Source organism: Argopecten irradians, chromosome 11, assembly GCF_041381155.1.
Source record: "Argopecten irradians isolate NY chromosome 11, Ai_NY, whole genome shotgun sequence".
In the NCBI taxonomy this organism is placed as follows: domain Eukaryota; kingdom Metazoa; phylum Mollusca; class Bivalvia; order Pectinida; family Pectinidae; genus Argopecten; species Argopecten irradians.
The window spans coordinates 34,331,341-34,465,582 of record NC_091144.1 but is presented as its reverse complement, the minus strand read 5'-3'; the positions used below and the strand labels follow the sequence as shown (position 1 = coordinate 34,465,582).

General features: G+C 34.5%; 8 protein-coding genes, 2 long non-coding RNA genes and 1 pseudogene across 14 annotated transcripts; 4 read left to right on the top strand and 7 right to left on the bottom strand.

Annotated features, from left to right (window-relative positions):
* Window positions 1–2,108: 2,108 nt before the first annotated feature.
* LOC138335811 (uncharacterized) lies at window positions 2,109–5,885 on the bottom strand. Its single transcript, XM_069284973.1, has 4 exons — window positions 5,617–5,885; window positions 4,860–5,101; window positions 3,390–3,506; window positions 2,109–2,906 (listed from the first exon to the last, which is right to left on the bottom strand). Exons 2-4 carry the CDS (start codon window positions 5,094–5,096, stop codon window positions 2,532–2,534), a joined length of 729 nt encoding a protein of 242 aa, XP_069141074.1. The 5' UTR covers window positions 5,097–5,101; window positions 5,617–5,885; the 3' UTR covers window positions 2,109–2,531.
* Window positions 5,886–7,914: 2,029 nt separating this feature from the next.
* LOC138335810 (uncharacterized) lies at window positions 7,915–9,480 on the top strand. The gene is made up of 2 exons (XR_011210330.1): window positions 7,915–8,359; window positions 8,902–9,480. It is a non-coding gene; the product is annotated as an uncharacterized lncRNA (long non-coding RNA).
* A 6,977-nt stretch (window positions 9,481–16,457) lies between these two features.
* LOC138335392 (MICOS complex subunit Mic60-like) lies at window positions 16,458–28,811 on the bottom strand. Its single transcript, XM_069284453.1, is given in 15 exon segments — window positions 16,458–17,396; window positions 18,292–18,520; window positions 19,318–19,541; window positions 19,962–20,088; window positions 20,698–20,833; window positions 22,386–22,483; window positions 23,740–23,879; window positions 24,865–24,907; window positions 24,999–25,109; window positions 25,111–25,166; window positions 25,733–25,793; window positions 26,441–26,510; window positions 26,963–27,085; window positions 27,756–27,853; window positions 28,674–28,811. Coding segments are annotated over 15 exon segments (2,175 nt in total). The 5' UTR covers window positions 28,713–28,811; the 3' UTR covers window positions 16,458–16,776.
* A 226-nt stretch (window positions 28,812–29,037) lies between these two features.
* LOC138335391 (large ribosomal subunit protein bL35m-like) lies at window positions 29,038–34,124 on the top strand. Its single transcript, XM_069284452.1, has 3 exons — window positions 29,038–29,101; window positions 32,136–32,295; window positions 33,609–34,124. Exons 1-3 carry the CDS (start codon window positions 29,071–29,073, stop codon window positions 33,973–33,975), a joined length of 558 nt encoding a protein of 185 aa, XP_069140553.1. The 5' UTR covers window positions 29,038–29,070; the 3' UTR covers window positions 33,976–34,124.
* Window positions 34,125–37,489: 3,365 nt separating this feature from the next.
* LOC138335390 (transforming growth factor-beta-induced protein ig-h3-like) lies at window positions 37,490–41,743 on the bottom strand. Its single transcript, XM_069284450.1, has 6 exons — window positions 41,562–41,743; window positions 39,857–40,074; window positions 39,023–39,212; window positions 38,576–38,674; window positions 38,251–38,361; window positions 37,490–37,738 (listed from the first exon to the last, which is right to left on the bottom strand). The coding sequence occupies exons 1-6, from the start codon at window positions 41,713–41,715 to the stop codon at window positions 37,611–37,613; spliced, it is 900 nt and encodes a 299-aa protein (XP_069140551.1). The 5' UTR covers window positions 41,716–41,743; the 3' UTR covers window positions 37,490–37,610.
* A 24,928-nt stretch (window positions 41,744–66,671) lies between these two features.
* Window positions 66,672–79,428, bottom strand: LOC138335389 (collagen alpha-1(XXIII) chain-like). Its single transcript, XM_069284449.1, has 17 exons — window positions 79,197–79,428; window positions 78,386–78,475; window positions 77,691–77,742; window positions 76,453–76,494; window positions 75,961–76,053; window positions 75,501–75,743; window positions 74,874–75,006; window positions 74,426–74,597; window positions 73,595–73,766; window positions 72,146–72,297; window positions 71,230–71,368; window positions 69,900–70,175; window positions 69,204–69,455; window positions 68,654–68,729; window positions 68,219–68,288; window positions 67,646–67,731; window positions 66,672–66,846 (listed from the first exon to the last, which is right to left on the bottom strand). The coding sequence occupies exons 1-17, from the start codon at window positions 79,371–79,373 to the stop codon at window positions 66,807–66,809; spliced, it is 2,265 nt and encodes a 754-aa protein (XP_069140550.1). The 5' UTR covers window positions 79,374–79,428; the 3' UTR covers window positions 66,672–66,806.
* A 3,346-nt stretch (window positions 79,429–82,774) lies between these two features.
* On the top strand, window positions 82,775–89,455 carry LOC138335387 (uncharacterized). Of its 2 annotated transcripts, XM_069284448.1 has the most exons (4): window positions 82,795–82,902; window positions 84,346–84,429; window positions 85,410–85,470; window positions 86,186–89,455. In XM_069284448.1, exons 3-4 carry the CDS (start codon window positions 85,421–85,423, stop codon window positions 86,631–86,633), a joined length of 498 nt encoding a protein of 165 aa, XP_069140549.1. In that variant the 5' UTR covers window positions 82,795–82,902; window positions 84,346–84,429; window positions 85,410–85,420; the 3' UTR covers window positions 86,634–89,455. The 2 variants fall into 2 exon arrangements, with proteins under 2 accessions (XP_069140548.1, XP_069140549.1); XM_069284447.1 differs by lacking the exon at window positions 84,346–84,429 and having other exon boundaries at window positions 82,775–82,902.
* A 1,631-nt stretch (window positions 89,456–91,086) lies between these two features.
* On the top strand, window positions 91,087–96,461 carry LOC138335388 (uncharacterized). Its single transcript, XR_011210273.1, has 2 exons — window positions 91,087–91,218; window positions 95,989–96,461. It is a non-coding gene; the product is annotated as an uncharacterized lncRNA (long non-coding RNA).
* LOC138335385 (hydroxysteroid 11-beta-dehydrogenase 1-like protein) lies at window positions 95,991–105,951 on the bottom strand (annotated as a pseudogene).
* A 10,776-nt stretch (window positions 105,952–116,727) lies between these two features.
* On the bottom strand, window positions 116,728–126,574 carry LOC138335386 (hydroxysteroid 11-beta-dehydrogenase 1-like protein). Of its 4 annotated transcripts, none has more exons than XM_069284445.1 (7): window positions 126,524–126,574; window positions 124,572–124,742; window positions 123,496–123,626; window positions 123,191–123,289; window positions 119,813–120,026; window positions 118,545–118,682; window positions 116,728–117,527 (listed from the first exon to the last, which is right to left on the bottom strand). In XM_069284445.1, exons 2-7 carry the CDS (start codon window positions 124,642–124,644, stop codon window positions 117,292–117,294), a joined length of 891 nt encoding a protein of 296 aa, XP_069140546.1. In that variant the 5' UTR covers window positions 124,645–124,742; window positions 126,524–126,574; the 3' UTR covers window positions 116,728–117,291. The 4 variants fall into 4 exon arrangements, with proteins under 4 accessions (XP_069140546.1, XP_069140544.1, XP_069140545.1 ...); XM_069284443.1 differs by lacking the exon at window positions 126,524–126,574 and adding an exon at window positions 126,197–126,332; XM_069284444.1 differs by lacking the exon at window positions 126,524–126,574 and adding an exon at window positions 125,281–125,428.
* Window positions 126,575–130,511: 3,937 nt separating this feature from the next.
* On the bottom strand, window positions 130,512–133,357 carry LOC138335384 (uncharacterized). The gene is made up of 2 exons (XM_069284441.1): window positions 132,518–133,357; window positions 130,512–132,255 (listed from the first exon to the last, which is right to left on the bottom strand). The coding sequence occupies exons 1-2, from the start codon at window positions 132,924–132,926 to the stop codon at window positions 131,030–131,032; spliced, it is 1,635 nt and encodes a 544-aa protein (XP_069140542.1). The 5' UTR covers window positions 132,927–133,357; the 3' UTR covers window positions 130,512–131,029.
* Window positions 133,358–134,242: the final 885 nt, after the last annotated feature.

The following is a 134,242-nucleotide window of genomic DNA, read 5'->3' as shown; positions in this document are numbered from 1 at the left end:
GTATACATCTGTGTATATTGATTCTCATTTTATTATGACGTTAATTGTTATTATTTTTATTTATATTTGAACCTATATAATTATAATATTATGTAAGAGCCCAAGTGAGTTATCTGTCAAGCCACTGATAACGTATTCTCCCAATGGTATTACAAAAATAGTTGTTTACGTTATTCTACCGTGAACATTTTTACTGATAATTATGTTCAACGTCATGTATCTGTAACATGTATAACGGAAAACGAATTCATCATTCCTATAATGTATATTGACCTTACCCACAGGGCGATCTTTACATTGAATTATGGAAAGATATACGGTACATTTTCATTTACGTCTTATTCTATAACGTAATAATAATTGAGTTTTACTTTTTGTTCGTTTTGTAACTTTCAATAACGTTAAAGTGACGAATTAAAGTAATCTAAATATAGAAATACTGTTCTACTTGAGAAAAAAAATCAATTGATAAATTTTAAATAATCCGTTGAAAATGCGTCATTTTGAATACGTTTGTATACTGATGGCTATTATGAAACCCCACTATTGATGACGTCATCAAATAACACATTCCTGTAAGAGCTTAAAGAGGGCGAAAACGCTCGTAGGAAGTTTCTGCATTTTGGTGATTATTCTTATATATAAATACATATAGCCTAAATTCGTAACTTTAAGAGGCGTTGTGTATGCTTTCTGCTTGTTGTCATCTTTTATCATATTACCTGTGTAAATTCATTGGTTTTCGGAAAAAAGAATGTAATAGGAACTTGCAATGGTGGTGCTACCAGTTAACCTTTAACGGTATAATGTTCATTTTTCTAATGTTTCTTATCGTTTTTAAATCAACTCAAGTAGATTTCAATACGTTTGAAAAGTAAATGAAATTTGATATCTGCTTTAATTACAATGAATTGCCATATCCAAGTAATTCATATCGAACGACTGCACGCCCCAGACCACTGTGAAATGTAACAAAGTCGTTTATAATTTGTCATGAATATGATGTGGTCATTGCATTGTCATTATTTATTCGTGGAAGAAATATTCGTTTTAATATTTGCATTTCAGCATTAGATTTGTAAACGTATCTGCGAATTTTAATCTCTAATTACCAACGATATCAAGATAACAATGTAAAGAATTTAGAATTTAATATTGAATGTGAAAACAAATGCATATTAAAAATAATGTGTTGTTGTAAAGCAAATCTATTTTGGACAAATTTCCAGAATGCTTGTATTATATCAGTATATCATTAATGTTAATATACTGACCGCAGGAATGGAAATCCTGTTACTGGAAGGACGAAAATTTGTCTCCCTATTCCTAAATGTGATATTTTTCTCTGAGACAAAAAACTTATTTTAAGAATGTTGTTGAAAAGGTTGTGAATTGTATGAATTGTCCCGGAGAAAATGAGTTTGATGCTTGTGAGTGCAGGTTATATGAGTCCCTGATGAATGGAAGCTATTTGTGCGAAAACAAACACGGATGTATTGCTTTGTATCTATGCTTTGATCGACTAAATAAAATTTCTAATTTTTCGCAGGTGTTTTTTTTCTTATTACATGTACATGTATTTCAGTTAGAAGATCTGTGTGTCAGGACGCATTTCTAAAACCGGTATCATGGAAATGATATTAATGGAAATAAAATACCACAGGACATAGAATAACGATGTTTAAAGTTATATGTGCCGTATTTTTCATACTCACGAATCAAGATAAGCTTTTAATATGTTATTCATCACCAAAAGTTATTAACATTTTGAAAATTACAGTAATTCAATGTATTGGTTTTGATTACACAACTATAAATAAGAGCAGAAAATGATTTTTAGCAGTACTGCCAAAAATCATTATATGCACATCTATAGTAAAGCGAAATGAGTACCTACGGTCAGACCATGTAGCCAAATTGTGGTCTACAATTTCATTTCACATTTTTACAATGTTATTAGTAATTATAAATTGATTTCTGCAGGAAGTTATTAGTAATTATAAATTGATTTCTGCAGGAAAGTTTCCATCTAAATATACATAAGGGATAAAAAACAACAATTTTCCAGTACATAATTTCTGTGTTGTAACTAACGTTTATTAGGCATTTGAAGCCATTTGAATGATTTTCACGTCATAATTAATCAAAGCTGATGATTTTCAATAGATTAACGAAGAAAAATCAACATGCTAAAATTTTCTCCCAGTTACGGCACATATAACTTTAACGAAATTTTAATGGATTACACCGCTGTAATACGTAGATTTTAACATACCAAACAAACGTAGGTACAATTATCTGTTGATTATTCCCACATTAATAAAACGCAATTAATCAAATGAGTATACAATTTATTTTATCAAAGAAAATTTTAAAATATATAAAAATAGGAAAAAAGACTGCGCGTTCCGTTGTATCAACATAAATTATATCACAAAACTGAGTATTTTATCAATAAAAATGAATTTAATTTTTTTTAATATCCGTATTATAACATCTGTAACTGTGAGGTAGGTTGCTGACGTTTAGGATTAAAGCCAAACTTTGTTGTAGTTACGTCTGAGAACATTGGCGAATTTTAAAAGCTGCGTAAGTATGACACCGTCTCTCTCATGACGACAATTTCCACTGTTCACAGAACACCATGCTCGCACGATCGGTGTGTATAATCCATTTTCTGGCACGTGATTGTCCACAACTGTACCAGCTGATAATAAATTGGTTTGAAGTTTTCGTATGGTGAGAAAGAGTTCACAGATGACCCGCTCTGTGGTCACTCGGACACTGACCATGTGACGAGCCAGTGATCTTCGTTGTTGGTATTCTTCCTCGTCGTTTTGCATCAGACGTAACACCCCGACCATTGTCGTAAGTGTGTAGTAATCACGGCCCAACCGCGAGAGTAGCTACAAAAAATAAATGAATAAAAAAAAAATGTGGTGAACCCAAACATACAAATGCCCACATATCATCTCTTTCCGTTATCACGTGTCGGTTATAACGTTTTGTTTCAGCGATCCAGAAAAAAAATGAAAATACATTTATGCTTTAGAACGGAAATTACAATTAAGGTACATTTACCGCTAATAGCCTATGCTAACATTTAAGCACTTTTTACACATGCTAAATGACAACAACAGCAATGAACACGGATGCTTTACATAATAGCGCACGTGCAAAAACCACGAGGGATTGGAATACTCTATCAAACATAATATTCACCGAGTTTAATCATATCTTGAATTGAAGCAAAATGTAACTATTGGTGTCTAAAGTAAAATCGTAAGAGATTTGCAAGATCAACCCTCCTTTGGAATCTTAGAGAAGAAAACCTACACGAAATATAATTGATTCATAGAGTATGATTGATTTCTATAACAGACATGTACCTGTTCGCTCCTTTCCGTTGATAGCGATTGTTTACCCCTGAATTCCAATGGTCCCAGACACGGATGGCGATCAATGAAGCCGGTGAGGTTATTAGATGGTACTTGTCTTACGTTGATCTGTAATACGAACATATTGACTTTTGTAATTTGTCTCTGACCTATCTTAAAACTTCCGTATCAATCATAACGGAACAGACACACTGTACTTCAATCTTAAATCAGGCGGTGGGAAAACTCAAAATTTTTAAAGGTTCATATCTAAATAAACATACATCCGGGATCTATTCCTTTGATTGCGACTTCGATTTCATTATTGTTGAATATCCTTGTGATTAAAAGGTTGATATGAATAATATTAAATATCAACTCAATTAATTTAATATCAATGTATTTCAAGCTTCCGCTTACCTTTAATTTCTAGAGAATTATTCATGTTATAATTCCCCGTTGAACAATTAACTTGTAGTCATATTGAAGTTCAATTGAAATATTCAGAATTCATATTACACATTATAAATAAAACATTGTCAATTGCGAATTATTGCAGTGTGATAATTCAACCTTATATTGTTTTATTTTATGGCATCTCATCGTATTCACATTGACACATTCCTTTTAATTTTAAAGGATTGTCATCTATTAAAGATGCAAAAGTTAGCTAAAGTTGTAAAATTTCTTTTCGAATCACAGAATCAAAGTGAAACTAGATTCGAACCAAAAGAAAAATAAACCTGTTTCAATATCTCGTTCAAACCACAGAATCGGTCACTATAAAAATACTAAACACAATGAAGTGAATGAATGATTCACATCACATTTATTCTTATGCAAAAAATATCGACGTTGTGGTCCTGACAATAAACCATTATTTTCTTTTTTTTTCTTATTAAAGGAAGATTTTAATACTTTGAACAATACTAAGGCATTTGATAACACTTTCTACAGTTCCCTTTTTCTTGTATTTTGACATTTCAAATAATTTCCAATATTTTCTATAATAATTCTTTTTAAAGATAAGAAGTGCAGATTGGACACTTATATTCTTGTTTTGGTACTTTACAATATTTCTAACTTTCCATACTGTAAATTTAGTGCCGATAACAATTGTTGCCAATAATTCTTTCTCTTTATCTTCATAATTACCTAGCAGAAATTTTTTCTTCATTACTAAATATATCAATAATCTTCTGTTCCCAAGAGATTTGATTAGAAATATTGTGTTTTGAACATAAAGAAATTTTGAACATAATTACATGTGTAAAATAGATGACACAGTGTAAATGAAACCTTTCTTACATCAGGAACAAATACACAGAAGTTACTTAGTCATAAGAACCGAAGAACAACGATATGATGAAAATAAAAATCATAACTCATACCTGTGAACCGTAACTCCTGAGAAAGTACAAAGGCATATTAACACTATGTGAAACAAACGCTAGAGATGTAACTTTAGCCTAAGGAACTTACATAAGTTTTCTTGAGTCTCTTCATTCTCCGGTACATTGATCTGATGCGTTTGTACAGACGTTTGAGGCGAAACGTTAAAGTGGTGTCGTCCTCAAAACTACTGGATTCTTCGCTGGATTCCAAACTACTTATCATATTCACGTTTATTCCAAGACACATGTGGTTAGTTCTCGTCGCAACGTTGCGTTCTTCTGAAGAGCAACTGTTTCCATGGCAACTTACTTGAATTATCACCATGGCTACTAAAATAAAAAAGGTAATAACTTCTAAGGTTTAGTAACTAAAGATATAGTCTATATTAAATTTGCTAAATAATTTTGTTTCATATTTGAATTTAAGCAATAAGTATTTGGAGCTTAGATACGACAGGTGTTTGAAACTAAAATCAATGTTGTTCAAGTTATTTTGATATAATTTCCCTAGTTTAATGTATTATGTTGAGCTAATCATATACATTGTAAGGAATTAAAAAAAAACAATTTCAAAGAAATATCGTAATATTATCTGTTTCAAAACTACAGTACTCTATATACCAACACAAAATCGACCAGAAACCTTCAGAAAATCACAACAAAAATATGTATATCATAATCGGTCTACATAACTTATAACAAAATGTCAACCGTTATAAATGTTGACCACTTACATAAAGTAATTAAGCACAACATTCCTTTTCTATATGGATGCATTTTCAGTTTAACAATTTCATTCAAGATAAGGTTTATCATTTTGCGATTCTGATTTTATACAGTCTTACCTAAATATTCAGGAATTTTGTTGATGGAGTTCCATTAATAATATTTGTATATTTCTCCACACTTCCTTTAAATCCCAAAGACCAGTGATTACTAAGGGCACACCGAATGATTCCGACATGATACCAAAGTACACGAGGGTTTATTCGTACTTTCCTTATCCTTCCCCAACTAATCCGGAAGATTAAGGCTTCCGGCGGTAGATGGAAATTCTGAAAAACAAAATCTGATTTCGGATTAAAAATCAAATATTTAAGAGTTATTTAGTGGAATATTCCACATGATGTCCAAATATATCATATTTGTATATATCCTAAAAATCAGATGCATATCATTTTTTCAAATAACGCGTCATGTTGTGTCAATGTTTATAATATACGGTAATGCTTTATTAAAGAATGATAGACCTCCAGGTGTGTTGATATATTATAGTAAGTTCAAGATATTTAAATAAAGTAAATACGAGCAAAACATTATTACAATGATGTTTAAAAATATACGATTTGTAGATGTTAAAAAAAATTAAAATAACAGTCGGTAATTACATGCAAAGTAGATGTTTATTCAAAAGAATATATTAAATTTATTTTATTCATATCGACAAATTTTATTTATTCACTTTTATTGATTGGTTTCCTCTCTCATTTACTACTAATGTCTCTTTTGTTGGAAATTTTATCATAAAAACATCCTCTACAAAATAAATCGTATTCTATTGAATTATAATTCTAAAGTCTTAACGCGTATAAAGGACCATCAAAATCCCTTTAAATGTCGAGTGCCTAGAGGCGTACTCCTGGTATTATGCAATACTTTATGAGTCATTTAAACCTGATATTACTGCTTTTACATTTTAATTATAAAATCAAACACTAAGGCGGAAACCTCTCGTGAAGAAGTTCCAATAAGGGAACAAGCAAACAGTTATAGTATCGATTTTCACGTCGAACAGAATTTCAAAAACTCGGTGACACCTTTCTACTAAAGTGTGATCTTTTAGATAGAAGTTCATGATTTCTATGTACGCAAAGTGAATAGATATCTGTATTTTTATTATTCTATTAATATCATATCATTATACATGTAGTATAATTTTCGTTTTTCATTTGATGTGGTTTAAATTTAAATAGCAAGTACATATGTAAGATAGCAAGTGGTTATTTTTGCCTTAAAGATGTCTTTCGTAATCTGATATTCTTTACGAAAAACAAAACAGCCGGTGTGTTAAAAAACACCAAGACGACACGGCCAAAAACACATAAAGCTATAGCTACATAAACATTGATTATGAGCCTTGTTATACATATGCATTTATAATACGAGTGGCTAATCATAAAACGTAGTTTTAATTTGCAAAGATAACTGTATACAGTTACATTAAAAACATTAAAACACTAACTTGGCATTATGCAACATTAATGCCCAATTTGAAAGTGGGATTTCTATTATATGCGAATGAAATGCCAAAATTACATATATTGTCGACTGCATGAGACTCGTATTACCGTTAACCAATTTTCTTTCGCGGCTACTTAATCTCGCTATTTTTTTATTCCAAAAAAAAGTTTGCGAATAATACCATTTATAGATTTAAAAATGAATGTAAATTTCTATCAATGTAAATGCTGTAATGTTAATTCGTGGAGATAAACTTTCGCGAATTTACTTTGATCGCAAAATTCGCGAAATTAAATCGCACGCAAAAGAAAATTGGCGTACAGTAATGATTTACATGAAATATGATATCACTGGATACTGGCATCACTAAATGTTTTTGGGAACTACCTAAGGTCTTTTCGTAGAAACATCCGCCATTGAGATGTTTGATATATCATTGGCAAGGAAGTGTCAAACAGTTTGTCTGCCTGACCTATAGTCGTCCCGATAGAGGTGATGTCCCTAAAACTAAATGCTTTATTGACGACAACCTTTTTCAAAAAAGCCTGAAATATCTTTATTTTATTTCAAAGACCATGGATATCGATTTATCCAATGACATTTGTACCTGTAATATAACTGAGAATAGCCAGTAAAGCTTTTGTGAACAACCTAAGATCTTTACGGTAGATCCACCCACCATTGAGAGGGTTTGATTCACGCTATCTTATTGGCAAGAAAGTGATAAATGGTTTGGCTACCCGACCTACAGTAGTCCCGATAGAGGTGATGCCCCTAAAATGAAATGATTTGTTGACGCCAACCTTTCTCAAAAAGCCTGAAATATGTTTATTTTATTTCAAGGACCCTGGGTATCGATTTATCCAATGGCATTTGTATCCGTAATATTACACTTCCCGTTCTGGGGGATCCGGATCATTAACCAATACGATTTATAAATTAGTTGTATTCAAAAGAGACAGAATGGGATCAGCATGGGGTTCGTATGGCATTCATATATAATGATAAATGAGCGAATCGTACCATTTTAATCAACCTTTTTAGCATGTATTGGTTAAAACAGCACCAGGAAGCTATCTCGCTGAAGTGAACAAACTTAGAACTATCGATATATATATATAACAACTGTCAAATCGCGTATATATTCCTGTCGTATTTGTTGTTATGTATGTGTTTATTGTCGAGTCGTTGTTACCGTGTCTGTTACCTTGTACGGCGCGACAGAGCCTCCGTATGATGACACAGGTAAGCGAGCGCGCACGGGCTGGACGCCATGTCGATGTGAATCGACAGAGAAACACCTTTTAGTGTTTATACTTATACGGGCATAGAACCATACAGTCTATGGTAAGTATTACGTTTAATCTTTATATGATAGTATTTGTAATGTTAATATTGGGGTGTTTTGGGGTTAAATGTATGTATTAACCTTGGAATGTTGTTCATGCATTATTCTATTGTGCGGTCCAAACATGCATTACTTTGACTGTTTTGTAAACGTTTATACCAATTTATGTATGTAATAGCTATCGTACTTCCACATGCAAACATGTATATTAGGTATTTGGAAGGTATTTAGGTTTTATGTACGTCTGTTTAACTTTATATAACTTGAACGCTAATCAGAATTTATTGTATGGAAGCCCATTGGTAGCGTACGTTGAAGCTTATATGATATAGTTAACTCGTGGACCAGCACTTTAATAAGCAAACTTGTATCATAATTATTATGTTTTAAGTGTATAATCATTGGATTATTATTGATCCAGCTATATTTGTAGACGTAAAGGTTTATTTTAGGAAAAATACTGTATGTATTAATTTCGAATATAATATTAATGTGTGAATGAGTAAATGAGTGTATCGACATTGTGTTTATGTTTTCGTAGCAAACTGATGCTGGACAAGAGATACAGTATGGTGGACAAGACGCTCATTCCTGTGCGACATACTGCGCCAGTTGGTTAGAGTAACTGGGCACCAGTTATACGGCAGTGAAGCCAATGAGAGGCCACGTCATATTGAGGGCCGCTAGATCATTTTGTGAGGGAGTTTCCCAACAACTCAACTCGTGACGTCATCAACCTTCAGCCACCACACGGCTGTGCAGGCAGGCTATAACGTATTTAGGGCCTGTGTTTATTGTGTACACCGCGTGTGTCACTGTTTAATCCAGACAGACAGACCATCACTACAGGGTCTGCGTCGATGCTCCACCGCTTACAAATGGTATTTTTTCACTATCAAAAACAGCAGCAGAGAAGATTTAACATTTTTCTTCAGTCACAAAAGTTACTTACTTTACACCATTACCACCATTGAAAAGTTTGAGCTTCTAATTTTACTTCAAGTTAAAAATATGAAAAATAATTAATTGCATCCCAAAAAAATTCCGTGACACTATATTCTATATGGAATGAAGTACTGATTGCGCATGACCCAAAGGCAAAATAAATTATTTTATATTTTTTTTGTTAATTAGAGTTATGAATACACGATTCAACACTAATTATTGTTCAAACGATTAATATCATTTATGCTCTGTCGGCGGTCGAGCATCTATAAAAGAATATTAAGCACTAATAAAAGTCAAAACTGGAACCATGACGCTCTTGACCTATCAATAAATCCCCGTCAATATATTACCTTTTAAATTGGGAGATATCTTAACATAATCTGATTTAGAATACACATCATAGAGGAAAAGTCCCAATACTGATCTACTTTTTTCGATAAGAATGCATTGGCTTTGACTTGCAAATTTTTCAAATTAAATTTTGATTTTTTTAATTCAACGAAGTTATCTTAAATTTATGTTTTTAAAACGAGATCAATAATTTTGTAGAGTCGCAGAAGTTATTAACTATACGTTTACTAGCACACTTATCATCACCTTCAGAACAAAAATAGAATCTTTAAAATCATATAATTCATTCTTATAAATAATACACTTAAGGAAGTACGTAGAAGGGGAAGGGAACAGAGATCCAGTTAAAACGGACAAACGTTTCGTAGGATCTCAAGGGAAGTTTGATATCATCTGAATGGAATAGAATTAAACCCCCTGTTCAATAGGTATTTACAATAAATGACGAGCCAGTTGTCCTCTGTGCAAGGTACGTAATGACATCAGTTGAATTCATCAACTATGTGTTATTTTCCGATTGTACAGGCATTTTTTCTTCCTAGTAAAAATCAAAGAGTTCATGTAGAGTGTCTTTTTAAAAAGAAGTTCAATGTTTACAAAGCCGGATTGAATTAATGTGGTGAACTCAATTATAGAATTGGATAACAGGATTTTACAGTAAATGCTGTGTATAGTAATCTCTATAAATAAAATATTAACGGTTTAAATGCAAATTTTGGAAATATTTATAACGCATACCAAACAATATGCAAAATATGGTTTTCTTATTACACATTGTAGATTTGGTTTGGTAATTTCAGTTGTTCACAGTATAATATTACGTTGTTACATATATGGAACTTTAGCTCGTGGTATTTATGACTAATTTTGTGCTAGTGTTTAAGCTAGTGTTCTGGAACTTTTGTAAAATATGCAAATTCGCATGAAATTATATCGTTTTATACTTATTTTATGTAAAATAATTATAAAACTTAGTGAAATTCTTTCTTTATACCGCAATATTTTTAATTCAATTACCTTATTCGACCCAATAACCCCCTCCCATAAACGCCCCTCCCCTTTTTAAGGCTTCCATTTCACTTATATGAAAACTGTGTTGGTGTCCTTACAGTTGTTTTCTTTTTCGCAAAAAGATTTATCCCTTACTTTGAAAGATAATCTTATGAAAGGCAAGTCTAAATTTGTTTCTATTCAGCGCCCCTTTATTTGCTTCTTATTGGGTCGAAAGCGGTATTATTTTTGGAAATAGAGTCAAAATTATTGAATAATTCCATTATGTCATCCGTGTCCATCTTATAAGTTTTGGCGTTATACCTGATCCGAGATTTTGGCCTTGATTAGTCAGTGCTCATATTACGTGTCTGTTGTTTATATATAGATACCATTCAATGTGGTCCGAGTTAACAATCATGCCCAAGTTTCATTTTAAAGATCCCTTTGTTTTAATAATCTAATGGAACTTTCCTGAACGTCTGTAGTAAGGACTATGAGGATTTTGAAGTTAATTATTTTTTATATTAAAAAATGCTAATGAAACTGTAAGGTCCAAACAGTTATGTGGCACCAATATTTTGATTTTTTTCTAAAAACTCAATCGTCTTATGTTTCAGTATCTTGTGCATTACCCCGTAAAATGTTTGATTTTGTCCAATTTTATTTGATTAACTGTCTGGAAGGTTCATTTTAAGACGAAGGCTTCAAATTGTTGACATCATATCTTACAACCAATGTAAAACTTTAAACAAAAACTACTTCTTGAAGATTTTGATCTAAAAGCTATAACAAAACATGTGTACAGTGACCTAGTTACGGTGGTAACCACAATATCTGCAAATGACACATTTACTTAATGATCCTCAACATTTCTGCCAAGTTTCATTGAAATTGATCCATTAGTTTAAGAGAAGTTGTCCGAGTACAACAACCAGAAGAAGAAATGTGACATATTCCCAAAGAAACAATCAGAATAACAAATGTGGCCGTATGATATTGGTAACATTTTATTCTGACAATATACCATGGTTGACAGAGCTAGGTTAGCTGGATCTGAAAACATGTGTGTGCATCTCTGGATTGTCTCAATTCATTTACAACGTATGAAAAATAATTTAATATTTTCCTTTTCTTTTAACGTTTGAAAAATAATACTTTTTTTTTTGCTTTTGGTTTACTCGATGATCAAAGAAAAAATAACTTTTATTTAGAGGTACCCTGCTGTGTTTCACATTTTGAATTAAATATTTTTCTTTGTAAAATGTTCGTCAATATAAAGTGTGATAATAATTTCAGTGCGAGTTGAATATCTGTTTAACAGTAGGAAAACTTGTTTTAAGATCAAACAAGTTTACCTTTAAAAGTGATTCACAAATCTGACCTTTTTTGTATAAATAGTTTCGAATACAGATTACACTTCAAAGTTTCATATCATGAACATTAGTTTTGATATGAAATTTTCTTGCCGTAAAAAAGAAACCAATACCTGTCGACGTTGACAAGGAAACGAAACAGTTTGCACTGTCAATATATTAATGTAAAGTTATGCAAATAAGGCGGATCGAGAGATATATCTTTAAATACTGCGTTAAATTAAGATTGAATTCAAAATTACTACACAAAAGAAACCCCGTTTAATTAGAAACTTTTATAATTAGTTGTACCAGTAATATGTGTAAATTGTACATACTAATATGGCTGATATGGTTTTGTATTTACAGTTGGTTAAATTATGATGCAAACATAATTAGGAACTCGCCGCACCTGGTCATATAGGACAAGCAGACGACAATACAGTACTAGCAGACGACAAAATCCTCCGGTGCCCTCTATTGATATAGTGCCACGAGTTGTGTTTTGATATAACAATCACTTATGGATTCTGAGGGAAAATAAATAGTTTTGATAATGTCTGTTGTTTTTAACTGTTTCAGATGATTTAGATTGACAATATTCATAACAACGTTTTTTTATTGTATGTCAATGTGTTGTGCGAGTCATTTTGCACTTTGAGTTTATATGAATGCTTGCTACAATCTAGAAATGGAAAGAAATAATTGGTTTGAAATATGGTTTTATTTGTTGTCTTAGAACTTGGTTATATCTGCCATATCGATTCCTTGTAGCATCATATATTTGCATTTAGAGTTAGTAACAGATTTCACAGTTAAGAGATTTATTTCTGGAAATTTTTGATAGTTCGATGGCGCTTTGTTGAACATTTTTGATCGGCATGCCCTTCCTGTAGACTAGGTTCCACACTTTTAGATTGTTGATTATATCAACGACCTATTGTAATAGCAGCCAGGGTCATGTAATGGCGGCTCCCGTGTATGCGGTGTGTTGCACGTGTGTTTTTGGGAGGGTGCGGTATATTTGAGATGAGCCTCTTTGTCGTAGTGAAACTCTTATCCTTTTTCATAGTTCTGTCTCACTAAAGCTTGCCCCAAAGATATCGAACAAGCATACCCCTATCAGGTCATATCATACTGACAATGGACAAACCAGTCGTCCCACATCCTTGCATATTCTATGACTATTACTTTTAAGCAATCGAGAAAGTTCCTATATCTAAGAGATAAAATGTTCTTTTGTCCACCAATATCAGGGGCGTAGGAAGCACATTTTTCGTACTTCATTCTAGAAAATTTTCCGCTGTGCGGCGCATTTCCTAAAACTTTCAAGCACATAATGTCAAACCTTAAATAGTAAAAATGCAATACACACGAACTAGACTTAAAATGTCCATCAAAGGATTCTATGCACTATTTAAAAAAATTCTCTTAAAAGATCAATTTGTTTATATGTCTTAGTGAGACAATTAATTCAGTTTTTTTATGTTACACAACAATGTGCCGATGGTGTGAAGCCGGTATATTCAGATCGAGTAGGGTTGCATAATGTTCTTACAATTATCATTTCTAAATGCAGGTAGCTTTAAATCGAAAAATTACCATGTTAAGAACGCTTTATAATCATTAAAATACATCGTAAAACTCATCTCAGCAATTCTAAGTCGTATTTTTTTCCCCGGGGGAGACCCCCGGACCCCCCTAACAACAAATTCTCGCGCCTTTGGGCGCTCGCAAATTCATCAAAATGCATCGTAAAAACTCATCTAAGCTATTCTAAATCGTAAATTTTTTTCCGGGGTAGAACCACCGGACCCCTCAAACACCAAAATCTCGCGCTTTCGGGCGCTCGCAAAATCATCAAAATAGATTGTAAAAACTCATCTCAGCCATTCTAAATTACAATATTTTTTCCCGGGGGTCACCCTCAGACCCCTAAAACTCCAAAATCTCGCGCCTTCGGCGCTCACACGCTAATTTGGCCAATTTGCGTATTCGTTAATTTCCTTTTAGCGACCCCAATGTCTATAAATGTGTACAAGGATTAAATTTAATGATATATGAAAAAAGTATATAAAGTATATTTAGTTGTGTGTTGAATTAATCTCCTCCTGTAGGTGCGGGGCGAGGGGGTGTTACAAAATATTAAGGACCTTTGCCCCCCCGCCTCCCCCCATTACGTTTCATCTTCCTACGCCACTGCCAATATCATCGATCCCATTTGGACACACCTTGCTATATGTTGAACTGTGGGTCAGTCTCAAAAGTTATTCCCATGTCCCGATTTTAGACATTGCCGTTGGCTGGAAAGAGATCGTCCTCGATACTCCAGGATTTCCGATCACTTATAATCTCTACACCCCCTGTAAAATTAAAGGCAACAGAACAGAACAGTGCCACATACATAACGGTACACTGTGGTGTTGTGTGGCTTTGAAGTTGGACTTCGCTCTCTCTGTTGTCTTAAAAGAATTTTTTTGCAAATGAGCCGTATAACGGTACACTGTGGTTGATTGTGTGTTGGCTTTGAAGTTGGACTTCGCTCTCTCTGTTGTCTTCAAAGGAATTTTGTGCTGGCCTGTGATTGGCTCAGGTTTTTTTTCCTCTGAGCTGCCTTCAATTTTACTATGAGATAGTCCATGGGTGCATTACTTTAAATAAATTATTTATATTATGAGAAGGACTATTTTTGAGCCTGATTGTGCAGCAAGTTGATTGCTACTTTGAACCAAACTTAGGCAGATCTGTATTATTTAGAAATTGATGGTTCCATCTTCATCAGATTTTATTGTAGTCAGAACTTCTAAATATAAAATCACTCTGCATCATGAATATACTTGCATATAAAATCACTCTGCATCATGAATATACTCCAAGGGTTACTATCACTGTTGTGTATATCCAATCTTGGACTATATGTAAAATATGTCAAAACAAAATTGAAGGCTATGTGTGCAACAATAGGTGACATAAGTACTTTGGTCCTTAAATGTTCATCAAAATAATTAAAGACGTTCCAACCCCGACAGAGCATAAACAATATTCATCAATTCAGCAATAATTGGTGTATATATATGTTTAATTAACACAAAAAAATATATGAAATAATTTTGTTTTTGATAGTGAAACAATGTCATTTGTCAGCGGTGGAGCATCTTTAAAGAACATTACACTGTTCTTGACTGTATGACTGGGACGTTGGGTGTCGCTTTCTAAATAACCTGCAACGAAATACGTTGTAGGCCTGTGATTGGTTATTATTCTACTGAAATGCTATAACATATAGTCCAGAGATGGGTATACTGAGAGTGATAGTAGCCCATGGAATAACGGAGATGATAGTATACACTGCCATCCAAAAGTTCTGTTACCTGTTCAAATTCCATGACAATTTATCTCCCAAGAAAACTCCCATATAATATCCCCTTTTGATACGTCAGTGTTATGTTTATGGCTACACAAGTCTATCTGATAAAGTATCTTGCGGTTATAACCATTGTTTAAACACTGGGGTTGATTTAGTGCACATAGCATGTTAGGTCGAAATAACCCGCCGTATACATCAAACGGGCCGAGACATTTCGTACCTGCACACAATAGATGTAAACAAACATGTAGACGAACACGTTGTGTTTGTGTTATTTCGGACTGAAGAAGGTCCTATAGTGGCTGAATATATATTCCATAGAAATGATTTTGATTTTACTTTGAATTTATTTTGGCCTTTTATTTCGGATTATTAATATACTAGCTTTATACCGTTTTTCCTCATTAAGAAAACTCCCAGAAAAGCAACTACTGTATTAAAGAAGATAAATAAGTTGATAAATAATATATATATACTGATGCCTGTATTATCAAGGTTCACATATTTCTTTACTAAATGTATATTTGTAAAAACACAAGTGTAACACAACTTTTGGAGGGCAGTGTAAAACAGATACCTAACATGCAAATATACAAACAGTTGTGTTCCCAGCCCGAATCGTCTAGATAACAAATTTCCAGACTGGTGGATTCTGTTTTGAGTAATCAATAATCAAATCTGTTCCCTGATACATATTATTTCTGCCTGGATTGTGAGGATTTCCAGACTATCTATGTTTGGATAATCATGGGTCCACGGCACTTGTGTCTGTATATTACAAACATGGGACAAGGAAGTAATTCTAACCGTGTGGACAAAACAAAATTGTCAAATTTTAGAGGCGATCTGCCCCTTTATCAAGACATACAAAACAAACACGATTACATAAGATACGAAGAGTATTGCGGGACAAAGTAGACAAATATTAAACAGTACAGCACAATGGAGCGCAATTTACCCTTTGGCAAGTGGCAGACGAAGGCCGGATCTACAAAAATGTATCCATCCTGTTCAGCAGAACGTTAAAATATGAGCGATGACTGGAAAGTTTTTGATCCTTATTTTACAAACAAATATACAACCATATGGGTATAAAGTATACTTTAATGTCATGATATCCATCAATAAATAGGAAACTAATACGATCAATAAATGTATTTTTTATTTTCGGTGTTTACAAAATAATACTTGTAAAACATCCAGATCATTTCAGCTTTCTTCACTAACCTCTATGGCCAGAAACACATCTTATCTTTAATGTATGTCAGAATAAATACATTGCCCATTCCAAATAAAAGCACTTTGACAAATGATGCCGGGATCAGTACATCATATTATGAAACTATCTCTGGGAAAACACAAAAAGGCAACATATATCCATTTGAATAATTCTAAATGCATACAATTAAAACAGAGCCCCTAGTCCAGTAGCTGAGGCAAATGTAGTGATACTTTGTGCAGCTTGTTTGGTTTCCACTAGTAACTTTCCCTCCTTAATCCAATCAGATGCCAGTTCTCGAGGCAGGCCTTGTAACTGGTTCATAAATCGCACAGCCAATTCCATATTGCCTTGCTTCAGCCAGAATTGTGCGTGGTCTATTATTGAGAATGTATCTAAGTCTTTCGGATCGACGGTAGCCGTCTCCGTATCTAAATTCACATTTGAAAAGACGAAAGCTGATTGGACATAGGATAAAAAGAATGAAAAGAGCGAACTTCTTGATTCATTTACAAGAGCAACTCTTCGACATTTCTTACTAACATCTTTGAACCTAGCTTTTAGGCTATCTTCCGTCCAGACACCCCGATTCAACGCTTCCTCTGGAATGGTGTTTATCACTGTAGCGACAAACGGGTGGTGACCTGACGCCTCAGCGATGACCATGACCTTTTCTTCTAAGGGTGTGACCTTGCTCTCCCATGTATCGCCAAATTTATTGCCAACCCGGATCAAGCCATTGAGTGCCAGACATGCCAGCCATAACCGTTTGGCCTGTTGTGCCACTTTCCCTTTTTCTGCCTGGGCTGTAAGAGAAAAATTAAGACAGATACTTTTAAAAGCAGCAAGTTATATTTTTACCTGGGAGTTATATCAGTTAGTTATTGACCACCGATAAAGTTAAACTTATGGACGACGAGAGTAATAGTTAGTTATTGACCACCGATAAAGTTAAACTTATAGGCGACGAGAGCAGCGTCATCAACTTTCAGACTGGCGTAAGGGGAGATAACAATTATGAAAAAAAATGAATTTCATATTATCAAAATTTTTACACACACACACAAAAAAAAATACCTCATAAGCACTATTACGACGATAATTAGATTCATATATAGATAAATTTGCTGTAAACCAATTTTCTTTCACAGCTACTAAAGCTTCGCTAATTGAATGGGGATTCCTACCAATATAAATGATGAAGATTTTTATTTGCAGAGATAATCTTTCTTAAATTTACATGGAATGCGAAATTTGCAGAATAAATTAGAAGTATAAGAAAATTGGTTTAAAGTAGATAAATTGAATGTGTTTCAAATCAGAAGTGGCAGGAGAGAGCCACCATATTGCACCATAATAAATACTGTCCGAGGTTCGATGAAACAATAGAGTATCTTGTTTTTTCATTTATTTACAGGTTAAAGTGTCCTAATCTAATACAATAATTACAAAATTTTACGATTTCATCTCATTTTAATGATGCTTTATTTTTATCCCTTTAGCTTTTAACCTTTTAGTATATGTCCATAAAATAAAGAGCTAAAATTACATTTTATTGTTTAAAAGAATCAATTCTTGATTGCATATGTTTTGTATTGTAATTATTATTTAATTCTATTTATTCAAAAACATTTTCTGCTGCTTAATTGTTAAAAAATTGAGTTATATTTGTCAGTATCATTATTTCATAGGTACACTTACATTCCACGGCAGCCTCTATACCATTGATTCTCGCTTCAAAGCCGGCAATCTGAGTTTTATATCCTAGCCTCTCCTCCAGTATCTTGCCCTGCAAATGACCTTCAAATTTCTCAGAGAGATCAATCTCCTGCTCCATCAGTTTTTTCTCAATGTTGTCGACGTGTGCTGCAGCCTGCATGGCTAGCATGTGTCGCAGTTCCTTCTCATACTCCTCACGAGCCTCTGAGGCCTTTCAACAGAACAATATATTTATCAGAATATTTCTACAGGGTCATTTACATGAACCAAAACTTACTTAATAACTAAAACAGTTTTGGTTATAATACATTTTCACTTTATAAATAAGATTTGATGTAGGAATTATTGAGAGTGGGATATTTGCCCTAATTACGCAAAGGACTTATCAGAGCAAATTATTCACATGCATTAGTTTATTTAGTACAAAACTATGTTGTAATTTAAAATTAAAAGTTGAACTTTACACAATGTTATGCAAATTGTTAAATTAATATTTGCGGATATATTTACATTTACAGTTAGTATATAATTCCAACTATGTTGGATGTTTGATTTTTACTATCAGTATTTTTTTAATTTTCTTTTTTTGTTGCTATGAAAAAAAAAAAAATTGCCTGTTTATTTTGGCATATTTGATTAAGTTTCTATCTTTTCATGATGTTTACTTTTTAACTATCCCAAAGAACAAATAATTAAAATAAAGCTTTGTAATCCTTAGATTAAATCCATTATATCATGTAATCTTGTTAAGTAACAATGAAAGCAAAAGTTAAGGCTTTGGAATCCTATTCCATCTTTATTCCATATTACCGAGTTATTTTCCTTGTGGGATAGGTATTTATCATGATATCATCATTTTGTTTTTGAAATTCACTTAGTTTTCTCTGCAATTATGACGTTATGCCTCCACATGACATCATAATCAAATACATACCTGAAAGTGCAAATAACTCTTTAATATTATACCCAAAGACAGAATAGAGAGAGTGACCCAGCGACACCACTCACCCAGTTTTCTTTCTCCGCGGCGTACTGTTGCTGCATTCTCTCCAACGCGTTCTTCATGCTCAGACTAGCTACGTGATCATCCTCCCGCTTCTGTTGTTCCATGGCTGCCTCAAATCGTTGTTTCTCCATGGCGATCTGCTCTGCGAGCTGAAGCTGCAGTTGCTCTATTCGGCCATGTGCGTGTCCAATAAGGAGGTTGAGGTCTTCCTCGCTCAGGGTTTTACCTGCAAATAACAATAGATATATAAAGTCAGTAAGAAAAAGACTCGCATAATAATAAGATTTTGTTATTGATAACTATAATAGCTCATTGAACATATTATTATTTACATTCAACACAAATAATGAGTACAAGGATTCAAATGAAACCTGGACTAAAAGCGAGATGATGTTTTTGTCAAATAATGACATTGAAGGCTAAGGTCTCACCTATACAGGGCCCACTTTCATGAAAATTCCTTAACTTTAAGGAATTTCTAAAAGAAAATATCCCCATTATAGAAAAACATTACAGAAGTGAAGGAAAATATCTTCAGTTAAGGAGCCTTCCTTAAAATCAGTAATGCTTTCCTTTGGAGAATTTAAAGTTAAGGGATTCCTTACATTTAAAGAATAATCATGAAACTGTTCCTAGTTAAACATACCTTTGCCTGTGCCCAATTTTTTATCCGGCATCAAACTTTGAAGTTCTCTCTGAAACTGCATCTTTCCCTTTTCAATAAGTTCAGTAAATTGCTCAGTTGTCTTATACTCAGATTCGCATTTCTTTATCTAAAAATGAACAAAAACATGATTCACATTTCTTTATCTAAAAATGAACAAAAACTTGATTCACATTTCTTTATCTAAAAATGAAATAATTCACATTTCTTTATCTGAAAATAAAATAAAATAATTCACAATTCTTTATCTGAAAATAAAATAATTCACATTTCTTTATCTGAAAATAAAATCTCCTATGAAATGATCAATCTATCAATTATGGATCTTACTTAAGGTCCATATGGTGTTATGTCGTTTTGGTAGAATTAAATATTTGACAAAGGGCGTAGGAGGTCATTATTTCAAATCTACCACGGCAGTAAAATACCATATGGACAGAATCAAAGGTCCTTAATTTTCACATTCGATATGTAGTTCCTTTGATAAATGTCAAAAGAATCATTCTATATACAAACATTAATAACAAGAAGAATGATGGCCATAAGACGTCACCCTGAAGAACTCATGTTTGGGTATCGACGTCACAGAAGGTATATTGGCTCTATGTTTCTAAAAATGGAAACACTGAATTGATATGCTATATGTCGAACGTTACATGACCTTGTATAAGCAAATGAGAATAGAGGAAAATCAGATCATATATAAATTTAAGTATACCGTGTCCACCATCTGCTGCATCCTACTGGTGAGGCTATTCAGCTGATCCTCCGCCGCTGTAACTGCTTTGTTGGCCTTGGCCTCGCTGTTCTCCTTCACTTCATCGATAACAGACTTCAATTTATCCAGCTCTTCCCTGCAAGGACAACAGAAATTTCAAAAATGTTTGGAAAGGATAGATTTTCTGTTGTTTAATATTCAGAATCAGATGCAACACATTTGACCTCAATATCCTCGGAAATTTGGGGTTTCAAGATCCCCAAAAAATGCAGATAAAGTACGATTTACCGCAAGTCAGTCCCACTATCCTATGATAATGATGTCGGAATAATCACGTCAAACTCCAGTGATTAAGACGTCATGAAACTTCTCAAATGATGATGTCACAATCACTTGAAGGTGGGACTAAGCGGCGGTAAATTGTACTTTACTCACATTGTTCTGGTATCTTGAAACTCCAATATTGGGTTAATTCATACAACAAGAGCCCCATTGGTCTTATCGGTCACCTGCTAATTGATAAAAATTAGTTATATAATTTAGCCAACTGATGTCTTTTGTTCACGAAATAGGAACATACATCTAATAGGTCTATATACAAACTTTCATTAAGCTTGGTGCATATTTAAGTCACATTACCGTGTTCACAAGGTTCAATAATTATTATTGTAAAAGGCAATAACTCCGTAAATAAGTAAAGTCGAATTATAATTGCAAAGGGTAATAACTCTGTAAGTTATATTTGAATCAAGCTGATTTTCAAACTCGTCCAAGATAGTCTTAGTCTACATACAAAGTTTCATTAAGCTTGGTTTATATTTATGTAAGTTATCATATTCACAAAGTCCAGTAGTATTCATAAATGCAAAGGGTAATAACTCTGTAAATTACGGTTGAATCATGCTGATTTTCGAACTCATCCGAGATCTTTTCAACGTTAGTCTATATGCAAAGTTTCATTAAGCTGTTTATATTTACTAAAGCTATTGTGTTCACATCATTCCAATGTTAGTCTATACACAAAGTTTCATTATATATGCTTGATTTATATTTACTCAAGTTATTGCATTCACAAGGTCCAATAGTAATTATAAGTGCAAAGGGCCATAACTCCGTAAATTACTGTTGAATCAAGCTGATTTTTGAACTCTTCCTAGATTGTTCCAATGTTAGTCTACACACAAAGTTTCATCAAACTCAGTTTATTTAATAAAGTTATCGCGTTCACAATGTCCAATAGTAATGATAAGCGCGAAGGGCAGAACTCCATAAACTACTGGCGAATCATGCTGATTTTTTTACTTGTCCGTGATCTTTCCAATGTCAGTCTATATACATTGTACAAAGTTTCATTAAGCTCTGTTTATATTTACTCAAGTTATCGTACTAACAAGGAAATGAGAACGGATGATGGACGATGCAGGACGCACGATGGACGTCGACTGACAAAAGACTACCATTTTTGCAATAGGTCATAATAATCTATATGGTCTGGTGACCTAAAATCTTCAGGAACTTGATAAACTTATTTAGTTATTCCACTAAATATTGAAATGATCAAATTGAATGTAATGTTTAAGATAACTATTAATGTCAATGACACAACATAGCTCTTAATTACTACAGGCACTAAACAAGAGATATTCGAATATCTAACCATAACCTTAAAACGTTAATGAGATCCTGACCTTGCTTTGCTGACGACCTCCTCCGACACACTTGACATCTGTTTCCATGCTTGTGAGGCCTCCACCACACTCTGCCACTGACCGTCTTTATCCTCAATCTATTTCAGCAAATAAAGATTGTTCTATATATAAAGTTGCTGAATTGTGTAAAGCGTTGGCCTCTGACAACGTAATATTAATTACGTTAAGTTTAGATTCTGCAATTGGTGCTGTATCTATATTGAAAACTTCATAATATACGTATCTGTCAAACACTTTAAACCTAAGTATTAGTAACTATTTAGGAAGTATTCTATTTCACAATATCAATACGCTTTTACACATGATATTCAAATATATACACAAAGTAAAGCTAGATTTAACTCTTGTGCATATTGTCCACATTAACAAATTTTACAAAACTGTTTGTGGAGAGATCAACTGTAAGACAAGGGGAACAACTCTTGTTTCTGTGAATATACAAGCCATATATACACACATTTAAAGTTATATGTGCCGTATTTCTCATACGCACGAATCAAGATAAGCTTTTAATATGTTATACATCACCAAAAGTTATTAACATTTTAAAAATTACAGTAATTTCAATGTATTGGTTTTGATTTCACAACTATAAATAAGAGCAGATAATGATTTTTAGCAGTACTGCCAAAAATCATTATATGTACATCTATAGTAAAGCGAAATGAGTCAACATTATAAAACACAAATTTTGCATTTTATTTCAAAAGTGCTTCAGATAGACCCACCCACACAAGTAATTTTATTGAAACAACCACCCTGGCACAGAAGTGATTTTATTTTGAACACACCATGGCATATACTATTTTTTAAAGTGCCTTCCCTGGGTGCCATATATGTTTTGCTGGAACAGCCCTCAGACCATGAAGCCAAATTCTGGTCTACAATTTCATTTCACATTTTTATAAATGTTATTAGTAATTATAAAGTGATTTCTGCAGGAAAGTTTCCATCTAAATATACATAAGGCATAAAAAACAACAATTTTTCCAGTAAATTATTTCTGTGTTTGTAACTAACGTTTATAAGGCATTTGAAGCCATTTGAATGATTTTCACGGCTTAATCAATCAAACCTAATGATTTTCAATAGATAAATGAAGAAAATTCAACATGCCAAATTTTTTGCCCAATTACAGCACATATAACTTTAACTGTTACGGGTACATTAAGAGAAAATAACAAAAAACTTTCAAATTCAAGTTTAGACAAGTTACATATAAAATTACACTCTTTATATTTAACACAATGTCATAGCGGTATATAATAATAAAGTTACAATCTATTACTAATGGTCCTTTTACATCATCAGAGAGGATTTAAAACGTTCTTACTGGTGATTTATCATCCAGAGCTTTCTTCAGACTCTGTGTGTGTGCCTTGATTTTCTCGAGCACTTTGGTCTGGGATTCTAAGGCGTCTGCTACAATCTTACCAGCTTCTTCTACAGGTCCATCTAACTTCTTCAACAAGGCTATAAAACAGAAAAACAATAACATGAGAAACCAACTAACCAATCGTTATATATAGTCATGTTTCATAATAGCAAATGTACATAAACCTGTCCAATGATGTAGCAAATTTCTTAGCATACTCAATAGAAAATGCAAAGTCAATTGTAGTTTAATTGACAGTTAGAAATCTGTCAGTAATTTTCAAAGAGTTAAGTATTTCATTAAACTTTGTACACTCAAGACTTAATATTAACAGTAACTGGTATTTTGAAATCTCCTGGAAAATGAACATTTATCCATTTATGTGGTGTTGAAGAGCACCATGTAGATTTTACATTGACTTTATATTTGTTGGACAAGAAAATTGAACAGTAATTAAAGATGCTCCACCGCCGACAGAGCATAAATGATATTCATCATTTGAACAATAATTGGTGTTCAATCTTGTAAATATATGCCTAATTAACACAAAAAATATTATGTAATAATTTATTTTCGCCTTTGGTACATGCGCAATCAGTACTAATAATTATTCCATATAGGAATGGATATAGTGCCATGGATTTTTTTCAGGATGCAATTAATTATTTTTCATATTTTAAACTTTAAGTAAAATTAGAAGCTCAAATTTTTCAATGGTGGTAATAGTGTAAAGTAAGTAACTTTTGTAACTGAAGAAAAATACTAAATCGTCTGCTCCTGTTTTTGATAGTGAAAAAATGCCATTTGTCAGCGGTGGAGCATCTTTAAGCTAATTCCAAAAGGTATATGTGCCATAATTGGCTAAAACAATTGACCAAATTTTTTTCTATTCAGAAATCTACTGAATACCAAACTTTTCAACGAAATAAGCATTTAACATCATTAGGGCACAGACTCTAAGCATGATCTTAAATAGGTTACCAAGGTACTAAATAAAATAATAAAAGGTGCTGTCATGTTCAAATGTCAAACTCAACTTTCTGCTTTTAAATTTAGTTCAGAGTCCAAAGGTTACAAAAATACCTGCGACAGTGGCTGTCTGTTCGGCTTGTTTCTTTTCCTCTTCCTGTTTCTTTCTCTCTTCCTCAGCTTGTTTTTGTTTATTTTTTTTCTTCCTCTTCGGCTTTCTTGCGTTTTAATTTTGCTTCCTCTGCTACTTTCTTGCGTTTATTAATTTCTTCCTCCCCTGCTTTTTTCTTTGCTTCCTTTATCTGCTCACGTTCTATCCTTCTCTTATCTCGTCTTTCTTCCGATTCTTTTATTAGTTGTTTTTTTCGAAACATATTCTATGTCACTTTCTTTGTTGGTCTCGTTTGCAGTAATTTCTGTATATTGAGGAAACACACTTTTCTTAAACAAATAAAACTTAACAATGAAAGACAACAGATTATTTTGTTCCTAAAAACGGTTGCAATTAGTTGTAGAAGAACGATTATTCAGATAAATGAATTTAATGTAAGCATATGTCCATTAATATTATTTTATATTATCATACTGCAAAACAACCTATTTACAGTGTATTATTTTTCACTCTAACTTAAAGATTAGATTTTTGAAATATAGAGTAAGGTTGTTTTACTTTACTTGCGCTTGAAAATTTTTTGCTGAAAACAATTATCAGTATTTCAAATTGCTTTCAAAAGACGCAAAATGCAATTGCAAGCAAAGATTAACTTCCTTGCAGAGTTTACTTCAGATTAACAAAATCTTTTCAGAAACTAAAGGAAGTTATGAGTATCCAGTAGACTGCAGACTGTATGTTTTTTTACTCCTAATTTTCTTTGATTTTAGACATCATCTTGAGTCTAATATAATATTTAATTTGCATTACACATTGACAATAGGTTGTATATGAATGGAGAGAAAGCTTAAAACATTAATAACATATTACCCGGACCAGGTGTCTTTATTTCTCCCCTTGGCTTTTTACTCTTCACTTCCTCATTTTGATCCTTAATATAAACAATCAGACATTAAAAGATGTACATGAATCTTGAAACAAAAAATAATATATATTCGTAATAACCTTCAGTCAAAATAAATTACAAATTATCTCCCCTTAATAAAGGGAGCGATTGGACAACACGTCACATGGTTTTGGACTCAAATTCAGCTGTAATAGTTCAGAACAGCTGCAGAAGATCAATTTTAATACATAAAGCTGATTATAAATTGTTCTTAATAATTGCTGTGTTAATATTAGAAATATAAAATTTCTCATAATACCATACAGCTGTATACATGTATTTTTGCGGGGATGATATTTTTGCGATTTCGGGTAACATTGCGATCATGGCAAAAATTTGATCTGCTAAATTATAAGAAATGGTTGAATATCTTAAATCCATATTGCAAAAATATATAAAATTGCTAACATATTAATTTCTTGTTTTTTAGATCAAATCATGAACATTTTTGTCAGCGAAAATATCGGTATATACGCTATTAAGTTGACTACACAATCATTTCAATCTGATTGAAATACAGATCCTTACAAATACTCCGTTCAATACAGTAGTGAAAAGGATGTGTATTTTAATCAGATTGTAATATACAATGTAGTTTTTTTTCGTTAATCAAGCAAGAATATCACACTTACCAGTGGTATTATTGGTTCAATAGGTTTTTTCTTTATGGGAGCTGGCCATGGCTCAGAGACTTTCTCTGTGCTGAAATAAAATTACTTATATATGTTTTACCTTTTTACAACACATGGATATTTTCATTTAAATATACATATAGATTTACATCTTCCTCTAAATAATTCTTAGACAAGCATTTAAATTGAAATTTCCTACAACAATTAAAAAACATTAAAAACTGTAAGCTCTGTCTACGCGCTAAACATAAAATTTTATCTTTTACTCCAGAATTTAACATCAAATTGTGGTTCAGTGCATAATGCTGTAAGTCTTAACTTGACCCGATGACAAGTTGGTGGTATCTTTGACCCTTACCTTAGACCTGACGACAAGTTGATGGTTTCTTTGACCCTTACCTTAGACCTGACAACAAGTTGAGGCTTTCTTTGACCCTTACCTTAGACCTGACAACAAGTTGAGGCTTTCTTTGACCCTTACCTTAGACCTGACAACAAGTTGAGGTTTTCTATGACCCTTACCTTGGACTTGATGACAAGTTGAGGTTTTCTTTGACCCAATCTAGAATGCTGGGATCATAATAACAAAGACCCGCTCCAGCTCCAGCCAATACGACTAGTCCACCAAGTACTGCAGGAGCACGGCTGAAACAGATGTTCTTATTATACAGGGTATAGTAAGTCCTGTAACCCGAGACCACCTTGGCACCAAAATAGTTTAAGGTTAGTGGTCTGGTGAATCATCAATAGGTCAGATCATATCATTAGGTTTAAAAACCCTTTTAGCTAAAGATGTCACACTGGACTGGTAGACCATTAGTGTTCTAAAAGATTCTCAGAATAAGCTATTTTCAAATTGTGTAACTGTTTAATTTGAGCTTTTTAGGGATTTTTCAACTTAAATGTTCAGACTCCAAACTTATAATGTACGTTCAGTTATCATGCTTGCATGATGATCAACTACTATCTGATTTACAAACTTATTCTATCTTTGCATATTATAGAGCTAGCTCCTTTGCAGTTAGGTATCCATTGTGACGTCATTATTTTGTTGGCGCAATTCTCCATAAATTATGAAATTATGCTCGCAAACACATGACGTCACAAACAATACTTACCTGCAAGGACAGAAAACTCTGTACTATGCAAATGCAGAATTGTGTAGGTTGAACATCACACCAGTGCGTTTGTGTAAATGTTAAAGGTGTTCATTGATAGGTTCAAATAAGGGTCTGGCCGCGCATTTTACTGCTCCTTCTACACTAGGTAAGGTAGCAATTCAACTGTTATTGTTTAATGTGTCCATATTTTATACCTTGATTTTGGTGGTGGTGCCGATGGTTGGACATTTGTCTTCTGACTAGCAGGCGGCTTAGTGGCCAGTCTGCGTGCACCAGGTCTTAATCCAACACACTGTAAATAAAAATAAATCAATTTAACTGACATGTGAAAATGTTACATCTGTCGATCGTAAAAATGGCAGAGTTACCAATCTCTATATATAATATATATATGTTTTCTACGTATACACAGTTATTAATCCCAACTTGCTGTTGGATTACACACAATCTAAAAAAACAAAATATAACTTATTAGTGATGGACCGATGATCACATTTTTTTTTAAATGTTGAAAAAAAAACCAAATGATCAGCCAAAATAAACTTGTAAAACCAATAAAGCAGATTTAAAAAAAATAATAATCCCAAATCTTCATGTCATGAATCTTTTGTTTAATATTTTTCAACAGAAGAATAGTCCATTTTTATTATCCTAACAACATTGTTCCCATATAGTACATGTATCCATCGTTATAATCATGATACATTAGCCCTGTTGAAGTAAACTTGCTTTTCTTAAGTACCATTAGGTCCTAGTAAACATGTATGTATAACCAACACGCATACTGTGATAGAAGCACAGGCGCATGCAAGTTTGTTCAGAGTCATGTACATGTCTACATACGTATATGTTGTATGTTGAACAGTATTGTTTTCATTTCAAGCTATTTAGATATATGTGTGATGAAACGAAATTAATCTTAGTTAATTCCTAATTTTGCATCCCATTATAATGTTGCACTGGATTCGACTTGATTGTCCAACTGGAATAAAATTAAATTGGAAGTCATTTTCATTTTCAGGTTCCTGTGTTCAAGGACATGCCTTGTTGCATCACTCATACATGTGTCGATGGGTATACGAAACGTTCTAAGTAAAATAAAGTGAGCATACTCGTATTCCAGATCGTACGTGTGCTGTTGCCTTCCACATTTCAAAGAATAATTAGCTTTTAGACTTTGCCGGCTAACTCATCGGTCACCTGCCGACCCAGGCCACTGTCTGAACGGAAATATCATTCTTATTGTAATATCCAAAGGAAAAACTGGTCATGGTACGTTTTTTCCGGATATAGGTTGGTGATCAAAACGGGGTAACAATTAAGTACTTTATAGTATCATAATTATTGGTAAAAATTAGAAAATTAAAACAGAAGTTTTTTTTAAAAGGACTATACTATGTTCTTGACATTAATTACTAATTTTCACGAAAAGAATAACTGTTTCCGGAAATATTATTATCCGTATCGATTAATGTTTCGGCATTTATAAATTACCTGAGCTTATTCAAGATGGCTGCGCCCTTGAAGCAGTGTTTGCTTGGTGAGGTTTAAAAATGAAACGTTAACTTTTCTATCTACATCCTAAAAATAATGACAACTTTCATCTAGTCGAAGATTATGTCATGGTATGGGTGGTGAGAAAGAAGTGTGATGTCGAGACAGTGAAAGAAAATTATGGAAGTTTGCACAGGCGTCTGCCTTATTCTTAATTTTTTTTTTTTTTTTTTTTTTTTTTGGGGGGGGGGGGGGGGGGATATATAGACTACTGGCAGGCAACCAGTTCTCGCCGAGTACCAATCCTCGCCATCGCAAAACTTTTTTTTCCTGATAGAAAACACTACCATGCTGATTTCCACAAAAATTGTCTCATAATTCGTCTGTGATCATACAAGTACATATATGTGATTGCGAGAATTGGTACTTGGCGATAGCTGGTCGCATGCCAGTAGAAGCCTACCCCTTAGGCCTTCTACAATGTTTATTACACAGGCGTCTGGTCCTGGTTCTGATAATATTAATTCAAACAGGTTGGGGACACTCCAGTATATCTATTTGCAGGATAGTCATGCATTAGCTACTGTTGAAGCGGAAAAGATATCATCTTCTGACTGAAGGTGATATCTTTTCCGCTACAACAATAACTAGTCTTGCATTTAAGTAACAGTCCTGTTTATGAGGAATAATTTTGTTACACAAATGCAGGATTCTGTGAAATGGAAACTGAAGAAAGTTGGAGAGGAGAAAATTTTTACTAGCCGAGTGCTCTACCGACTGAGCTACCTGGTCACCGATGATCGACCCAGTCCAATCCCGCTACAACTCCTCCCTCCTTTCTCGAAGTCTTCGCCCTCGAAGACACACCCTTCCAAACACCACCACCGTGGGTTATTTAGTTGGGCGCCAATTTTGTAACAGGAGAGGAGAAAATGTAGCGGCCAGACCGGGATTCGAACCCGGGACCCTCAGAATACTAGCCGAGTGCTCTACCGACTGAGCTACCTGGTCACCGATGATCGACCCAGTCCAATCCCGCTACACTATCCTTCAGTACACCGCAATGAAATGGATAGAACACCCCATATATATACCCGACTATAACAATACATGCACGATCGACCAATACGAAGACGGAACACAAACACAGGTGCTCGATACAATGACATATTGTGCACGACAGCTACACGTGTACAAGATACACACGCACTCTTACAACTAGCACAGGACCACGACACCATATATATTCCCATAAAACACAAACTATTTTACAAGCCCTGCTACACATATATATGTCTAATTAACACAAAAAATAACATAAAATAATAATTTATTATGCCTTTGGTGCATGCGCAATCAGTACTTCATTCCATATAGGATTATAGTGACACGGAATTTTTTTCGGGATGCAATTAATTGTTTTTTGTAACTTCAACTTTAAGTAAAATTAGAAGCTCAAACTTTCCAATGGTGTTAATGGTGTAAAATATATTCTGTAAAAAAGTAACTTTTGTAACTGAAAAAAATACTAAATCGTCTGCTCCTGTTTTTGATAGTGAAAAAAATACCATTTGTCAGCGGTGGAGCATCTTTAAACATTGTTATCAAAAAAAAGGTGTCATAATTTTTACATGGCATCATCACTAATACAACTTTCCATATTATTACTCAAATGGAAACAAATTTCATTATCTAAATGTTTGTTAAATCACAAACAAAATCATCTCTCTAGCTTACTATGGGGCTAAAAATAGAACACAGGTAAAAGTCAATCAACCATGACATTTGCACTAAATTTTACCTGATGGCTAGCTATATACTGTAGTCTATGGAGAGCACCTAAATTGTCACCTTTAATATAATAACAAAGTGAGAGAATAGAATCCAATAGTTCATAAACAAACACACAAAGTCTTAATTTGCTATATGGCTATCTGAAAATAATGACGCCCTTTTTTGATTCAAAGTTTTAAAACAACTTTATCCATTTTCATTTCACAGAATCCTGCATTTGCGTAACAAAATCATCCCTCAAATACAGGACTATTACTCAAACGCAGGACTATCCTGCATAAAGCAAACCCTCAGAAGAGCACAGCTTAAATAAAAACAGGATTATGATCTGAGATCTTTATATACATGTATGAGCTACTTTTTTGTACAATTATGTCAAGAACATGATCAGGATATCATTAGTTGAAAAAAAGAATGTGAGATAATCCAACGGGATTAGTCCTTCAAGCTTGTATTTGGCAGAAATTTCCGAAAAAGTTGCAACATGCCAAATTATCGAAAATGCGCAGGAATATGTGCTGTATACGTCATCTATGGCGTCGGGTTTCGTGACGAGTCACTGTTGACGGTTTCGTGCGCTTGAGAACACACAGCTGCTTATATATCTTTTTGACCTGTACATCTATTGCGTCGTTCTTATCGTTGTGTAGTTACAAAAAGCTACTGTACTTGCAATAATTTCAAAGCTTATTCCAATGACATGTTTCATCTATAAATATATACAAAAAATGTCAAAACTTGTTGTGCTGATAACGAGACTTAAAACATGGCTGCCTACATGGATCGTGGCAGAAGATTTTTCCTGTTTATTTTTTCGTGTATTATTTTGTGAAGTTGCACAGTTCTCTGTCTGTCTTCAAGTGATTGCCAGTTTAGGTCATGTAGCATGTCACCAACACAGAGTTCTAGATGTTTTCGAAATTTATTGGTGACAAATCTGGCTGTTCTGCGGTGCGCTGCACCATATTTCACTTGCATATATCTACTGCGCATGACTGAGCAGGCATGTACACACTTAAAAGAAACGAATTTGGACTTGCTTTTCATGAAATATTCTACAAAGTAAGCCATACATCAATCTGCAAAAGAAATCAATAAGGGAACCAACACAGTTTCCATTTTTTCAGTCTGCATTTAATTCAAAGTAAGTGAAATGGAAGCCTAAAAAAGGGGGAGAGGAGGGGCTTAATGGGTCGAATACGGTACATTTGCCACTTGCAATATTTTGACGTTTTCTGATACTGTACATAGTTTAAAATTACAATATGTACTGGGTCTTTTTTCAGGAGTGGGTCAGCTCACTTCAAGACTTGGCCAGCTGTCCTTGAAGCCAAGACCAACAGGCTCTGTAGATAGAGCATTGACATACTGCATGAACAAACGGAATTACAGTGGAATGGTCAGAGTGGCACCAAAGTCTATTTCACCAGTAACATTTTATAATGGGTAAGCATTTTATCAAACAGAATTATAGTGTAATAATGGTTCGAGTAACACCAAAGTCTTTTTCCTTAGTAAAGTTTTACAATAGGTTAGAAACAGATTTTCAATTAAAATTACTAGTTTTGAGTCATGGGCATCGGATTAGTGCTTAAAGTCTTAGACTGATTCATTACCCTAGTATTAAGTTTACACAGAAATTACACAAATTCTCTAAAGCTCTTAAACTTACCGATAGAAAAAATACAGTCTGAATCAACTTATGGGTATCTTTTAAACTTATAATAGATAATTACATGAAGTTGTATATAGGCTTATGAATAGACCGACCACCTGTCTCAAGAATATTGAAAATACCACAAAAATTTGGCTTGATTAATTTTGTCTCTACTGCATGTCTGATTCCTTAGTTTTAAACTAGGGGGAGATAATCTAGTAAAGAACTCTGCTGAGACAATGGCCGTTTTCGTTTATTTGGAAAACCGGTTTGACCTTTTGTAAAAGTCATTATTTCAAGTATAAATCCTGATATACCTGCAGTTTATGATACAAGCCTGTGATGGCTTTGTCAAAGCTCATCTGAAATCAATATACAATCACCAGGTCTGTCTTTAATTCATAAACGAACAACTACAAATGTAGGTCCAACCAGTCAAACTACATAATCAAAAATGGCCAGTCTTATCAATAACTTAGGGTCTGGTGGCCAGTCTTAGGGGAGATAATCTAGTAAAGAACTCTGCTGAGAAAGTCTTATCAACAACTTAGGGCCAGGTGACCAGTCTAGGGGGGAGATAATCTAGTAAAGAACTCTCAGAGCCAATCTTTTTCTCACTCCTTTGGGAATGGGGCCCATGGCTTTTAATTTGGGAAAATGAGCGACAAAACCAAGATTTGGGAAAAATTATGAAATATGAACTAAAGCATAATAAATTTATTTCCAGTGTAGTTTATGTACTTTTCTGAAGCCAATTAACAAATATTTAAAGCCTTAGCCAACTAAGTTCACACAATGTTTTTGGATAGTCTTCAATAAACTTTCATTTTTGGGGAATTTAAGGATTGAACGAAGAAAAATTAAGAGGATTTGCCATGGGGAATGGGGCCGAAGTTCGGCCCCAAATCAGGCTGAAAAAAGCCCCGACTCTGCTGAGAAAGTCTTATCAATAACTTAGGGTCTGGTCAGGTGGTCAGTCTAGTTTATGAAATGAAGACGCATTCCGATTCTGTTATATCTCAAGTAAGAATTAAGTGACTGATTCATAATGAAGATAACGATATGTACTGGTATATTAAATTTGTGTATGTTTCAATTTTAGGTCACTAACACAGACATGCTCTACTTACCTCCAGCCAATACGTACTAAAACAAGTATCAGTTTAAGAAAGGGAAAAGAAAAGACAGTTTCCTCTGTAGTTGCACGGTTCAAGAGAATGCAATGGGGAGGCTGGATTCGAACCAAATCTGGCAAGAATAAAAGAATGTGGGCCAAATCTCCAGGTCGTCGCTACCGACTGCAACAACACGTCATGTGTAACGGTCAGCAAAGTAAGCTACTGGACAAAATGGTGACCGCATACTGGAGAAAACATCGCCACTACCCCGACGACCCATATGCTCCCTATCATAAACGGACAAATTATCCTTATACAGGTGAAAATGACGTGCCCCGATTCCTACCATAGCGGGCTTCTGAAACTGACTTTGAATAATAACAGGGAAGTGAATGGCATTAACTGATATCTGTATACACAGACAGGTATTTATATAAACATAAGTTTTGTATCATTGTGTTTTAAATGTTATGCTTGCTATTAAATATTTAACGAAATGTGGCTTTGTTGGTGTACTGATTAATCTGAGTCATTCTAAGTTTTCTGTGACCTTCTTATCTGACACTGGCATTGAGCCTTCTATGACTTTCACAAGTTTTCTAGTCTTTTACTGAAAGATGCAAATCGGGTACAATATATGTATTGAAGCTAAATAAAGTGAAGAGTTGATGAGAGGTAGTTCTTGCTTGAACATTCCTTATTTGATGCAACAGAAAAGTGTTGAAAATTCTGAATAGAACTTCTTACTTAATTTTAATAGTCAAAGAACTTTTTCGCGATAACCAAAAGGTCAGGGTACTGACATTTGGCTAGCTTCTAAAGACTCCTTATAGACATACCATGATCTATGATGTCTTTAGAACTACAATTGGTGCTGCATGTGGAGCAAAGTTTAAAAAATGAACAATGTTATTTACACTTTTGTTTACGGTTAGTTATATATTCTATACACATTTGTATACAGTTAGTTACATATTCTATACACATTTGTATACGCTTAGTTATATATTCTATACACATTTGTATACGTTTAGTTACATATTCTATATACATTTGTATCGCTAAAGTTCTAGGCAACATATTAGATTCAAATTACATGCAGACATTACTTATTTTACTTTCTTTTTCTGGGAGAATTTTTAAAGAAAATTGCACAGCAGTTCTACAGAATGTTAAATTGAGGAAAGTAGCAAGTTGTATATTAGAATGATTACGGTATTATGTTGATTTGAGCAAAAATGACATATACAAGCAACTAAATGCATAAAATGATTTAAGACCTAAAATAACATATAAAATTGGATACATATATTAGTTCTGATGTTTGGCAGGTAGCAAGCTGGGGTGAAGTTATACCAGTTTGTTTAAAGATGCTCCACCGCTGACAAATGATAATTTTTCTCTATCAAAAACAGGACCAGACGATTTACTATTTTTCTTCAGTTGCAAAATTTACTTAACACCATCACCACATTGAAAAGTCTTACTTCTTAGCTTCTTATTTTACTTCAAGATAAAAATAATTAATTGCATCCCGAAAAAATTCTGTGGCACTATGTTCTATATGGAATGCAGTACTGATTGTGCATGCACCGAAAGCAAAATTAATTATTTTATATTATTTTTGAGTTAATTCGACATATATATACACAATTAAATACCAATTAATGTTCTAATGATGGGTACCATTTATGCTGTGTCGGCGGTGGAGCATCTTTAAATAAGTGACCTTCACCTTAATTCAAGATCACAGGGGTCAAACAATCAAAAATCATGAAACAATCTCTAGTCAATAATTTAGAGGCCGTGAGGTCTGTTTTGGTATGGACGAAAAACTATAAATATATAGTTCCAATGAATGACATTGACCTTCATTCAAGATCACAAGAGTCCAAAAAACCAAAATCTTAAACTGTCTGAAATGAATCGGAATCAATATCTGTTAAAGATTTTCTAGTGCATATTGTGTTACAAAACTAAAGAAAGGTTAGCATTTTCAGCCTATTTGATTCTTTTGTATGGTATCAAATATTTTCTACTTTTGTATACTTTGATATGTTGTATTATGCCAATAATCATATGACAAGGTTAATGGACGATCTGCCCCAGGCAATGATTAGGATGATATTGGAGTTGCTGGGCAGTGATGGTCCACTCCATACGGTGTTTAGGATGACATTTGAGTTGCCAGGTACTTACGCTCCCCTAGGGGGTATTTAGGATGACATTGGAGTTGCCGGGCAGTGATGGTCCACTCCATACGGTGTTTAGGATGACATTTGAGTTGCCAGGTACTTACGCTCCTCTAGGGGGTATTTAGGATGACATTGGAGTTGCTGGGCAGTGACGGTCCAGCCCAGGCGGTATTTAGGATGACGTTAGAGTTGTCGGGCAGTGATGGTCCACTCTAGGCGCTGTTTAGGATAACATTGGTGTTGCTGGATACTGACGATCCCAATCGGGATTTAGGATGTCACTGGAGTTGCCGGGCTGTGACTGTTCACCCTAGGCGCTATTAAGGATGACATTGGAGTTGCCAGATAGTGTCGGTCCACCCCATGCGAGATTTAGGATGACATCGGGAGTGCCCGGCATTGACGATGCATCCAGGCAGTGTTTAGGATGACATTGGAGTTGCCAGGCAGTGACGTCAATCTAGGTGCTGTTTAGGATGACATCGGGAGTGCCTGGCATTGACGGTGTATATCCAGGCGGTGTTTAGGATTGGAACCAGAACCGGAAATTAATAAACGGTCAGTGTACAGTAGATTTGTAAAATTCAGCAAGATAATGCGTGTGCTTTAATTATGTGAACAGAGCTATATAACCTAAATTTACCTACACAGAAGTATCTATTTTTTTTAATCAACACAACTTTTGCAGTTGTTTTGCAGTGTTCAATTTCGGACAGGTCTAAGTTTTGTGGGTTATTTTTCAAGAGTGTAAAGACCACGGTAATCAAATTTGAGTTGCAAACAACGCCCCGCCCCTCAGTTTTCTGCAATATTTCTACGAAGTTATGGAGATAAGCCAACAATTGTACAATATGTGGGAGAGATCAATAGAATCTTTCACTTCCTTTGACGTTAGACTGGAGATAGACATTTAGGGTTAGGGCTTCATGTTGAGTTTGCCTCTGTTCTGTTGGCATTCATATTAGCTATGAATGCCAACTGAAAGAAGTTCAATGCTTATATTTACATTTGGCTACAATTTTATGATAAAATCCCAATGGAGTTTGCATCTATGATTAAATAAGCATTCGTTATCGTCATGGATGGAACAGACATTTGAACAGCCGTCTTCCGTGGTCGCTGACACGACAATTGTTACGTCACAATGATAATGACGTCATAATAAGCGCTTGAAGTTCATTGTCTATGTGACTGCCAACTGCGCTTGGTAAGGTTACATAGTGGGACTGCAGTGAAAATGTAAATATTCACATATGGTAAGAGAAAGAACCATTTATTCTCTTTGGGGTGAGGTAGGAGACCTCAACCCTCGGGTTAAGGTTCTTATAAGCTGTCAAACATTCGGCAAAGCCTCGTAGCTTAAGAATCTTATTCTTCGGGATGAGATTCTCCTGTCTCACCCTAAAGAGATGGAAGATTCTATTGATCATTTTGTTTTTACCAAGAGAAATAATTGCTTCCAAGATTGCGAATTTTAGCTTCACAGTTTGAATAATGTGACCAAATTTTAATTTATAGTGATGACATTTAGAGTCAAAAGTGTTATTTTATGGCCAATGTTGACACCCTACTATGATACCATCATCGAGTTTCGTAGACGTCGAGATAAACAGGACCAAAATCTCCTTTTTGTTTTGAGATCATATTTGTCAATAACATAAACAATAGGATTATTTTTAACATATTTTATTTACGTCAAATTCAAAAATAACAATTCAATGACTATACATATTCTAAAATATGTGTAATGGACAAAAATGACATAATAATTTACTACCATTAATTAATTGATTAATTCCTAAAAAGAGGATCTTGTCTGTACTGTGGTGGGATGAGGACATTGTCGATGATATGAATGACTCCATTGGTTACTGCATCATCGGGACGAATGACAACGGCGTTGTCGATTTTGACCTCACCTTTATAACAGAGAGAACATAAACGATTAATTACTTCTCAACATTTTAGGAGATTTTGTTTACAAATTCATGTCAACTAAAGTGGTTGAAATTCACCAATGTGATAGACCAATACCAGAGACAATATCTTCTGTGATCTATCTAAATATTTATGGCCCATAGGCATGTGTATTGCAGCCACACTTCGTTAACTCGAAGCCAGCAGGAAATGGCAATAGCTCGAGTTATCGGGGTATTCATGATGACTTAAATAAACAGTGAAAAGATTGGTCAGGACCAACACAACACTTTCAATTAAGCAGGATAATCTATTTAACTATTAATTGAGGTAATGCTTCTTTTAAAGGCCATTGTTTCTATAAGTTTACATTCTGTGAAGTTTGGAACAACCGAAAAATAAAAAAAGGTATTTATACTCTGTGAATCTATTATATTACTTTCTTAAAGCATATTCCATTTGCATTTCAGTGGTATTAAATAAATAGTATTTTTAATGGCTACACGACACTAACCATTTTGGATAGAGACGACGACATTTTTGCCCTCCAGTGTAGCGACCTTGGCACCGTTACTCAGACCAGCGCTGAAGTCGGTTCCCTTGACAACGTGGTATGTCAGTACATCTGTACAAACAAAATGAAGTAACTGTAATATATTCCAATATATTGAAAATTTTCACAGCTAATACAATACTAGTGTGACATATCTCGATTTAATGTAAGTTTTACAATCAACTAATTTGTCACGATTTTGTTACAATCACATGTCATTTATAGTTCATAAAATGTGTCGCTTAAGCTATTATGATAAATAATTAAGAACTTGGTTCAGTCTTACCAGTCAGGGCGGTTTTGTTCTTTAGCAAGTTGTTCAGTGTGCCGGCTGGGAGTTTGGCGAACGCTCTGTCAGTTGGTGCGAAGAGGGTCAGACCATCGGCTTTTGAAATAAAAGAAATACAATCAGAATTCCTAGTTGATATGTTTTGGTTATATTTACCTTCGTATCAAGGATCATATCAATTTAAAGTACGTTACACCGTGAAACAGAAAAATATCAAAATAAATAAAATATATATCAAATTGTTTTGATAGAATTAGATTTATCATCGGATAACAATGCCAAAAACTCCTAAAATAAATTATGGTAGATAAAAGATTTGGTAATAAGAGCTTCATCTTAAAATAAGTTTACATACACAAGCGCCTTATGTAAATGCGAGCTCCACATATACGATTTTTACAGACGGATGTGACGTGTTGCTATATGTGGAGTCATAAGTCCTACCTCCAAGGGCTGAGGCGATTCCAGCAGCGCTGACAGCTGTCAGGAGAGTCTTAAGCTGGCGATCGTTTTTGACGGCATCGACCATGGTTTCAAGTGGAATTGGAAACAAAACTCTGTTTACAACATGGATGACACCATTTGTGGCATTCTGGTCTGGCATAACAACGGGAGATCCGTCAGCAGTGATGACCTGTTGGAACCGAAGACTTTATTAATGACTGCTATTTAACCAGATTACCATATACCATATTACTATTAGCTATGATTCGATGATTGGATTGCAAATAAAATGTATGTTCATGTGACCACGGGCGCAATTGCACCTCTCGATAAAGTGTTCATATAAAGAATGTTTTTTTTACTGTTATCGTTTTAATTTTTGCGGATTCTTTATTCCTCAAACTAAAATTTGTGTCGTGTTCAAGAATAAATATAATTTCCGCAATTTCTCTCTGCAAGTGATCATGATAACAGTAAAGAAATTAATTTTCAAAAGTCAAATAAATTGCGAGGGGTATGACTTTACAAATATTTTTCATCTAAAAATACAGTAATACGAAAAGAATAATCATAAAATTGAGGTAATTAACGGTAAATATCATCTGGGTGTCTCGCCATTCTCAGAAATTTTTCATAGGGGTTCAAGTTCAGTATGATCTGGTCCCAAAATCATGAAACAATCTTAATTCTAAAAAAGTTTAAAGTTTAGGCTCGGTCAATCAAAGATGACGATACAAAACGTTGACTTATTTATAATTGGCTAAGTAAAAAAAAATATATAAGATTATTTCATGATCCTTGAGGCTGATGTCATAATTTCAAAAAACAGCCAACCTTGCCGCCCTGGTAGATGTTGATCCTGATCTTAGCAGGGGCTAACAGGGACGCTGCCTCGAGTTCGTTGGAAAGCTGAGAGGAGTAGACCTTTCCGCTGACTACGTGGTATTTGAGGACATCCTGGAGGGCAGTCTTGTTCTTGCTGAGGTAGTTAAGGATGAACTTGGGGAGCTTGGAGAAGGCTTCGTCAGTGGGGCCGAAAATGGTGAAGGGGCCTGTGGAGGAACGAAAAGTTAGGATGTTTGTGGGGTATGATAAAGCAACACGAAGGTAAGATAGAGACCAAGTTTTTTCTAATTTCCAAATATTTTATTGACAAGGGAAAATGGAATATTAACAGGTTTAGACATCAGTAGATTCAGTTGCTTAAACCGTAATTAGGCAAAGCATTATTGAATCGATAACAGTTGTAAAATATCTAGTCATCCATATTGTATTAACTTTTGTATTACAATTGTAAATTGTTACTTAAACATGCTCTCTAAAATATAAAACTTCACTTCTAAGTGCTTTAACGATAAATTGAATATCAATAATGAGAATCTAGTCAACTATGTTGTATCAACTTTCGTAACAGCCAATACAACAACAAAAAACCAATAAACAAAACAAAACAAAAGAAAGAAAAAAAGAAAGAAAAGAAAACATTTGAGTGCTAAAATATGTAAACCAGAATAACATGTGAACTGTCATTATGTATTAAGACACATAGAATATAAGCTGATAAATAGAAAGAAGAAATCCCTTTAAACTTTGCTGGTACAGACATAAATAAACAAAATAATTGCACAGTAGAGAAAGATTTAATTTAATAATCACCAGAGTAGAGTGAGTAAACAAGTACAAATGTGCACTTTCACATTAACACGACATACATTGTTGTTATATCGCGTTTCTACGTTAGGATAAAACTCTTCATAAATCATGTTTCGTTTGTCAATGCATATATAATTGTATAAACAAGTGGCGTCAAATATGATAAGTAATATTTAGGTATATTCCTTAAAGATGCTCCACCGCCGACGGACTATAAACGATGCTCATCATTTGAACTATAATTGGTGTTTAATCATGTATATGTATGTCTAATTAACACAAAACATAATACGAAATGATTTATTTTGCTTTTGGTGCATGCGCAATCAGTACGTCATTCAATATAGGATATAGTGCCACTGAATTTTTCGGGATGCAAAAAATTATTTTTGGTATTTTCATCTTGAAGTGAAATGAGAAGCTCAAACTTTTCAATGGTGGTAATGGTGTAAATTAAGTAACTTTTGTATCCGAAGACAAATACTAAATCGCCTGTTCTGGTATTTGATAGAGAAAAAATACCGTTTGTCAGCGGTGGAGCATCTTTAATGATTGAACAAATAATCTACAAGCGATTAAACCTTAATTGTTACTGGAGATTAACTATGTGTTTACTATGGTATCTATTACTTCAATTGAATTCTCCTCTTTGGTCAATTCAAATTGTTCAAGAAAAGAAATCTATGCATCTTGAATTTATCTTTTCCAACGATGTCGAAAAAAATAATTACATTAAAAAACTAACATTATTAAATACGTTAGAACGGTTTAATTTTTTTTCATAAAATATCTTTAAACAGTTAATTTTCACTGATTGCGTAAACCTAATTTAAATTAAAAAATGGATTAAAAGAAAGAGAATGATTAAATCAAAGTCAGACCATACCTCCTGTTGCGATGGTTTCGGCTAGTCCAGCCTCCTTGACCAGGGCTACCAGAGTCTTGGCGCCAAGCTGTTCAGCAAGTTCCACCAAATTGCCCTGCTGGCAATACCCAGTGGTCAGGACACAGAGAACGGAGACGACTGCTAAGACCTTCATGTTGAGACGAGAAGCTGCCGAAGAAGCCGAGATCCCCGGTCCTTATATAGACCCTGGTTGTGTAAGTTTTGACGTAACGTGACATCAAGGTCCCATGTTATCACCCAAGACACGTGAGACAGGAAGACACGTGAGCGAAGTCTTAAGATGGGGGATAAGGCCACTTCAGATAAACTTCATTTCCAATGACCGAGTACCACAAGATAAATGCTGATTAGGTAAAAATTAGCTAGCGTGAGCACTCTATATCAATGAATATGTAACAGAACATTAAAGGTTCTAATTTACTTTAACCTCAAGAATACTTTACCGATATTGTATTCAAGATTATTTGTAATATTTTCATCTGGAAGAAATACTAGAAGCTGTAACTTTAATTTTGGTTATGGTGTTAAGTAAGTAACTTTTGTGACTGAAGAAAAATACTTAATCATCTTTTCCTGTTTTTGATTAAGAAAAACTACCATTTGTCAGTGGTGGAGCATCTTTTATTTAGTTTTATATACTTTATCAGCATACAAGCGCCAAATTGACTTAATTTTTATGCACCATATAAAACAGCTGTCTACTTGCAAGCCGTTTTATTTTATAAAGTCGAGCTTTATGTTGCCAATTAAGTTTACTTATTGTAACGCCGCCAATAATACAACCTCAAATAACAAAACTAAACCAAAATAATGATAAAACATACTTTTTAAATAATACAAACCAAGAAGTTCTAAAAAGCAAGTGTTCTTTGCTTACGCTATGATACGAAACTAGATCAAATTTAAATCAACCATAGGTTGTCGACAATAATATCAATACGGACATTCTAAGGAGAATTTATCAAGTCTGAATGTATGTGGCATAAATATGCAATGAATACATTCGCTCTCATTTTAAATAGGCAAAACATTCTTTCTTCCATGAGATCGACAGATAAATAACCCCTGCATCTGCAGTAAACTCACTGCAATAATTTAATTTACGAACAAGTTACATATGGGGATTTTTTTTTATTTATTTATCTATTTAATTTTTTGTTTGCTTTTTAATTTTGATAAAACACCTATTTTATAACAGATATTGAAAGTCAGTCATCTACAAGCAATGTTATCTAAACAAATAACAAATAAAAACTTTTATGCACGTCATCAGTTTAATAATAACTACATTAACACGCTAGTGGGAGAAGAATAATCAAAAGATTTATAAACAAATACAAAGTAACTACATTGAAACTTTAGAAAGAACCGTACATGTTTGCCGTCCAATGTTTGTAACGATATTGATAATGTTCTAAAAGCGACATAAACTGAAATAGATAACGCTGTCTTGTACTGGATTTGTTGTGTTGTGACGACCTAGATGAGGTATTTGACCTTGACTTGCAGGTCACGACACTTATATCAGGCGATAACGACAGTGACCACAATATGTCACGCTGGACAGTTGTCAACAATGTCCACTTAGCGTCCAAAGACGTAGAGAAAATACACGCGAGTAATTTAAAAGTTACAAAATTATAATCAAAGATAAACATGCATGTAATGTGATATCTGTCAATTTTTCACATTTTTACTACATACTTTTGTTAAAATTGCAAACCAAATACTAAGGGGCATGCTTGACCACAAGATTTGCTTACTCGACAGAATTTTTGGTGTGTTTGTCTTGACCATGGGAATAATCAGCTGACACCGCTAACCTGAGGTTATCAGTGTTAAGTATGTTTACGATGTTTCTGTCCTAGACAACGGCCAGTCGAGACTTGATAGCTTTGGTAATATCAAAATCTTGCATTAGCGACCTTGTTACTTGTTACTCAGAGAAGCATTTATCAAAAGACACTTTTCTGACATTCATCTATTCAAATTATTGTAAAAAAGATTATTCCCTGCGTTTAATGTTTATCTTAATTCTTAATTTTGCGTTTGCATACTTAAATGTTTTTAGCGGCGATGTAATTTTGTAAGTTATACTTGTATGGTACTACAAACCTAGCAAATTTTGACAAATTTTCGCAAAAACTTTTCGCGCGGGATATACCCAATTTAATTTCACACACAAAATAATTTGATTTACGGTATATCTACAAAGAGAAAGAAATGTGCTTAGGTGGAGAATGATTTCTTATCCTATTAGAAATATTTTGAACCAATTTTCCTTCACAATTTTCCTCCAATTTCGCCATTTCAAAACGATTTTGCGAAGATAATTCGCGGGTTGAACGCTTTCATCGCGAAATTCGCGAAACTAAATCGCACGCGGAATAAAGTTGCTTTGCATTATATAAGATGGTTGTATATCGTGACAACTGTATGTCAACCAATGACTTAAGATTCAATCTCATATCCAACTGTGGGTTTTTTTCTTATCAAGAGCTATTTTTAGTTCAAATATGCTTTTATAGCCCAATACGCTTGTTCTTCATGGAGTACATTGAATTGATGAGAAGTTTTATTAGAATTAAAATCAAGTTTGTTTAGGATCTGGTTATTATACTACATGGGATTCGAATTCACGACTCAAAGTTAGTGGGAATGTGGCAATATTCTTAATCATTGGTTTGGTTTTATTAGTTTTACATCCTATTAACAGCCAGGGTCTTGTAAGGACGTGTCAGATTTGTTGATGGAGGAAACCTGAGTACACGGAGAAAAAACCACCAACCAGTGGACAGTACCTAGTAAATGTCCCACACTGGGGTTTCTGACCCGCATCCCATAGTTGGAGGGCTTGTTGTAATATGTCGGGACATCATAACTACTTGGCCATTGTAGCTCTTTTACAGAGCAAAACAATTGCAACAAACATTTTACTAAATGAATAACCCCCCCCCCCAAAAAAAAAAAACAAAAACAAAACAAAAAAAAAAACCGTCAGAAAGAAAGAAAGCATAAGGAGGACCAAAACACGTATATGAATGATATCTATATCATAGCTTACCTATGGATCTAAATATGTTATTAGACGCTTGAACATGATTGGTCATTTGATCCAAAACGGCGTCGTTTGTAAGAAACTTGTTGTAAAACGTGTGGTCAGCAACTAAGTTACAGTTTCACACTGACTGTCTTATTTGCGATGATAGACCGTCGTTTTCGCGCTCTCGCGGCTGATACCTGTCCGACCATTTTTCTGATGAACTGGTTGAAGCTGCTCACGCATTTTTCTCTGACTTCCGGTATTTCATCATCTTTCGGTGTAGAGTTCATCAGACTTGCACTTTATTTCATTTGTGTCTATTGAAACATCCGATGACCTATATTAAAGGGATACGGAATGAAGACGCAAATCATTGATTATTTGGTTAATAATAAATATTTTAATTTACAAATATGAGGTCAAATGACAGTTCCGCATTGGATTTACAAACATGAATATATGATGTTTTACTTATTTATGATCAAATTGGAAACCATTCCTTCGTTAGCTTCAATAAAAGGGGTGGGTGACATACTGAGGATATTTTAAATCAGGAAATACCTGTAAATTATTGAAACTAAAGTTTGTGGCTCCTTGGAAATGTCGTCGGGATCCCTCGATGTTATACGTCTCATTCGGATAGATTAGTTGTCCCTCAAAATGACCACGTGTCGTAACCACTCCGAATATCCTACTTCCAGAGTCACCCTAAAATACTATAAAATATAACCTAATTTCATTATACATCTCTAAGGAATGCAATTTTTCTAAGAGGCAATCTCACTACATACATTGCATCTACTTACGGAAGTGTTATGATCTTGATGTAAATCAAAACTACATTGTAATTATAACAACAACAAAAAGAAAAAAAAATGTTTCACCTCCATTCGTATCCCTACTTCAGTATTTGTTATTTCAACAAATTTTATTTCGAATAATGAAAAAGGATAGTTTTCTCCTTGAGTAACAATGAGTTATATCATATTATTCAAAAAAATTCTAATTTTGAACATATTCATGAACATATACTGTAGCAATTTTATTGATGAATAATGTTGAGATTAGGGACAGTATTTAAGATATCATCTCCAATATACTTTTGTTCGAAATTTATTGTTTTTCAAAATATATATAATCATAATTTAGAGATTAGAATATGATATAAATGACTGGATCCATCCACACATAGGATACAGACCTAAATGCCCATAATGGCTTATTTGCCAGTGGTCATCCACCTATGTATTTTTGGATCCAATCAAGGATATTATATTCAGGTTTTAGTATTAAAATAACTGTACTATCATTGAAGATGGAATATATCATTAATATCAATGGATTTGAATGAGATGAAGTTAATTTAGATTCAAAAAAATTTTGAATAAATACATAATCTTGATATTGTCCTTACTTCTTATTACATAAACAAACCTTACTTATTACATAAACAAACCTTACTTATTACATAAACAAGCCTTACTTATTACATAAACAAACAGTTATGTATTCTTTCATATGTGATAATTTGAATATATCATTATAAATATGTTAAACAATATAAATTAGGTGCCATAAATTACATGCCAATCAGAAAAGAGGGGGAGGGGGGGGGGGAGAAGGTGGAGTAGAGTAGATGACCATAATCAAAATAAAGTGTGCTATCTATTAATGCTATTTTTAGTAAGGAAAATATAAAAAGCAGATCGCAGATCAATATTGAGATGATATCGAGATCTATACAGGTAAAAATCGATTGGTAGCTCTAATGAACTCAATGACACTATCAAATATGTTTAAATTGGTTAATTTATTACAAGTTTCACAGCCAGACAAAAGCATATTTAAGTTATAATGATTATGATTTTGATTTAGATCGAGTAATTTTCTCTCTTAGTATTCTTCGGGGTTCATCATTATTTACTACAAGATAAGAAGTGTTCTACTGTTTCATGGCCATTACCACAACCGTACATGCTGGAGATTCAGTAAGATGATCTCTGTGTAAGTCAAAGTTAAGATTGCTCTCTATTGTTTCTTAACTGACAAAGGAGTATATTGTTTTTCCTTGTGCCAGCATTAAAATAATTATAATAAACATTTTCTAATCTGATATCACTTAAATATACTTTTAAAAGTTTTTTAAACTGATAGATTGATGTAACACTGGTGAGGTCATACCTTGCTGCAAGTTCATTATAATCTTTCAATGTGGCTGGAATGAAACTTTTTGCATATATATTGGTTCTGCATAGTGGAAAAGTAAAACATTCTATCATTACGTAGTAGATACGGATTGACATTTATTAAAGTATGGCTCAATTAGTTCATTAAGATAATTTGGTGTTGTTCCAAAGAGAATTTTATTAAAGCGGAGTATTAGTCTGTTTTTTCCGTCTTGCAGCAATGGTGTCCCAACCAAGTTCACAGTAAAGTTTATAGTGAGAGGTTCCCTTACGCAGTCCTGTGATAATGCGGGCAGCTTCAATTTGTATCGATTCTAGTAAATTTGCTTCTTCTTGGGTACAGTTATCGAAAATGATATCACCCATACCATAAAATAGGTCGAATATAAGAGGTATACAAAGTGACTAGTGTTTTACTTCAGTATACTACAAAGCCATTCCGATACATTATTAGAATGAATATACATTGTACCGTACCACGCTTACTATACCTTACGGCCGGGGTTCAAAACGGTGCCTATGAGTCTTTATGGAACACTGCTTCAGAAACACTCGGGCACAATTTTCTAAACTTTTGTAGGTTTCCAATTATCTTATGCGTATACATGATTTATATATCATTTTTGTCCAAAACAAACATACAACCATTCAACCGTACCGCTCAACATACGTCAAGTTTACCGTTTGTAGACTCGCGTTATAATTTTCTTTCGGAATAAAATTCATATTGATATGTGGAAAAAAACTCTTTCTCTGTGCATTTGATGTTTTATACGGTGCAGTTTTATTGCCTAGTAGGTAAGCATTATAAAGCAAGTAAGATAAAATGCATAAAAACGTTTTGATAACGGTTTGCATATTTATTACTTTTCTCCATTAGCGGTAATAGGCACCAATTGTAACTCTAAAGACGACACCATTATCTTCTTAGTCTTTCAAGCTACAATATTGCAGTTAATACATTATGTACTAGCTTTTTTGAGAGGTAAGTTTGGGTTTACGTTTTAAGATATTGTAAAGAAATTACAAACCTTCGTCGAAACCAGAATAGGAACAAGACGTGTCATAAAATATTCTTCCGGAAGAACTCTCGAACACTACATCGTTTGAAAACAGTTGTGTAGTAGGCTGGAAACGGCAAACTCAGCAGCATTTACTCCTTAAAAATACATTAATTAGATATATGTTCCGGTGTCAAATTCAAGTATATCTATAAGAATCGCTATTTTTCAATGCGAATTTTTTTTTATGAACCACTTTGTCTTTGAATACATTTATTTGATATGACATATATAATTCAAAATATCTATTTGACATGACAAAACAAGGGATTATTATTGCTTGTTTAAATAAAAAAAGAAGACCTAGTGATGATTCGAACCCTGAACCCTTAGAACATGGTGGCAACGCCCCAACCATCTGATCTACAGAGACACACTACTCTGAATTGTTCTGACATTGATTCATAGACATTTTAGCGTACATTGAATTATCCACGTTTTTCTCATTTTCCGGCACCAGTGCAATGTAGCAGAACCCCTTTTTGAGAACACGATTTAAGTTGTGTTTTATTACACTGAATAAAATGATGCGCTGTATTAACAAAATGGATTTAAGTTTTTGGTTTTAGTTTTAAAACTAATGAACTCTGTTAAACCTGGTACTATATAATATCTTTGTCGAGGAAGATAATTAATTAGTTTCCTCTTTTATTAAGGAGACTTAAAATTAGAGCCATATTTGAATCTGATGCATTTATCAATAAAATACTATTCATTGTATCGTTTTACTTAATATTACCTGTACTTATCAAACATGGTCTTTTAACATCATGTCAATTTACACATTTTGTCATTAACTCTTCAATCAGTATCCAAATGTATTTCTATATTTTGATCTCTGTCTGTAGGTTATATATAGAGAGGAGATTTTAGGAAAGACACGTTTTACAATGGCTTATTTACCCGATTTGTTCTATCATTTATGACCGATTAATGAAAATGAAGGTTATTATTCATTAGCATATGTAAATTGCTCATTTAAATGTGACATACAATTTGGGCATAGTAACGACTAATCTTATTTCTGGTGACATGTCCCCCACCATCCACCCTTGGGTAATTTAGCTATAAAGTACTTCTGTAATTCAAATATAGGATGGATTTTAATTTGCATATATTATTATAACACCAGTTAAAATAAACGTTTTGACCTGTTACATTCTAGTTTTATCAATGTGCATGTCGTAAGGAATATACGACTCCAATTTTGTTGTGGTATTTGACGTAAAAAAATATATGTTAAACAATGTATTTTGAAGAAAAACATGTTTTGTATCCTAACGTATCGTGAACGTTGCAAAGAGAATGAATAGGAATTTTGCTTAATTAAACGAGATTGAACGATCCACATTTACAAACACACAGAAAATGTTTTTTAAATGTACAAAATATAGACCAAAACATTCTAATCTTGATTTTAATTTCTGGTGAAATTTATGAAATTGTGTACTTTAAAACAATATTTGTCTTACACCACCATATCACACAACTCATCGTAAATATAACGATGCTGTCGACGATTGTCAGATGATTGAAATTGCTATCAGGACCAAGAGTCATATTCGTAGCCAGTCTATGTTATCATTCGAAACAAAGCTCCCAAAACAGTACCCTATTATCCCATTCCACGCCCTAATGACCTTTTATGTATTTGAACCGACCTCTCTCTTAACGGTATCACCACTCTGAATTCTTACCAGTGTTCGATGATATGTAACGGTTCATTGAAATGACATCTAGTAAACGAGACAGTATTCTTTGACGGTGTTATCACGATATATGTTGTTAAAAACTAGTGTCCCGGTAAATCTGATACAATTCATATATGTAATTGATAAATTAGTGTATTTTAAAAAAAAAACATTACATAACTTTATATCCTAAATATAACGATTCCGTCGATTGTCGAAATGTTCGCTTTCCGCCTGCTACGACCTAGGCCGCGTACAACTCTTGCTGCAGCAAAAAACATACACCACAGGTAAAATATCACTTGACGCATTTTATATCTCCTATATCCAAAATAGATTGTCATGCATAATAAACGTCAAACTCAGCAGCATTTACTCCTTAAAAATACATTAATTAGATATATATTCAAAGATACATTATGTAAGTGTTGGATAAAAAAGAATTCGCAATACAATGGTCTTGGCAAGTGGAAAGCAACCATTCTAGCAATCGACGACATCGTTATATTTAGGATGAGTTGCGTTGTCTTAAAATACCAAATTTTATCAATTATTTATACACATTATATCACGTTTAATGGATTTTTTAAGATAAAAAGTTACGTGGTTAGACCTTCTTAAACATTGTCTAGTTTACTAAATGTCGTTTTAGTGAACCGTTGTATTTAGTAATTACACTGTAGCAGAACACTTGTCAGAATTCATAGTGGTGATACCGTTAAAATAGAGGTCGGTATAAATATGGTTAAGGAAATTAGGACGTGAAATAGGGTAATAAAGTACAATTTTGGGAGCTTTGTTTTGGGTGACAATCTAGATTGGCCATGTATATCATCTTTTGGTCTAAGAACAATTGTGAATGACTGGCAAACGATGGCGTCGTTATATTTAGAAAGAGTTGTGTGATATTATGGCATCAGAAAATCATTGTTTTAAAATATATAATATCCTAAAAGTCTCTAAAATTTGAATAATGATCAGGGTATCTTTTATTATTCTGTACATTTAAGAATAATTTATTATGTTTGTAAGTCTGGGTCGTTCAATATAGTGTTATTTAGCAAAAATTCCATGTCATTCTCTTTGCAATGTTCACAATACGTTAGGATACAAAACATGATTTTCCCCAAAAATATATTGCTTTACAAATTTAGTTTTACGTCAAATACCTCAACAAAATTCGTCTCGGGTATTTTGTGCGACATGCACAACAATAAAACAAGAACATTACAGGTCTGAACATTTATATTTAACTCGTGATAAAATATATGCAAATTAAAATCCACCCGATTCTTGTATTATAGAAGGGCTTTATAGCTAATTTATCCAAGGTGGACGGTGGGCAAGATGTTACCAGAAATAAAATTAGTCGTTACTATGCCAAATTGTATGTCACATTTAAATGAGCAATTTACATATGCTAAGAAATATTAACCTTCATTAATCGGTAGAAGTGTAAACAAAATAGAGTAAGAAGTAGCACTAATATCGAGTAAAGAATTCAATGAGAAACTTTCTTTCTTAAACTTTAATTTTAATCCAAAACAACAACAACAAAAAATGAATAAATGAAAATAATACCATAACAAAAACTTATAACATATGATAACGCATTTGAGATATAGAAAAAAAATAATGAAGTAACATTTTTTTTAAATCGTTTCTATGACGATGTCCTATCTAAGGAAATGTAGCTATTTTTTTTCCGATCAACTCCCTATATAAAGCACAGGACACATGTGCGTCATTCTAAGTATACAATGTATATTGTCTCGGATATACATGTCCTCATTTTGCAGATAACATATCATATCAAACCTGCACTCACCTGACAAGGTTTCCTTGAGGTTTGGAGTAATATTGTCAGCTAAATCCAAAATGTGTTTAGTTGGAGCTAATAAACCACTCCAATATACACTAGGTTTTGCACGTACATGCACACGTGTGTGCCCTGAATACCGGACAGGTAAATCCAAGACAGGTAGACACGCGCCACGTGGCGAGCACGTTTTCTAATCGAATACACCGGCTTCGTCAAGTATAACAAAAATATTGTAAATAAACGTTGTATTAACGATTTCAGTGAAATGATTACCAAAACAGTGATTTACAACGTTTATCTTATCAAATAAATATTGTACATGCGACATAACTCGCATGAGCTTATTCCGAGTCTGTTTGATATTAATACATTGGGCTATATATTGACAGATTATTATTCAAATGTCTATTCACTTGTGTGGAAATTGTATTTTGAGAAACATTTAAAAGACAGCTTAAATGAGTTGGTATGTTTTTAATGGCCAAAGCAAGCATATAAAGCTGTGGACGGGTAAGGTATAATGTACAGTGGACCACAGGGACTTGTAACGTAGGTTGTGAGAAATTCTGCTGTGTATGCATGTGTACTATATACAGAACAAGGAAGTAATTCCAACCGTGTGGATAAAACAAAATTGTCAAATTTTCGAGGCAATCTGTTCCTTAATCAAGACATACAACACGAAAACGATTACATAATAGGATACGAACAGTAATGCGGGACAAAGTAGACAAAATATTAAACTATACAGCACAATGGAGCGCAATTTACCCTTCGGCAACTATATACTAGAACAAGGGAAGCAACGGCTCGCTTGGAAGAGGTATACCTGCCTCTACAAAAGTCACCCGTATTCCGTCAAACATGGATAAATATGTACATATTTAATACCAATATATTCACAAATACATTTTCTACATGAAAAAACCAACTTCAGATACGAAATAATATATTAACATATCTTTATTTCACTATGAACGTGGAAAATGCAGTCAGATATCCTCACTGTCGTTATGCCTGTCCAGTGAAATCTAGGTCAAAGGCACTCATATTCCCTTGTAACAAATTTTGTATGCATTAATTTCACTTTCTGGTGATATTTTCCCATTGCAAATACAAATAGGCTATCTCCGATAACGCTTTCATTAATCCAATCCAACAACTAAGCGAGAAATCACACTTTTTTATCCAGCACTCGACTCTTGTTCGTATAATCCGCCATATTGTAATTGATGATGGATACCTTTTTAGTGTACTCGCCCTTACCCGATACTGCACTGAAATTCTGTACCCAGACTCTGTATAAATTAAGTTTCATGGTTAAGGTTCTTAGAAGTACCTTTATTTGAAATACACGTATCATTAATTAAAGAATCTACATGTAACTTAAGTCGAGACTCTAAAGTTTTACTTTACCGTTACCACATTAATATTATAGCTTTTAGTATACAGGCACTGTGTATATGGGGTTTCCAGTTCGGGTCCGGGTATGGGGTACACAATATCCACTCAAACGTGTTTAACCTAGATTTCAGTGGACAAGCAAAACGATAGCGAGGAAATCTGACTGCATTTTCCACGTTCATAGTGAAATAAAGGTATGTTAATATATTATTTCGTGATTGAAATTGTGTTTTCCATGTCGAAAATTTATTTAAGAATGTATTGGTATTATATATGTACATATTTATCCATGTTTGACGGAATACGGGCGACTTTTGTAGAGGCAGATGTACCTCTTCCAAGCGAACCGTTAGTTCCCTTGTCCTTTTATATAGTATATACAATTTGTAGGCCTAGTACACATGTATACACAACAGACTTTCTCACAATCTACGTTACAAGTCCCTGTGAATCAGTGGGTGAGCTCTAGTCGGTAAGACATGCGCATTACAATTTCTTATTTTTGTGCACATGCGCACAACATGTTACTAATGTAAGTTCGATCATACTATATTTTCACTAAAGCTTGCGCCCATAGTCGACCCACATTGTATTCTAGCAGACGAGACTAATGAGTTCCGCCAAGCGCGATAACTTCTTATAACTAATTAACCCCGTTATGAGCATCTGTACCCTACATCAGATGACCAGACTTCAGACTTCTATGACTTACCTGTTAAAGGCTCGAAACAATAGCTTCAGTCCGTCACCTGTCCCTCTCCGCACACGATGATGGTCTGATAGTATGGCATGGCTGTCAAAATTCACCGGCTCATAATGTCGGATCACATCGTTCAGTGGAATGGCTAAAAAACGAAATATGGTTAATTTATATCCTTGACACATATTTATCCATTTTGTCTGCCGAGCATATCTGCAAAGTAACCTAAGGTATTAGACTAGTGATATTTCGTATGCTTATATATCACTTATTGTTGATAAAAAGTGTGTATGCGTCGGGGCTATTATGAAATTTTACTGTTGACTTGCTACTCGTTGTGAACTTTGTAAATTTTGAAAAATATACATTTCAGGAAAACATGTCGACAGGGTTCGGTTCATATTGCTGTCACCTCAAAACCCTGTCACTATGTTTACTAGTGTCTACAGTAGGTACAAGGAACGGTTATTTGACCGATTTGACTTTAGAGAAGCATACACATCATTTTTTCTTTTGGCAAATGGAGGTTGTAACTTATATCATGCAAATATGGCAACAGGAGTACGGAACATAAAAGGTTTATTTTCAACTATTTTTTTCTTCGTGTATATTATTATATGCATAGACTCATGCTTGGGAACCCCATACACGATCTTACCATTCACCTTGTGTTCTGTTATTGTTATCTTGATACCTTCGCGAAGATATGACCGAAATCGCGGAAATTTTGGAAATGTATTCGTCATTTTGTCCTTTAGTGGAGTCTTTAGACAATGGTCCCATTAAAAAATGGTTTGGTTTAGTTTTTCATATTAACGTCCTATGAACAGCCACGGTTATGTAAGGACGGCCTCCCGTGTATGTGGTGTGTAGCGTGTGTGAAGTGCGAGGTGCGTGTTTTGGGAGACTGCGGTATGCTCGTATTGTGTCTTCTTGTATACCACTATCATAACTCTTGCCCTTTTATATGTGCTAGATCACTGAAGCTTGCTACCGAAGATACCAAGCATCACACCCCACTCGCGGCCACATGATTATACTGACAACGGGCGAACCAGTCGTTCCACTCTTTGTATGCTTTAAGCACTAAGCAGGAGCAGAAACCACCACTTTTATAGACTTTTTTTGTGTCTCGGTAGGGGACAGACCGAACCCACGAAAGGGAAACAGCGTTGATGAGTGGCGGAAGGTGGAAAGACACAGAATTGTATTCCTAAACATGTATACAATATGTACAGTATAATATTTACATGAAATATTTGCTTGTACGTTTTTTCGTGATTTGGAGCTTTTATATGATTTCGTGGATAGAAAAATTCTTTGTTTTATAGTCGATGGAGATATAGTGACAATAATATAAAAAAAAAAATCATTGTTTTTGTCTTTGTGGTTTCACAACATCAACAAATCAACGAATGTGTTTATGAATATTTAATGATATAAAGTATTTGAAAATAATGTCCGTCCAATTTTTGGCTAAGACTGCATAAACCCAAAATATATTTAGAATAATGCTTATAATTTAATTTAAATACCTCAAACAGATTCTGATTATGTATAAATTTCCATGATTTAACTTACTTCTGCAATAAAACAAATTAAGTCGTGGCGCAATGATATCATATCCAATAGTTCAGTTTGACAAAAGACTGAGCCGCTTTTAAAATATCCCGCGAAAACGTTGTGTATGAATGACGTCATAATACTTGATTTGCAATTATTTAGGTCTATGGAAAAATAACCTTAAAGATCTAACCAATACAAACTAATGTAACTTTTGAAATTAAATTACATTAACCTAAACATAACGGGAATGTGTTACTCTAACATTAAGATAACATACTTGATGTGGATTTGTTAATGTCAAATATATATATATAGCTAAACGTTCGTCAATTAAGATAATATATATATATAATCTCTGGTGAGTAATGACACGTCATGGTTCTAGAACTGCTACAACCAGACATTTTATTTATATATCGCCATGGTTACAGTATCAACAAAATATTTAAATATGTACGTCAATAATTAATGAAAGAACACGACATCGTATCGATATTTCTTATCAGTGGTACCCGTAGGGTATCCGGCATACAGTCTGATACGTGCATTTATTTTATTATTTTGCTTCAACCGAACCGAGTAATATGAAAGATTTATATGGGTCTAGCCTGATATATTATCATTTCATACATGTTTTGATATATATACATTGTACATGCATAATAAACGTTGCTGAAATAATAAACGCATAATTGTGTACTGGGGTTATCAATATAGAAATAAAACTAAATTAACGATGCGTACAGAACAGACCAAGCGTTTCGGAAGCGATTGGTGTATCATTGATGAACTCCGCATCAGAAACTAGTTTGATAATCATTTCAGATCAGAAGCTGACGCTAAAGCCGTAGTAAGCACACGTATTTTTGCACGAGATTTAATTATTTGTATTTAGCGGAGGATCAAAGTTCGCGAAAATTTCTTGCCGCGAAAGAGAGGATTTCAATATGGGACTAATTCACGTACCACGTGACACCCGATAATGTTTATGCAGGACTAGCATCTCCAGTGGTGATGCAACGTAACTCTTTCCAATCTTCCCACTGAAATGACACTAGCGAGGTTCGCCCGTTGTCAGTATAATGTGACCGTGTGGGGTGTGCTGCTTGGTGTCTTCGGCGGCATGCTTCAGTGATATAGCACTATAAAAAGGGCAACAGTTCCACTATACAAGAAGACACAACATGAATATACCGCAGTCTCCCAAAACACACGCCTAGCACATAATACCCGCAATACACCGCATACATGGGAGGCAGTCCTTACATGACCATAGCTGTTAATAGGACGTCAATCACGTCAATCAAACAAACAAACACTAGCGAGGGATATTATCTTTTGACGTCATTCCATCACCAATAGAAACAACAGTCCAACTCAAACGTCCTCGGGTGCGTTAGAGATTTTTTAGCATAAATTGTGAAATGAAATCGTCCCGAAAATGTTAAACAAATGGCCATATATATATCTACAATACTATTTTAGTTTGTTTATGTAAGTATTAAATATTGTCGACAATTTCTATTTCATATGCGTTGATTGAACAAAACCACTAAAGTTATTAAAACACTGTAGGCAATCATCCTAGATACTCCAGGGGTTTCGATCACTTATGATCTCTACCTGGATTCTCTCACAGAAAATTGAAAGCAGCACAGTGGAAAACACCTGAACCAATCACAGGCCAGCAAAGATTTCCTTTGCAGACTACATAGATTGCGATGCCCAACATCAAAGTCACACAGTCAACCACAGTGTACCGTTATACGTCTCTTTTGATGTACAACAAACGACTAAATTACCGGTTCTGTTCTGTTGCCTCAAATTTTACTATGAGATAGTTCAGTGGTGCAGAGATCGTAAGTGATCGGAACCCTAGAGTATCGAGGATGTAGTTAATGGGTACATAATCAATTAAAGTTAGAAATAAAAAAATAGTGTACATTTACCGACTAATATTTAGAACCCATAGCGTTTAAATGTATTGAACACCCTATAAGACATCACATTCCACATCGCCTGAACGATTTTTATGAAAATTAACATCCCAATCAGGCGAGTCGAGAAAGCGTCTAAATAATAAATGTACACTATTTATGTTTCCTTTAATAGATATATATATATAATCATTGGTGTAGAACGGACACGGCTGATGAACAACTGTATGATAAATATACAGTGACTGTATACAAGACATTATAAAAAAATCATTGCACACAGTGAATTTACATAGACACCTACCATGAAAGGTTCACATTATATAAAATTTCTATTCTGAATGGCTCTATTTACCATGTTAACTCCTTTATATAAAGTCTTTTGAATAAAATCAATTTAAACTGTTTGATAACATGCCTTTTCAGCATTAGGAAAACACTCATAATAATTGTTTGGGTTTTTTGTTGTTGTTTTTGTTTGTTTGTTTGTTTTTTTTTTTTTTTTTTTTTTTTTTTTTTGTCTGTTCTGTTTTGATTTCGTTTATTCTATATACATTACACTATTTTATGAAATCGATTCTTGTTGATTTTTTTTTAATTTTATTAGTGTTTGATAAATGGTTCAAATGCCTCTTCAGACTGAATTGGCCCTTTAATTTTAAATTCCAATTATAATCTTATCTGACATACACTGCCGGTACAAAGCTCCGTATCCGGAAAACTATGAAATTAATGGCCAACTGGCTGCATGCGGTTGCCGACAAGCCCCTAATTGAAAGGTTACTACACGACGTTAATGTATGTACTGCTTGACCTTTAGGGTCAAGCTGTTCACTCTTAATTAATCATTTATTGATATATATATATATACTAAAATCATGTTGATATCATAGAAGTTATGACATCGTTGGCGACGGAAACATCAAAGTACCGATATCGGGACAACTCTGACCGGTCATTCTGTCTTTTATCTATATTTATTGCCGTTTATTCAGAAAACAAAAGATAAAATATTTTCCATAATGCTCGTTCAAAAACATACACCTCAATGCTTGTGATGTACGCCTAGTGTTGACGGTTAAACTGTACTTTCTTACTAGTAAATTAATAAGACTGAAATTAACAGACAAAATTGACCAATTCGTATTCGATATATTATTGACCGTAGATGACTCACCTCTGATGACTCGAATACCATGCTTTCTCGAAATATTGAAACTGTCCTCAGCTGTACGAGTTAACGAAGTTTATTGTATATCGATTGGGACAAAATATAAATCGTTTGATAAAAACAATTTTTAGTTTAAACTGTCATGGAAGTACAAACATTTAATTTGTATTTCATATACAGTGTAAATCGAATGAAGTATAAAGATGTAGCTGTTCGAGAACTAGGTTGTATAATCAAAAATTCATAAGCTATTTTAACACACGAAGAGTACATATGTAATTTAAAATAAACACAATATCGGCCATTTAAATTAAATTACGTATTCCACTTTAACACAGAAATAAAAAAAATCAATTTAAAAACTAATATCTGCCAAGCTAGGTTGTTTTAATTTGCGGAATACAATGGATGCTACACACTCGGAGATTAAACAAATATTTTCCTATGAACATTTCTAATTTAAAATTCATGTCTTTCATCCACTAGGAATTCAAAAGGATGGTATTAACATTTATTCGTGTGCTTTATATATATTTATATCTAAGAGTTGGTTTCCTATAAAATTCACCCCTTTTTTGTTCGAAAACGAACAATTTTAGATTAGTGAATACCAGACCAGTCAAAACAATGTGACATTTGTTTACTCTTCCTACTACATACTAATTAAAAATGTATTTGTAACAGACTGGCAAACCACTGGAGAAAGTTTAGACTGAATTCTAGACCCTAAATTGGAGATAAAACTTCCATAGCAGAATACTAATACTAGATCAATCCTCTCTACATATGTCTTGAATCACACACATAGGAGAGACAAAATAATCAATCCAAAGTTCAGTGATTTTTTAATATTCTGTAGCCAGTCCAGAGGGGACATAAGTTCATGTCTTTTATATTTGGCTTTTTCACTGAATCGACCCTTTAACTGGGCCACACGGTCGGTCTTGTTCACATCAAGATACCATCAATACAAATAAATCAATGGAAAAGACTCGCCTATCGATTACGATTTTACTTAAAATAAAGCATTCATCCTTCTGTAGAACCATAATTCAAAGGCGTTTGAAATTATTCAGACTCGGTAAATATTTATTCGGTTTTAAATAATTTCAAGAACAGCAAACACCAGTGTTCATATAAGCATTGAACTGCACTAGTTGGCAGTTATGGGATAATGAATGCCGACTAGACAACGATATATCATTGACGCATGCTAGCATCATTCTCATATTGTCTCTAGGATTTTCGCATCTATAAATGAACAAACAATTCTTTACCGTCAAGGACGGATCAGCCATTTGGGCATCTTCCGAGATCGCTTGCACGATAAAATTGTGACATCACAAATAAAATGACGTCATAACGAGCGGATGCCAGTTTATACACTGAACAACGCTACAAATGCATTTGGTAAGGTTACATAGTGGGATTTTAGTGAAAATGTAAATACATATACACAGATGTAAATACAATGATAATGGTAAATCGGATGCACCAATGCTAGTATATATAGGTATAGAAATTATTTATATGTTCACTTATTGTAAAGTGAGGAAATGGAAAATAACTAAATTAAAAATGTACGATGATGATATAACTCAAGTTTTCTATCATTAAACTTCATTGATGAAATTTTCTAGATAGTAAGCAGTTAAAAAGTTAAATATACTAGATATGTATTATTGTAGTTCGTCCATTAATATCAGTTACTAACATTCACAAAATAGCAAAATTTCCTTTGTAACATAAATGTATAGTATTAAAAATTAATATGTGTAAAATGTAAGGAGTCACCAATATTTTAATTTTGGGCCATCTATCTGAGTACAAAAAATAATGATAAATGTATTCGGATGGCGATTATAATAAATTCGCTTAGACAAATTATGGTCCAGATACAGCCAATACAATCTTAAAACTATCTGTCACAATGATAATGACGTCAAAATAAGCGGATGCCAGTTCATGCACTGGACAGGGCCAACTATAATGTGTAAGGTTACATAATGGGGTTGCAGAGAAAAATGAAAATGCATATTCATTGATGTGTAATAATGATAAATGTATTGAGATCATAAAGACAGAGATTAAAAAAAAATCGTTTAGCAAAAATATGGTCTAAGAACAGCTAGTACAATCTTTAAAAATATCCATAGTCTCCAGGTAAAGGCCAACCAGTATTGTGATCATAATCCGTTTAACACAGACTTGTACAGATCGATACTGACTTCTCCAGCACTATGCAAAGGTGATCCATAATCAATAACGGTTGGTAAATCAACAGTGAAGTGTAATTAGTATTTGTCCCGTTCATGTTGACATCAATTGTAAGTAAAACGTCTTTAGATGAAAAAAAAAATCGATCTGTTTTGTACTGTGAACAAAGCTGTTTTCAAAGTCATACGATTAAACAATTAACTTTATTAGTGTGGTGTTCGAGAGAAAAAAAAACCCAAGTCTTGTGGTAAACTCTTATATGAAATACACATTTAAGGAGGATTTTAATTAAACAAGTTTATAAATCGCCGACGGCGCGGTTTAAAAAAAACTTTTTTATTTTTCGTAGTAACCATAAATGTGATATAAAACAAATTAAATCTGATTATGTATCGTGGTGCATATATGAAACAAAACTTGCTATTTCTCGTGGTAAACACATGTATTAGATGAAGCTTTCGAACGCAATCATTTTTGAATTCTTCATTCTATTGTTTTTGTTTTTATTTTTTTATCTCATTTTTCATTGATCTTGATGTTCTCTTTTGCTTTTTTTGATATTTATTCATTAGCATACCTTAGAGGATACCAGCAATAGCCTGTTTATGAATATTCTCTCGTTAACAATGGTATCAGAATGCCGAAATAAATAAATGAATAAATATTATATTTACAAAAATACATGTACATTGATACTCTTAGGCTAATTAGGTCTTCAACTTGCATTAGTTAATCCGTTTCACTTCTCACCTAGTAACCAATTTTTACCAATTATGGACCTTTGCTGTGGTCTATATTGTGTTTTACCGGCCTGATAGAATTATATAATAACCGAGGGCGAATAGTTTAGATGCAATCAGGTCCTTAATTCTATATTTGGTATGTAGATGATTTTGACAAATATCAAACGGATTATATGATGTGCTTGTTATAACAAGAAAAAACATGGTCATAGGGCATCACCCTGAATAGATCCACTTTAAAACAAAAAGTCGACATGTTAATTCGAACTGACGTGACCATGTATTTTAGCCAATGAAAATAGGGGAAATCAGAGTATATCCTACATATATAGTCAGTCAATCTCTATTTTCCAAAAACCATTAGGCTTATAGGTACAGATATATCACATTTAGTACATCACATGATAATTACTAGGAATGCGATTGGATAACAGCCATGGTCTATTTTGCGACAGTTCTCTGTCCTTCTTGACTACGGGAGACTATACCTGACTACGGGAACTATACTAAAGTATAGTCCCCCGGGAATGAACACGCGACCAAATATATGACGTCATAATGAATGTCATGTAACGTACTAAATCAATCTATTATGGCCCTTTCCCTCGGGAACAGTTCTCCTATAGTGTCGTCTGGCGAGGTATAGTCCCCGAGTCGAAAGTTCTCCTATAGTGTTTTCTGGCGAGGTATAGTCCCCTTGTCGTCGACTCTGGGACTATACCTCGCCAGACAACACAATAGGAGAACAGTTCCCTCTGGAAAGGGTCATAATAGAATAATAGTTACATAAACAGATTGAAATCATATTCAGGAGAATGACATCCTATAAACAGGAACACAAATACTTTGCCTTTAACCTACACACATGTTGCGTATCTTGATTAAAGTGCTTTTGCTTTATACTCGTAATGTTCTCATTCTTGTATGTCAAATTTAGTACAAATTCAATTTAAAAACGTTGACACATTACACAGTAACAATACGCATAATATAAGACTCTTCCATACATGTATACAGTCGAATCTGTCTTAAGCGACCACTCAAGGGAAATTGAAAAGTGGTCTCTTAATAGAGAGTGGTCTCTTAACAGAGGACCTCAGGTTAAGAAGAACATATAGTTTGATGTTTTAAAATATGAGTTGTCATTCACTGTTCATGAATCAGTGTATTATAAACATCTATAAAATATTTGAATAAAAATAAATAAATATATTTTTTTAAATCTAAAAAAAAATCATTTCAGTAATTTATTCATATAATAATGTGGTTCTCAATGAGTTTTATAGCAAATAAACATATTTTGTGTGATAATAAGGTCATAGGTATGACATTATTTGATTTAATGTATAGATAAAGATAGTCTACCCGAGGGTCGGCAGATGTAACTTACGATAGAATATCCCTATTCTTCATATCAACTAATGAAAGAATGATTTTCAACTCATACATACTGTACCTCGACGTTATTATTACAATGTTTCAATTAAGTTACCCGATCATTGAAGCAAACTAGCCTGGTTTCGGAAATGGCATTCAACTTTTACTGACAAGGCAGCCATGATCTCAGGATTAAATTTACTCCACCAAGACCATTTCCCACAAAATCGCTAAAATATCCCCGATAAAGTTGCGAGTTTAACGTTAAGTTACTAGTTCAGAAATCACTCGCCTGTAAAAGGTTTTAAGAGACTTTTCATAATCAGAAAATGATAAACATTGTTTTTTAATTTTAAACATATAATTTATTTCAGACGCACTGAATAACAATAGATCATGTCGTAAAATATTACTACTTTTGAAAAGGGGATTGAAGAAGTATGAATCACTATTTCGCCAGATTTAAAGGCCAGACAGTTTATTTATGGGTCTATAACACAATGTTGAATTTCAGATAATATAGCTGCAATAAATAATCAATGACATATTAATCGTATTAAAGTTAGGGTATTTACGTGCCCCTTACATGAACTCGTACGCGGAACGATCCATATATTTAACATTTTATATACTAGTGTTTATTGAAATAACATCACATGGTATTAAAACTCCAATTAAATTACGTCCAGTGAGCCATATAAAGCAGTATTGGACTGTTGAAGTGTGTTTTGGGTTGTCGAGGATTTAGTTTAAAGTCGTTTAAAATTCAGCAAGGCAAAATTTTATTCGTTTTTCGGAATAATGAATATTTTAGAGTAACTCGCAATTCATAATAACGAATTACGATTAACCATCTAACTCTCCTTGCTGAACAACTGTATAACTGTATCTTGCTTTAAACATTTCCATCCAATCCAGTTAAGCTTGAAGTGATTTCAATTTGATTGATGTTTTATGGTGACTAATGTGTAAACACGTCGGCTGTTTATTTGTGGGACTATTTGTACAGTTTCCTTTTTTTAAAGGAAAATGATGAACACACAAGAGAAAATAGCATACGATATAAAATGTCTATTGGGATTATTTGTTGATGTTGAAAGAAACTAAAACGACTCACATATATGATGTTGATTTTTAAAGTGAATTGGATTGTTGATTAAAACGTTTAATTAAATATTTTCTTTTGTTCCGGTTAATTTGAAGATTCGTTTTATTCATCTAAGCGATAGTGTTAGCATTACTTGTTATAAAAACATGTTTAATATTGCTTGTATCGCGTTATATCAGTTGTTAATTACTTGTTTCATTTTAATGAAGAAAATCATAATTTTGTTAACACCTTCTACTGACACTATGATCTATAAATACAAATATTACTCTAAAGAAACAATTATGTTATTATCAAAGACTTACCATCGATTCCATATGAACAGAAATTTAGTAATATCTCCAAACACAAAATATCCACGTGCTTCATACTTTACGTAAATAGGTGTAGAAAATAAAATGATATAAGGAAATCCAACGACACTCCACCTTGTTGTGTAAGTACTCTGTAAATGTGATAATCAATCCACTAATTGGAGACGTACATTGCCTCTGATGGTCGATGATCTACCTGGATGTCCACAGGTAGTAACTGTGCTCTACCCTACGTATTGACAATATGTATATCCGTATATCCGCTAGCAGTATTCCTAGTTTAGTTCATGATTTATGAATTATATATTATCCTGGCGGTGACAATGGAAGATACTGCTCCACAGTATAGGAATAAATGGGTACCATGGAAAGAGAAGATACTAAACTTCCGGTTGTGACGAAGACCAGTTGCCGGGAAGGTTACAGTCTTCACACCTCATAACAATCTCTTTAATGTCGATAACATGTTGATGTAATGACACAGTCGTTCAAACCAAACGGTTTGTCAATTTCATCCCGGAACGAATATCGATACACAGTACGCTATACATCAGTATATTGTCGTGGACATTTAATTGCAGTATGGCTGCGGTAGCTAACATCTCATACAGGTAAATTTTTACCTGTCCTAGGTCTGTACCTGTTCAGGCATCTCCGGTAAAATCAATAGGCTGGTCCAGTAAGCGAAAGGTTAGACAATTGTATAACGTGATCAATTCACACAGTTGATCTTTGTTTACTGAGTCTGTGTAAACAAAGCCATTATTGAGAGACTATGGTAGTTACATTATTGTATAAAAGTTAATTAACTCAAGATACCCCTGATCCATAAGAGAGCAAGGCTATAAGCCCTAGCTATTTGCGTGTAACTATTTTGAATGTATTGCAACGCTAGTCATGTGTGAAGTTGCATCTCTTCGGTGACCTAATATTTAAATAACGGTGTTTTTGACGATAACATATTTTCATTTCATCATTAATGTTCCAGGGGTTACTATCACTGACGTGATAAATGCATAAAGTGTTTGCAGAAATACTGCAGGAAAACTTCATCTTATGTTTTAATGTCGCATTTTGCGCCCAAGCGAGATTAGAAGCATTATGGAAACAAAGGAAACAATCGATAAATAGCACATAGAGATTAAACACTTGATTTAAACATTGGAAAAACAAAAACAATTTATTGTCTTCCAACAAGATTAAAAACCAAGGTCGTTCCAGGTTCTTCAGAACCGACGTTTTAATTCGTATTTTGCTTCTTTTTATATCAGTATGTCCATGTTGATAAAGATTTATCATTTATTTTAGTGTTTTTATTACAATTAATCATGCAAAAAAAAATTCAATCTAATATTTACGGTATATGATTGTAGGACACATTACGGTTAGGTTCATGACTTAAACTGAGTGAAACCCAAGATTAAAATTGTTGCTCAATCTTCGCCACAAAGAGTAAAAACTTAAATTTAGACGAAGAAATTATTTAAAAATGACTTACAAACCTAGCTGCCCACTATATTGATAACATTTCTTCTTAATCTTTGACATTCAGACGTACAGACCCGACGTAAAATGTTGCCTCTATTGCATGATCATAAAAGGCGATTATATTTTCTCTTCCTAACGTCTGGTTCCTAGCATCTCCTTTGATATCGTCTCCTTTTAAGGCTTGGGTTGGGCACTTGCGCCCCCGAAGAAGACTCTGGGCACTGTCCTCTGACCTCAACACACCATAGTATAAAAAGTATTAATTTCTGGCCCTGCTTAGCGCTCAAAGTTAAGAAAGTGGAACGACTGGTCCCGTTGTCAATAAAATATGACCGAGTGGTTTGTACTACTGGTCTCGTACTTAATTTGCATCCAATATCACAAGGAGACACAACGTAATTAATCTAATTATACCGAAGTCTCCGAAACCATATCACAGTCTTCAAAACCGTACCGCAGTCTCCTAAACCATACCGTGAACTCCTTAACCATACAGCAGTCTCCCAAACCATACCGCAGTCTGAAAATCATACCGTAGTCTCCGAAACCATACAGCAGTCTCCGAAACCATACCGCAGTCTCCCACACAATACTGCAGTCTAAAAATTTACCGTAGTCTCCAACACCATACCGCAGTCTACCAAACCATACCGCAGTCTTCTCAACCGTACCGCAGTCTCCAAAACCGTACCACAGTCTCCTAAATCATACCGCATTTTCCTTAACCATACGGCAGTCTCCCAAACCATACCGCAGCCTGAAAAAACTTTAACCGTAGTCTCCAAAACCATACCACTGTCTCCCAAAACATACCGCAGTTTCCAAAACCATACCACAGTCTCCCAAAGCATCCCGCAGTCTTCTAAACCTTACCACAGTCTCCTTAACCATACCACAATCTCCCAAAACATACCACAGCCTTCCAAAACATACCACAGTCTCCAAAAAAACATACCGCTGCCTTCAGAACATACCAAAGTCTCCCAAAACATACCACAGTCTCCAAAACCACAGTCTCCCAAAATATAAATAGTCTCCCAAACCATACCACAGTCTCCGAAAACACACAGCTGTCTCTCAAACCATACCACAGTCTCCCAAATCATACTGCAGTATCCCAAAACATACAAGGTTTAATGTTATATCACATCACAAACTAATTCTCATGGGAAGTTCTTAGGAGTTATACGGTGTAAGGATATATTGATTCGTAATCATGAGGGATTAAATATCACTGGAACAGAATTAACAAATAATGTCACTCATTTGTCCGTTTATTGATACAAGTATAAAACAAAATACCAAGATAATGACTAAACAATAAGTGACCAAATATCTTCTTATGACATGAAATATGTGGTTAGATCCCAATGGTGATTAAATCATTCAGATGAGTTCATGGAAATTTCGTCACGAACTCTGCTGCTTCGCCACCGCTGACAAATGAAAATGATAAAAATATTAATTTTTTTCGCATTGATAATAAAAAAATGAAACAAAACACTCTATTTGTAACCATTATGAAGACGAACAGTCTAAACCTTGGAATTTACGTGAAACTTCGTGAAAGTTACTTGGTCGTGAAAATTCGCCACAGCGCGTTAACTTGAGTGTATTTATGGATTGAGTTGCTAAAGGTTATTTTCCGCGAAAATAACAACACCGCGAAAGTTTTATGCGGGTAATCGGGAAATTAAGCACGCGCGATAATATTCACTTTTACAGTTTACATTGCAATATCAATATAGATACGAGGGGTGTTCCAAAGTTATTGTTACTTTGGTGATTTCTCTTTGTTAGAACATCCCTCGTATTCTATCAATGGAATATCATTATATATATATGCATGACACATTTTGATAAAATCTTTATTTATTCTTCCTTCAAAAAGTCGACACATGGATGCAATTATTATTTGGTTGAAATGTGAACCGGTGTTAAATGTGAACTGATGTTAAAATATGAACTGATATCAAATGTAACTGGGGTTAAAATGTGAAACGATTTTAAATGAAACTGGGGTAAAAATGTGACTTGGGGTTAAATGTAACTGGGGTTAAATTATGTTACTGGGGTTAAAATGTGAAATAATGTTAATTTAACTGGGGTTAAAATGAGAACTGGGGTTAACATGTGAATCCACACTTTCTATATCGATAACAAAACGATCATTTAAGATGATAAAAAACTTACTCGAGAATAATTGATTTTTGAAAAAAGCATCACTGTACTTACACTACATGTTCGTTTTTCCAGATCACGTGACCACCACTTCCGGTGATTGTCTGACTATTAACGGCAGCAGAACAAACGGGGAGGCTCTGAGAAACGAACATTATGTTCACACATTATATCGTAGATGTGGTCATTATTTTAAATTCTACTAGGGTGATATAACCGAAACAAAGGTCCTTCATTTTTATATTAGATATGTCGTTTCTTTAACAAATATCACAAAAAATGTGCATATTGATTACAAGAAAACATTAGTCAAAGAACATCACCCTGAAGAATGCAGCGTTTGGGTAATGAAGTTCACAAAGGTATATTGACTCGGTGTTTCTAAAAACGGAAACACCGAGTCGATATGCTATATATTGAACGTCACGCAACCATGAAAATCATAGCATATCTAATATTATGGATTAATGTAAAATATCTTCTTCAACAATGGTCGATAATTAGCATCTGGTATATACACACTGTAATATTGCAGACAAAACATTCATGTGCGAAACGCAATACATTTCGAAAAGAAAAGTTATATTGAAGGAAAATAAAGAGGAGATAACTCCAAATAAGTGTTACCAATGAGAATCTATGTGCATGAAGCTGGTGAGTCGAGTCTAAATCTGCACAGCCAGCAGGACAGTCTCCACTGAAATATCCGAGTGGTAGAAATGTACAGATCGGCTGCTGACTTCATTACATCTCAGTATAATGGAATATATTATTTTCAATCTATGGTTTATAAGACCAAAATGTACAAAAGCAAAACTGTCATGTTAAAATATCAATGCCTTCATATCGTGCTCCAAAATGTTAATTCATGAGAAAATTATGTTTGCCTTTAGTGTAAGCAAGGAGAATATTGTAATTGCGTATTTTGGTTTACTTAAAGCACCTAAGGGAAACAACTATGTTTTCATATTAGTTCACAAAAAAAAACTTTACTCAGAATAACAAAAGTAAAAACAATCTTAATTCCTAATTTGTTGGTGAATTCTTTCTAGTTATACTTACCCGCACATCGCCTTATCATTAGATGTACAATCAGCGAACGTTGTTGCGCATGTAAGATTATCCACACGCTGGTAGACTACAGAGAGAATAGAATCATCACAGTTTGAATATAATCAAACTGTATAATAATACAATAAACTCATACCAATCTTATCTCCTTGTTTAATACCTCAATAAATTGTTATTTATGCGGTGATAAAACATTGAAATTAAATGTAGGAATCAATGATAGAGAAGACATTTAAAGCCGTAAGATAAGGGGATTTTGAGATTTTGATTGAACAAATATGCGTGTTATTATTCATTTTATTTATATAAATGTATTTTGCATATCAAAAATAAATCATCTATATAAATATATCAAATAAATGCCTACAGATTTGCGAATTCGTTACTTGCCATAAAGTTTTTTTGAAACGGACCCCTTATACTGGTAATGTTTTACTTACCATAAAATAAAACTGTTTTGAGACGATCCCCTTATTGGTTATGTTTTGCTAATCATAAAACTGTTTTGAGACGGTCCCCGTACTGGAAATGTTTGACTTACCATAAAACTGTGTCGAGACGGTCCCCTTACTGGTTATGGCTTCGCATCGATATTCTCCGGTGTTGGAGCTATCCCGGAAGTAGAACAATATATTCCCAGACGGAAGTAAATTATGTGTCGGTAGTAAACCATTGACCTTTGAGTAGGTCAAGGTCACGTTATTGGCATGGGTCACCTCGCATACGTTGTTGACGGACTCGCCGATAGCCACCCCTATGACCTTCTGGTGAGCAGTGATATGAGGCGCATCATCTAGGGAGGAAATATAGAACAATTCAAGAACGGATTTGAATTTAAATATGAATTAAAAGAAGCAAATGTCTAATAAACATTTTAATAGGGACAATAATGAAGCATATACTGATCATCAGTGCCAGGTTGTTCAAACGATGATTAAATAGTCGTATGATTAGTGAAATTTTCATTTCTCATTTGCTGCAATATTAGCGATTATCCCTTCACCAAAATCAACAAGCAGGTAAAGGGTAAAGTTTATAAGAATCTTAAGAAATTTGTTTCACCGGAAACTATTTTATCTTGATTTTAAAATTGTCGTTAAACTGTAAGCCTAATCACCTTTTGAACAACTGGGCCCTGAATACGAAAAATCTTATATCAATTATTGTAAATTATTTGATAAGTAAATTGTCGAAAGGTTGAATTGATGCAATGTTTAAAACAAGTTAAAACGTCTACCTTCAACGGCTACTATGACTGTTTTCTCCACGGAGCCAAGGGCATTCTCCGCATGACATTTATAGATACCGCTGTCCTCTGGCTTGATGTCACGTAAAATCAGACCTGATGACGTGGCTGTGCCATGTAACGGTACCATTGTTTTATTTCCGGCGTCCTTGACCCAGCTTACAGATGGAGTTGGATAGCCGCCATTTGTCCTGCATGGCAATAAAATGGTCGCTCCGACCCTAGCACGTACGGTAAATGTGTCTCCTCCCTGGAAATGAGGAACCGCTGGAAACATATAAATATATGATGGTGAGGGCAAAGCACCAGTCAAAAAATAAATAAGAAATGAAAAAAATTAAACAAAATGTGAAAGTTTCGTTTTATTCCTTTGCTAATTATAACTCCATCAATTCCTTAAAGGTGCTCCTCCGACGACAGAACATAAACCATACCCATTATTTATGCGATTGAGCAACTGATGTTTATTCGTAAATATGTATGTGTCTAATTAACACAAAATAAACAAAAAAGACAATTATTTTGCTTTTTGTACATGTGCAATTAGTACTTCATTCCAAATAGGGCATAGTGTCATGGATTTTTTCCCGGAATGCAATTAATGATTTTTAAAAAAAATCAGGACGAAATTAATTATTTTTATTATTTTTATCTTAAAGTAAAATAAGCATTGCAAACCTTTCAATGGTGGTAATAGTGTAAAGAAAGTTGCTTTTGTAACTAGAGAAAATTACTAAATCGTCTGCTCCTGTTTCTGGGGCAAGATTCATGAACATTTCTTTATACTTTAAGGAATTCCTTAACTTAAATTTAACGTACAATGTAGAAAAACATTGCAAAAGTTAAGGAAAAAATATTAAGTTAAGGAGCCTTCCTTAAATTCTGTAATGATTTCCTATGGACAATTTTAAGAGATTCCGTAAATTTAAGGAATGTTTCTGAAACTGGGCTAAGATAGAGGAAAAAAAAAACATTCGTTAGCAGTGGACCATCTTTAATTGCACACCTATTCTGTTACGAGGGTGTTTTGTTATTGTGAAGTTTTCTATCGGAATGATTTCATACAAAGGACGATAAATCTACATTTACATCACTGAAGACATGTGATGGAGCTGTAAAATTCTGTCAGTAATTCCGTTTTTGCATATTACAGAGTCATTTGCCCTTGCGGGTAGATATTGATTGTGACGTCATGTGTTTTCCTAGCGTAACGTCATAGTTTTCAGGGAAACGACGTGAGTCACAAAAAAATGACATCTACGCGCAAGGGGAATGACACTGTAATATGCAATAATATATTAGGCGAGACGTGGTCACTTACAGAGCATGTTACAACAGTTACTAGAGAGTCCGGTGGATCCTTTTGCGCCCTGAGCCCCTGTGGCCCCCTTAGGACCCATACTTCCATCTTGTCCCGTCGGACCAGGTAAGCCCATATCGCCCTTCTGTCCCATATCGCCCTGCAATTTCACGCATACAGAATAAATTTGTATGTGTTAAGCATTGAAGTCACTATTTTCTAATATCATCGGGGTATGAAAGAAATTTTGTTTGCAAACTTTGCAAACAAAATTTATTTCATAACTCGATGAAATTAAAAAATAGTGACTTCAATGCTTACAATTAATTTTCTAGGCTACTATATAAGATGAAATACGTTTACTCGAACGATTCCATTGATTTTTTCCAATGGATTATTTTTTTCCAAATCAATCGCAACGTCAATGTTTCTATTGTGACGTCACGATAACGTCGGGTTCCCTGGCTAATAAATTTAAATATCTGAAACGTACAGCTTATTCAAGTTAAGTTTCAAGTTTTTCATCCACCAAATCCAATAGTGTTGTATTTGCATATTACTGGGTTATCTGCCTTTGTGGGTAGGTATTTATTGTGACGTCATGTGTTTGCGAATGTAACGTCATAGTTTTCGGAGAAAACGACGTGAATTGCGCTCACAAAATAATGACTTAACAATCGTTACCTACCACCAAGGCAAATAACTCTGTAATATGCAAATACAGAATAAATTGAACCAGGTTTCCAAATACAAGCAAACAGCTTTTTATAGTAATTCATACAAGATGGCGGATGATTATTTCACATTCAAATACTTATATAACTTTAAATTCAATACAATGTCTATTATCGAACACATAATGAGTCTTCTTTTAGATTTAGCTTGCAAAATATATTTACTCAATTTATTAACTTGTGATTCTTTAATCGTGTTTTACCTTCGGTCCTACGAGACCTGGAGAACCAGGAGCTCCAGCAGATCCCGGCTGGCCCTTTAACCCCATTGGACCGAACGGACCATCGGCACCAGGTTCACCTTTCGTCCCCTGTGGTCCCATATCTCCCTTAGGTCCTGTGGCACCTTGGAGACCTGAATGATCGAATAGGATTAAACTTACAAATGATTTGGCGTTTATTGATGAAGATCAGTCTAGTATTAATTTAAAACAAAATATATAGGCATTGACGTTATTATTTTATAACTTCATCAGGGTATGAAAGAAATTTTGTTTGCAAACTATGTGAACCCGCGAAGCGGATTCTCACAAAAATTTGCAAACAAAAATTTGAATTATCATATTTTGTCATCATAGTATATGAAGAAAAGGTGTCTGCCAATCAGAAAGGATTTAGTATGAAAACAAATAAAAATTAATTATTGTACCGTAGAGAAAATTTCATTATTTTATTGAAATATGTGGCTCTTTTGTTATTATCTAAAGTTTTAAAACATTAAGAAAATAATCTTGATTTAAAAAGCACCGGCTTTAAGAAGAAAAAAATCAGCTGACAATGACGAAGTGTTCACACGCGCGTTTTCAAGTTCCGCCTTCGTCGATCTTTTTTGCAAATGACAAACGATAAACAAATATTAAAATAGATTGATTGACTATACACGAAAATCGTTGTATTCATAGTGTGTTCATAGTGTTTTCATAGGCTTGTGTTGTTTTTTTCGTCAGTTGGTTGATTTATATAGTGACGAAACACTCAGAATGTAAATATAGTTCTCTATTACTCAGCTTACAGAGCATGCTTCTTTGGCTCAGTCGGTAGAGCCGTATAATCCGGTTCGATTCATGGTTGGGGCACTCGACATTAATCATTTGCATTTTTGTGTTTTTTTTTTTGCCTTTCAAATACATTGAAATATTCATGTTATTGTGCTATCATGTGCTGTATAAATGTTTCATGACTGCATTATCCAGGTACTTACATTGAACATTTTATGCTTAGTATATAATGTATGCATCGATACAAATACGGTGTCAATCCGTTATCGTAAGCATTCAAATATAATAATTATCAAAATAGGTTTTTTTTTCATTTTTAGAACATGATTAAATGATGTGGCATTAGGTCTGTATTTTGCTAAAGTCTACATTGAATATTGTAATATGCATTGAAGCTATTAACAGTTAGTAATCATATTGAGTGTACTCGCCATTGTTCCACTTTACCGTGCCATGGCTTTCTATAGATAGACAATTGATATCAATATTGTTACGACAGTTAAGTAATTGCTATGATTCTTATATGTGGTGATGTTTATTAGGGCGAATTTATTACGAACAATATCACAGGATATCTTGAATAACACAAGTATCTTATGTTGTATTGTCAAGATCGCCTTCCACAAAAATGCGACAATATACATGATATATTACCTTGTGGTCCAGACAACCCTTGGTCACCTTTGGCCCCTGCTGGTCCAGCTGGGCCGAATGGTCCGCTCTCTCCCTTATCGCCCTTGCCTCCAGCCATTCCACTGGCTCCTACTGGGCCCATATCTCCTTTAGCACCTGTAGGGCCTGTAAGCCCCGGCAAACCAATTTCTCCCTAAAACACATATATACATTACATTTGGAATAATAAGTGTTTATCTTAAAGCGATTACATATTCGGATGGTACATATTCATCCTCGATACTCTAGGGGTTAATAGTACTGTCGTTATATCTACCCCGGAGCTATATCATTACAAAACTGTATGCGAAATCACATGTGGCAGGTAGTTTGGTTCTTTGATGTACATCAAAAGAATTGAACTAATAACGATACGTTGTGGTTGACTATGTAGTTATGAAGTTGAACGTCGTTGTCTCTGTAGTATTTAAAGGCATTTGCAGGGTCAAAATTTTTTCTCCTGAAATTCCTTTAATTTTACTACAACATATTTAAATTTCTATTTAAATTTCTAAATATTAACGATAATTACAAATTATCATTTATTAAATCATTACACATACAAATGTATTTGGTCTCAAAATAAACTCCCTGTCCTTATTGCCAGTAGTTATTTAGAATGTTAAAGTTTAAGATGTGATTAATTATAAAAGTTTCGGTAAAAACTCAACAACTTAGCGATACTTATAAAAAAGTACTTGCACGTAGAGGATTGTCTAAAGTTTATCGTGATGATTTTACTTTTATAGGATTACATTGGCAGACATATATATATTAGATTGATTATCACTTTGTTTTCATAACAAAAATAACCTTAGATCCTTGACTGCCGAGTTCTCCTTTCATTCCTTGAGGACCTCCCGGTCCGGCTGGTCCCTGTTCCCCCTTGGTTCCCATGGGACCCTGTGCGCCTGTGTCCCCTTTGTCGCCCATGTCGCCTTTCGGTCCCATCGGTCCCGTATCCCCCTTTGCGCCATCGAAACCGCTGAAACATAAACGATATTAAGTTATTATATATACTATCTATGTTCTGATATTTTTTTACTCTTCTAATTGGTTAATACATTATCATGTGGAGCTCAATATATAGCATATTGACTCGATGTTTCAATTTTTTCATATTGAGAATTCAATATCCTTAACGTTGAGTTACAGCGTGGTGTCATATGACCATCGTTTCTCTTGTAATTAACATGTGTAAAAGATTCCGTAAATATACGAAATCAGATATAGTTAGCATTACGTTTCCATCGTTACCTACTTTGTACCTGGTTCGCCTTTGATTCCCGCAGGACCGAACGGTCCTACCGGCCCGATGTCTCCTTTAGATCCCTGGGGACCAGGAATTCCGGCTGGTCCTTGTATACCCTGCGGGCCAGGTAGACCCATATCTCCTGTAAAGGAAGAGACCAGGGCATGACTTTAGAGAGCTTCAGAGACTGGAAATCTTGTATAATTATTACATACATAAATAATGTATTCAATATAAATGCAATTGTAAAAAAATACTACCTTGGCCTTCTAAAGGAAACTGAGATCTAGAAACTATATGTACTGTTATGTTTTCATAAGCTTCACTACGTGATACAATGCATGTTCGTAACAGAATGCAAGATTAACGATAAATATAATCACTGCCTCTGCCAGAGATCGAACTCAGAACTCAGGACCTCTGGCTTACTAACTTGACGTTCATCTGATCGAGCTAAAGAGTTCTCTAACCGAAATGATTCAATAAATGAAGCGGCTAGTATTGACCAGTGTTGCAAATATAAACGTTGAGTTATTTTTGATAAAAACCGTTGAAGTGTTTAGGTGCTTCGTCTGCTCATCTTAAAAAAAACTGCTACTCATTTTTTCCAGAGCAGGATAACACCATAAACCCCACCTTTAAGTCCCATGGGGCCCTGTGTTCCGTTCACACCACTGTCACCCTTAGCACCCTGTGGCCCTGTCAATCCTTGTAGACCTGGTGCCCCTTGATCTCCCTTGGCTCCCTGAGGTCCGGTAGCACCGGTCAGTCCGATTTCGCCTTTGTTACCCTGGGGACCGACGTCTCCTTTGAACCCACTTACTCCCTGAAGGCCGTCAAATCCTTGTTCTCCCTTTTGCCCCTGTTCTCCCTTCTGGCCTAAATAAAGATTATTTAATAGCACTTTTGAAAATTTACTTGCGGTGACTCAAGTATTTGCAATGAGAGCCTGAAAATCAATCTTTGTTACTTCCCTGAATTGTGTATAGCTGTTTTAATTCTATAGTTCCCTTTCTTTCTTTCTTTCATTTTTTATACTGACTAAATACTGCTTTTTCTAATATCATTTATTTCCATGGTATCCATGACATCATACCTATAGCTACACCATCGGCCCCTTTTTCTCCCTTTTCTCCTGTGTTGCCTTGGATCCCTGTTTCTCCTTTCTGGCCAATTACACCGGGATCACCTGTCAGATAAAAAAATAATATTTCATAACCTTATGTGTCATCTTCAAATACTACGAAAATACATTTCTACACATCGTCCTAAGACGTGTATCTTCAATGCACTTTCACTAAGCACCGGATCAGTTACCATTGTCATCATTTAGAATGTACTTAAAGAAATATCTTTGTCCTATTTTTCAGAGCTACCAACATGCTATCGCGATAATTTTCTTTTTAAAAAAAAATTCGTGAAGATTAGAATTCACGGATTGAAAATTTGGTTTGAAATTCCTATCAATAAATTGTTGTAGATGGTAATTTGCCAAGTTAAACCTTCACGAATTTACTTGGGTCACGAAATCGTTATTAGATATGTTCATATCTTTGTTTATGTACTTGCTTTTCTCTCTACCACTGACCTTTTTGACCTTGCAATCCTTGGCTGCCCTGTGGACCAGGAACTACAAAAAAATTCAAAGCGCATGTACATGTTAAAAAATATCAATGGGTTTCCCTATCTCAAAAAATACATTGTATCTCTTTATAAATACTAAATACAACTATACATACAAGTAAGATATGGGTTTAGAAATATTAATGGAATGTGACAAACTCGTATGCGTTTTGCTTGTTAAATATGCTGATTACTGGCACTAGCACTAAGTTAATCTGCAATCCAAAGATTTGTGGGTAATTTTGTTAAATAAGTTATGAAAATAGATTTTTGTTGTATCTGAGCGTGTCATGGTCATAACATTTACACCTAATCTTCCCCGACCTATAAGGTTAGTTGACCAATGACTAGGTGACCAATACGTGTCATTTGACCAAAAACAAGGTGACCAATAAGTTTCAGTTGACCAATGAGGTGACCAATGGTGTCAGTTGACCAATGACTAGGTGACCAATAAGTGTCAGTTGACCAATGAGGTGACCAATACGTGTCAGTTGACCAATGACTAGGTGACCAATAAGTTTCAGTTGCCCAATGAGGTGACCAATGGTGTCAGTTGACCAATGAAGTGACCAATAAGTGTCAGTTGACCAATGACTAGGTGACCAATAAGTGTCAGTTGACCAATGCATGTCTTGGTAAACTTCAGAGAATTTTACGTAGACATCATTCGATAGTAAAATCTTAAATAAAACAAAAATGCGCCCGGCTGTGATTCCTACTGCAAATTGTACTGAATATTTTCTCTCATTATACATAATGAGAAGATATACAACAAAATGTACAGCATAATTTATTTTAAAAAACGTGTAAGAGATGACTAGATGACCAATAAGTGTCAGTTGACCAATGACTAGGTGACCAATAAATGTCAGTTGACCAATGACTAGGTGACCAATAAGTGTCAGTTGACCAATGAGGTGACCAATGGTGTCAGTTGACCAATGACTAGGTGACCAATAAGTTTCAGTTGACCAATGACTAGGTGACCAATAAGTGTCAGTTGACCAATGAGGTGACCAATAAGTGTCAGTTGACCAATGACTAGGTGACCAATAAGTTTCAGTTGACCAATGACTAGCTAGGTGACCAATAAGTGTCAGTTGACCAATGACAAGGTGACCAATAAGTGTCAGTTGACCAATGAAGTGACCAATAAGTGTCAGTTGACCAATGCCTCTACCATTGTTTGGTCTCATTTACCTGATATACACAAAGACTCGTTGTTCACACATCTCTGTTGAAACAGCGTCTCCTAATAGGACAAGAGAAAACTGTGTCACTTCACTTACTTGGTATACTTCATATTGCTAACTTTTACGTAAACTACAAATCTATGAGTATTTGAAATGATTTGTGTATGCATTAAGGTATCACGGAAAGGTCATTGATAAGTTCAATTATATGCACATTTAGCTCCTAGGTGAAGTAAAAATATAAAATAAAACTTGTCGTAAGAAATGAACATTTATTCTTTAATGCCCTTTTCTTTTCACAAATTATTCATAAACATTTGTTTTTACGAGGCTAATACATTATTTTTTCGAAGTAAATTATCCTGTCGAAGTAAAATTGCTGAGCTAATTTGCGAACCGCATTTTGGTCCTATTCTTACCACGGGCATTTGCAGACTAAAAAATAATCTGACAGCATGTCTTGGTAGACTTCAGAGAATTTTACTTAGACATTACTCTATAGTAAAATCTTAAACAGACAAAAATGCGCCCGGCTGTGATTCTTACTGCAAATTGTACTGAATATTTTCTCTAATTATGCATAATGAGAAGATATTCAACAAATTTTACAGCATAATTTATTTAAAAAAAATGTGTAAGAGATGTAAATGTCTCTCAAACAATATGGAAAAATGTACATATATGTATTTTTGTTCAACTCACCACATAAGGTAATAAGGCAGAAACGACTGTCTGGTTGAGACTAAGCCCAACTTGCCTTCTAAGTCTTCTATGGTCGTCCGATGTATTCTCCTGGTCATACAGCACAAATAAATTACAAAATAATCACGTATATACATAATGACAGCTCAAATACAAGTTCACAAAAGTCTTGGTGGCTTTTCAATTTTGCAGTATTAGCATTCATGGTCAGGAATGATGATGTGTACTGATTGGTCGTTTGAAGGTGGAATTAGAACTACTATGAACGGGTTTAGAGACACTTCAAACCCGTTACAAGGCGTGAAAATCTCGGCTATCTAGACAGTGGTATCGCTATTATACTATATTAGGATTTTTTCTGTGAAATGGCATGATTTTATCCAAAACAGAATACCAGTATCATAGGGCCATCCCATAACTTATTGGAAAACAAAATATTTCAATGGAGACTTGAAGTGATATGAAATATTATAAAACGAGAGTATGCAATAAAGCAAACACCAAGGAAGGGCCATTTATATTTTGATCGATCCAATCTCTTCATAAAGATGATGAGCATGACTGTATATTAAAAGGGTTCATATAGGACATCGATGATTGCATAAGTAAATAATGAAAGCAAAGTAGTGTTTAGTTTGGGGTTTAGTTTTTCCATTTGTTTGAACCAAATTTTTCGTCTTTTTCATTTTTTTATAAATCGCCTCTATCTTAATGTTCATACGGCTAATTTAGCTTAACATGGTTAATTTTAATATGTTCACTTGTCACAATATCAAAAACATTTACTAGTTTACAACAAGCCAAGATCTACCTGCTCCAAAATGACGTCACAGGCACACTGCTCCTTTACCAGCTGAAGATTACTTTTGATGCTGACTATTTCTACCATCTGATACGTCACCATGGCAACCAGCCCGAGACAAATGATGGAGAGGATGCTCATTGGTAGATTACTCCCAGCATCCTTTTGATCTTGTTTGTTTGTCATGGTGCTCGGACCTCGGGCTTGACCAACTGTCCTTAGATTGGTAGACGTGACCTATCGGTATGTAGTCTTATCGTGTTACCGAACTGTTATACATAATTTCCTTATCTTTCTATATGCATGCGTACTCCTTTATACGATTATGTTTATAATAATATGTAAATTTTAATTCAGTATGTCGGTCACATTATGAGACTGTATAATTAAAAATGATCCGCTGCCGATTAAGCGAAAACAATACTCGTCATGTGAAGAATAATTGATGTTTACTCTTGTAAATTTAAATCTAATTAAAACAATATATATATATATATTAAATGATCAAATGATTTAATAAAAATATTTTGAAATGAAAAATATATATATATATATAAAGAAACTTGTTTTGCTTTGTTAGATGCGCAGTCAGTTCTTCATTCCATATAGGGCTTAGTGTCAAGGACTTATTTCGGGACGCAAATCTTTCTAACATCTTGAAGAAAAACGTGAAGTTCAATTTTTTTAATGGTGGTAATGCTGTTTTTGCTAGATATAAATGTCATTCGCCAACTATGTAGCATACTTGTATTTAACAATGAATTATATATCATTCTTCAAATTGATGAGGATTTCCACTGTGTGAAATTAATTGGTAGACCACAAGTTTGATTCATGGTCTGACCGTGTATAATCATTTTACTGCACTGTAGCCGTGAATATGATAACTGCCAAAACTCATTTGGAGCTCTTATTTGTCTGTGTAGAATTTAAACTAAAGCATTGTTGGCATTAGTAATTCTCAAAATATTGGTAAATTTTGGAGTCGAATAACATATGAAAAGCTCTGCAGGCTTCGTGAGTATGAAAATTACGACACATATTACTTTTGTTTTTATTTTATTAACCTCTTTTTTTATATAAATATTTGTATTTTACATGTGCAAAAATTAGGGCATATATTCATATATATAGTATATTATGTACCCCTCTTACGTGTCATCTACGATTAGGTCTTATTCTTGACCTTAATCTTCCGAAGACACGGTATTGTGAAAATCACTTTCGACCTTTACTTTATCGCATCATACGACAATCGATGAAATGCAGAAGGGTTTACATTTCTTCAAAAACTCTCTTTTAATCAATTATGCATTGGATCAAAAGTTGTTATTATGCATTCTATATTTTTAAAATACTCCTTTCGTTTTAGTCTTGTGAAATGTCTCTTCATACCAAAGCCATTACGTTCACTTTTTAGAAATTTGTTTAGATGTCTTTAAGTATACTAAGAGCAAGAATAGCATACGCATATCTTATCTACGGTTGTGACAGGTCAGCGATGTTATAGATAGTACAACTATCTCTCAATCTCAGTTAAGTGTTTAGAAGTACTAAACTTGAAGGACTTTTCAGTTCAGTCGGTGCAATTTTGTAATGGCTTTAACGAAAATTAGTTATTTTTCTGAAGTTAGTTGTTGCTCTATTTTGAATTAAACATTACATATTAGTTATTTTATAATAGTTTTGCTGACACTGAAATGACATATAGCTATCATAGACGCTAGTGTTACAATACAAAGTGACAATTGTTTATTGGTGGAGTAGACCTACACAATTGAGACTAAACTGAACAAAAATAACAAACTCACTGAAGAATTAGAAGAGAATAAAAACAAAGAAAATAGTCCAGATATGATCCAATTGTATACAGTTTACAGATTTCATAGTATTTAAAACAATATATCACGCGTTATAATCAAATACAGTTATACATAGTTTAAAGTGACGACACAAAGGCCCTGGCACAATGTAGTTTATAAAATGACCAGCATTCTACTGCTGTCGCTATGGTGTTCGAATACTGACATGCTTGATACTGACTTATACTCATCCTCCATCTTCTTGACCAGTATGACCAGTATGAGGTAGGCGTCGATTCTTTTCCCATTTTAGTGCATTATCCCCTGTCCTTGTTAAAGATACTCCATCAGTAACAAATTGTATTTTTTTTTCTCTATCAAAAACAGGAGTAGACGGTTTAGTATTTTTTCCCCGTTACAAAATGTACTAACTTAACACCATTACCACCATAAAAACATCATGAAAACGGAAAATGAAGATTCTACTTTTACTTAAAGATAAAAAATATAATTAGGAATAATTATTTGCATTCCGAAAATAATGTGGAACTTTGCCCTATATTGAATAAAGTTCTGATTGTGCATGCACCAAAAGCAAAATAAATTATCTTATATCATTTTTGTGTTAATTAGACATATATATATTCACGATCAAACACCAATTATTGTTCAAATGATGAGTATAGTTTATGCTCTGTCGCCGATGTAGCATTTCCGATTGGTCGTTGATTATGATATTTCTTACTTTGTAGTGACAGACTTTGACGATTGACCGCTTATATGCTACAGATGTAACCACCTACGCCATGAGTCTACTGATGACTGAACCCAAGTGTAAATAAAGATATTCATTGAGTTTCGGCGAAGACAACGTATGTTACATTTATAGATCGATGTCTGTACTGTTTTGCCTCGCAATGTCGTCTACCTGTTGTGACAGCTGCGTAATCATAGGCCATGCTAAAAAGTTTGTTTGGTTCTTGTTTAACTGAGACCTACTTCTATTGTCTACGAAAAGCATCAGCTAATAAACTATTCCATATGATATTTTGCTTCTACTAAAACTCATGACGACTTTAATAATAATATTGCTACACTGTGTGTCGGTTTTATATAATATCAAAATTTCAAAAACATTCTGTGCAATTATTCTTGAACTCAAAAAAAGGTTTCGTATGGTGTCGCTCTAAATCGCTCAATGTCAAAGTGAAGTTTGAAAGCCATTGAGATTCTTTCATCAAAATCTTTAGATGTTTCCATTATTGATAAAATCTCGAGCTCATCCTATAACAAAAACTGATACATATACATCGATTGTCCCAAAAATCAATTGTCGATGACGCATTTCAGTAACTAAGCAAGTGATGTTTGTTGGCAAATACGATTGCATACTTAGCGTCAAAGAGTTATGATATTTTACTTAGCACGACGTTTCAGCAAATTCTGGGTCTATTGGTGTTAGAATTCTTGTCTATGTAAATGATCGAAACAGGTATTTAATTAGAAAAAAAATAAAGGCATTGATGAAAGATAGAGATGAGATCAATATTGTTTTCTTAAAAATTAAGCCCTTAAACAGTTTGCCTGTTTTTGTATTGGTAACAGAAGATTGGTAATTTCGGGTTGAGAATGAATTTTTCCCGTTAACGTAACAAATATCCATATTGATTATATTGTAATGTTCACAATCTGTGGTTAATGTCGTAACATATGGTCAATGACAGTCATATAAACCATGGAAAATGTTTGGCTTGGCCTTTCTATATACCTGTTCGGGTATGAGTAACATCAGCCGGAGAGCTATATTTTAATTCGTCATATTTACTGGTCATTTTACACAGATTGTTAACAGTCCAAGGTGTTATAGTATAGTCTTCATTATAACGATATTTAGGAGATATTATCAACATTTGGTGAGTATTGTCATACATCAATTATTATAGTTTTGTTAAAACAAACTTAATGTGCCATTTTATTATAGAGTGACGACATAAATTATCTTAAGTGAGTGTTCATTCCGTATGAGATTTGATGAGTATATTATAAGTTTTTATTTTTGTATTTTGAAAATGGAAACACCAGGAAAATCCAGGTAGATCATTCAGATGAAACTATTACATGTTCACGTGTATATCGTATTATACATGTATCATATAAAATTCGTGGGGGAAAAATTCGCTATTAACTCTTAGATTCTATTGCGCCGAGATTTTAACTGTAAAAGAATAGGAAGTCTATTTTACTGGTCATTTTTCCCATTTTAAGTTAGGAGCTTGGATTTAGTTTGGAGACATTTACTTTACCGTGAGTGTATCTAGTCATCCGCAAATTAAGCGAGTGAAGCGATATCTAGTCATCCGCAAATTAAGCGAGTGAAGCGATATCTAGTCATCTGTAAATTAAGCGAGTGTGGCGATATCTAGTCATCTGTAAATTAAGCGAGTGTGGCGATATCTAGTCATCTGTAAATTAAGCGAGTGTAGCGATATCTAGTCATCTGTAAATTAAGCGAGTGTGGCAATATCTAGTCATCTGTAAATTAAGCGAGTGTAGCGATATCTAGTCATCTGTAAATTAAGCGAGTGTGGCGATATCTAGTCATCTGAAATTAAGCGAGTGTAGCGATATCTAGTCATCGTAAATTAAGCGAGTGTGGCGATATATCTATCATCACTGTAAATTAAGCGAGTGTAGCAATATCTAGTCATCTGTAAATTAAGCGAGTGTGCGAATATCTAGTCATCTGTAAATTAAGCGAGTGTAGCGATACAGTGTAAATTAAGCGAGTGGGCGATATCTAGTCATCCGCAAATTAAGCGAGTGTAGCGACATATCTAGTCATCTGTAAATTAAGCGAGTGTGGCAATATCTAGTCATCTGTAAATTAAGCGAGTGTAGCGATATCTAGTCATCTGTAAATTAAGCGAGTGTAGCGATATCTAGTCATCTGTAAATTAAGCGAGTGTGGCGATATCTAGTCATCTGTAAATTAAGCGAGTGTGGCGATATCTAGTCATCTGTAAATTAAGCGAGTGTGGCGATATCTAGTCATCTGTAAATTAAGCGAGTGTAGCGATATCTAGTCATCTGTAAATTAAGCGAGTGTAGCGATATCTAGTCATCTGTAAATTAAGCGAGTGTGGCGATATATATCTAGTCATCATTAAATCAACATGTATACCGTACCTAGTACATGCCTTTGACATCGTATGTCTTAAGAAAAGATTTTCAATATGTTTAATAAGAAATTTCAGACACAAATGTACAAACCTTTGAACCATTGTCGAGCAAATCACCAAAAAGTTGTCACTCGGTGAAAGTAAACACATACAACTAAAATATGTTTTATACTTCAGGGATACATTGATTGCTAAAGGCCATGAATATTCGGTTTCCGAAGGCTGGACACAGCATATAATATACAGAGGAAATATGACCGTGTAAGATCATATTCTTGTAACATTATTATTGTAGTCGCATTGGAGACATCTGCTCAACGATTATTGCACTGTATATTGGAGTCTAGAATTGTAATTCAACCTGACAATCGATGATACGATGTTGATAAATACCAACACATGTTTTATTACAATTACATGTTTTGAAACAGTACACAAAGGCTGGTGTCCATAGTTACAAAACAGTAAGGTTCGCATATTCAAATGGTGATACTACATAATGGGATAGAACACAAGTAAACAAATTGGTAATGGGTTGTTACCTACTCCATATCCTCGATACTCTAGGATGAGGCAAATCAAACTACACTATTACCTGTTCTTTTCTATTGCCTCCAATTTTACTATGATATAGTCCAGGGTTGTAGAGATCGTACGTGATCGGAACCTCTGGAGTATTGAAGATACCTGCTTCAATGAGAACGCTAATGATGATATTTCGTAAACATTTATACCATAGTTACCAATAATAAAAGTTTCACCATTGTTTTATTCTGGAATACGATACACCCGACAGCGACCAATTTAAAGACTCCGTGTTGTCTAGATATGAATATTATTATAATAATGTTTCATATATGAAGTGCTAGAATCTTATTATTTGTCATTTGAAGTATATGATCGCTCAATAAGTATGTATTAAATATATTTACTACATATATTATTAAAGTAAATATCTGCGTGTACTCGTATTCCTAGCCCGCAGCCGTCTGTACGCCAAAATACCTGAGTTTAAACAAACATATAGAGTAAAATACAATCCAACACCGTAATAAAGTTCCTTGTATACATGTATTCAGCAAAAATAGCGTTAACAGGATACAGTTATTTTATTATTTAAAAAAACCCACCAACATTTCATTAGTTGTACAGTGAAAAATTAATTCCCATAATAATATAATGCAAGCCTGTTAATTTTAGCTGTATCAAATTACAAAAAATATATACACTTCTCCTTCCAGGCCAGACACAGATGAACAACACGACAGACACGGACCCCGGGAAGGCATTCTGGATAGAACCGTAAGTTGTCAATAATTTCCAAATATCAATAACAAGTCAATCCGCGTGACCCTCGGAAACCCAGTGTCAGAAACTGCACCACGCAACGTAGTGATTACATGGGTAACCAACGGTGATCCCCAAGATGGGCTGACTAGTTGGTCAGCTAGTTTATTATTCCTATCAGGGACTATTATCATTAAACTATTACTGTTGAATCGTTGGCTGTGTTGATTTTAACTTTTGAAATAATAAGTGAAATAATGTGCGTTTCAGAAAATAAGTGTTGCAGGTTCGGAACATATTTCTGTCACCACCACACAACCATGCCGTTATGTTTACTGGTGTTTATATCAAGTACTACCAGTGTTTGCCTTATATAAAAAAAAACATGCACATCGAGTCATTTTTGACTTGACATGCAAATGGCGCGATAAACCTTTGATCAACATAGTTCTGAGCAACTTCACCAAAAGATGTGTTTTATAGCGGTGAACTAATATCGTTAGAGTGAACGGGCGACAATAGCTTAAAGGAATTGCGAAGGTAGCGGGTCGGAATGTTCTAGTTAAAAACCACTTACGAAGAACTGTAGAAGGACAGACGTTTTTATTTAGTTTATATGTACTTTTTTATTTTGTGTGTTCTTGTGTTCTTTGTACACGAATATCATAGTTGTTTTGTGATTAGACAAGGCGTGTGGCATAAATGTAACACAAACAATTTCTATTTTCAGATGGGATTACAGCGTACAAAACTTCTTTGTGGCAGTGATAGGACTGGCGATGTTTCTGGTACTCGTGGCTTTCCTCTGGAAATGTTGTGACTGGATAGAAGAAAAACCAAATACAAACATACCCAAACAAAGCTTCCCCGTGACGCCGATCTATGCCCACGAGCTGGAACCAGGTCTTGTTGTTCTGCAGAGCCAGGACGGGGAATTCTTTAGAATACTTCAGGAATATGATTCCAAACATCTCAATAACGGACGAACAAATACCTCCGCGGCTGCGTGCGCAGATCCCCCGATAGGGGAGACAACTATCCAGTACATTCCTCAATATACACGACCTCATTATCAGAATCAGCCCACAGCGCCACCTTCCAGACCGGATACGGATCATTTGATAGACGTCCCGATTCCTGCTTCACCTCCTGTTCCGCCTCCATACTCTCAGTATTAGGGAGACATTGTACATACTGTAAACGTGGAAAATTTCGTGAGTGGGGAATTTTCCGCTAATAACGTGAAGCCGCTTGATCGCGGAAATTTCCCCCACGCGTAATATTTTGTACATATATGAACTTTGGTGTTTATGTCTAAAAGTTTATAAATCGCAAAAATAACAACATCGCAAAAGTTTCACGCATGCAAATCGCGAAATTAAGCACTCGCGAAAATATTCACGTTTACAGTATATGGTTGTGTTTGTTTTCATTACACATCATACTCCTGGTCAGATAGGCGGTAATGAAGCTGTTCTCGAACGAATGTTCTCTTCATTGTCTACAACACGCCAAAACAAATAGGTTTAAAAGTGATATTTGATAAACAATTAGTATTATTAAAAAGTTGTTGAGCCTAATAAGTACATGATGTGTCCCACGATGTCAAAAATTCACAAATGTCTATCGATTTTGGTTAAACACATACCGTTCAAAGGTTTTGTTTCTTGACTTTCCCTGAAATCTTTATAGTCCAAGGTACATATGCTATACACAGGTTGTAACAAGTACTCAACACCTCGACTGAATGAATTGTGACAGATAATCCAATCATCGCCTCCCTGTGCTACACACATTTGCACTTTCTGCTTCTGAATATTACTTAGATTTCTATCGATAACGTTAAAGGCTTCATACGACACATGGACAATCTAATGGAGCAGATAATTTGATTCGCCGTGTTTGGATTATAAACAAAAGGATTACACTAATCTTCAGACTAGGTAGAACATAATGTCCGGAATCCATAGTTGTTGGATGCCATATATCTGGCCACGAGTCTCTAGAATATTGAAAAAAAAAATCACTAAATCTGGCTTGATTGCTTTTGTCTCCACTACATGCCTGATTCTAAGTTATAAACCAGGGGGAGGTAATCTAGTAAAGAACTCTACTTAGAAAGTATTATCAACAGCTTAGGGTCTGGTGGCAAGTCTTGGGGGAGATAATCAATAAAAAAACTCTGCTGAGAAAGTCTTATTAATAACTTAGGGTCTGGTGACCAGTCTAGGGGGAGATAATCTAATTAAAGAACTCTGTTGAGAAAGTCTTATCAATAACTTAAGGTCTGGTGGCCAGTCTTGGGAGAGATAATCAATAAAAAACTCTGCTGAGAAAGTCTTATTAATAACTTAGGGTCTGGTGACCAGTCTAGGGGGAGATAATTTAGTAAAGAACTCTACTTAGAAAGTCTTATCAATAACTTAGGGTCTGGTGGCCAGTCTAGGGGGAGATAATTTAGTAAAGAACTCTACTTAGAAAGTCTTATCAAAAACTTAGGGTCTGGTGGCCAGTCTAGGGGGAGATAATTTAGTAAAGAACTCTACTTAGAAAGTCTTATCAAAAACTTAGGGTCTGGTGGCCAGTGTAGGGGGAGATAATCTAATAAAGAACTCTGCTGAGAAAGTCTTATCAATAACTTAGGGTCTCTTGGCCAGCCTAGATTGAAGAATTGATACTCGTTTGTGTTTGTCACTATAACGTACAAAAATATATATTGATATTATAAAATTAATTATTACATCTATAAATTAACCTATGCCTCTGTTAATTCGATGGTCGTGTTACATAATAGAACTATAAATCACTAGAGCTGATATTATGCATTTATGGGCCCCGTGGCAGTGTGATATGAAGGTTTATTTACCAGAAAGTGTAATATTTCCCGAGGGCTTGCCCGAGGGAAATATATCATCTGATTGGAAAATAAACCATCATATCACACTGCAACCACGGACATAAATAGTTTATGATACCGAACATTTGCGATTTGCTAATCTGGGTTAGATATTTCCTAAATTCGCGATGACATTTCACGCTTCGTCCGTCATTGTTGTACAATGGGAAGAGGAGATATCAACTTGAAAGACGGGCAGTCATCATACAGGCACACGCCCAAGGGAAATACGATGTTTTATTTCCGTATCAAGTGATGTGTTTCAACTACTATAGACATTGTTATAAACATGAGGTATAATATTAAGGTATATGTGTAAATGACGGCAGGATTCGATGACGTCGAAACAAAATGGCGGCATCCGCTTAAATTTTCAACACAATTTGACGTCGAAATTCTGCGAGTTGTAGGTTGTTGTAGTTATGTGATAAAAAGTGTCGTAAAGTGTTCATTTCATAACAGATTTCATAAAAAAAGTTTCAATTTTTGTTTGCATAGGCTTGTAAAAAATTGTTTCATAAAATTCCATAGGAAATGAACACCCATTTAAGACCAAATATGAGTTTGTCGATTTTCTACGTCTGTAAACATGTTTCATTCGCGAAAACGAAGATTTCACTTTCTTTGTTTTATTAAATCTTTTATCATAAAATCGATATAGCCACAGAACAAAAATGTTAAGTTTCCTTATGCAAGATAAGTCCTTAATTCACTTAATGCCCGTCTCCGTTTAGTTTAAATCAGAAACATTTCAGCGACAAACTTCTGGTCAAGGGACAAGGATTGGAATTAAGCTGAATGATGAAGGCCAGAGTTTTTGTAAGATAAAATAATCATATTTCGTGATTTTCTATTTCTCATAAGATGTGAAGTCATATTTTTCAGAGAGTTTTAGGTCTTGTTGATTGAGATCTTGATGGGTATATGTAAGATTACAGAGGCTACAAAACATAACAGCTATAGTGAAGTGGCTTGCTTGGTTTGTCAGCTAGTTCTGAATTCAGTATTTATAAGTTGTCTATGGAGATTTCCATTTACTATCCTGGTTTGTTAATGTTTTGTTCTTGACATTTTACTTAAAATAAAAACATCATGTAAATTAAACGGCACATGGTTACATTTTATTTTATTATATTGATACACGCACACATGTACATGAATAGTTCCCATTTACGCACCCTCGATACTCCAGGGGTTCCGATCACTTACGATCCCTTCACCCTTGGGCTATCTCAGAGTGGAGGTCTGTGATTGGTTCAGATTTGTTCCCCTGGGCTGCCTTCGGTTTTACTATGAGATAGTTCAGGGGTGTAGAGATCGTAAGTGATCGGAACCCCTGGAGTATCGAGGATGCTCTTTACGGGTCTACAACTTTAAAAATATACAAAAATGGATTTTACTTACATTTTACTTATTTGAACAGTATATATTCATTTACCATTCCTCATATTATTATGACATTGACTTACAAACAACCGTATATTTGAATTTGACATTTATATACGCACATTTGAAATAAGCGCATAAATGTAGATTAAATCAAAAGTTACAATCCACAACAACAAAAGTTATTTGATCTTTCAAGCTCATTATATTATGTGAAAATTTCCAACATTTTTTCCTGTAATCAATATTAAAAATATGTATTTTTTAATAAACAAGATAAATTATATATTATATAATTTGGATTTAAAAAAATAAAGTGTCTATAGATAGATATTTTCTCTGATTTTCAAACTTCCTTTATATAATACATATCTCATATAATCTATGCAGTACGCACGTGATAATTTTTCCTGAGCAGTTGAACCTTGACTTGCTGGAATGTGTAAGGCCACTACGTTTATGAATAAAAAAAAATACACATCCTATATTATTTAATTCAACGAAAACAAAGCAGGCAAATTACAAATCAATAAAAAATATGGTTATATAATACTAAAATTAATTTTAAAAAATCCACCACATTTTCATATTTAAAGTACATTTAAGGGTTAAGTAGAGGATGAATACGTGGCTTTGTGAACAGTAATCTATATCATATCAAAGTTACCTTCTAGTATTACAATAGAGCAATCGTTAGGAAAACAGAATTATTATGATATTATGAATCCAAACCAACAGTCGAATAGGCGTGATCGAGAAATGCCTCAATTTCCATTCAGTTAATCTCGGCTGACTCCAACATCCTTTATGGAAGTCGGGTAGCTGTCGAGATGTGACGAGTTCCCCCATTGGTTATCGCATGACGGCGGACTTTGCCGAATAACACGGACTTTGCCGAGTAACACGGACTAATAATACACTCTAACGTAAACAGTCAACATCCGATAAATATATATTTGACGCTAGCATCTAAAATGTATAGAAATTATGGGGTAAAGGTATAACATCCGTGCCTCTTTATGACAAGACTGGCAACTAGACCCTGTAAAATCGGTAAAAATGATATTAATATATCCGGTATAATTTCTTATGAATTAGAAAAATAAAACTTTCCGTCAAAATCGCTCTTTCCCTTTGGGAGCAAACTAAACTTGGTATCTAGTGCATTTTGTAGTGCACATGTAGTGAACAACGTAGTGCACTAGACTAAACATTGTAGTGCACTAGAGTGCACTACGATGTGAACTTCAGTGCACTACAGTGTTATCTCTAGTACACTATGATGTTAACTCTAGTCCACTACGTAATGCACTTCAGTTTTACAGTGATGTGATACACACATGTTCCAGTATAACCTTACAAATATAAGTATAATCAAATTACGTAGTTCCGTTGTCTGCACGTCAATATTGATGACACCATCGACAATGCACGCGACGGTCACACCTCATGAAGTCATGACGTCACGTAACTGTCTTCAGGTTCAATGGCCGTGAAGGTCACGACGAAAAAGACGAATGTGACATTGTCAACCGTCACTGCGTCAATTGCGGGGGTGACCATGCTGCGTCTGCTCGCACCTGTCCTGCCTGGACTCGGGAGAGGGAGATATTACGGGTCAAATATACCCAAGGTGTCTCTTTCCCCGAGGCTCGGAGGATAGTCGAGCGTTCAGACCTGAATGTGGCAACCTATGCTCAGATAACCCGCGCAAAGACGCCTGTTGACAGTGTCACCGTCAAACATGCGTCGGTCCAGGCCTTGGTTGACAAGCCTAACTGGGACAATGATGTCCCAGATATGGCTGATGCTAAGGCCTGTAAAGTAATCATTGGGGACCCGAACAGGTTCAAGTCGGGTCCATCGAAGCCACAACACAAACCACAACAAAATCCACCTGCTGGGCAACCTGGAGCTAAAACGCCAATCCCACCGGCGTCTCCAGGACTTACACAACACCAAATTCAAACACCGAACATCAGGAAAAAAGTTACCGCCGCTCGTCATAGACGTGCTACATCTTCACCGTCTATTGACGTTAAAAAACTCCCCGATAAAGCAAAGCGTCCAGCAAATACACCACCGCAGGAGCAACGCCAGACCAAAACCACCAGGGTAAAGCTGGCGAGGCTCCCTGCACTAAACAACAAACCCAGTAAGGGATCAGATGACCCTATCCTTGGACGGAACATCTATGATGTTCTATCGGACGACAGCGAGTTTGGTGACAACACATTTATCGCCACCAAACAACCTGCTTCAAGTAGTCCTGTCGGTCCGACAAACTATCCTCAAGGATCAATATAGAGACAAACACTATCATACAATGGAACATACGCGGATTTAAAGCGAACATAGAAGAATTAAAACATCTTATACAAACAAAAAAACCCATCCATATTCTGCCTTCAAGAAATAATGCTGAAAGACACCATCAATCTCCGACAATTTACACTATACACCAAAACTCCAACAACAGGTGGCCGCCCATCAGGTGGTGTGGCGGTGGCGGTGCATATAAACGTTCCTCACAGACACATTCAGCTAGATACCACCTTGCAAGCTGTTGCTATAAGCGCAACTCTTCACCGAAAAATAACAGTCTGTTCTATATATTTACCTCCAAATACTCCATTTAGTTGTGATGAACTGAGTAACATCGTATCACAACTACCAGTGCCATATATTATCATGGGTGACTTTAACGGTCATAATAGCCTCTGGGGCTCCCCAGGCACTGACGATAGAGGTAGACGTATCGAAGATTTTATTAATAAAAACAGCTTATGTCTTTATAACACCAATGCCCCAACATATTTGCACCCTGCCTCTGGCTCGCTTACCCACATTGATCTATCGTTGTGCCATCCATCAATTCTTCTGGATTATGATTGGAGGGTCAACGATGATCTTTGTGGAAGCGATCACTTTCCAATTATATTAAAAAACATAGGGTCACCAAAACTTGAGGAGCCGATTCCTCGTTGGAATTTACATAAGGCGGACTGGGTTCAATTTAAAAATTTGTGCGCAGAGGAGCTCATTGAGGATAAATTTTTGAACCTCGATGACCCCATTAAAATTTTCACAGAAGCGCTCACTTCTATCGCTACAAAAACCATACCAAAATCCGTGCCAAAACCAACAAAGTTTCGTCTCTCAAATGATTCATTTTTCAATAGATCTGGTAGAAATTCCGCTCTGAGGCGGTACTTAGCTTCGCCAACCGTCTCAAACTATAACAATTTTGAAATTTGGAGAGCAAAAGCTCGAAGGTCTATCAAATCCGACAAGAAAAGTACTTGGAAAGAGTACGTCTCAAACATTAATTCCAATACATCTTCGAGGAAAGTTTGGGAAATGATTGGTAAAATCAGTGGGAAAAGAAAAGCAACACCATCCTCCCACCTCATTAACAACAATAAAATATTTTCTTCAAAATCCGAAATAGCTGACGCCTTTGCCAAAAATTTTGCTAAAAATTCATCCATCAAAAATCATTCCAAAAAATTTCAAACATTTAAAAAGGAAAAGGAAAAGAGACGTCTTAATTTTAAATCCTCCAATAGTGAAAGTTACAATAGCCCTTTCGAGATACCAGAATTGCTCGAGTCCCTTGAGAAATCAAAGGACTCGGCAGCTGGACCAGATGAAATTCCATATATGTTTTTAAAACAATTACCAGACTCTTCAATAAAATGTCTTTTAACTATATTTAACCAAGTTTACTCTTCTGGCAAAATTCCCGAGTCTTGGAAGGAATCTACTATTATACCCCTTCCGAAGCCCGGGAAAGATGCTACTGATGCCAATAACTATCGTCCTATTTCATTGACGAGTTGTATTTGTAAAACTCTAGAACGTATGATAAATACCAGATTAGTTTGGTTCCTGGAATCAAACAATATTTTAAGTCCTTTGCAAAGCGGCTTTAGAAACCGCAGGGGAACGGTAGACCACTTAGTTAGACTAGAAACATTTATACGAGAAGCATTTGCCAAGAAAGAACATCTTGTGGCCGTATCTTTGACCTTGAAAAGGCATACGACACAACTTGGCAATATGGAATCATGAACGATCTCCATGATATCGGTATACGTGGTAATTTGCCAAAGTTTATATCAAATTTTATATCTGACAGGCATTTCAAAGTTCGAACGGGTTCAACTTATTCAGAAACAGAAACACAGGAGATGGGCGTCCCTCAGCGTGGTATCTTGTCCGTCACACTTTTTGGACTAAAAATTAACAGCATAACCAAATGTCTTGGCCAATCTACGGAAGGGTCTCTGTTTGTGGATGATTTCTTGATCTGTTACAGATCAAAAAACAGGCACACTATAGAACGGCAACTACAACAATGTTTAGGCAAATTACAAAATTGGGCTGACGAAAATGGCTTTAGATTTTCAAGATCAAAAACTGTCTGTATGCACTTCTGTCAAAAACGAAAACCACACAATGATCCTGACCTCACACTCAATGGAATTAAAATTCCAGTAGTTGAACAAACTAAATTTCTTGGACTAATATTTGATTCGAAACTGTCCTTTGTTCCACATATCAAACATCTGAAGGATAAGTGCTCGAAGGCGCTGAACATTCTACGAGTTCTTTCCCATTCTGATTGGGGTGCAGACCGTGAAATGCTTCTACGTATCTATCGGGCACTTATAAGATCAAAACTTGACTACGGCTCTATTGTCTATGGATCGGCTCGCAGCTCCTATCTACAGATGCTTGACCCTATACAGAATCAGGGACTGCGTCTCGCACTTGGAGCTTTACGAACAACACCTGTGAAGAGTCTCCATGTGGAAGCTAATGAGCCATCTCTAGACTATCGACGAAAGAAATTATCCTTACAGTATGCTGCTCAACTGAAATCCAACCCCCAAAATCCTGCATTTAACCTTTTATTCAATCCACAATATCAAGAAATATTTACACAAAATCAAAAGCTCATACCAACATTTGGCATCAGAATTTCAAAATTGTTGCTGGAACTTAATATAACTTTCGACACCATTGACGAGTACACCGTATCGGATGTACCACCATGGCTCATTCAAACACCTGATATCAATTTATCTCTACATGAGAGGGCAAAATCCAGTGCATTACCCGAAGAACACAAATCCTCCTTTCGGGAGTGCATTAGGGCTTTCCCTGACCATGTTCAGATCTACACTGACGGATCAAAAGATGGTGATAATGTTGCGGCAGCATGCTGTACATCTAATCACTGCTCCTCTATCCGACTCCCGGATATTGCCTCCATTTTCTCTGCGGAAGCATGTGCTATCGGTCTGGCGCTTGACCATATCGAAGAACACCGCATTGAAAAGGCAATCATCTGTTCAGACTCTCTTTCGGTTTCTTCAGGCTTTGAAATCAAGAAGCCCTAGAAATACTCTAATCCAAAATCTTTTAATCCGAACATTTCGATTATCTTCTAAAACTCAAATTACTTATCTCTGGATTCCCAGTCATGTGGGTATAAAGGGGAATGAACAGGCTGATAAAGCAGCTAAGACTGCTCTTCGCCTAGCACAAACAGATTTGAAACTACCATATACCGACATCAAACCTTCAATTCAGTCAGCCATCAAACACCATTGGCAACAAAGGTGGTCTACCGAAACAAACAATAAACTGTTTAAAATTCAACCTACACTTAATCCTAAACTGTCCAGTCGGAGAGACCGCAGAGAGGAAGTTGTTCTCTCTCGGCTCCGAACTGGACACACATATTTTACACATTCCTATCTATTGAGAGGGGAGGATCCTCCTACATGCCATGCATGTGATTCTCTTCTCACAGTGGAGCATATTTTATTGCATTGTATTGATTTTAAACACATACGAGATAAGTACTATGATGTCTCCGACATGTACACTTTGTTTCATGCCGTGAGACATAATCGTATTTTTAATTATCTCAAAGAGATCGGTATTTTAAGCAAAATATGAACGTTTTCTCATCATACATCGTATCAACTCAACATTTCATCGTTTCATCAACATTGTGCATGAGTTTTCTCGTGTGTTTTAGCCAAATTTATTTTATCCCATGCAAACCTTTTTTTTTATCAAATTAACGTTTACAATCTGTGTTTTAGTCCTTACTTGCTTTTTCTTACCCTGATCTTTTATCCTGATATTAATGCATGACTTGTAGTTTGGCCCTAAATGACCTTAGTTGTCGATGGGCCGTAAAACTCAAACAAACAAACAAACAAACAAATCAGGTTCAAAAGGTTAGCGCGCAATTTATCACACCCTAGGGGTTGACAGAAACAATCTCCCATTGCTAAAACCGGTGACAAATCAGTGAATGATGGGAGAAAATGTGTTCTGAGCAGATTTATAATATTAAATTATCTTCCGTTAATTTGGATCAGACATGTCGCAGAGACAGAAGTTACCAATTACCAAACCAGATTTTAGTGATGTTTTAACAGTCTATGGAGAATTGGTGAACTTTCACACATCACTAAATACATCACGCATGATGTAGTGCATTAGACTTGGACACACCTCAGTGAGCCATGTCGTTATGTACATGTTCAGGAAGGGCGTATAAATCTCCTTTTCGCGAGCTGCAGCTCCTCTGATGATGTCAAGAGCGGTATCGGACGGGCTGGCGGCCGAATCTATGATGCGTTGAAGTGGCAATCCATTCTGAATTTCTCCTAAAGCTGTCACGGCATTATCCGTAGCTGGAATAAAATTAGAGACAGTAGGTAATCAATCCTGATAGTGCAAAGACTTCCCTTTCTATCAGATAGGCAGTGTGTGAAATATCTACATTGCGAAATGATTATTTCTAAGTATGTCCGTATTAAATAATGTGAGCATGCGAAATTAAATCTCCAATGAATAAACCATCCATTAAACACAAAACGAGGTTTTGAATATTATCTGACACCACTCGAGGTAATACTTCCAAGGACGAATTTCAGGAAATCTAGGGAAGGGTGAAAATAAATAATACTGCTCAAATTGTAATGCAGAAACCTCTTGTGCAATCCATATACTGTAAGCTTACTAAGCGCAGTCAAATACGAATGCCAAAAACTACAAAAAAAATATGATGTATTAGCATGTATATACACAAGCGAAATTCGGTGATTTAATATTTGACATTATACAAATATGGTATTTTGATGAGGTCGATTTGAACACACTATCAATCTTTTATTATATGCACCCGGTAGTTGTATACGTACAATGAAAACACTATAAATCTTTTATTAAATGCACCCGGTAGATGTATATGTACAATGAAAATGCATAAATATAAATGTACAACATTACACCCGTAGCTCCATGTTCAGGACACAGTCGAATGTAAAGTTCCTTTTCCGATGAAATAATCCACGTTGATACCGATGATATATTAACATTAAAATCTATTCTCTTATGCTAAGTATTTCATTCAGTAAAATAAACCGTATACCGTATTGTAACTAGCCTAGTCAGAATAAACTTCTAACTTCTTCATTATTCGATGGCTCCAGACACTTATTGAATGCTGTCCTATTTTCCTACTTCTCTAACGTGTGTATGTTGAAACTGTAAAAGTTTAAACTGTAGCCATCAGCTGGTAGATATCATCATCATCAATATGATCATTGAGCGTTTGTTTTAAAGCGCCGGGAACAGGAAGCGTTTTGGTTACATAGATGCTAATGTCATCTAAAAAACCGTGCAATATACTTTTCTATAAACTAATTCTGGAATAATAGGACGATATATAATTTATATTTGTGATCACGTGGCGTGCTTTTTATCAATGAGAAGTGAAAAAAAATCCAGAAAAATAATAAATCCTTTTATAGAATTTAACACAATACATGCATTAGTGCTAAATATGTGCGTTTACAGTAAGATCAATTATGAACTATATCTTATTAAAATGCCAAATTAGCGTTGCAGAGGAGGCAAAGTATTTTTTATGAACCAATACAAATGGCTTTTGAAGCCAATTGATGAGCAGGACGTACCTATAAATCCTATGATACAAATCGTGATAGATACGTTGCTCCCCCTCATCGTCAGCTCTTGTCGGAGTCCAGTAAAGAATCCGCCCAGTGCCCACTTCGTAGAGGTGTATGGAACAGAGAAGGGCAGGGGTAATTTGCCTGGAAAGTGGAAAATACAAAACGTCACGTCAGCAACCAGTGTATGATATTTATTGTAACCATACGTTGGAGAACCAAAACCATTGGAGTATGAAAAATAACAATACCTAAAGACCATCAGAACATAAACAACTTAGGATACATTAGTCATTACATTTGATATGTTTCTGAAAATGCATGATAATAGTCAAAATAATCTGTTTTAACTAAGGAGTTATCTCTCTTGAACTTAATTTCATTTGTTCTTTATATTTTTTATTCTTCTTGAACTATTCACAAGCAATATCATATCAAACAAGATTATTATCATTTTTTTTCGCAAAAAAAAAACCACCAAAAAAAACCCAATTACTTTATTCCCCAGACATGATAAACGTAGATGACTGCCAGGGTTGGGACCCTGGATTCAGCATCCGTACATGAATTGTCCTCTTGCAAGATGGCTTTCATTCATTTCAATCTTTCATACTCATTTATTAGAGTTCTTTCATTCTTAATTCATCCTCGCATTCTGTAGCTATTCCTTAATTCTTAAATTTATCTGAAATATTCTTAACATAATTTATTGATACAATTTTCTTTTTCTTCGATTTTATAAACATTTCTAAATTACTTAGAAATAGGTATTGGACTTTCCTATATATATGATCAACAGTAATTTCTATTTTGTTATACTTAATTTCATTTCTACATTTCCAAATGGACCATTTATCATTTATCGTTATCATTTTTGGTTTCAGACTTTTGTATCCTATAGGTTTGTTAGCTTTCCCTATAATATTAAGATTAGCGTCTATACTAGGATAAACAAACTCTGTCGCCCCAGCATCTACTTTTAGAACATTCAACCGTTGTGCCGGAAAAGCGATCTTAAACTTTGCTAGTTCAGCGATACAGTTTCTTTAGTCAGTTAACATGTTATATATATCGTAATCCTGTTTAAAATTATTTCTGCGTTCATCCCATAAATCGTGTATAGTAAAAATATTGCTTTTGAGAAAAGAAGGAAAATATATGGCTGTTTTATTATATTGTATGAAATAATTTCCAAAAATTGGCTGTTCTAGTATTTTGTTTTTGTTGAGAGTTGAGTGGCTAGATTTTTGGAAATTTGCCCATGCTTCAATAAAATTTCTGTAGAAAATTGGAATTTTTGATGTGTCAATAGTGCGTATGTCTGATAATTTACATAGAAAATAGGTTACTCTAAATTTTTCATCCATATAGCTATATCAGTATTTACATATTGCATTCCATGTGTCAATATCACTTTGCATAATTTTATACATTGTTTTTATTTGCCTCCTGAAAATGAATTCTCTGATATTAACAATTTCCATTCCCCCTTTTTGATGACATATTCCTGTTGACTAAATCCCTTTTCCCATTCTATACAAATTCCAATATTTATGAATCGATTTCTTTTATATAACGTTCTGAGATACCACGTGCTTCAATTTCATAACCTATAAGTGATATTACTAAAGACGTAATTACCAAAATCTTACCATATAGTGTTAAATTTCTACTTTTCCAAACCTGCAAGCATGATTTAATTTTTTGAATTTTTTCTTTCCGTATTGAATTTTCATCGATGACGTATCCATGATGGACTCCTAATGTTTTCACACAAGTTTTCGACCAGGATATATTTGTATATATTGGATCTTTATGCTTCCATCTGCCTAAATATGTACCTGTTGTTTTATCTAATTTAAATTTGAACCAGAAGCTGATTTGAATATATCTAAAATATTGAATATTTCTACGATCGAATGTTCGTCCCTTACGAAGAATTGTGTGTCTTCTGCAAACAGATTTATAGTAGTTTCTTTTTCATTCGGAAGTTTTATACCTTTTATATTTTCGTTTCGCCTTATAGAGCAAACTAATGGCTCAGCTTGTAGGATGTAGGAGCGATTGGACAAACTTGCCTTGCTGATCTCGATATCGGGAAATATTTACTTACATACCCATTTGTTTAAATGCATGTTTTTTAATGTTTTAAAAGCATTGTTATCCAGTTTAGATATTTTTCACCAAAAATAAAGTGTTCTAGGCATCTGTTAACCCATGACCATTCTACTCTATCGAAATCTTTAGATTGATCTAGGAAAATTATCGCTCCTTCTGATTGTTCTAAATCCGTATATTCAAAAATGTCTTAAATAAGACTATTAGCATCTGAAATATTTCGACCAGGAACGAAACCTTTTTGATCCGAATGGATGATAGGTTTTAGATAAGGTTTTATTCTATTAGCCAGAACCTTTGCAATAATTTTATAATCAACGTTAAGTAAAGTTAGCGGTCTCCAATTTTGAAGTTATCTTTCTCTTTTTATATAATAAAGTAAGCATACATGTACCTTTAGACTGAGATTCAGATAATGTATTTGAAGCAAATATTTCTGTTAAAACTTCGAAGAATTCCCCTTTTATTAGGTACCGGTTTTGTTGATAGAATTCGGATATAATACCGTCTTCGCCTGAAGATTTGTTCTTTTTCATTTGACAAATGCTGTAATGTATTTCATTTTCGGTTATATCTCTTTCTAATTCGCCCCTCTGTTCATCAGTTATTTTAGCATTGACATTTTCTAGAAGAGAGTTTGCTACATCTCTATCCCAACCTTCAGAAGAAAATAACTTTTTATGAAATTGTTTGCTCGTCTAAAAAATTATTAAATAAGATTATTATCAAATTCACCTCGTGAAACTGAATTTAAGCTTCGGTTATATGCTTTTATTTCTAGTAAAAGCCATGTGGACAATATATATAACTGTTACAAAATCATTTTATTGAAATACATATGTATTTCATTATCAAATATGATAATGGTATGCTTCCTGTCAAGTAAGAATATCTTTTCCAATATCGTGCCCCATCCTTAAATCAAGTTTGAATGCATTTTCATTCTTCCGTTACCTGCTAATGATGAAAGCACAACAATGTGACCACCCGATTTCTCTAATGCCGGGAGGGCGTGCGTGGGAGGCCAGATGTACATAGGCTTTAAAGTTCACTTCAAACACCTTGTCCAAGTGAGCCATGTCCTCTACGTCCCCATTCCAGTACCGCATATTTAGTGCTAGTATGTGGTTCAATAGTATATTGTCCAGACCTCCCATCTTCTGGATGGATTCCTGAAGAACCAGAATAGCTGATTACGATCTAGCAACATAATCGTAATGAAAACGGACAATCCCGGAAGAGGTAGCATTTTAAAACCCGTTCTTTGCTTTGATCAACGACATATAAATCTGGATAAAATCTAGTTTATATCGAATGAGAATCGCAAAATAAAACGCATAACAAGTAAGCCGATCACATTCTGTAGAGAAAGATTTGTTATTCGCAAGAAAAATAAATCTAAAACTTCAAAAATATTTTAGATTAGATAATGAATAGTGATGGTTTGACTATTTGTAGTCGAGGTCATCAGCAATCCCAAAACTAAAAAAATCCGATAAATAAACTGAGTAGTGATCTGGGTTCTGACTAAAAATAGTTCAAAGTTTGATTGTGATGATTCTTTGTTTTTGAACTCGATATTCAAGGTGGTAATTTCAGCAAAAATAGAGGCGGATATGAGCAAAATATCGTATGTTTGACATGTAATATAATGATATTCGCAATATTATTTTACTGGATTTCACATTAACAACATTGTTCATGTATATATTCTAAACCAAAACACTTTTTTAATCAAATAAACATATTGTGAGCCACGATGGCAAGATTAGTAACTTGTACGTACAAGATCTGTAACTTGTACGTACAAGATACTAAGTTGTACGTACATAGATTAATAACTTGTACGTACCAAGATAACTAAGTTGTACGTACAAGATAATAACTTGTTACGTACAAGATACTAACTTGTACGTACAAGATACTAACCTTGTACGTACACAGATAGTAAACTTGTACGTAACAAGATACTATCTTGTACGTACAAGATACTAACTTGTTACGTACAAAAAGATACTATCTTGTAGTACAAGATACTATTCTTGTTCGTACAAATACTAAGTTGTAAGTTACAAGATTACTAAGTTGTACGTACAAGATACTATCTTGTACGTACAAGATAAATAAAATTTTGTATGTGGCCCTAATACGCCGCCGTAGATTCCACATATATATATGTATCTTATTTTCATTGATGTCTTTAAAATCTGATACTATTATGACTTTTGGGACGAATTATATATGACACATATAGATAACTTTTACATTGATGCTAACATATTTACCTTTATTAAGTGTTCCGTAAAGGACATATTTGACATGTCACCTGTGACGTAACCAAAGATGGCGTCCGGATTCCCCAGCTCCTTGCATTTGGCCACGACCTTTTAAACAACGCCAAGATCAAAGTAAAAATATTTTAGACAAAGAATTTGACAACATATACGTCCTCTTTTTAAAGGGAGTAATTGAATATGCGGTATAAGGAAGATTTCTTTTTCAGAATACTTGATTCTGAAGATGTCATATGTTAAAAAAATGCTTACCTCCTGCAGTCTCTGTGAACGTCTCGCAGTAACCATAACACTGGCGCCCATCCGGGCATAGTGATAGGCCAACTGTTCACCAATCCCAGTAGAGGCTCCCGTCACAAGCACCTTTTTGCCGCGGATGACCCCTAAAGTGTATATTACACACATTACAAATTCATAATAGATATGTACAGTTGTAATTAGAAATTCATTCTTTGATGTTATATTAACCGTTCTCAATATACAGTCGAACCAATTATGTTGATATCATCAAAAAATCGCAAAATGTTTCATTTTGTCCAGTTTTCAATATTACTGGGGCAAATGTACGATGTGAGCATGTGAACAAAGTTGAAATATCATTTGATACTAAGCAATATTTAATATATATTAAGTACATATATACTTAATCTGACAATGCAAGTTAAAACATTCATGTTGAGATATAATCAATGTCATTTTTAAGTTACCTTCATCAAAGCCACGTAACCACCACAATCCAGCTAGAATTCCAACCAGAACAGCAACCACTTTGCTCCACATCCTCTATTTCACTCCTCAACCGATCCAGTCAGCTTTGGTCTTCATTCAAAAGTAATTTATTGACAATTCACATTATCACAAGCTTATAAGTCACCGTTCGAGTGATTGACCTGAAAAGTGAAAAAAAGTAATAATACAAACATACTGCTTAATAGCTATTGTAACGACCGGTTTGTTACGAACGAAATCAGAAATCTAGTATAGTGTTATTGTATACATATTGTTTTGCCCTGAGTTCAACTGCTGCGTTAGCTTGCAGGTTCCTATGTCTCGCTAAGAAGTTTCCGGATGCTGATGAAAGAAACATATATACATAGATAATGGAAACTCCCTTATCTTTGCTGACAGGCAGAGGGACCTCCGGTTTATAGGCATTTTCCATTGGCATACTACTTTTTAGTGTAATCTTTTAAACATGATATATATTTCTACATCAATACAAAGTTCAAACATTATATCATGGTTTGATATGACCTATTGTTCCGATCAATATGATTTAATATGATTTTGGAAAGCATGAAAATAACCATTTGTACCTAGTTTTCCGAAAATCAGCCATTCAAAATCGGAAGCACATTTAGTTTGTTAGCATATAAGTTAAAATATTATTTTTTCTTTCCAAAATCGTAGTCAACTCATCTGAAAGTTACTGAACTTTTGTAACATATCAAAGCTGTTCTCTTGTATATTATTTTTATAAAGTATATTTAATAGCTCCTAAGCACATACAGAGGTACATTTGGCGATCGTGAAAATGGCAGAGTTAATTCTATGTATATATGTTTCTGCTAGTGAGCATGGATAATGGACGACACCACATTTATTGCTTCCATCCCAGGATGGTAGCTATTACAATCGGTCGCTTTGCCTGCCATTTTGTTTGGATTTCACATGGTTATAAATAGTCAAAGAGATTTACGTGTGTTGATTGCTTACTTGCTGTTGAAGATTTCATGTGTGTAAGGGGTACCAGTGGGGAAATTATTGCAAACAATTTATCATTTCATAAACCCAGAGAAGTCCGAATATTTTTCTGGTTGTCGGACATTATTCTCAGAAATCACACAAGGCGGCGCTACACGTACTTGTTCTAGAACATAAGTTCGCAATCGAGTCCCCTCGGAGAAATTGACAGAAATAGTTCGGTGATTTGCCGAGTTTTGTTTACGTTGTCGGGAGCGCGTGGAACATCTATATATAGCCTAACTACTACTGGTAGCTAGATGATCATGAACTACTTGTAAAAAGTGTCCGTATATGGGAGATGCTGAGACAAAGTTAGGCTTTACTTAGGAGATATTTTCGGAACTGTATGCGCTAAAGTAAATTACAGTTTTAACCGAAATGTTATGCTTGTTTCTATGCGTATGATATGTATTACACCAACTTGTCCAAGTACATGTACATGCATATCAGTACGGTACTATTAAACGGAAAACTTGTTAGCATTGGGGAAAGGCCCACTGTACCTTCTGAACAACTTTATGAAATAAACAAAACGTTCATTTTCATAACGCAGGTCGTATTATGTTTCCCGACGTCGGCATACATAATTACAACGCGTTAGTTGTCTATTTATGCGCCTGACGGCAAAACTTCAACTTGTTTGGTGTTGTTACCTCATCTTTGGCCATATTATGTTATAATTGTTTTAAAGAAAATCTTATTTTATTGTTTTATTTAAATCATCATTCTTCAAAAATGAATTGTCATAAGAACTATGGCAGCTTACTGTGAACAGAACAATGCGTCAAGCTTTCCTATCATCGCTTCCTAATAAATAATGCTGTATGGTAGCCTTCTCAGCTTTTTGGGAAGCTAATACCTGTTTTACAGTTTATTAACGTTTAACATATGTACATTTAACAATAACAAGATATACCCGTGAGGCTCAGCGAGAACTAGTGTAATAGACAATATTGCGGCTACCAAGTACATATATATCCTGTCAAAGATTAATTGTTGAGTGAATTTGAGATCCGAATTTTGGTTCATTTTCTTGCTGCACATTTTGATAATATATTTTCATTATGTAAAATGAGAAGATATTCAGTACAATTTACAATATTCGGGTTGCGAATTCACTCAGCAATTTAACTTTGACATGATGATTTACTTTGAAAAAAGATAATGTGTTCCAAATGTAAATTTTATATCAAACATAACAATGATACATTGCTTTTGATACGAATTCACGCTAAATATAAATATTTTATCATATAATCCCCCCATATCTAGTGATTTCGCTCGTGTAATATTTTTCCATGTGTCATTAGCGTAATATGACCTGGAGCGATTTTCATTGGAATGGAAATTCATTGTGACGTCAGACAGAAACAATAAAATGACGTCAGGTTGGCGGGACAAAATGGCAGCCTTTGTTGGATTTTCGGAATATATTTTTGACGTGAAATTCTTTGTTATGTAGGTATTTGTATTTATGGGATTAAAAAGTATCTTAGATTTATGAAACTCGTCTCGAAGTTTTAATGTTTGCTCCCCAAGGCTTACAAAAAAACTTCTTAGACTCGTTTCATAAAATCTCATATGACGTGAACACTCGTGTAAGATCCTATATACATGTGTATTGAAATTTGATAACCGTACTAACACTTCTTTTGATACAAAATAACTTTTATGTAAAAAGATAAATATTATGTGACCCAGGTCATGTATACATGTATATTCCAGGTGTGTACACCTGGTATTGTTATTTTGTGTTTGTGTTGTGAAGTATACGTAATTGTCCAATGTACCTGTACTGTGGAATGTGGACGAACCGGTCCGACGTGACATTGACATGTACTCGACATTCTTTGACACCTGCACTGCATGCTTCTCGAGTTCCTCACGTAACTACGTCACTTCCCTAGCTTTCTTTCTAACCCCTCTATCATCTGTAGGATCATTACATTGCTGGATGTCCGCGCTCGCGAGCGGACCAGCCAGACCATTCTTGAAAACTCTAATTCCCTCAAGGGCTATAAGATTACGGAGCCTGGTCTTTGTTCAACCGTGTAAACCGTGTTTTTATAACAATAAAAAAATTAAAGTTTTATGATATTAGATATTAAAATATGTTATTTTCTTATTACAATATCATTTTCTTAAATGTCCCACCTACATTGATTTTCGCAAAGAAGTATTCAAAAACATCAACACATACAATAATACACATAATCACATTAGTATTGATACATTTCTATATGGATGTAATAGTTATAATATTAATATAGATAGACAAATGCTTAATGATAATCATTTCTTCATTGGAAATTCTAAACGATTTAACATTTTCAAAATATAAGTCTCTGTATTGACCATAGAATTCACTTACTAATATATTATAGGCCTAATTCTTGATTTTGACGGAATTCAGTTGAACAATAATACTGTTTGCGTATTAATATACCAATTTTCAATTGATTAGTTTGTGTTTCTTTAAACTTTACTTTTAACAATTCTTATTAATGATTCAAATATATAATTAGCATGCAATCATAAATATAAATTAAATTATACACATTTAAGTTCAGACATTTTCAGATAGGATGGTTATGACCTGTGTATCAATAATGCACAGGGACATTTCATCAACCCACTTAACTGTTAAGATTTCTTATTACAATGTTATATTTCACATGTATTTATTCCATATACTTTAGTTTAAAATCACCACAACTATATCAAGTTTGTAATGTATGTGTGTGTTATAGTATGTGTCTGTATGTGTGATTGTATGTATTTATGTAATAAAGTAGTAATTCCAACCGTGTGGACAAAACAAACTGTCATATTTTTGAGGCGACCTGTCCCTTGTAATGTATGTGTGTGTTATAGTATGTGTCTGTATGTGTGATTGTATGTATTTATGTAATAAAGTAGTAATTCCAACCGTGTGGACAAAATACACTGTCATATTTTTGAGGCGACCTGTCCCTTGTAATGTATGTGTGTGTTATAGTATGTGTCTGTATGTGTGATTGTATGTATTTATGTAATAAAGTAGTAATTCCAACCGTGTGGACAAAACAAACTGTCACATTTTTGAGGCGACCTGTCCCTTGTAATGTATGTGTGTGTTATAGTATGTGTCTGTATGTGTGATTGTATGTATTTATGTAATAAAGAAGTAATTCCAACCGTGTAGACAAAACAAACTGTCATATTTTTTGAGGCGACCTGTCCCTTGTAATGTATGTGTGTGTTATAGTATGTGTCTGTATGTGTGAATGTATGTATTTATGTTATAAAGAAGTAATTCCAACCGTGTGGACAAAACAAACTGTCATATTTTTGAGGCGACCTGTCCCTTGTAATGTATGTGTGTGTTATAGTATGTGTCTGTATGTGTGAATGTATGTATTTATGTAATAAAGTAGTAATTCCAACCGTGTGGACAATACAAACTGTCATATTTTTGATGCGACCTGTCCCTTGTAATGTATGTGTGTGTTATAGTATGTGTCTGTATGTGTGATTGTATGTATTTATGTAATAAAGTAGTAATTCCAACCGTGTGGACAATACAAACTGTCACATTTTTGAGGCGACCTGTCCCTTTATCATGACACGCAAAACGAACACGATTGTACTTCTAATATATATAACAGAAATATGGGACAATGAACTACCAGAAACTGTGTAGGGACCCCACAGAGGAACATGCCAAACTGGTCAATGATTCCTTAGTTAAAACATGGCTATGATGTGTCATCTTTTGTTGTCACCCGTGCTTTAGTAGGACTATTGTTTTAGTACTTGTTCTGTCTGTAGATAAGTACACCTTTCACTGTACATTAGCTTACCTGTAGCTGTAGATTAGATTACAACTAGTCTACAGGTCTAGGTAAACTAATGTACAGTGAAAGGTAGAGGGCAAAACTACATGCAGCATTGTGAAAAGACAGAAAAATAACAAATAAATCAAATTAAATTCAATATAAATGTAATACAAGACTTCAATAATACATATATTACATATTTTCTGTTTAATTTATTGATTCGTAGACATCGGCTTAAATCCAATCATATCAACCACAACGCTAAAAATTACTCCTTGTATTGAAAATCCAAACTCTTTAGTTAAATGTATTTTGACAGCACAGGTATTCCTAAAATGATGTTTTGATTTTTAGTAGAAACATGCACTTTCTTTCTTTGAAAATTGAATGCTATCTTTAATTTTTTCTTGTCCCAAAAATTTCACTTTTTTTTAAATTACTTCATTTCTTGAATGCATACACATAACACATAAATCCACATTCCCCGAAATTGAACATTTTCAGTGTTTGATTGTGTGATTCCTTTGTAGATTCACACAAAGCCTACTGAACAAATTTGAAAAAAAAATTAAGCTTTAGTTTCTTTTTATCACTTTGCCGTTTTCACTTAATTCCAATGCAGTTTCCTTTAGAATTCACTCAATCCTGATATTGTGATTTTTAAAAGGACCAATCATATTCTTTAACTGTTGTTATTGCTTCATTTCATAACGGGCGGTATTTTCAAAAGTATTACATTTCCATGGTAATCCTCCATACCTTGTGAATTTCCGAGAAGTTATATCCAAGTGAAATGTCTGCTTCTGACATAAACAGCAGTTAAATTAACATATCATAAAATAAACTTCTTTAATGGATATTTGATAATAATCAATTTAGATAGTTTGACTTCATAAAGATCTGATCTGCACTGTCTGCCATGTTGCCTCTTGTACAGCTCCACTCAGAATGAAGAAATTTCAAACTCACAACAAAATTCTAGTAAAATCATTGGTATGGAATTTCATAAAAAGTTCATGCAATGCATGCATGACCAGAGTAGACATTATATAATTGTTTTGAGAACATTAAGTAAGAGAACACCTCATACTGTAGATTAGTCAAGATAATGAACAATGCTCGACCCGGCCTCGCATTGTCTATTATCTTAACTAATCTACAGTTTTCAGTGTTTGCTCTATACATAGGATCCTATAGTCCACTAAACCTGCCTATATTTAGCTCGGGATACCTCTAAAAACGTTAAATCGTAGGACATGCTTGGCCTACGCTACGTAAGCGGCATATGTATAATACATCGTCCATGCAATGCCGGCAAATCTTACACATACCTTTTCATGGGAATCTTGTGTACTCCACTACCCCATGTTACATCCCATTTATGAAATTAAACAACTCTGCACTATGTAAAACTCCCGCGACTCTTCTATTTCACACATTTGCAAAGGTCGCCGACTATACATTAAGTTGAGCAAACGGCAGTCAATCATCGAGAAAAAAATAATTTTGCTGACGCTGTTTTTTTACACAAAGTTTATTGGATGGGTAGCCATGTGTTATGTATAGACGTATCAACATATCATTTTTTGAGTTATCGCCCTTTGTAAAGCGATAGTGGCGCCGGGAGTAAAGCAACTTCCGGTTTGCATGGACAGAGCATTGCATGGTAGTAGACATGAGCCGATCTTTCGCGTAAAACACTTTAATAACAAAATTTCAGAGGTTTGTCATGTATGTTACGTTTGGATCATGAACTGTTGGTTAAACCACGTGAACGAATATTGTTAACTGTCATGTTTACTACAAAAACTACCGACTAAAAGTAGCCGGTAACGTAATCTAATGGCGGTATTACCACAGATGTCTGCATCTGGTTTTGGAAAAATACAATGTCCTACCCCTACTATATGAACATGCTAGAGATAGGTTATCATATTTTTATCAAAAACAGATGCAGACGCCTGTGGTATTACACTGCACATATGTACCTTTCGCGTAGATACATTACTGTTGACTGTGATTTGACAGCTGTATTATATGTACAAATGTATCGTCTACATATCCTATTTGTTTGTTAGCATCTGTGATTAAATTCTAACATTAAAAGTAGCCGTTTTCAGTGAAATAGACCAATAAATATTGTGTCTTTGACCATAGCATATGTAGGAGTTTGGCCGTCTCACGATTTGTATACATGTACGGCTCTTGGTAATATGTAGACCTACAGTATCGACATAAAAATACTCCTCTATGCTATAAAATACTATGCTTGTGCTAATTATTATTGACAGAATGTCAAACTTATATGTTTGAACTGAATGAAGTTTTAATGTCACTCTAACAGGATTTTGTTAAATTGTGTTATGTATTGTGTATGTATGTAAACATTTCCACTGTCATAACCATCTTCATCCTCGATACTCCAGGGGTTCCGATCACTTACGATCTCTACACCCCTGGACTATCTCATAGTGAAATTGAAGGCAGCTCAGTGAAAAATATTTGACCAATCACAGGCCAGCAAAGATTTCCTTTGAAGACTACAGAGAGAGCGACGCCTAACATCAAAGCCACACAGTCAACCACAATGTTCCGTTATATGCGGCTCTTCAAATGACTAAATTACCTGTTTTGTTCTGTTGCCTCCAATTTTACTATGAGATAGTCCAGGGGTGTAGAAATCGTAAAAACAGACTACAAATATGAACCTGTAGACTAAATTTGTCTTTTAATTAACCATCTGCAAACATGTTTGATTAAAATATTTTATCTTAAATCTAAACTCCTGTAGAGTCTCTAACTAAATGAATGTTGTTATTACATGTATGTACATCATAACATGCACAAATGTAGATGCATACAACATTCAAAAGGGTATGTTTTTGTTTTTACAACAATTACATGTACATACAGGTATCAATCTAGCTCTGATTTAGAACCTCAAGGATTGAATTCCCCTCTAAACTTAAAAAATCCCCTTTGAAGAGACCGCAGAACCAAATGATTTCGCTATATACGATATATTAACGTTTGCCACTGTCCAAGTTAAATGGAGTTTTCAAGTCTGGTCACCTGTCACTTATTTTGAAGAATGGCATCTGGCATACCTGTGAATAAAAAGAAATAAAGATCTACCATCTTGCTAAACTTTTATGTTGGGGTTCCATCTTATGTTGAATTCCGCACCAAAAATTGACCAAAATATTCATGAAATTCCAATATTGATTACCCCCCCTGTCAGACACACACTTAACAGAATTTTAAAATTTCATTACACATTTTACATCTACATGTATTGCCCAATCCACACATTAAACATTTGAAACTGATGTGCCCTGAATACCCAATCAGCAGGCTCCGAAACATTCACCTCTCTATGAAATCTTGTGCCCAAAAGGGGATTTCCAGGAATTTTTTAAGACACATTTTATTTTTTTAAGACTTTGGTTAATGTCTTCATGTTTATCATACATCTACTACATATAGCTATAATGATAGAGCTAAAAAATATGTTTTACTGAATCTTGCAATAACATTCTAGGTGTTATAACACTTCAAAATGATTTCTTTCTACCAAAATGAGAATGGTCAAAAATCCGATAATGCCGCTATTATAAACTTTTCCCAATTTTGAAAAGGGCCATAGTTTTCCCCAATACCTAGATTTGATCCCTGGTATATATAATATATAATGCATATTTGGTTATTACAATGTACATGTATGTATACTTCTAAGACTGGTTTATACTAGTCCCAAGGCAATGTCACAGTCATACATCTGAGAGCAATAAAATCTTCAAACATAGGACTTTGACACTTATAAACTAACCTGAAAAATAATTAACTATTTCTGGAAGCAATGGGAGGGAAAATTTCACTGATTAGAAAAAGATCATTGGTTATGTCTGAAAGTGGACCTAAAAGAATCATTTTCTGATAAATTTCTAATGTATTTTCTATTTGTATTCCATATATATCATCAAAGTATATTTGTATCATAGTATGGTTTGATGTATGTGCATGTATTGTTTGTATATAGTTATCTTCAAACTATAAATAAATAATAATTTGGTTAATTGTTGACAAGCTACTTTAAATAACGGTTTAACTTCTTCATGAAGGCGGTGGAATACAATTCACATAAACAAACACACATAAGTACAGATATGTACATTCTTTCAGCTTCCGCTTCATTTAGACAGCAACACCTGCATGTACCACTGATTACCTATTGTTGTCTTCAGCATAACAACTTATTTAAGATTGACATGTAGGTCATTTCAAATTTGTTTTTATTTGAAACTATGTGCACATTCAGGATTCATACATGTACATATATATCTAAATAAATCAACAAAGTGCTATGAAGTATGTGTAAAGAATGCATGTGCACTTCATTTTGAATATAAATAATAATAACTACATTTATCTACCTAAAGGGATCATGATATGGCATAACATATTACTGATTGCAATGAAAAGATTATCATCATTTCCCAAGTCTTTCAGAGGAAAGCAAACCTTTCAAGGTACAAGTCAAATAATCCATTTAAGATTTGGTTTCACATAAATGATTGATTCAAACTATTACAAGTAGCAGAAATATTGACAAAACAGTGATGGTAAGTTTTAACAGTTTTATTTCCAGAGCCTAGGGTGCAGAAAAGAAATCTATGTATACACAAATATCACTTTTAGACTTTTGGATTGAAGGGTGCTGTTTATAATGAAAAAAAACAATCCTTAATCTACAGTATATTCTTTCTGTGTCCAATTCAAATACATCAACCACACAGTACTTCATTTGTTTGAATGATGACACATACCAGATATGGACAACTTGCATTAGGTTTTGAGTAAATATAATTCCAAATGATATGAAAGAGTCCTATATTGTAATAGCCATTGCCTATAACCAATGAAAAGTTACATGTCCATTTACACAGTGCGTTATAAGTTGTCGGTTACTAATTTGGATCGAATTATGGCGATTTCGTACCCATTCAATTTCGTACCCAAACAAACTCGTACCCACATTTTAAGAACTCGCACCCAAGCATGGCTAACCCGTACCCATGGAATTTGGCGAACTCGTACCTATTATAGAATATGTAGTTCATGTAGTTACTTTTGATTGATGTATAAAACTTAATATATTCGTGTTCGATCAGATACTACAAATCAGTGATCACAGCTCGTATATATACATGTTTAAATTAAATAAATACAACATAGCAAAAATATATTTTTACTCCTTGGTTTATTTGACTTCCTCCTTTGATAAAAATGACGACCAATTTTGCTTCATTGAATTTTTTGTTTACAAGACAGTCAAACAAAATGGAAATCAGCTTTTATAATTATTGCATGTGGAGCATTTGCCGTGTAAAGTCACAACAGGCTCGGAAAATGTTTAAGAATTATATTTAACTTTTACAATTTTTTTTCAGAAGTTATACCTTGTAAAATACATCAACTTGAAGTCCATGTGTATGTAAATGTAACAATACTGATTAATTGTTTTGCAGTGCATTTGTTATATCATGCACTTATGAATTACTTTTAAAAGTAACCATCAATTTGCACTACATGTATAACGAAAACCAGTCATCATTGCACTGATCAATTGGCCAAAACAGTTCGCAGAGGGACAACATGATTTTCAAGGTTCTAGTGAAACCACCGAGTTTTTTTAACGTTGATATTTAATGCTTCAATTACAGTGGATATATAACCAATTGTCAATTTCACCATGCTTTAATACAGTCTCGAGAAAGATGGAAGACGTAGTATAACCCATACATATATGAAAATATGCAGTTCAAACAGTATTACCAACAAAACAGCAAAGAAACGTGTCACAAATCGGGAAAAATCGATTCAAGTTACTCAAAAATGCAAGTAGTTGTGAGCTGTTTCTATATTGCGTAATGAAAACCGGAAGTGTCTTTAATCCGATCAAGGAGAGAATAACTCTGAAATTTCAAGATGGCGGATTGATGTTGATATGTCTATATATGGGTGAAAGTAGATTACTTGGTATATTCTAAGGGAGATAATTGTAACTCTAATTTATACGAGTTATTCCCCTTTATTGTAAATCTCTTATAATAAAAGACATATTTGGAGAGTAGATAAAAAGACGTGGAACAGGAAAGACGTGTTTTCTGAGCGAGTTCCCCAGACTCAACCTCTCATCTACAAATGTAATACACATGTGATACAGCCTCAAACGACACGAGTGTATTGCCCAAGACCAGCCAGTGTTATTATATTAGGTATTAAAGAAAACATACCTACAAGTACTCCCATAACGTGAGAGTCGACTGGTCAGCCGTTTTATCGGACATTATTTTGCTTGCTGACTGTCGACTCTCATTTCCGAAGGGTCGTTTCTTTGATGCAGCTTCCGACGTTAGATGAAGGCGGAATGAAAAGTGCAATGATATCAATATTTATAGCTCTAACAGTGATAACATTGATGTGTACTTACAGTTTAGGTATTAATGATCCCATTTATCTAGGAAACCCATAACTTGAGGCCTCATAAATAGTATTTTAGCGGATTAGATATGATGAATCCTTTCCTTAACATTTTGACCTAGTTTTAAATATGGCGGCTGGTAACTACAAAAAACGGAACGTGAATTCAAGCGGGCAGAATGCAAGTAAAAGTAAAGGCAGATCAAACGTTTTGGGGACTTTGCATTTCGTTTTTTCTATTTACCGGGCGGATCGCTTTCATCATAAAGTTTTGTCTGGGTCATGAAAGTTTACGTTAAGAGATGTAAATATTTGTTTTAGATGAATTTTACGGCTGATTTTGTCAAAAAACTTGTTGATTTATGAAAAAGAGGTAGATATTTGACATTAATGACGATTAAAATATGATTTTAACGTTTTATATTGTCACAATCCAAACTTTGAAAACGTTACCCTCAGCATCGGGTAAATGGCCTATCGGTATTTAGAGGTTAGACATGACGTAATGTTCCAAAAGTGTCTCGTCGTGCTATAAATCTAACATTGTTGGAGTAACCTACAAGATGTGGAACTGATATACTTATCAGAACTGCTTATGGTTATATATGAATGAACCTTTTATAAAATATAATAACAATCAACTAGAGTAATTCCCCTTTATCTTATACGCTGCTGAACCACATTTCATTATTAGTTTAACGTCCTATTAACTGCCAGAGTCATGTAAGGATTATCAGCGGCCAGTACTTGCCAACTGTCCCACATGGGTTTCGAACTCGCGACCCAGAGGTGGAGGACGTGTGGTAATACGTGGAGACATGTTAACCACTCGGCCATCGTGGCCCCTTGACCATATATAAAACGAATATGATTAAAACTAATAAACATAGTGTACTTACTTGAGCAAAAGTTAGGTGGATTTCCTCTCATTAATATATCCCACTTTGTATATTATGCTGTAATCGCCAAACAGTACAAACTTAATGTTTCTTTCCATGATCGATAATATCCACTATCATGACGGTAGGAATTAAGTTTCAAGACCGCGTGATTTTTATGCCTACATAACTTAGTCACTATAACGTGCCGATGCATCCGTCCTAACCCTCACTTCTACTTCATGCTATAAACACTAGTAAACATAATAGCATACTTATTTAGTGACAGAAATTATGTAGTGAACCATGTGGACTTGCATAACTGAAATGTACTTTTTTTATATTTTGCCAAAATTTATTAACAACACAACAGTCTACGAGTCAACGATAATATCTAAGGTTAGGACGGATGCACTATTTACACTTTATATCAACTAATTTAAAAAAATATAAAATATGGTAAATTTCACCTAAGATGTGATATACGTGTATATGCATACAGACAATCACTACTTTAAACGGAGTCTTCAACCTTAAGAACTTAGTCAAGTTTATATCAGCACAAAATCGAATATAAATAAACTTCAGAAGCAGACTTCAAATTTAAAACTAGAAATATGTCTGTTAAACGTTAAGTGCTTGCTTACTACTTCATAAAACTCTTATTTCTAGTACATTATCCATATCCATGTATATAAGGCCCATGCTCCGAGATATTTTGCATGTACAAAATGTATCAAATAATTAATAAATAACCCAAAGGTATATACCCATATGACTATCCGTGCGTTCCATTTGTGGATCCGTACCAGTTGTACTTAAGTGATACGGCACCGCCAAATTGAACGCGTTTTGATGTTTCCATAATGGCGGCACTCATAAGAAAGATACGCTTCGAATATAAAAGTATTTTCGGTGTTAACAATAAAATGGATATAAAAGTAAAACATAAATAGTTTCGGATTACATTGAAATAAATAATCCATGTAGTTTTATAGGATATAAATAATCTCTGTCTTGTTTTCAACAAAGAAAACATTCCGATCACAAATGAAAATTCTCGAGTCCGCCATCTTGGATCCAAGTGGTACGCTTCTGAAAACGAACCAACGATACCGGTACGGTTCTGTTGGTACGGCGCGTTCCGTTTGGGATACAACAGATTCGTATCGATACAACTGGTACGAATCTGCAAATGGAACGCACGGATATCATTCTCGGTAACAGGTGTACGTCGCACTATCGCTCATTATCCCTTAGGACTATTGCAAGGAGATGGTTTACGTCCTTGTTGTATTGTAATAAATACTTTCCTTTACTTCCTAAGAATTTAAAATGTGAACTTACTTTGAACTCTGGTAGTTATGCTCTTTGTTACAGCATATAGAAGTCTGTTTATTATTTTATTGATATTGATACGATAGACCCAAATTAAGTTCAATGGTATCACACAAATTTTCAGAATCCACTAAAACTTTAAGCCCTAACACGTTCTCTACCAAAACAGCGATCTTTGTGCGTGTGTTCTGGGGGATTCAATGAACAACTTGACCAAGTTCCAGCTCAATTGGGTGATTTACTTTGTCTACATGGGACTTTAAAGCAAATATTAATGCCGCCGCCATTAAAGAAAAGGCAAAAAGTAAAGCGCAAAATATCATTGTCATTTACTAAACTGGTCAGATTGATCAAACACATATTTAAATACCGTACATTGTATACAAGAAGTTTAAAACAATATCACACAGTATTCATTACAACACGAACAAGACAACTAAAACTGTGGACGTTGAAATGTAATAAAAAAATAATGTACCTGGAGAAGTGGAAGTTGAAATACATGTTACAACTTTTTTGTACATAAATATATAAATGGTTGTGATTTACATGTATAGTTACGCAACCTCTTCCAAATTTGTTCTTTTGTCTTTTTATCACATTTTACCCATTCATCGCACACGTCACTGGGATGTTGACCAAATCACTCCACCTGGTGATAAATGTTGTAGGACCAAGATGTCTCTATAATGTGAAACGAAAACTTGATATCGAACATAAATGATATGGTACAATAATGTAAGCGACGATAGTGATATTAATAATAAAAACCAAAAATCATTAGGCTAGTTATACAATATTTTCTTACATGTCGAAGAGACAACCATTATCAAGCCTTTGAGTGATGTCTTGGGACTAGTGGTGACGTGTGGAAATTCACACATCACTGTATATAGCACGTATTAAATAATTCATTAAACTTGGACACACTCCACTGATCCATGTCGTTATGTAAGTTTTCTGGAAGGGCGTATACATCTCCTCTTCGCGGGCTGCAGCTCCTCTGATGATGTCGAGGGCGGTATCGGACGGGCTGGCGGCCGAGCCTATGATTCGTTGAAGTGGCAATCCATTCTGAATTTCTCCAAAAGCTGTCACGGCATTATCCGTAGCTGGAATAAAAACAAAGACATTGGTTAATAAATCTACTGCTACCAAGACGCTCCATTTTATGGCATAGACAGTGACTTGCATTAAAATAAACGCATTAACGACAAATCTGCAATAAACAAGCAAAATGCATTCTTCGGTGAATGGGACCATCCAGAGTACAGATCCAGGAACATACGGTTTCACAACATTACAAGACGTCAACCGACGTAATACGTCACGGATTTCAGGAAAGTCAAGATTAGTGTTGGAAATTAGAAATACTGCTCAAACCAATCAAAATGCAATGCCCAAAAACATATTGTGAAATCCATATAACTTCACTAATGACATATAGTTTATCATAATGCGAAAGGAGTAGATATGATAGGACAAGTATTTGGCCTTAATTTTTCAGGCCGAAAAAAATTAACTCTGATCCCCATCAATTTCATATCAATAAATACTCTCATACTTGCCATTCATCAAAACATAATTTTTTATAACCATGTACACGATGTGTCCCACCTATGACGTCATCAAATTGATGATTTTCCTCTTCTCGCCAAATTTTGCTAGAAATTCAACATCTTTAGGTTAGAAAAGGCTTAAAAATAGATTTGGCCGCCACCTTGGAGCAACTTCACATATTGCATGGATATGCATACATACACGATACACAACGTGTGAAAATCTCTTTCTGCTCCACGAAGGCGGCCACATTCATTTTCAGAGAAAACCACTCAAAAAGTATGATTTTTCAAGGATTTTTGTGAAAAATGGCGGGAACCTGCATGTTGATGACGTCATAGTGAACATAATTGGCACACTGCGGGATATTTTCGAGATGTAATGTGTTAACAAATGTATTCAGCTGTTATATGGCAAAATATGTTTTTCTTTACTGGAGAATTAATTTTGAGGCCATATTCGAGTCTTAACGTACCTTCTCCTTTGCGTTGTAGGGATGGTAAAAATTTTTTTTTTATGTTGGGAAGCAATAAAAATGTTTTTGAAGCATATTGATGAGCAGGACGTACCGATGAATCCTATGATACAGATAGTGATAGATACATTGCTTCCCGTCATCGTCAGCTCTTGTCGGAGTCCAGTAAAGAATCCGCCCAGTGCCCACTTCGTAGAGGCGTATGGAACTGAGAAGGGCGGGGCTATTTTGCCTGTAAAACGGAAATAAATAATGTCGAGTCAGTTATCAATGTATCATTTATGTAATCATTGGTCAACGAACCGAAACTAATTGTGGACAGTAACAGAAAATACATAAAGAATGTCAAAAAAGAACAAGTGGTCGGGACCATGTCAGGATCATTTCTAACAAATTTTAGCCACATCGTATTGGTTGAACTTGCGAAGAAGTTCAAAATGTGAAAAGTTGCGCACGGCGCACGGCGCACGGCGAACGACGACGGACAAAACATGATGACTATGGGTCATATGGTCAAAAAATAAATATATTAAGATAAATTAGTCATCATATTTGAAATGTCTCTGTACAAAGCCAATAAAATAGGCAAATTATTTGTCATATTAAGAAAGGAGTTATTCCGCTTGAACTGATTTTCGTTTGTTCTCTATTTTGTGCTGTTCTACTTGTATTTAAATCTTTTTCGTTATTTAAGCATTACTGTCACTATTTTTTAACTTCATCATGGTATGAAAGAAATTTTGTTTGCAAACTGTGTATCTGCGTAGTGAATTCTCACAAAAGTTTGCAAACAAAATGTATTTCATAACCCGACGAAGTTAAAAATAGTTAAATCAATGCTTATTATTAGCTTTTCAGACTACTTATAAAATACGTTAAAACGTACGACTCTTTTGATTTTCCAATGGATTTTTTTTTTCTAAATCAATACGCAACGTCGACGTCTCTATCGTCATGTTATGATAACCTCGGGGTTTCGCCCCATTCTCGGATTTTTTCTTTATATTATATGAAGGAAAAGAATCTGCCAATCACAAAGTCGGATTTAGTATGAAAACAAATAAAAAGTAATCATAATAGTTTACCGAATATGAAATATTATCGAATCAAATTCTTGAAACACATACATTGTAATGTCAGAAACGGAATTATATTTTTGTTTTCTAATAATCGCAATAGGCAAAGCCTTGTGGACAATACATATTACAAGAAACAGATTCAATTCATTCCATTGCTATACTTAACTATTTGATAATTACACATGATAATGTTATACTTCCAATGCCTGTCAAGTAAGTATTTTTTCCAATATCTCGCCCCCTCCTTTAATCAAGTTTGAATGCATTTTCATGCTTCCGTTACCTGCAAATGATGACAGTACAACAATGTGACCTCCCGATTTCTCTAATGCCGGGAGGGCGTGGGACGCCAGATGTACATAGGCTTTAAAGTTCACTTCAAACACCTTGTCTAAGTGAGCCATATCGTCTTTGTCGCCTTTCCAGAACCCCAGGTTTGGTGAGAGTATGTGATTTAGTAGCAAGTAGTCCAAACCTCCCATTCTTTGTGTAGATTCCTTTAGAAACGAAAAAAAAAAGAATATTTAACAACAAGAGGCCGATGGTCTCGTAGCACGATGGTCCAGTTATTTAATGTTCAATGATATGTTTTGACTAATATTCTTGATTATCACTCATATGCACTGTTTAACTTAAAAAATAATTAGGACAATTCAAATGACCACTGGTATTTGTTATCAATGTTGGTATTAAAACAATCATACAATTCTTTCAAGACAGATGCTATTTATCAAATGTTAATTTATATATAAATCAACAGTTTTATAAAAAAAATGATTTGTGCAGAACATTTTTTTTCTAAGCAGGATTTTAGTGTGAGCGTATGCAGAAGCAGCATCTTCTTAGTGTGAATATTGTTGGGACAATTCAAATAGCATCAACTTAACTTTAATATAAGAAAATGTAATAAAATTCAGACATTTAACAATGCTGTTAATTCAAGTTTATCAGAATATTGTAATATGATAAAAAATGATTTGGGAAACTTTTTCCTGTATGATTGCTTATCGGTATCACACATGTACAAATATGTATAATCAAAGTGTTAAGTTGACTAGACTTTTAAAAGGATGCCTGCTAGAGGAGGGCTTAATTCATTATAGGTGACAAAAAAACAAAGATGTTTCGCTGTCCTGGTTATAAGAGGTAAACTGAATTAGCTTCAATATGTTGAAATTAATTACTTAACTTTTATCTCATTTTCTTCAACACAATATAAACTTCACAATTAAGATAACAATGCACACAAGTTATATTGGCTGGGTCTCGGCACAACAGAATGTGTACTACGGGTCAACAAATTGACATTGGCAGCTACAGTCGAGCCTTTCCCAGAGCCTTGATAACAAAATACATTAATTAACTCTCAACCATTGTTTTTCCCTTCAACAGTAAAGGGTATATGTAACATATTTACACACACATATAGGCCTTAAGCAGCATCTAAATGAAACTAGGGCACCTGACTTGTGACACTGTCTAGGGAATATAGATTATCCAACACAGGTGATTATGATGTCATGACACTTTGAGTAAAATATTTAAGAATAGAAAAATATTAAATATATATGTATCTTAATTGCCTAATCTTTTCTTAAATTATATTTCTTTTGTATGAAGTGGTACCGTCGGCCACATAATTCCCCATTATGCATTGTGATTTTCATTTAAATATTACTATAGACAAAGAAGGAATGAAATATATTTTAATTCCTCAAAAATACAGTTTATGTCTGTTTGTCGCCAAGTTTTATTAGTTCCGTCCTCATCTATAACTACATGTCTTTGCCTTTCATTGCTGTTAATGATATATAACTTCAGATATCCTGTTCACTACGTGATTTTCAAAACCAGGGGTCATGCTGTAAGCTACGATCGTGCTAAAAATCCCGTGTTAGGTTATCGTTCATAAACTCAGAAGAATTATCGTTCTTTTCTTTGATCAGCGACATACAAATCTGGGTCAAATCACAGGGACATGGCACGATTTTAACAAACAATATAGGCTTCATACATATATGTTCTTCGGAACACTTTTCCATTTTACCGACAAGCGCAACACAACATAATTTGTATAATGCAGTCACAACCAGTAAAATCGAGAATCATTCCGAGAAAAAAATTAACATTGCAGTAATGGTTAAAATAAGTGTGCACAATGGTGTTTAAATGGCGTTTCTACAAAGAATTGGACATGGCATCTCCACAGGGGATTGTGGATGAACACAGTCATGGGCACTATTAACCACCACAAGAGTAGATTATGTGATTTCGGCTTGGTTTTTGAGGTACCCATGAGAGGCGAGACGACATTTCAAGCGGACAGGGCAATGTCTAGTCCGCTAAACCTGCCTATATTATTAGGCTTTTTTTCTAATATATATATTAGGCAAAAAAAAAAAAAATAAAAAGCCTAATAATATAGGCAGGTTTAGCGGACTAGGCAATGTCTACCTAGCATATTTTTCGTAACTTTCCCGATTCATCAGGCCATAACTTCATCAATACTTGGCCAATGTTTTTCATCAAGCATTCATTGGAAAGATATATTAGATCTCTTTAACGTAAGACATGCGTCACTGGTGTAAAGTGGCCGTTTATCTTAAAAAAATCACGGTTAAAAAATAGGTCTCTTTTTCTTGACCGCCGAGTTCATACGCTTGATATGTATACATTTGGTTAAAAAATCGTGTCAGGTCCCTGTGGGTTCAATTGTAAAATAATAAAACAAAATTAAGACGCATAACAGGTAAGTTGGTCACGTTGAGTGCGATATAATGGAGAAAACGTTGACCATTTGACAAGTCATTTGCGAGGAAACAAGTACAGCTACCTCCCAAATACTTTCAATAATGACTAGTATTGGCTATTGGCTTGACTTTATATAGTCGAGGCACATCATCAAGTCTTCGATTATGAACATTATAGCATCTGCTAATCAACCTGGGAATCTGAAAATGATCAGGCCAAAAAAGAAGATGTATGTTTCAGGTACCCCTACCTACTCTAGTTTTTGCCTCCGACCCTACCTATTTTATTACACTTTTTTCAAAACAAAAATGTAGTGTGTGAAGTTTTTAATTTAGATTTTTACGCTGGCTTTAAGTTTATCCAGATAAGGTTCAATTAAGGTAATGAGAAATAAAAGACTTCTAGCCAGCCTAAAGCCAGAAAGACAAATTACTTTGTAATGTAGTAATTAAAGCAACTCAACCCCTCCCCAACCTCTCCTAAAATAATTAAATAAAAAATAAAATAAAATAAATTCCCGACCGACCTACCCTATTTTTTCCAGTCATGTAACCTGAAACATACATATATTTTTTTTGGCCTCAGAGAAATGAAGTTTGAGGTGTGATTAACACTTTAAGAAAGAGTGATGATTCTTAGAATCAATCGACACTAGTTCAATAAATTTCAGATAACAACATAGATGTATGTGATCAAAATACCTTAAAAAACTTTCATTGATATTTTGATATTCCCAATATTCCGTTACTGAATTTATCAGTAATAGCATTGTTAGGGTATATGCATGTAGAAATATACTCTAAACCAATTCACTTTTCTAATGGAATTGAGACATTTTGAGCCAATATATAATTTGTCGCGTAACTTTCACATTCTAAAATTATTTTGATTTCTATGTGTTAACATTTACCTTTATTAAGTGTTCCGTGAAGGACATATTTGACATGTCACCATTGACGTAACCAAAGATGGCGTCCGGATTTCCCAGCTCCTTGCATTTGGCCACGACCTTTTAAACAACGCCAAGATCAAAATAAAAATATTTTAGACAAAGAATAAAACGGAAGTGATAAGAATATAAATTCACCACATGTATATCAAAAAGACAAGAGTTTCTGAATATACTTCATAATAATGTCGACACAAGAATCCGATATCAGAAAATTTTATTATGCAGATGACATGAGCGACATGACGTGACGTAGGCTTATTTACCTCCTGTAGTCTCTGCGCACGCCTCGCAGTAACCATAACACTGGCGCCCATCCGAGCATAGTGATAGGCTAACTGTTCACCAATCCCAGTAGAGGCTCCCGTCACAAGCACCTTTTTGCCGCGGATGACCCCTAAATTATATCGTATTTACATTACAAGTACATATTAGATAGAAATTTGAAATTAACCATTCTTAATACATAGTCGGAAAGGATAATAGAAAATTGATATTGCTTCATTTTGTCCAGTTATCAATATTACTGGGGCGAAAGAAGGTTGACTTAAATGAATATAATTGAGATATCACCTCACTTAACAGTATTTCAGTTTACATATTAAAGCTGTCAATGTAAGTTAAAAACACCCATGTTGACGTTGAGATATACTCAAGATTTCTATGACCTAGACTATGGCCACCAGTCTCCAGAATATTGGGGAATAAAATACTAAAATTTGGCTTGATTATTACTGTCACTACTATATGTCTCTTTCTAGAAAGTTTCAAACTAGTGGGAGATAATCTAGTAAAGAACACTGCTGAGAAAGTCTTTTCAACAATTTAGGGTCTGGTGGCTAGTCAAATTATGATCCCGTGAAGTTTATACATGTTTATTTACATTTGTTTGTCACTTCTACTATATAAACTAACCAAGGCAAAGTGAAGTATATGGCGGCAAAACTGACACTCAAAGCGTGACTATTATGACGTGACTAATGCTGACGTGGTGACGTCAACTGATCGCCGTCAAAATGGCTGTTCCATCTTGTGAACGAAATCGTCGTTGATGAACGGTTTTCCTGGTCTAGCTTAAATAACGTTAAGTACAGGATCCAAAAAGAGTTGATAATGTAAATATAAGCATTAAACTATCTTCCTATGGCATCTATGGTCTATACAGATGCCAGAGCTTTGCAGACAATCTTCATAATGCGCGCACAGATGCCAGAGCTTTGCAGACAATCATCTCATAATGGGCTAGCGCGCATTATGAAGATTGTCTGCAAAGCTCTGGCATCTATATATATAGACCATATATGCCATAGGAAGACAGTTTAATGTTTAAATAAACGTTCACCTTCATCAAACCCACGCATCCACCATAATCCAGCTAGAATTCCAACCAGTACTGCAATCACTTTGCCCCACATCGTTTACTTCACTCCTCAACAGATCCAGTCAGCTTTAGTTTCATTCAAACGAAATTTGTTATATGTGACAATTTACATTATTACAAGGTAATATGGACCTGAAAAGTAAAACAAAAATCCAAATCATTATACATCTGTAAACTTGTCTTCCAATAAATAGCACTTTCATTTCTTTTAATACAAATTTTCGTTGCAAATCAATAATATATAAAATTTATCACAAGCTACATGTATACCATAAAACATTGTCTTACTGACCTAAAAGGTGAAGAAAAAAACATGAAATCTTAATACTTATTTACATTTCGGGTCTTTTGTCTTCCAATAAGTAGCACCAACATTTTTTAATACAAATTTTCGCAACAAAGCATATTATATATAACATGATTTTAGTCATGCTATTAAAACTGACTATGTATTGAGAGACGCCCCTTTCCTTAGAACAACACACGTACCCATACTGTTTTGGTATTATCACGGGGAACATATGCATGTTCTTGATATACTTACAATACATTCATATATTATGTTCATACGTTTACCGAGCACCGTCTCTGTATCGTTATATTTCTCCTAAACTTAAATATTTATACAAATGTCTATTAACGTAAACAAATCATTTAGAAAGTCCCATACCTTGATCAAACATGGTGTTCTATACTGGAGATACAGAAAGATAAAAAGGTGTCGAGTGCATTCATCTCTCAACTCCCATGAGTGATAAAAGGTGCACGAAGGCATAAAACGTAAATAATCACACACATACATGTACATAGGGTATTTAATGTCATTCAGAATACCATCATCCATCTCTCTTTATATATACACGATCTAGTATCAAATCGCTCTACATAGTATATTATGGACATCAATCTAATTTCTACAGTTAAAGTATGGTTAGAAATACCATAAGGTGGGCATTTAAAGCATTCACCCCTGAAACTTCATAATGGAGTAGTCTAGTCTTTGATGAGAAGGGTCTATTGTTATGTCTCCAGGGGTGAATTCGATAAGCAAAAGAGTTTACTCAAATACTACATTGTTGTATTATATAACCGCTAGCGGTCAATATGTAGGACGCGAATAGTGAATAGATTTAGGCAAAGTCCATGCTTTCTTTGGCTGTTTAGGTAATCGGTCAGCTTAAACTCGCTGATTCCAATGTTTTGTCATTCGATCCTTTCCTGTAAATATTGCGCATTTCGTGTGTTCAACCTTTCGTGCAAATATTACACAGAACGAATTGTCAATTACTATAGAGGAGTCTTACAAACAGCTGGGAACACATTATAGACCGTAAGAGCCACAGCTCTCGTATGAATGTAATCAGTTTAGTTGATGGTTTTGCCCGATCTGATAATCTCAGTACTGGACTGTCCATCTGACAGGGACACACACATATGTGTACCCCCCTTTACTGACCTATAACTAGCCGGTTAATATAACACACATACAACCTGTGGAACTGATAGACTTATCTGAAATGCTTATGGCTGTATGGGAATGAACCTGTCCCCGACTAGTAAGGATCAATCGGTGCAGTTATACTCACCACGTGGTTGTCAACAATCAGAAGAGGCCGCTTATATAACCAAAACACGTGCGCTTGTAGACATGTGAGCCCGGTGCACTCCAATAACAGAGGGGAAATAGCATGCCAGTCAACTAGAGTTATCCCCCTTTAACTTTGATAGTATCTTATCAGTCCGATTAGATACAGCTCTCCATATACATGTATACGCTACGTATACGTACATGTACCTTAATGCTCTATGTTTCATGGAGACCTGTATTTTCATCAGAATGGTATTTTATTAGATGTTGACCAATACGTAAAAAGAAGGTGATAAAACAATTAATAAACATATAGTGTACTTACTTCAGCAAAAATTACGTGTATCTTTTCTCTCATTTATCCCTCTAGGTATATGATGTTATACAGTCGCCAAATAGAAACAGCTTGACCGAGCTCCAACTGTGATTTTCACTTTGTAAAACATTGGACATAAACGAAAATGTTGACACCGGCGTCGTTAAGTAATACCTTAATAATATTTAGTTTCATGAGCATTGCCAACTTCGCTAGCCAAGGGTATAAGCCGATACTCTGCTTTTACCCTTGGCTAGCGAAGTTGGAGCATTGCTAAACTGGAGATTTGCCATAAAACGACGCATTATAGAAGTGAAGGAAAAATTCTGTTTCTAGGGAAACGAACCTAATAAACTACATCAAAACATAGATATTTTTATTATTTATTTCATTTCTTTTTATTTTATTTCATATTTATTTTATGATACTTTCTATTGGAAATTTAGTTAATTAAATTCTTTACTAGGAATTCAGTTTCGGGGATATATCTAAGACTTTAGTTTCATTACAGACCTAATAAAACTAAATAAAAACGAGGGTGAGACAAAATGTCATTGCCGTTTACCTCTTGATCAAGTTGCTCAAACACATTTTAATTTCTTCAGTTGTATGCAAAAAGAATTTTTTTTTAAATATCACATGATATATTTCTGTCCATGAATAAAATAAATAACAACTGCTGAAGTTGAAATTCAATAATAACGTTATATACCTGATGAATATAAAAGAACGGGGTTTAAACGAGTAGATAGTTACACAACCTTATGTAAAGTCCCCAGTCTCTTTATCGCATTGATACCCAAAGAATAACGACTGCTGAAGTTGAAATTCAATAATTACGCTATGTACCTGATGAATATAAAAGAACGGGGTTTAAACGAGTAGATAGTTACACAACCTTATGTAAATTTGTTCCCAGTCTCTTTATCGCACTGATACCAAATCACCGTACAAGTCACATTTAGTATATCAACCACATGATCGTCACATCCATTGTAATAGATGATGCAATTAAGTCAGTGACTATACTTGGCAAAGCAACAAGATATCTTGATTATGTAAAAAAGCATAAATGTTATGTCACTACTTGATTAATATACAAATTAATCTTATGATGATGAAAAATATATTGTATACATTTCATTGACATATAGAAAACATTAAAAATATAATAGTATAAATGGAACATTAATTTCCTTTGATAATGCCTGCTTAAATTCATAAATTTATTATCATGCAGTCCTGAAAACAGTACAATATTTTACACTTTTAAATATCAGTGTCTCTTCAATAAAAGCAACATATTCATAGTTTTAAAGTAAGCTTTTGTCTCTATTTTAGAGAAAACATAGAGATATGACATTGGGTACAAAGGCCCCAGTTAGTGTGGAGTCTACTCCAAGCAAGAGTCCACAACTCATGCAGTTCTTTAAAGGAACTTCAAAATATTCACCAACTGATCCTCGACAAATTCAAATAACTGATGTCTTAGTTCATTTCATCGCTGGAGATTTACTCCCATTGTCGATCGTTGAAAGTCCAGACTTTAGAAATCTTTTGGACAAGGCTGATTCAAAATATCAAGTTCCAAGCAGACGCCATTTATCGTCCAAGCTACTACATGAAAAATGTGCTGAAATAAAAAGTAACCTGGCCCAACAGCTGAAACACGCAGAGAATGTGTGTTTAACAATTGATTTGTGGTCCAGCAGACAAATGAAGGGATTCCTTGGTATCACAGGACATTATATCCTTGATTGGACATTGAAGTCTGTAATGATATGTTGTAAGCGTGTCAAAGGTAGACATACCTCTGACAATATTCGTAATGAGTATGGAGAAGCATTAGCATGCTTTGAACTTGGTAGATTCTAAAATTGTATGTGTAACAAGTGACAATGTTGCAAATATGATATGAGCCTTTTCTTTACCAGGGTTTGAAGCAAAGCAAAGTCAAACAATGAAATTGAAGATGAAAACAGAGTGAAAATGATGATCTGTCAAACGTTGAAGTCAGTTGTGATGATGATGTTTTGTCTGAATGTTTGCCATCCCATGCCACATGTTATGCACATACTTTACAGCTTGTTGTAATAGACGGTTTAAAACATTGCAGCCCCCACCTGAAAAATGTTATCAATAGGGCCTCTAACATTGTATCTTTTGTAAGAAAGTCAATCCTTGCCTCTGAAGTTCTAGAAACTGAAAACAGGCTTCAGGCAGCTAATTGCTACTAGGTGGAATTCACAATTACACATGGTAAAATCTGTTCTGAATGTACCAGAGGTAAAGCCGAATGAAATTGAGTGCAAATTCAAACTTACATTGTATGAACGAAAATTGTTGTCAGAGATATGTGAGATTTTGGAACATTTTGAAAAAGCTACTGTAATTGTTCAGAAAGAAAAGGCTGTAAGTGGTAGCTTAACTATACCAGTAACTCTTGTTTTGAGACACCAAATAAACTCACTGTCCAATGATTACAGTTCTAGACCTATTACTTCCCTCAAGACTTCTATTGACTCACGCCTCACCCACTACATGCATGAAGAACCATACATTCTTGCAACAATTTTAGATCCAAGATTTAAAACAACAGTTTGGTGTGAGAATCAAAACGAAAGTGAGTCAAATATACAACTTTTGAGGAAAAGAGTGCAGAATATTTCTGTTGGGCATACCTTAAGCGAGAGTGATATCTCTCCACCAATGAAAAAACTGAAAACTGGTGACTTTTTCAGTTTCCTGCCATCAACTCCATCTAGAAAACGACACCCATCTCAAGTTAACAGTGAGGTTGACATTTACCTTGCAGATGAATGTGTTGATAGATCAACTGATCCATTAGTGTTCTGGAAGTAAAATTCATAGAAATATCCTCTGCTTTCGATACTAGCAAATAAATACTTATGTATCCCTGCTACCTCTGCTCCCGTGGAAAGACTTTTCAGCATTGCTGGCAAAACTTTCCGACCAGATAGATGCAGTTATCTGACAAAACGTTTGAGACCCTCATGATGATCAAATGCAACTCCAAAATCTGAACAAGTACTCACTAACAAAGTAAAACAAGGTAATCTGCTAGATAAATATTAACCTAGCAGTTAACCTTTGATGCTGGAATGTCAAGCATATTGATCACTGGAATGAAATGTCCATTTGATATTGTAAATACACATATATATATATTGAAATTTGACCAATATATGGATATCTATTAGATAATGTATTTTGTGCATTGTATAGTCATGATATGCAATTATGATGACGATCAATTTTTGCTTTTTGTATGATATATATGTATATAAAATAAAATTTATGAGTGAAGAGTAATGTGTAATTTAATTAATTACATTGGCAAAGTAATGGTAATTTGATTAATTACATTGAAAAATACATGTAATGGTAATGGTAATGGTAATGCCATTTTGAAATGTAATGTGTAATTTAATTAATTACATTACCATGTAATTGAACCCATGCCTGTCACTATCTAATGATAGTTTTGAATTATCAAATAATTTAAATCATTTATTTCAGAGTCAAAAGTTTCAAGTTTCATTTTTTTTTTAATTTTCCAAATGCAATACAGCATATAGGTTTAACACATAATAAATACATTCGTTGTTAGTTTCAAGATGGCGGAGGATAATTCCGATATACTTCATATCAAATTTAACAAATTGACTAATAAATGAGTATGATATACTACAGATTTATGAGAATTTTCTTTTTTTCTGTTCAAATATTTTCCCAGTAAAGTTAAGCTTTTTACATTTTTAGATGAAAATAACATAATTAACTCTAATACATTTGGGTGTTGGTGGTAATAAGCTTTTATAAACTTTTCTCGTAACTCAAAAGTGTAAGTTTTAATGTGCGTAATAGTTATCGATATGTTTTTTATCGAGTCATTTCGCCGCAAATTACTTCAGTATCGTGTTACATGTTATGACGTAAAAATCATTTTATTACTTCTGGATGTGCCATCACATAAGGATTGAAAAGCGTTTTTATTGTGTTTACGGTGGTATGAATGCAATGTGGATACAGTCATATTTAATGTAGCGCGTTAGCGCTACATGTATAATATGACTGTATCCACATTGCATTCATACCACCGTAAACACAATAAAAACGCTTTTCAATACTTATATTTACATTTTTTGTCCTCTAAAGTAGCTATATTAAAGGTTTTGAAACAATATATTGGTTGCTAAGTAGAGTAGCTACGGTAGTCTATGCAGCTACTGGAACTGGGTAAATATAATCCCTGGGTTTTTGTTACGATTTTCGTAAAATTTTATTTCATTCGAGTTTTAAATAATAAAAATTCAACACAATTTGTTTTTCTTCAAATATTTAATCGTTTCCGAAAGTGAATTAAACGCCTTTTAATACGTCGCTGTGTTAAATATTCAAACTGTCGGCAAGTCCGCGCATTGATAACACTGTCACTGTGAAGCGGCGCGTGACACTGCAGAGACACGCCATTTGTAAAACGAGCTGGATTCGTCAGTTGGAAAAGTTAAATGTGCATCCGTGGAATACGGAGTTAGTTAGCATCCCCGTGGAAGTATAATTAGACATAACGGAGGAGGAATACGCTTTGTTTTCATCCAAGGCACCGACATTCGGCATCAGGTTAGTACTAGGCCTAACTTCGTCAAGATTACGTGCGACTGTGTGGGAAGGTTGTAACACACGTGGTCGTGGGACGATTTCAGAATTTGAAGCTGAATTTTGAGGAGTTTCGCCAGATGCTAAGCAAGACAGTGTATTTGACAACGATTTCTTTTGTTGATTAGAGCATGTTCGATTGTAGGATCGTATAGCAGCTTCTGACCTGTGTCCAGACATGAACATGATATGTCGCGCTTCAAAGCCCGAGTCATTCATGGCAGTAATAGCCGTCGCGCGGAGGCAGTGTGCGGTGTATTTTTTTACACCGCTGTGTTTGCAAATTTCTGGCATGAAGCCAACGAATGTTCTTGGAGCAAGTGGTTTCTTAGTGTACCAAACTGCATTTGGGAGAGCATTCTTGTGATATTGATTGAACAACATTTCTGCTGATGGGTCAGTTTTATCTATCAGTAATTTCAACAATGACACGGGACAAAACTGGCCGGCAGACGGGACAGCATACATTTTTTTTGTGTTTTCATCCTCAGATTTTGAAATACCTCCAGTGTGATTTTTTTGGTGAGTTAAGTGCCTGAGGGTCACAAAATTTCCGTTTTCGTCCTCGGAAAACGCAAATGAATCTAAGCGCAGTTGCTTGTGGAATTCAAGCCCACGAGAAACGAAATGTAACGCCAAATTAAACCAAACCGCCTGTCGGAGGATGTAAGGAGAATTAAGGGACCCTTGCAGGTAAGTGCTGATTTTTTTCATGTCATTTTCAGGTATTACTTCTTTGTGTTTTGTTGCTCTGGATGCCCCTGTTGTCATTCGGACTTTTAATAGGCCATCAAGGGTTTTATTGGCGGGTTTAAACTGTTTGTCTCTAACAATATCGATATCTCTTTTCAAGTCTTGTAAATGACGGTTGATGGCGGCTCTAATGTTTATCATGGTGTTCTTATGGTAGACTTCGGCTTGTTTTTCTGTCAAATTTTCGTTTCGTTTTTGTACATTTCTAGGGGTAGCTTCACAGTAGAATTTTTTTAGTTTGGTTGCCAAGTTTTCTGCAGTGATGTCATGCATATCTGTGGTATGCCCATATACCTCGTTACTCCAGTCTGCAGGGAGAAAAAAAAACAAAAAACAAAGTTTATATTACTTTTCTCCTGTGTAATCGGTATTACTTGATAATTGCGATATAATTGAAGATGCAATTACTTGTAATTTCCGAAGCTGTTCCGGCGTTTTACACGGGTTAAATTTTAACAACACCGAGAGAGGACTATCAGCTGGATACCAGGTTTCTGCAATTTTTTTTTCATTTTTTTTTTAAACTCCTTATTTATTTATTGCAGTTTTACACATTTGATCAAAGCTTACCTTGGAATATTTTCATTCCCCATAAAGTGTTCTTTTGAGTACTTTTCGCTTGGGCGGATATGGTAAACTCTTCAATTTCTTCTTCTGAGAAACTTTTAAATCTTGGCTTAGGCGCCGGCATAGCAGGTAATCCTGGCTGGGGAATCTGGATGTCTTCGCTCTGTCTCAAATCTCTCAACATTTTCTCAATTTCTATGTTCGAAGCATTATCGGATGCCTCAATAACAGTATTACTTGAAAACAACTCATCAAAGGAATCTTCATCACTAAAACTGAGCCCATCCGGCAAAGGGACATTGAACTGACCAATGTCCATGTCTTTAAGACTCTCATCAGTGTCCGACATATTTTGCTCCATGATCATGATGATTGTTGAGCAGACGATTCTTTTTATGTTGATGAAGGGCATGCGTCGGAAAAATGTTTTTTTTTTTTTTTTTTTAATGGTATAATATTATTTGTAGAACTTTTTGTGTGTTTTGGTACATATAGTTTGTGTTTGTTATGAAATAGGAGCTCATAGTACATGTGTTTTTGTTTTGATGAAATCTCGTTGGAGCGTGAAGTAAACAAAGAAATAGCCAGGGGCCATTTTGATTGTAATATTCATCCGCCTAACTATGCTTGTCGTTGCTATGTTACCTGACCCGACTTACAGTGATATGAATACAGACTCGTTTTACTATGCCAAAGAAGACCAATATGTAAATATATGTTTTACACTTTGAAAATTGAGTAGGTTAAAGTCAGTAGGGATACAGAAGCGGCATGATGGACACAAACAACAACATTTGTAGAAATCATCATTATACATACAAAGCTGCGCCACCAATGATTTGATATATGATGTACTTCGGGTTAATGTTGTAGAAACCGCTGAATTTTTATGTGGCAACCCTTGTGAAAATGCATTCTGCTTTTTCCTTGACTGCCCTGGATTTGATATTGAGAGGCCTTTACTTTTTATCGCACCTCGGACAGAAATGTCCCCAAATGATTGGCGGAGAGCCGTCACGTGGTGACCCCCTAACACTGGTTAGCAAATTTTATTATGGTGCAATATGGCGGCTGTCGCCCTCGCTAGACTGGTTCCCTTCCCTTAGTTCTCTACTCTCCGCCAGGCTGCGCTCCGCTCACTAGGGACCGGTAGCGGGTAACCATGATGATTTTTTTGATTGGTCAATCTACATATCCGGTTCGCCTGCATCACTTTTTTTTAGGCGTGGGAAACCCCTTTACGCACGAAGCGACGGATCTTAACGTAAAGAATAAATAATTTATTTGAACGATATATAAACAAAAGTAAATAAGATCTTAAGTTTTGAAATCATTTCGTGCTAACAGAGTTTAGAGTGTTCATAGGAACGACGTTAATGACGTTATTTTCTCTTAACGGAAGTAGCCGTCTCCATGATGACATATCATGCGTAGAAATGATGCGCACTACTCTGGAGTTGGAATTCCCACTCAAGATGGCTACCCGCTACCGGTCCTCAGTGAAGCGTACGCAAGGGAGGTAACTGAGGCGGGAACCAGTCTATCGCCCTCGCTTCAAAATTTAAACACATTCTCTTCAACTAAATATACCACTTCATTACTGTAAAACTATATATTACTTGTTAATTGTTGTGTAAAAAATAATTTTAATCGTTTTAATACTTCAAATGAAATGAAATGCATTTTTTTTAAATACGAGTTGCTTCCCCTACGCCAGTTTGAAAGTTG

Bases quoted from the DNA above. Each gene is read 5' to 3' on its own strand.
- LOC138335387 (XM_069284447.1), top strand. From the start codon at position 85,421: ATGAACAACACGACAGACACGGACCCCGGGAAGGCATTCTGGATAGAA. The intron at 85,471-86,185 runs GTAAGTTGTCAA...TTCTATTTTCAG, and splicing joins AAGGCATTCTGGATAGAACC to ATGGGATTACAGCGTACAAA.
- LOC138335390 (XM_069284450.1), bottom strand. From the start codon at position 41,715: ATGAAGGTCTTAGCAGTCGTCTCCGTTCTCTGTGTCCTGACCACTGGG. The intron at 40,075-41,561 runs GTATGGTCTGAC...GTTCCTCCACAG, and splicing joins CGAAACCATCGCAACAGGAG to GCCCCTTCACCATTTTCGGC. The intron at 39,213-39,856 runs GTTGGCTGTTTT...CGGTTCCAACAG, and splicing joins ACATCTACCAGGGCGGCAAG to GTCATCACTGCTGACGGATC.
- LOC138335391 (XM_069284452.1), top strand. From the start codon at position 29,071: ATGGCTGCGCCCTTGAAGCAGTGTTTGCTTG. The intron at 29,102-32,135 runs GTGAGGTTTAAA...GTCTTTTTTCAG, and splicing joins CTTGAAGCAGTGTTTGCTTG to GAGTGGGTCAGCTCACTTCA. The intron at 32,296-33,608 runs GTAAGCATTTTA...TTTCAATTTTAG, and splicing joins CCAGTAACATTTTATAATGG to GTCACTAACACAGACATGCT.
- LOC138335811 (XM_069284973.1), bottom strand. From the start codon at position 5,096: ATGGTGATAATTCAAGTAAGTTGCCATGGAAACAGTTGCTCTTCAGAA. The intron at 3,507-4,859 runs GTAAGTTCCTTA...TTCGTATTACAG, and splicing joins AGAGACTCAAGAAAACTTAT to ATCAACGTAAGACAAGTACC. The intron at 2,907-3,389 runs GTACATGTCTGT...TATTTTTTGTAG, and splicing joins CAACGGAAAGGAGCGAACAG to CTACTCTCGCGGTTGGGCCG.
- LOC138335386 (XM_069284445.1), bottom strand. From the start codon at position 124,644: ATGTGGGGCAAAGTGATTGCAGTACTGGTTGGAATTCTAGCTGGATTA. The intron at 123,290-123,495 runs GTAAATAAGCCT...GTTGTTTAAAAG, and splicing joins GTGCGCAGAGACTACAGGAG to GTCGTGGCCAAATGCAAGGA. The intron at 118,683-119,812 runs GTAACGGAAGCA...TCCGTTTTACAG, and splicing joins TGTACTGTCATCATTTGCAG to GCAAAATAGCCCCGCCCTTC.
- LOC138335389 (XM_069284449.1), bottom strand. From the start codon at position 79,373: ATGACAAACAAACAAGATCAAAAGGATGCTGGGAGTAATCTACCAATG. The intron at 73,767-74,425 runs GTTATTTTTGTT...TATGTGTTTTAG, and splicing joins TCGGCAGTCAAGGATCTAAG to GGAGAAATTGGTTTGCCGGG. The intron at 69,456-69,899 runs GTAGACGTTTTA...TTTCCTCCCTAG, and splicing joins AGTCATAGTAGCCGTTGAAG to ATGATGCGCCTCATATCACT.
- LOC138335384 (XM_069284441.1), bottom strand. From the start codon at position 132,926: ATGCCCTTCATCAACATAAAAAGAATCGTCTGCTCAACAATCATCATG. The intron at 132,256-132,517 runs GTAAGCTTTGAT...TTCTCCCTGCAG, and splicing joins GGGAATGAAAATATTCCAAG to ACTGGAGTAACGAGGTATAT.